The 133,767-nt window shown below is 44.8% G+C and overlaps 1 protein-coding gene and 1 long non-coding RNA gene across 2 annotated transcripts; both read right to left on the bottom strand.

The window, feature by feature from the left end:
* Positions 1-16,162: 16,162 nt before the first annotated feature.
* Positions 16,163-117,042, bottom strand: LDAH (lipid droplet associated hydrolase). The gene is made up of 7 exons (XM_053380874.1): positions 116,801-117,042; positions 111,084-111,233; positions 103,881-104,015; positions 85,250-85,419; positions 54,583-54,820; positions 28,748-28,830; positions 16,163-16,537 (listed from the first exon to the last, which is right to left on the bottom strand). Exons 2-7 carry the CDS (start codon positions 111,223-111,225, stop codon positions 16,346-16,348), a joined length of 960 nt encoding a protein of 319 aa, XP_053236849.1. The 5' UTR covers positions 111,226-111,233; positions 116,801-117,042; the 3' UTR covers positions 16,163-16,345.
* Positions 45,109-45,711, bottom strand: LOC128410116 (uncharacterized). The gene is made up of 2 exons (XR_008329387.1): positions 45,648-45,711; positions 45,109-45,597 (listed from the first exon to the last, which is right to left on the bottom strand). It is a non-coding gene; the product is annotated as an uncharacterized LOC128410116 (long non-coding RNA).
* Positions 117,043-133,767: the final 16,725 nt, after the last annotated feature.

Genomic DNA, 133,767 nt, shown 5'->3' with positions numbered 1-133,767 from the left:
GCATAATCACCAGGAAGTAAGTGATTCCCTCTGCGTTCAATGGAGTCTGCTCTCAGGTGAAATCTTGAACGCTTACATGGAGGCAAATCCCACTGAAATAAGAAGGTCTTACTTAAGTACCGTGGTACCTTGGTTGTTGAATGGCTTGGCTCCTGAACAAATTGGCTTCTGAATGCCTCAAACTTGGAAGTAAGTGTTCCGGTTTGCGAACGTTTTTTGGAAGTCGAACGTCCAATATGGCTTCCACAGCTTCTGCTTGAGTGCAGGAAGCTCCTGCAGCCAATTGGAAGTTGTGCCTTGGTTTTCAAACAGTTCCAGGAGTCGAATGGACTCCCAGACTGGATTAAATTCAAGAACCAAGGTACCACTGTACACACATTTCATATTGCAGTGTAAGGCTGATATTGTTGTGTGCGCATAATTGCCTGGGAGTAAGTGCCATTGAATTGCTTGGGATTTCTGAGTCAACATGCATAGGGATCATGTGTTGCTAATCAACAAATCCTTGGCCGCCCACCCCCCCGAACCCTGGTGGATTTTCATAGGACTTACAGTCATACCTTGGGTTACAGACGCTTCAGGTTGCGTTTTTTTTGGGTTACGGACCCGCCAAAACCTGGAAGTACCGGGACGGGTTACTTCCAGGTTTCGGTGGTTGCGCATGCGCAAAAGCACTAAATCGCTTTTTGTACATGCGCAGAAGTGCCGAATCTCAACCTGTGCATGTGCAGACATGCCGCTGCAGGTTGTGAACGCTGCGGGTTGCAAACATGCATCCCGCACGGATCATGTTCGCAACCCAAGCATCCACTGTATTTGGAGATGAAAATCCACTGGCCATGCTTGGTGGGTGGCCAATTTCTGAATTCTCAGGGCTTCTCTGATGGTTGTCCTAGCCTGGAAGTGTATTGTGAATACATCCCTTATTCCCTGTTAGATATAAAGCTGCTACATGTCAATGAGGGTTTGACAGTTAAAGGAGCGCATGTTCTCAGAATTTATCCGTGCCCGGAGAATGACTCACAAAATGCAAAGACAGCAAATGTGGAATCTTTTGTCTGCCCATCTCACTCTCTCAGCTTGGAAGACATTTTCCTGCTTTTTCACAAGTGATATAGGTTATCACGTCTTTGTACCAAGGCTCTCAGTCTAGGCAGGCAAGGCTTCCATGGGCAAGAGCAGGGGCTAGATTGTGTTCACAGGGTGCTAGCTGACCATTCCTGCTTTAAACTCCTCTTTACCCCTGTCAGATCACTGGCCTGCAGATGGGAGCAGGTTAAACAGCATTGGGGGCCGAGGACTCCAGATGTTGGCCTGGGCCCCTCCAGATGATATTGGACTCCCATCAGTCCCAGCCAGCATGGCGAAAGGCCAGGGGTGATGGAAAATGTTGTAGCAACATCTGACCAGCCACAAGTTCCCCATTCCTGCCATAAGAAATCCCTCTTTCCCTGATGTTGACAAAACCTAATTGTATAACTGGCCTCATCTTGGTTTTCTGTTTCTTGGTTACATTAGAGCAGCAGTCTTCAGTTCTTCAAAACACACAGAATCCGCCTTTAACTCAAACATGAATTTGAGACCTGTTCCATATAAAACCATATATAATTGTATGCTATGTTCGAAACTCAGACATTTAATCTAATAGCCAAATGGCACCTTAAACCAAGGTTGCAGTTGCCAAAATGGAATGCCGAGTTGCCGTTTTGGGAAAGACTTATTTTTCAAAGGATTGACTGGCTGTGATTTATCAGTTAAACATCTGGCTAGTTCAGATGACAACCTTGAGCCAGGTTAAGAGCTTTGACATCTTAAATAAGAAAAATCACTTGATCCAGGGACAGTCCACATACAATATATATTGGCCTATTCCGACCTCTTTTTCTCAATTGGTGACACAGACCATTCATAATGTAGGAATATTTTTCACAACGGTGAGCAAGGCAGTTGGTTGGGGTAAGTGACGACAAGCTACAACAATTCACTATAACACTGTTCACCGCTCCTACTCAGGCTGCACAGAAAAAGCATTTCGGTTCCTGAAATTCATTCCAGTTGTGCGGATAAAGTATAATGATAGAATTCTGAAAAATGTTGTATTAGTGGGTGAAAACAGTTCAGAACCAATGACCACCAGGCATGCACCTCCTGATGGTGGAGATGTCAGGCACCATCCTGACACCCAAGCATCTTCGATAGTCAGGTGCAAAAATACACCTGGAGCCTGGCTAATTTCGAACGCTGTTTGTATGCTGTTAGTGTTGGTGTTCTGACCCACCTTAGATGAGGCTGCAACTTGGTAGAGTAGCTGAGGAAACCCAGTCAGATGGGTGGGGTATAATTAATTATTGGTAAAGGTAAAGGGACCCTTGACCATTAGGTCAAGTCATGGCCGACTCTGGGGTTGCGGCGCTCATCTCGCTTTATTGGCTGAGGGAGCCGGCGTACAGCTTCCGGATCATGTGACCAGCATGACTAAGCCGCTTCTGGCGAACCAGAGCATGGAACCATGGAAACGCCTTTCACCTTCCTACCAGAGTGGGGATTCGAACCGCCGACCTTCTGATCGGCAAGTCCTAGGCTCTGTGGCACCCACAGTGCCACCCACGTCCCAATAACCTGCATTATTATTGGTAGTGGGTCCCAAAGCCAGCAGCTAAAGATCAATGTGCTAGAGTATAATGGCATGCTAGGAAACAACTTTTGTCTGTTGTCTATATCTGTTGATATAGATATAGTAGAAAGCTCACATTCATGGCTACGTTTATTGCCTTGCTGTTAAGAAGAATGCTTTAAGTAGCCCAAATAGCCTTTAAGCCTAGTGGCCAACTCTTGCTAAATTATATTAAATAAATAAAGGTGTTTAGGTAAGAGACCTGGAAGATTCCCCAAGTAAATGGCTTTGGCGCTGAGTCTTAGAGGGTCCATTGGTTATCATCTCCTGCTTATACATAAATGTCACCAGTGACCAAACATGCTCTCCCATCCAGAGCAAGTAATGCCTGGATGGTTATGTTGGTTTAATCATGAACATGTTTTAAATGAAAGACTCTGGTCTGATTTGATATACATTAGCTTCTTATTTTCCCATGTGTTATTTTCCGCTTGTGTTAATTGTGGTGGTAGAGAGATGCACTGTTTCATCACTGAGCAGTTAAAAAATCTTTTTAGTTTATCCAAAAGCTGGTACATGCTCACTTCATTGGGTGCCCTCTGCTTCTAGGTGAACGAGTAAGAATTTTTACTGTTTGCAGGAAATAAAAAATGGACTTTTTGGAGCAGAATGAGGAATGTGCTAGATAGAAAGATGGATCTATTGTCCTTCGTACTACATGTCTAGAACTTCTCCCTCTCTCTCCGTTGCCATTCACTTCAAAGGAGGGACAATTCTCAACATGCAGCCTGAGAAAAAGGCTAAAATTTCTCACCATCTCTGATAACTGGCCGTGCTGGCTGGGGGCTGATGGGAGACAAAGAGTTATCTCTGTCTTAACAGGCCTGGAGCTGACATCTCAGTGCAGAAGGGAAGCCTCATGCCTGTGTCTCTAAGGGCCATCTTAAGGTCTTGGTAATTCAAGGCTTGTAAGTAGCACTTTTCTAGCAAAATATGGTTTTTCTCCCCCTGCGAGGGGAAAGAAACTGTAGCAAGTGCTTCCGTGGGAGAATCAACAAACCTGTTTTGAGGCTTGCGCATAGAATCACAGAATTGTAGATTCTGTGTTATAGTTAAACTATTCTGAACCCAACAGGGTCAGTGGAGCGTATGGTGTCTTTATAATATATGGTTTATTTACACATATATACAACCTGAGCCTACGAGGGAGGAGCTCACAGCATTAACACCCGAGAAGGTCTTGCTTCTCCCAGAGTCACAGCCTTGGATTCAAGCAGAAATCAGGCATGGCTCTCTCTCTGGCTTCTGTCCGCTTCTAGCTTCTAGGTCAAGCACACCAACTCTGGCCTTTGTCTTTCTAACTAACAGATAGAGCCACTTCTTCTGTTATCTTAATGACCCATACGTGGCCCATTACCCAGAAACACCCCTGGCTATTCCAGCAATTGAATCCCTGTTGGATCCAGGAATTAGAAGGAACTCAGGAATGCAGTCTATTCCCCAAATCACAAGACCTGGTGTGTGTGTGTGTGTGTGTGTGTGTGTCATAGAATTGTAGAGTTGGAAAGGGCCACAATGGACATCTAGGGTTGTCATTTTGAAGAGCAAAAAAAGAGGACATGTCCTGGAAAAAGAGGACATATGGCAACCCTAATATCCCAACTTCCTGCGGTGTAGGAATCTTTTGCCCAATGTGGGGCTCAAACCCACGACCCTGAGTTTAAGAATCTCACGCTCTACTGCCTGAGCAGGGTCATTGCGATACCTGCTATTCAGGTTGCAACCTGGCGCCACGGCAAGTGCAACATGAACAGGCGAAGCTTATTCCATCACTGCATCTCCTTCCCAGGAAAAGCAGCAATTTTCACCAACCCAGATGCATTTTTCAGGAGCAGAAACATAACAATCACCTTCAGAATTTTATCTGGGCTGGCCCACTTCTAACTTTTCCTGACAGTAATCCGAAACTGGATTACAAAATCAAACCCACCTAAATTGATTAATGTAGAGAAGCAAGCCCTGACGTATGCTTATTTGCATGTGAGTCTCTTATTTGATGCACATTCACTCACCTGCCTCAGATCAACCACAACATAGTGCCTCCTTCCCACCAGGGAAGAAAAGGTGAGTGAAGACTTGCATCAGGAACAAGGAGGGAGTAATGGTCTACATCAGGATCCCTATAGGACCTGCTGCCCCCTGAAGCAGTCACCTCACCTTCCCTCATGGGTCGTTGTGTGGACGCTTTTCTTGCATGTTCTTCTTTTTGCTCTAGGCCTGCATGGAAGTTTTTTTGTTCTCGCCAAACCCTTGCGTAGCAAAGAATTCTGAATGGAAAATAAGGATGCTAACATGGCCGTTCATTACTTGCATCTCGGAAATTCGCCAGACACATTTTGCACCTGGCTATTAGCCACTTGTGACCGAGTGAAGATGCTTGGGTGTCAGGATGGTGCCTGGTATCTCCACCATCTGGAGATGCATGCTTGCGGATCCTTGGATCTTGACTGTTTTCACACACTAGCAACACATCCTGCAGAATTCTATCCGCTATATTTTATCTGCACAATCAGAACGAATTCCAGGAACCAAAACGTTGTACAGTAGTACCTCGGGTTACATACACTTCAGGTTACATACGCTTCAGGTTACAGACTCCACTAACCCAGAAATAGTGCTTCAGGTTAAGAACTTTGCTTCAGGATAAGAACAGAAATCGTGCTCTGGCGGTGCGGCGGCAGCAGGAGGCCCCATTAGCTAAAGTGGTGCTTCAGGTTAAGAACAGTTTCAGGTTAAGAATGGACCTCCGGAACGAATTAAGTACTTAACCCGAGGTACCACTGTATTGAAAAATGCAACTTTTAAGCCATCTGGCCCAGAAACAGCAACTAGGCTTTCCTTTTTGGTGACTGTAACCTTGGTTTAAGAGGCCATTCAGTGCCTAGATTATATGTCTGAGTTTCTAAACACTGTCATAGCTGTCAACTTTCAGATTTGAAAATAAAGGATCAGCAGCCTTGAAAATAAGGGATCAGCAGCCTCACCTGTCCCGGGGACAATCTATGGGATATCTAACAATCTGGGGTAGCAGCGGGAAATGGCACTGAATTAAGGGAATTTCCCGCCAAAAAGGGGAAGGTTGACAGCTATGAACACTGTAACTAATATATTGTTCTCCCTTTTGGAGGTAAGACACTTGGAGGTATACAATAAAACCTAAGGCCTAGTGCTACTCCCTCAAAGCGATATTTTGTCATCAAATTTCTGGTGTCCAGAAACTGTTAGTTTTTCAGATAGGAATTTTGTTCCACACTAGGGATGAGGGAGGAGGAAGCCAGAAAGCCTGTGCACACTTCAAATTCGGGGGAGAGGAGAAGATTTTAGTTATAGTTTGAAGCCAGCACTGGAATGGACATCTTGTCAACTTGTTTGATGTTGGTCAGTCGGTCCCAGGGAGTGATTATAGAAGATAGGGGATATCTTTTCCCAGTGAGCTTCCACAAGCAGAGTCATACAAACCTTTTACAAATAGATTCCCTGCTGTGAGTGCATTAGAACAACAGTTCATATTACTATATGGTTTTAGAAGTTTGTTATCAGCATTTTGAATGACACAGTGCTTCTTTGCAGGCATAAAACCAGTGTGTTCCGTGTCTAAGAAACTGACCCTAATTCAGCAAAGTTGAGGGTGGATCCGAGTGATCTGACTGTGAGAGGGAAAGTGCAGAAAGAGCTAGAACTTGGTGTCTTGTGTGTGCATAGTTTTAGAAAAGGGCACGACAGCCCAGGAGGAAATATTAAGAGAGCAGCATGCTGGTGAGGTGGCAATGGAAGAGAATGGGGCAAAACTTGACTAGAGGAAACATTAGGTAAAGGTAAAGGGACCCCTGACCATTAGGTCCCGTCGTGACCGACTCTGGGGTTGCGGCGCTCATCTCGCTTTATTGGCCAAGGGAGCTGGCGTACAGCTTCCGGGTCATGTGGCCAGCATGACTAAGCCGCTTCTGGCGAACCAGAGCAGCGCACGGAAACGCCGTTTACCTTCCCGCCAGAGCGGTACCTATTTATCTACTTGCACTTTGATGTGCTTTTGAATTACTAGGTTGGCAGGAGCAGGGACCAAGCAACGGGAGCTCACCCCGTCATGGGGATTCGAACCGCCGACCTTCTGATCAGCAACTCTTAGGCTCTGTGGTTTAACCCACGGCGCCACATTACTGGTAGGCTAAAACCTGTTATAAGGAAAGGGAGAATTGATGATGAGGATTAAACTTTTAAAATATGTTCCTAAGAGGAGAAAGAATTTTAGGATAATTAGAACAGCAATGGAACATGAGCAGCGTTTGGGACTGTTGTTGCCGTGCTCAACAGCTGGAGCACACCTTGTTGGAGGAGACTAGCTTAAAGTTTTTGCGGTTGAAAGCCAACTTCTGTCGTGCTCACAACCTGCAAAGCTCTGCTTTCACATCAGAGGCCTGGATAAAGTTTGGTATATATGTAAAGGCTGCTCCACACAATATGCATTTCCTGCACAACAGATGTTGTGTGTCACTATAGATTTACAGATTGTGATTTAGCCTCATCTACAATGAACAGGTTTTCACCAAAGTCCTCTGTCCTGTTGAAATCGGTGGAACTAAGCCATAGGTGCCAACTCGTAGGGGCCAAGGTCCCTTCGCCCCCCCCCCGAAAATATTTGAGGGGGTTGGGCCACCCCAAAGTTGGTGGGGATTGTCATTCATTTTGTGTGCCTGCACCATGTCATGTGATCAATTATGTCGGGTGGGGCTGACCTGCCCCCTCCAATATTTTATTCAAGTTGGCACCCCTGAACTCAGCTGTGCTGGACTTTTCTCTTTTGATTGCTCCCATTGAGATGAATGGGAATCACCTAATGGGAAGAAGGACTGTGGCTGCATTCTTGCAAAACCTGCAGCTAATGAGGCATGCATGCATGTAGTGGACATCTGGTTTTTAAAAAACAGTAACCCCTGGCTTGCCATTTAAAGTCTCACAGAGAGCCAGTGTGGTGCAGTGGTTAAGAGCGGTGGACTCGTAATCTGGTGGACTCGTAATCTGGTGAACTGGGTTCGCTTCCCCGCTCCTCCACATGCAGCTGCTGGGTGACCTTGAGCTAGTCACACTTTTCTGAAGTCTCTCAGCCTCACTCACCTCACAGAGTGTTTGTTGTGGGGGAGGAAGGGAAAGGAGGTTGTTAGCCGCTTTGAGACTCCTTAAAAAGGTAAAGGTACCCCTGCCCGTACGGGCCAGTCTTGCCAGACTCTAGGGTTGTGCGCCCATCTCACTCTATAGGCCGGGGGGCCAGCGCTGTCCGCAGACACTTCCGGGTCACGTGGCCAGCGTGACAAGCTGCATCTGGCGAGCCAGCGCAGCACACGGAACGCCGTTTACCTTCCCGCTAGTAAGCGGTCCCTATTTATCTACTTGCACCCGGGGGTGCTTTCGAACTGCTAGGTTGGCAGGCGCTGGGACCGAGCAACGGGAGCGCACCCCGCCGTGGGGATTCGAACCGCCGACCTTTCGATCGGCAAGTCCTAGGTGCTGAGGCTTTAACCCACAGCGCCACCTGCGTCCCTTAGGCTAGTGATAAAGTGGGATATCAAATCCAAACTCTTCTTCTTCACATGGCGTATGCTCCTTGGACCTACCTACAGAAGCCATTCTGAAGCTAAAGAAACAACAGAATAGTAGCCTAGGTGTTTTGCAAAGCCATCTGTGCTTTTGCAACAAGCGTTAGGCTGGATCTAGGCACTAAAAAAATATATCAGGAAAATTCATTGTAAACCTCAAAATGGGAAATCGCATTGCTGAAAGATGGGAACTCCATAGCGCCATCTGGTGTCACATTTAAGACACTTTCTTTTACTAATGCTGATGAGTCCCTAGACAACCGTTTCAAAGGTAAAAGAAGACAAAATCTGCTAAACAAGCTGAAGTCTAATAAAGTAGGTGCAAATGCAAGCAGACATATAGATACACATGATCCCCTCTGCTCCCCACCCCAGTGGTTGGAATCCAGCATAATTTCATTGACTTTGCTGGAGATACGGCTGATTTACTGTGAGATTGGAATCAGGTTCCATGAATGCAACTTATTTCAAAACATGACCAGAGGGGAAGAGGGTGAAAAATATCTAGAATTAAAAATAGTGTTGCACATCTTGACATTTTTCACATTGTTGGGTTCCAAATAGTTTTAACTATAACTGTGGTCAGACCTCAGGAATGCCTCCTCAGTGAAGGACTTCTGTTGCAGAGCTTTTTGGCAACCCTCCTGGCTTTTTAATCAGCATTTTCTCCAGTATCAATTTTATACGTTTGAGGGTTTCTTTCTGCAGTGAGTGCAGCTACTGTTCACCGGAATAACTGCGCAAAGGGCTAAGCATGTTTGGAAGTCAAAATATCGGCAAGGAGGCCCTAAAGCTCTCAGTATTAGGAACCAGGCCATTAGCATCCGGATCTGAAAACTGCAGCCAAGGTTGGGACTGTTGTTCCTTGTGTTTTTCTTTCCCCCTTATCAAGAAACTAGATTCCATTTTTGCAGGAAACAGGCTGCATTCTCGTTGCTCCATATTTTTAATGACCCCTAGAGAAACGTTGTCAGAACATATTTCTCCAACCGGCTAAGGCAAACGCTTTTACTGCCACCACACTCCGAAGTACAAAAACACTGCTTGCCATTTTACCAAGGGAAGAGAGCTCCACGCCCACCGCTCCACATTTTTAATTTATACATTTTCTTCTCTCATGCGTAGAAAACCCACAAAGATTTTTCTCTTTTTCCCTCTTTCCTATTTTTCATTCCGGTTGAAACTATCGTTTACTGTATTTCCATGTGTGTGTTTTCATTTTTTAAAAAGCCTATTTTTTTCTGGATAAAAAAAATTATTTGGGTCTGAATGTGTGAAATGTTCTATGGAAGAGAGAAGTTAAGTGATGGTGTAAATGCATTGTGTGTATGTATTCTAAAATTTAAATAGATTGTACATATTGGATTGTAAATGAACTGTAAACAAGCAATATATATTTTCTTGAACATATATAGTGGTATATATTTGTTAAATAAGCAAACTTGTATACTCTTAATTAACCTTTTAAATATTTTGTACAGATAAGTTTATTAAATATTTTATTGATATGTGCTTCATTTGCCTTTTTTGATTCCAACCCCATTACCTGAAGCAGCACAGCTGATTTTTCTTCCAACTACAAATGCAATTTGTTTTACTGATTGCTAAGTTTTCCCAATAGAATCCTCTTAATATTTATCCATGTTTACTGCACTTTTCATGTGCAAACTACTTTACATTCTTTTGTGTGAGTGTGGTGCTGGTTGGGCTTATCCTTCCAACAACTTTGTGGGACAGGACACTTTTTTTAAAAAAAATCATATTACACATAAAGGACCCCCAAAGTATCACTCAGTTTAGCTGTGAATTATTGGTACTTGTATCTGTCATGCTCAGGGCTTTTCCCCCCAGCCGGAATTTGCCAGAACTCAGTTCTGGCAACTCTCAGGTGAGAGCCATTGCCATTATAAGAGAACAAAGCACCTCTTTTTCTAGAAAAATAGCACTGGTCATGATGGAACATCCAGGAGTTTAGACATGAAACTAGAGCAGGTGTAAAGTCTGAAGATACTGTCTCCTAAATGTGCTTGGAGGGAAGGACGAAGAATAAGATCCATTCTAACAAGAGAGCTAATCTATGGAATGGATGGTATATTATATAGTCCTCCCTTCTGTGAAATAAGTGGTGGCACTTTATGTTTGCTCCACTTCTCCAGTACCTTCCAGGTATTGCTGGACTACCACTCCCATAATCCCAGTCCATTGGCCAGGTTGTCTGAGGCTGATGGGATTTGTAGTCCAAAAAAGCACCTGGAGGACCACAGCTTCCTCATCACTGACATACCAGAAGGAAATTGGATTGAGCAATGTTGTTTATAAAACCACTGAAGGTGCTTTGATTGATGGTCCAGGTGTATTCACAAACTACTTTTATCCCACTGTCTCTTGTGCTGAAACAAGTTTCTGAAGCAATATAAAAGCCCAGGAGACCATTTACCGGAAGAGGATAGAGAGGATATGGCATGAGCAGAGGGGACTTTTCAAATGAACTTCAGAAGATGCTAAATTAGCTCAGTTGGTTAGAGCATGGTGCTGATGATGCTATAAGGTTGCAGGTTCAATCCCTGTGTGGGGCAGATGATCCTCTTCCAACTCAACAATTCAATGATCCAGCAAACTATTTTTAGTTTCCTACCTAAGATTAAGATGTCTGATGGGGATTTCCTTCATCCCACCCAAGTCAGGCTTGGGCTGAGCCTGTTTATTTTTTGAGATTAGGCATGTTCAGGGTGTTATTACTCAGACTGTGACCATTTCAATTCTGAATAACTTTGCAGATGGCTTTTTTAGAATGCACCAGTCAGAATGAAAAAAACAAAAGCACAAAAAACCAGGAACCTCCGCCATTCTATAATTATGCAACATTTTTATTAGTTATTGATTTTAACTGTTAATATTTATTAAGTCTTCACAGTAGCAGGAAAGAGTATTTGCAAGCACTTTGGTACAAAATACAACATGGAGAAACCCATTCCTCGAATCATGAAACCAATAGACAAACTTAGATATTTCTCATGCCTTATTATAAGGCTACTACTGAACACCAACCATTATATTTTATTATTATTACTATTATATTATATTATATTATATTATATTATATTATATTATTATTTCCTTAAAGCAAATACAATGTTTATTCCACAGCATTCCACTTACACATGTGCTATTTGCTCCATATAGGTAAAGGTAACGGTTAAGGACCCCTGGACGTTTAAGTCCAGTCAAAGGTGACTGGGGTTGCGGCGCTCATCTCACTTTCAGGCCGAGGAAGCTGGCGTTTGTCCACAGACAGCTTTCTGGGTCATGTGGCCAGTATGACTAAACTGCTTCTGGCGCAACGGGACACCATGACGGAAGCCAGAGTGCACGGAAATGCAGTTTACCTTCCTGCCGCAGAAGTACCTATTTATTTACTTGCACTGGCATGCTTTTAATCTGCTAGGTTGGCAGGAGCTGGGATAGAGCAACAGGCGCTCACTCCATCATGGGGATTTGAATCGGCAAGCCCAGGAGGCTCAGTGGTTCAGACCACAGCGCCACCCACATCCCTTTACCTTTTGCTCCATATATTCTGCATTAGGGATGCAGGTGGAGCTGTGGTCTAAACCATGCTTGGGAAACTCCCTCTGGATGTAGAGATTTAGAAATTCCTCCATAAATTGGTCTGGTCCCTTTCCATACCAGCTTCCATCATCATATCACATGGCTTCTTGGTCACTTAGAGGAGATATCTCATCGGTTTCTCCGAAATCTCAGAATTTGCAGGGAAGTGAGTGGGCTAGGAGAATTAATGTCTGAAGCCCTCACCGGCCACTACGTGTTCTTTCAAAACCACTATTAAACCATTTCCATAATAACAAAAATTGCCTTCAAAATAAACTAATAAATAGGACCGGTGCTTATTTTTCTAAAAAAATGTTTGGGGTACTCTCATTTTGACTCAAGAAAATCACCATTTTATAGTTCAAATCAGGAAAAATAAAAACAGTAATTGGACAAAAGCACAAAGCTTCACAAAATGTTTAGGGCATGGGTAGGCAAACTAAGGCCTGGGGGCCGGATCCGGCCCAATCGCCTTCTCAATCCAGCCTGCGGACGGTCCGGGAATCAGCGTGTTTTTACATGAGTAGAATGTGCCCTTTTAAAAAAATTGCATCTCTGGGTTATTTGTGGGGCCTGCTTGGTGTTTTTACATGAGTAGAATGTGTGTTTTTATTTAAAATGCATCTCTCGGTTAATTGTGGGGCATAGGAATTTGTTCTTTCTTTCTTTCTTTTTTCAAAATATAGTCCAGACCCCCACAAGGTCTGAGGGACAGTGGACTGGCCCCCTGCTGAAAAAGTTTGCTGACCCCTGGTTTAGGAGTATGCGTCCCTCTGCATCCCCCCAGAAAAAACCCACTGAATAGGACACAGGGTGGACTGTTGATGAATGACAGTCCCAAGGGGTGAAAAATGCACCAAAGATTTAGCATTTCTTGCGTATAATTTGCAAAACAGGCTTAAATCTATGAACAATCCAATGCGTGTAACTTGAATCATCTCAATAAGCCTACCAGCAGTAAGCACGCCATTATACTGTGCTTCATGTCAAGAAAACAGAAGTACTCCTATGATTAAATTTGTTGGAAATCTAGATGTAGAGGCTTATAGCTAAAATCCTGCAATTATTCCAAGTTAAATTCACTGAGATGATGGGATTGTAGCAAAAATGCAGAACCACCACACACTTGAATAAGGCTTTCTTGGCCAATGTTGCAAAAGGACAAAAATTCCCTGCTTCAATATACCAGAATCATAATCTACGTAGGCAGGATGTTTTTAACTAATTGTTGAAACATTTTAAGGGCTGGATTTCCCTCTTCTGGTGCTGTAGGTAGGCAACTCTGTTACTATGAACACACAAATATTTCTCTGCCGACTACATCTGACACACAGAAATATTGTAGGAATGCACGCAGCTGTGTAAATGTCTATTCCTACACTGAAGAACAACACGCTTAAATTCCAAAAAACCCCTCCATCAAATTAAAACAAAATATTAGTAGGTTTTCATTTCGAGCAACAGATTTTGCTGAAACAGACCAGGGGTCAGCAATCTTTTTCGGTCGTGGGCCGGTCCACTGTCCCTCAGACATTGTGGGGGGCTGGACTATATTTTGGAGAAAAAAATGAATGGATTCCTATGCCCCATAAATAACCCAGAGATGCATTTTAAATAAAAGGACATATTCTACTCATGTAAAAACACGCTGATTCCCAGACCGTCCGCAGGCTGGATTGAGAAAGCGATTGGGCCGCATCCGGCCCCTGGGCCTTAGGTTGCCTATTCCTGAAATAGACCAACAGCCTTCTTATCTTCACAAGCAACAATATTTACAGAGATGAATCAGAACATTTAAGACAGCAAGCATATCACCTGGTCCAACATTATGTCCCCGTGAAGAACAGGTGCAAGTTATCATCATAAATATTCCAGCACTGCTACGAAGGGACAAGGAACCCCCTTAATCCTCTTTCTGATGCTTGCACATGAAGTCAGACCATTTAGCTCAATATTGTCGACACATGACTAGTGCCACACCACTGGGCCCTCTCACACTGTTGTGAAGTGGCACAACAATAGCTGGAAATGGGGCATGAGATGAATGGTCATGGGTCGAATCGCTATGTGTGCCTACAGAGATTTCTCCTTTCTTCCACACAGGATTTTGGGCTCATGATGTCACTGCCCGCCATTTTGAGTGCCGCTGCTGGCAACCATTTCAAAATATTCGGTCTTAAGCAACAATGATTTTTCTCAAAATTCCTATTTATGATGTCCAAAATTATTTCCATTCTCAGATTTTTAACAAGAGCATCTTGGCTATTGCAAATACTAATACAAGGTTTTAAGGTGTTTGGGGTGTGTGTGTGTATTGTTATATTGGGGTAACTACATTTTTAGGGTCTATTTTTAGAGTCACAATGAATTCCAGAGATAAACCAATGAGTATAGAGGCGGGCAACTAAGATGACCAAGGGTCCAGATGTCAAGCCTTATGAGGAATGGTTGAAGGAGCTGCGCATGTTTAGCTTGGAAAAGAGGAGACTGAGAGGAGATATAATAGCCGTCTTCAACTATCTCACGGGCTGTCACATGGAAGAGGGAACAAGCTTGTTTTCTCCTGCTCCAGAGGGGAGGACTCAAACCAATGGCTTTAAGATACAAAAAGTTGAGATTCCAACTAAACTTCAGAAAAAACTTTCTAACAGTAAGAGCTCTTTTGACAGTGGAATGGTCTCCCTCCGGAGGTGATGGACTCTCCTTCCTTGGAAGTTTTTAAGCAGAGGTTGGATGGTCATCTGTCATGGATGCTATAGCTGAGATTCCTGCATTGCAGCGGGTTGGACTAGATGACCCTTGGGCCCCTTCCAGCTCTACAAATCTATGATTCTATGCAGTGCTTTTTCTCTTTTAAAAAAAGTTTAGGGGTACTCTCATTTTGACTCAAGAAAATTGCCATTTTATAGTTCAAATTGGGAAAAATAAATACAGGAAATAGACAAAATGTTTAGGGATATGCGTACCCCTGCGTCCCTCCAGAAAAAAAGCACTGATTCTATTATTCTTCCCCAAATGAATGAGCAATGATATACAATGCCATGTGCCAAATGGTCAATGCCAGCTTTTTGAGAGTGGGAAGAAGTGATCTGGAAGGTATACAAAACCACAGTCTGGTTTCAGGAGAAAGCTACTCAGCATTCTTAATTTTTCAGCTTGCTTTCCCCAGACAAGTAAGAACCTGTTAAGGAAACTGACAGGAGACCTCCTTCATTTTTATTTATTTATATTATTATTATTATTATTATTATTATTATTATTATTATTATTATTATTACTACTACTACTACTACTACTACTACTACTTGTTAACAATTCCCCCCTGCATTTGGAAAACTAGCAGGTAAGGGGAGAAACAATAAACTAGGTTAAAAACCCCCTGATGGCTAGGTTTTTATTTGCAAGGCCACATTTTTGTATGGAGGAGCATTCAATCCATCATGTGAGTCTGCTACTGCAGTCCCAAGTATTATGGTCCAGAAACAGGTTTCTTTTCTCACATGCTGAAAGAAAAGAGGCCCTTAAGAATCAAGGGCAGTTTAGAAGGCTTATTCTCTCACCCAGTTAATTTTCTTTCTTGGGTCTCCTGAAAAGTGAATATTTTAAAAAGTGGAATTGATAGGAAAGAGTTTGGAATGGAATTAGCAGACTGAAAAAACAACAACAACCCAGTAATTTGTGGCTTATATGTACTCAGAACTGTTTCAGATATTCATGTATTAATTTTTTTTCTCCATACCTCTTTAAAAATTTTAAACAGAAAACGTTTCAATGAAGTATTTGCACAAAAAACAATCTCCCTGGCATTCTTTGAGAACAATTTTTTAAAACGTGAGATAAAAAGGAATTTAGAGCTTGGTGCTGTGACCAGCAAATGATTGGCTTTATCAGGATTTTGTTACACCATACTGAAGTATTTTAACATTCTGATCTTAGGGCAGATTCACACATGAAGCTACATTCATGGACATCTCACCCTCAGTAATTTGCCCCTGAACACATACATTCACAGTATTGCATTTGAGGGGATATGAAAGCTCTGTTTGTGATGCTTGACCTGCCTTGACTTTCTCACTCAAGTCTCTTGAGGTTGGGGGAAAAACAACAACACATAATTGCATATGCATGTCTGAAACTCAACCTCAACCACTCCTTTCACAGAGGGGATTGCTCCCAACTGGTAGCAGTGATTTATCTCATGCTAGTTTAGTGTTCAGAAGCCAAGGCCGGTAGCATACTCTTGTTTACGGTATTGTTTTGCATTTGACAAAATCCATTCGAGGCACCTTTGGGATTCAGAGGGTCAATGGGACTATCTTTCGGGCCACAAAGTTCCTTTGTGGCACATCCTTTAGAGGAAACCAGCTGCAACTGTAGAAACGTAATGAGGAGCAAACATTTTCAAGTATAATCACATACCCATAAAACACTTAAAATACTTCCTGTCCTGTTGCTACTTGCTTCACTCCCCTGTTTACAGCCTAGCCAGATCATCTCGCACCCAGTCTGCAACCATTTCAGCCATCTCCTCACTGGAACCAATGACGAAAGCATGTTTGAATCCTTTCTCGCACAATCGGATGTCTCCATCCGGGAAATCCCTCTTCATCTCTTCATAGTATTGCAGGGGACACCAGAGGTCTATAGTTCCATAGTAAAAAGTCAGCTGAAAAACAAAAGAGAGATAGGATAGGAGAAAAAAAGAAGCAAACCCCTCACACAAACCAAGTAAATATATCAGAAGAAAAGACAGAGATAAATCTAAGTGTCAGACGGGAAATGGAAATTTGGCATCCTGGGATGGCTCAGTTGGTAGAGCAAGAGATTCTCAATCTCAGGACTGTGGGTTCAAGCCCGATGTTGGGCAAAAGATGCCTGTACTGTGGTACATTGGTTCTCAGACAACTTGGAACCGGAACACTGCAAACCCGGAAGTAAGAGTTCCAGTTTGCGAACTTTTCTTGGAAGCCGAATATCCTCCTATTTGAGTGGCACACTTCCGTTTTGAGCACCACACTTGCATTGTACAGTGGTACCTCGGGTTACATACGCTTCAGGTTACAGACTCCGCTAACCCAAAAATAGGGTTAAGAACTTTGCTTCAGGATGAGAACAGAAATTGCACAGAAGCGGCGCGGCAGCAGAGGGAGGCCCCATTAGCTAAAGTGGTGCTTCAGGTTAAGAACAGTTCCAGGTTAAGAACAGTTCCAGGTTAAGAACAGACCTCCAGAACGAATTAAGTACGTAACCACTGTATTGCAATTGTAGAGGTCCTTGTGGACCTTCCAACTCTACAATTCTGTGATTCTATGACTCATTGAAGGACACGGGTGGCACTGTGGGTTAAACCACAGAGCCTAGGACTTGCCGATCAGAAGGTCGGCGGTTCGAATCCCCGCAACGGGGTGAGCTCCCATTGCTCGGTCCCTGCTCCTGCCAACTTAGCAGTTCGAAAGCATGTAAAAGTGCAAGTAGATAAATAGGTACCGCTCCGGCAGGAAGGTAAACGGCGTTTCTGTGCGCTGCTCTGGTTCGCCAGAAACAGCTTAGTCATGCTGGCCACATGACCCGGAAGCTGTACGCCAGCTCCCTCGGCCAATAAAGTGAGATGAGCGCCGCAACCCAGAGTCAGCCACGACTGGACCTAATGGTCAGGGGTCCCTTTACCTTTATGACTCATTGGACTGCCTTAGCCTCAGTTTCTGTTTAATGAACAAACACAACAGTGACCTATACAACAACTCTAGGGAAGATCAGAAAGCATCATGCATACTAGGAATTCTATAGCATCATAGGCCCCAACCAGGAGGCAAACACATGTTGCACCTTTTGGGGGACTTATCCAGTAGCATGAATGTCACCGGCTAAAGTTCTCCTGGCTGAGCCTCATCTTAGCTAGGATGTGGGAGTGTGGTCCTGACTTATTTTATTTTTATTTAATTCTTTATTAAGATTTATATACCACCCTTCATCATAAGATGCCAGGGCAGTTCACAGAATAAAGAACAGGATTAAAAACAAGGAAACAAGTAAAACTAAACTAAACTGACTGAGCCCTGGCTTACCTGGGACCAATTTAGATCTGCCTGTTCCAAATCCTGATGGATCTTGGGTTTAGATTGCTATGTAAATCTTGAAAGTATGTAAATAGCTCTACAAACCCAGCCATGTGGATACATAATTCACTATAAGAATAATAAGAATAACCAGACATATTTTCAGTCTGTACAGCAGTTCACGCCTCAGTGCCATCGATAAAGATTAACTAGCAGAAAATTGCTCTTAATTTAGACCTTGTTGTATTCCAGTTATTCCCATCTATCTTCTTTTTGCCAGAACGCAATTTCAATGCTCCCCCACTTTTTGACGTTGGGTCACGTTATGAAATGCAATGGCCATAAAATATGGCATGAGGATTCAGATATACACAATGATGGCAGATGCTGTGAAAACACCATAGGAATCAGAGATTGCTATCAACAGGATGTTTAGATTAAAGAGTTTCTAAGAAAATAATGAAGATTTCCTGCAGTTCATTCTGACTGGCACTACAGTTATGACAGCTTGAGAAAGTGCAAGTTACTGACAAAATAATTCTGTCTGCCACAGATCCAAGGTGGAAAAAGAAAGCAACCATTTAAACGTACGGCAAGAATAGTCCTAAGAATTAAGTGTCCTCGATTCAGACATGAAGCCTCATGGCAACTAGATTAGATGGCTCCTGTTACTGGGTGGTTTCCAACTCCTTGAAAGATTCCATCAACGGTGTCTCTGAAAATTTTTACACATCACCTGGGAAGTGAACTAATGCCAGTGTACTGGAAGAAGCAAAGATCACCAGTGTTGAATGGTTCTTCAACATCAACTTTGTTGGACTGGTCATGTTGTGCAGATGCCCGATTATCGTCTTCCAAAGCAACTACTCTACTCCTAACTTAAAAATGGAAAGCGTAATGCTGGTGGTCAACAAAAGAGGTTCAAAGACTCTCTCAAGGCAAATCTAAAAAAAGTAGTATAAACACCGACAACTGGGAAACACTGGCCTGCGAGTGCTCCAATTGGACAACAGCCTTTACCAAAGGTGTCATGGGTTTTGAAGATGCCTGAATTCAGGACCAAAGGCGCTAAGAAACGCGCTAAGAGGAAGGCACGCTTGGCAACTCCCACCCGGAAACCTAGGACCCCACTGTGGAAGGGCGTGTGGAACAAGAATTGGTCTTCACATTCACTTACACTTTTAAAACTGTGTTTATGGAAGACCATCTTACTCGGCTACGAGGGACTGCCAAAGAAGAAGAAGGAGGAGGAGGAGGAGGAGGAGGAGGAGGAGGAGGAGGAGGAGGAGGTTTTCAAAATATGACATGTAGCTGGGGAATTCAGATAGAAACTGTGGTATTTAAAGAAGGGGTTTTTTTTTTGGCTTTTTTGCATCCAACATTTCCAAGCTTGGGACATACAGTGCTTTCTGCTTGGAACCTCAGATTCTGTTGGAATCTGATTGGCCACTGCAAGAAGAGAGTGCAGGACTGAGAATAATTATTACTTTGCTTTATTACTTGCCCTTCAGCCTAAGGTCCCTAGGTGGTCGCACCCATTTAAACCACAACATTAAAAAAGAAATTATAAGAAACATAAAAACCAGAACTTTTTTTTTTGTGTAACTCAACAATAGCCACTTTCTTTCATTTCCCAAGAGCTCGATTTCTGCCTACCCTTGTGTTCCAATGCTGCTTTTCAAATCTTGTGTATGTCACAGAAGGACTAATTTGAGCATGTGGTACAGAAATTTTGGATACTGCCGCATGTGCCAGAGCACATGCTTAAATGCTATGCGCGACAAAACCCTCATGTGCAACCTTCCTAGCTTCCATTCTGAACTTCAGCAGAACGCAGTCCAAAAAGCATACGAGGGCTGCCAAAATAAAAGGTGTTCCTGGCTGCTGAGAGCATTTTAGGCCTATTCATGCGGCGTATTTGAAAGATTTTCCACAACTGGAGGCAAGTGATTTACTCTGGCTGTGGGCAGAGAGACCGCATCTGTGGTGTCTTCCGTACTGCTGCCTTCCAGATTGTGAACCTTTCAAGGGCAATAACTATTAAACTGCTATGGACAGCTTTGGACACTGGGTCAAGAAAACTGGGCAACACCAGGCCAGCTGTTTCAATAAAACCAGCTCAAGGTTGGTTTTGGCTGCTTTGGTTTGCAATTTTCTTCAAGCTGGTTTAAACAAAATGAGCCCGTGCTTTAAAAAAACTGAGTGACGTTAATTTGAAGGAAATGAGAGAGAGAGAGAGAGAGAGAGAGAGAGAGAGGGGCTTCTTCAAAGGCATTTTGGCTGAGATCCTTAAAGGGCGGTATATAAATTTAAGAAATACACAAATAAATAGCTAATAAGTTTTTGCATTGCAAAATGGATTTATGAAAGCCCTCGTGATTGAGAAGAACCCCTCAGTTGCTTAGAAAACTCAGGAAGCTGCCTTATCAGACCATTGCTCCATATAACTCAATATTTTCTATACTGTCCGGCAACAATTATCTTGGGTTTCACAGCCAGGCTGAACGTGAACGTAAAGGACTTCTACACATGCAACGAGGGTTTACCTTCTCACTTCCAACAGGGAATGTCAGAAGCTACCTTATCTTGACTCAAGACCATTGGCCTCGGCCCAGTATACCTGAAGGAACGTCTCCACCCCCATAGTCCAGCCCAGACGCTGAGGTCCAGCTCTGAGGGCCTTCTGGCAGTTCCCTCACTGCGAGAAGTGAGGCTACAGGGAACCAGGCAGAGGGCCTTCTCGGTAGTGGCGCCTGCCCTGTGGAACACCCTCCCATCAGATGTCAAGGAAATAAACAACTATCTGACTTTTAGAAGACATTTGAAGGCAACCCTGTTTAGGGAAGTTTGATGTTTTATTGTGTTTTTAATATTCTGTTGGGAGCCGCCCAGAGTAGCTGGGGAAATCCAGCCAGATGGGCGGGGTATAAATAATAAATTATTATTATTATTAAATTATTATTGGCCTTTTGATATCAGTATTGCCCATTTGGGCTGCCAATAGATCTCCAGAGTTCCAGACAGGGATCTTTTGCCGTCTATTACCTGAAGACAGCAGAGATCGAACCCGCAAGTGCCTGCATACTCAGCATGAGTTCTACTTTGGAGTTACATTGGAGACCATTGATTCAAATTCTGTGTGGTGAGGTGGTGATGGGGGAAGTTGCTTTCTTCCAAAAAGGAAGAAACCCGAAGCCTAAAGCTGTGTGCACGAAGCCAACTGAATTCCACTCTGAACTAGGAGAGGATGTTTACATTACACAACCATGATGCAATAATACTCAAAACACTGAATTTGCCCAAACCAGGTAAAAACTCATGCCTATAAACGCAGACATCTCTTGCAGACTAGTTAGGGTTCCTATGTGCACGGCTGGAGGGGCACCTAACACCGTGTACACACAATGATGTGTATTCATATACATTTCCCATCATCACGGACACATTTTTGTGTGTGAGAGAAATACAATTTTGTACAGTTGAAGCACAGCAAGCTGGCCCTCTTCACCCTGGCTTTGAGGAGGATATTTTTTAGGACCCAGCTTATTTTTGTGCTTTTATGTTGTGAACCACCCTAAGCGGTATACAAATTAAACAAACAAAGAAATAATAAAGTTGTTTTAAATACAGTGGTACCTCGGGTTAAGTACTTAATTCGTTCCGGAGGTCTGTTCTTAACCTGAAACTGTTCTTAACCTGAAGCACCACTTTAGCTAATGGGGCCTCCTGCTGCCGCCGCGCCGCCGGAGCACGATTTCTGTTCTTATCCTGAAGCAAAGTTCTTAACCTGAAGCACTATTTCTGGGTTAGCGGAGTCTGTAACCTGAAGCGTATGTAACCTGAAGCGTATGTAACCTGAGGTACCACTGTATAGTGTTTTAATGCTGTAACCTGGGACCTTAGAGTGAAGGGCAGGTAAATGATGATGATGATGATAATAATAATAATAATAATAATAATAATAATGCTCATTTGTCATGTTATTCTTTATGCCTTGTGGGATGTGCACTGCTGCCTATGGTGTGGACAGGACCCCCAGTTAATAAGGGCACGAAATGTTCTCAAGCATGTGAAACAGCCAACGCTGCCCCACATTATTTGTTTCGGGATCTCTGAGAGGCGGGATCAACACTTGGACTTTAAATGGTCTACTTTTGCACCAGAAACAGGGCAGCGACTCTTCCTTTTCGTTCAGCATTTGAAGCGGAGGGTTTAAAACCTAGTGACCCACTTCTGCTAAAATGCCTCCAGCCCCCTTACCTGTCCGCATTTGCTGCACCTGAGACGCCCAGCTCCGAAAAGGCCCATATTTTCTCTTACTCCCTCCTCGACTCCTACTAATTATGCTGTAAAACTGGGCTTGAAAAGGCAGGAATAATTTAGTGTCTCTTTTCTCTCACCTCCTTCAACACACAACATGCAAATGGGATCCAGAAATAACTTTTCTCTTCCCCAGCAGCTGGCACCGTCAGGTGTTAAGATTGGCTTTACACTTATGATCACACTGACTACTAAGCAGCATAAATTTCTCAAAGTGACAACTTGCCAACTCTATCGCAACTTGGGCTCCAGTTCCTGTTCTCTTCGGCTTCCAACCCTTTATTAGTCAAGCCCTACTTTTAATGTCAGTACACTTCAGGTTGAAGTCTGTGCCAGCTCACATTTCTCCCCTAATTTTCACATTCCCAGAAATTATTAGAAGGAAGAATTAGGGGGGAAAGCTGAGAGTGTGGGGTGGAGAGAAGAAAAAGAAGAAGAAGAAGAAGAAGAAGAAGAAGAAGAAGAAGAGGAGGAGGAGGAGGAGGAGGAGGAGGAGGAGGAGGAGGAGGAGGAGGAGGAGAAGGTATTTAACTCCACAATTGCTTCTACTCTGTCCTGGTCTTGCCAGCTTTCTATAACTTTGCCTCAATTTTAAAAAATAAAAATAAAATAAAAATTCCCTGGGTAGAGCACACCACTTTAAAAGTGCAATGACACAGAGGAACAAATAAAACACAGGTTTTCAAAGTAGGCCTCCAGGTGCATCATCATCATCATCATCATCATCATCATCATAATTTATTATTTGTACCCCGCCCATCTGGCTGGGTTTCCCCAGCCACTCTGGGCGGCTTCCAACAAAGATGAAAGATACACTAAAATGTCACATATTAAAAACTTCCCTGAACAGGGCTGCCTTCAGATGTCTTCTGAATGTCAGGTAGATGTTTATCGCTTTGACATCTGATGGGAGGGCGTTCCACAGGGCGGGCGCCACTACCGAGAAGGCCCTCTGCCTTGTTCCCTGTAACTTGGCCTCTCGCAGTGAGGGAACCGCCAGAAGGCCCTTGGAGCTGGACCTCAGTGTCCGGGCAGAACGATGGGGGAGGAGACGCTCCTTCAGATATACTGGACCGAGGCCGTTTAGGGCTTTAAAGGTCAGCACCAACACTTTGAATTGTGCTCGGAAACGTACTGGGAGCCAATGTAGGTCTTTCAAGACCGGTGTTATATGGTCTCGGCGGCCGCTCCCAGTCACCAGTCTAGCTGCCGCATTCTGGATTAGTTGTAGTTTCCGGGTCACCTTCAAATGTAGCCCCACGTAGAGCGCATTGCAGTAGTCCAAGCGGGAGATAACCAGAGCATGTACCACTCTGGCAAGACAGTCTGCAGGCAGATAGGGTCTCAGCCTACGTACCAGATGGAGCTGGTAAACAGCTGCCCTGGATACAGATTTGACCTGTGCCTCCATGGACAGCTGTGAGTCCAAAATGACTCCCAGGCTGCGCACCTGGTCCTTCAGGGGCACAGTTACCCCATTCAGGACCAGGAAATCCTCCACACCTGCCTACCTCCTGTCCCCCAAAAACAGTACTTCTGTCTTGTCAGGATTCAACCTCAATCTGTTAGCCGCCATCCATCCTCCAACCGCCTCCAGACACTCACACAGGACCTTCACCGCCTTCACTGGTTCTGATTTAAAAGAGAGGTAGAGCTGGGTATCATCCGCATACTGATGAACACCCAGCCCAAACCTCCTGATGATCTCTCCCAGTGGCTGCATGTAAATGTTGAAAAGCATGGGGGAGAGGACAGAACCCTGAGGCACCCCACAAGTGAGAGCCCAGGGGTCTGAACACTCATCCCCCACCACCACTTTCTGAACATGGCCCAGGAGGAAGGAGCGGAACCACTGTATGACAGTGCCCCCAGCTCCCAGCCCCTCAAGACGGTCCAGAAGGATGTTATGGTCGATGGTATCAAACGCCGCTGAGAGATCCAGCAGAACTAGGAAACAGCTCTCACCTTTGTCCCTAGCCCGCCGGAGATCATCAACCAGCGCGACCAAGGCAGTTTCAGTCCCATGATGAGGCCTGAATCCTGACTGGAAGGGATCCAAATGGTCCGCTTCTTCCAGGCGTGCCTGGAGTTGTTCAGCAACCACTCGCTCAATTACCTTGCCCAAGAATGGAAGATTTGAGACTGGGCGATAGTTGGCCATCGTGGCCGCATCTAAAGATGCTGAGCAAAAGCATTGCTCAGGTTGACGTAGTCAAGGAAAACAGATGGAAATAGACAGAAGCACCTGCGAGGCACTTGCTGCCTGCCATAGCTTTTAATTCAGAAAGGAAAGTAAGCATATTTTACAACTATAATGAGCAAAAGGTGAATCGCGCCAAGGTCAAACTGGCTCGCACATCTTGCATAGAGATATTCTGAGGTGAATGTATCATTGAGAAAGTAGACAGGGGCCAGCAAACTTTTTCAGCAGGGGGCCGGTCCACTGTCCCTCAGACCTTGTGGGGGGCCGGATTATATTTTGGAAAAAAAAAAAGAACGAATTCCTATGTCCCACAAATAACCCAGAGATGCATTTTAAATAAAAGGGCACATTCTACTCATGTAAAAACACGCTGATTCCCGGACCGTCCGCAGGCCGGATTGAGAAGGTGATTGGGCCGGATCCGGCCCCCGGGCCTTAGTTTGCCTACCCATGAAGCAGAACAATTGTTAACTGGCCTGTATCAGGCGAATGTCAGTGTATATGCATAGCATATCAGCCCCATGAAAAAGCAACATTCTGTTCTCTTGCAAATTCTGATCGGGGCTGCTGATCTCAACATAGCACCAAAGAAATGTGCTATTCAAATAATTCTAATTTGATCCCGGAATGTCCCGCTTTTCCTTAAGGTAAAGGTAAAGGGACCCCTGACCATTAGGTCAAGTTGTGACCGACCCTGGGATTGCGGCGCTCATCTCGCTTTATTGGCCGAGGGAGCCGGCGTACAGCTTCCGGGTCATGTGGCCAGCATGACTAAGCCACTTCTGGCGAACCAGAGCAGCGCACGGAAACGCCGTTTACCTTCCCACTGGAGTGGTACCTATTTATCTACTTGCACTTTGACATGCTTTTGAACTGCTAGGTTGGCAGGAGCAGGGACTGAGCAATGGGAGCTCACCCCGTCGCGGGGAATCGAACCACCAACCTTCTGATTGGCAAGCCCTAGGCTCTGTGGTTTAACCCACAGCGCCACCCGCGTCCCGCTTTTCCTTAGGACATCCCTATTTTCAATCTGAGAAATGTTGGGAGGGCATATAGAGTTATGCAACCCGAGCCCAGGAGATACAACCCTTAGAAGTCATTTGAAGCCAGCCATGCATAGGGACTTTTTAAATGTTTAATGTATGTTTTTATATATGTTGAAACCACCCAGAGTGGCTGGGGCAACCCAGTCAGATAGGCGGAGTATAAATAATGAAAATTAATATTGTTATTATTATGGAGTAGGATGGCCCCATTTTCATCAAAGAAATGCTGGAAGGTATAGAGAAGACCTTTAGAAAGTAGTATAAAGGGTTGCTGATTAGGCTGGCTCTCTTAAGATTTTTTTTTTAAAAATGGGTAGTATAGTGGCTGACTGTTTTAGTTAGTTCACCTATATATTTAGACATTTAGCTGAACTTTCTGGACTTTGTCAGATATTTCTGTTATTTTGTCGTTTTTATTTTGTGATATTTAAAAATATTTATTATAGGTGTCAGGGGCTCAGGAGCAGAAGCACAGGGGAGAGAGGAAATGGAGAGCGAAGGGGAAGAATCCAAGGGCAGCGTGGGGGAGTATGACAGTGACCCGAGAGATTCCATGAGCTTCTCCAGCGAATCAGAAGATTCCCAGAAGGGGGCGCCGATGGTCAGGGCAAGGGGGGTCCCAGGGGGGACGCACCAGAAACAGGGGGCCAGCGGGGACTCCCAAAGCAGCAGCGGGGGATCAGGACCAGCTTCCCCACCAGAGCGTAGTGGGGGGGAAGAGTCACATGTGTCAGGACCAGCGTCTCCTCCAGCAGGGAGAGAAGATGAGTCAGGGCTGACCACGCCTCCATCGGAGAGTGGGGGAATGGAGGGGAGGTCAGTTCCAGCTAGCCTCCCCGAAGGGGGAAGCAGTGCACTTAGCAGCAGAGTTGCAGGAGGTCCACGAGCAACTCCGAAGGCACTTGGAACTAGCGAAACACGCCTACAAAATGCAGGCAGACAGGCACAGGAGGGTCGGGGAAGACATCCAGGTGGGGGACTGGGTCTGGTTAGCAGCCCAGGCAGTGCCGGCCAGAACGTTAGCTAAGAAGAAGCTCAGACACAAGCAGCTGGGACCTTACCAGGTCGCGGCACAAATCAATCCAGTGGCCTTCCGGTTGACACTCCCGGAGGGCTCCAGAATGCACCCAGTCTTTCATAGGTCAGTGCTCACACCCTACAAGGCACCCCACAGGTTTCAGGCGCCAGGTAACGCGCCAGACCCACTTAGCAAATCGCCAACAGGGGAGGGGTCACAGAGGGCGACGCCACTCAACGAGGTCACGGAGATTTTGGACTCGAGGTGGGGGGAAGAGGGAGTGGAATATCTCCTCGCCAGGGAAGCTACCCCGGCCAGCGCCAACAGGTGGCTACCGTGCTATGCCGTGGAGGAGCACTACCTCAAAGACGAGTTCCATGCACTCTTCCCACACAGACCTATGCCGGCAGAGTATTTCGACGACTGGCTTTTCACACCCACACTTTCAGCCAGTACGTTCCAGGGTTTTTCATCAGCTGAGGAGACGACGCCAGAAACAAGCTCCCCGGAGGGGTCACTCTCGGGGTTTGTCACAGACCGCTCCTATTGGTGGGACAATCAACCGGAGGTGGGGTGGAGCAGGGAACTGCTGAGGGGGCCCTTACACGCAGCCTCACCCGAGGTACCAGGGGGAGGGAAGGACATGGACGTGTTGGGGGAGGATCCTGGATTCGAGCACAACAGCAGAGAGATGGAAGCAGAGGAAATCGACGTTGACGAGCCCATTGCGGGCTGGCCGGATCCCGCTGGCCGGCTGCACACCAGGGGGAAAGAACGGTATCCCGCACTCACACCCACAGCACTGTAGTACCCGGAACCCACACCCGAAGAGGGGGAGGGGGGAAGGGGGGGCTTTGAGGGGGGGATGGATGTCAGGGGCTCAGGAGCAGAAGCACAGGGGAGAGAGGAAATGGAGAGCGAAGGGGAAGAATCCGAGGGCAGCGTGGGGGAGTATGACAGTGACCCGAGAGATTCCATGAGCTTCTCCAGCGAATCAGAAGATTCCCAGAAGGGGGCGCTGATGGTCAGGGCAAGGGGGGTCCCAGGGGGGACGCACCAGAAACAGGGGGCCAGCGGGGACTCCCAAAGCAGCAGCGGGGGATCAGGACCAGCTTCCCCACCAGAGCGTAGTGGGGGGGAAGAGTCACATGTGTCAGGACCAGCGTCTCCTCCAGCGGGGAGAGAAGATGAGTCAGGGCTGACCACGCCTCCATTGGAGAGTGGGGGAACGGAGGGGAGGTCAGTTCCAGCTAGCCTCCCCGAAGGGGGAAGCAGTGACAGCAGCAGTGCAACGGTCAGGAGGAAGGTTGCCGGCTGGGTGCGCGCGCCAAGTTCAAATGTACAGGCGCGGGAGACAGCAGGAAACCCGGATTGGGAACCAGGTCCTAAAGCCCGCCGGAGGGAGGGGGAAGACTCAGGGGACTCAGCGTCAGAAGAGTCTAGGAAGGGCGAGACCCCGACAGACAGGCGGAACCAGAGGAGGAAAGAACAAAGGAAGAGGTGGAGCAAGGCTAGAGTCTTAAACTGGTGTCTGGGGGGAGGAGATTCAGACAGAGCTTCAGCGGTCTAGAGTTTGAGACGTAGAGCTGCACGCTGCGGCTGTGAAAGTGAAACTGAACTTCAATAAAGACTTTCGTACTTAACAACGAAGCGGCGTTGGTCCTTTGTGAGCTGGGACCTCGGGCAGCTCTGACAATAGGTTATGTGGAATAAGGCCAGAGACACAATTTCTTTCTAACCAATATAGAACTATAGGGACGCGGGTGGCGCTGTGGGTTAAAGCCTCAGCGCCTAGGACTTGCCGATCGAAAGGTCGGCGGTTCGAATCCCCGTGGCGGGGTGCGCTCCCGCTGCTCGGTCCTAGCGCCTGCCAACCTAGCAGTTCGAAAGCACCCCCAGGTGCAAGTAGATAAATAGGGACCGCTTACTAGCGGGAAGGTAAACGGCGTTCCGTGTGCTGCGCTGGCTCGCCAGATGCAGCTTGTCACGCTGGCCACGTGACCCGGAAGTGTCTGCGGACAGCGCTGGCCCTCCGGCCTATAGAGTGAGATGGGCGCACAACCCTAGAGTCTGGCAAGACTGGCCCGTACGGGCAGGGGTACCTTTACCTTTAATATAGAACTATACATAACTGGCCTGAGATCAGAACAGAATCATTTGGGTGTTGAAAAGTGAGACAGTGAAGTATCTGCAAATGGGTAACTCATTAGAACTGGGAAGAGTAAAGAATTACCTTCTTTAAATGCTTTCTGATGCCAGTGTTATCTCTCTCTACAACCTGCTTCATCTCTTGATTTGCCAGGTATACGGCGTTTACTGCAAAAATAAGAGACCCACATGCAATTATGGCAGTATAAAAACAGCTTGTGCAGAAAACAAAAGATGCTGGCTGGATTTTCCGTCCTCAAAGAAACTGTTCAAGACCTGAAGTCCCATAGCAGCTTGCCATATCGGCAATGCCACTGAATCTAGGGTTGCCATTTTTCAATAAGTAAAAAGTTGTTGAGCTTTTCTTGGGGGGGGGGGATTTTGCCTATTTTTTTTTTTAAAAAATCCCACGCAGATGGTAATTTTGCCCAGAAAAAACTGAGAAATTATATGATGCAGTAGAAAAAGATTTACAATTGAACCCATAGAGGGGTAGAGGGAAGTATAAGGCTTCAGGGAATCCTATATGTTTATGATTATGATTATTGTTTGAATTCAAATGTAAATGGTAAAACTGAATAAAATAATTATCTATCTATCTATCTATCTATCTATCTATCTATCTATCTATCTATCATCTATCTATCGAAAAACCGGACATATGGCAACCCTAGTGAATCCATCGTTATTAACAACAGCAGCTCAGTTCAAAGACAGTGAGTGGACCTTCTGTACTAATTGCAGGGAACTGTGAATGATGTCGACAGTGCGATGTGTGCCATGGCAATTTCACACAACCCTCCTTCTCCTTCGTGGACAGGGGTGTATGAAGATGGCACAAATCAATTGGTCATAAAAGAGGCATCCAACCAAACACCGCAGGAGTGGAAGCACCCATGCTTTCCCACCATGCTTGCCTTTGGACGCTTCTCGGTAACACGTGACGTGTGGCTTTCTCAATCCTCAACTGGCAAAGAATAAAGAACCTCGTGCACAGTCAGAGTTCAACCGTGTGCGATTGGCCTTGCAACGGACACCATGGTTATTGTTATTCATTTAATTATGTGAATAATTCATTTAATTATTGGTGCCAGTTTTGACCTATAGAACAGTTAACTGGTTCAACATGGCATAAGGCAGCTTTTTCAGAGGGGAGTTCCACATTGCATTGTTTCAAATTGATTTTAGCATCTTTTGTTTGTTTTAAAATAGTTGAATATGCTTTGTGAAGACTTGCTACCTACTCCAAGGCCCTACAGATGTATGAATAGAAAGCGAAATAAATCTGTGAAATAAATCTATGGGTTGTATCCAACACTGCAGCTCCATTCTTGGAGCGATTCCCTTTCTTGCCATCTCCAGCACATCCTTAAAATTGAAGGACCCTCTGGGATCTGGGGGGCAGAGGGTAGGGTATCTGCTGCATGGATGGAAATCACTTGTGAAGTGCAGCATATGTTTATATAGTTTATAGCCTAAATTGGTTATTTACTCAAATGAGAATGTTATCAGTTCTGCTTTCCGAAGGGAATTAATTGATCGGAATTAAAGGGTTTGATCATCCTTCGCAATCGCAAGGTAACTAGCTTCCCACAAGTCCTTCTGTGCTTGCTATGTAATGGGTAAGGCTGCCTTGAAACATTGGAAATTTAAACGGATTTCCCCACTGATTAGCAAAGGGGACTCACAGACCCTCCTAGTGTCCCTGTTTTCCAGGGACAGCCCCAGATTGTTACAGAAGCTGTCCCGGTTTCTGATTTGATCTTGGAATGTCCCACTTTTCCTTATGATGTCCCTATTTTTATTGGAGAAATATTGGAGGGTATAGAGCAGGCATTCCAAAGTCCGGCCCAGGGGCCTAATCCAGTCCATTGGCCGGTTTAATCTGGCCCCTATGGCCGTTTATTTCCTGGGTTAAAATTCTGAAAGAAGGTCAACAACTTCAATCCCCAAAAAAGATCAACAATTTTGGTCGGCCCTCGCGCATGTTCATTTCATCAAATCTGGCCCTCTTTGAAAAAAGTTTGGGCACCCCTGGTATAGAGTTATGCAACCTCCAAGCCCAGGAGATGTAATTATATTTCCTTTAGAAGATATCTGAAGGCAGCCCTGTACAGGGAAGCTTTTATTATGTTTTTATATATGTTGGAAGCCATCTAGAGTGGCTGGGGCAACTCAGTCAGATGGGTTGGGAATAATAACAATAACAACAACAACAACAACAACAACAACAACAATAATAATAATGGAATAGGACGTCCCTATTTTCATGAGAGAAATGTGGGAGGACATGAACTCTCACAGCATATGCCATATGCCTGGGAGTAGCAGCTGGCAGAGTTTCAAATCGTACGTCACTGGTATGGGCAAGAGCAACACACTGTCCCAACAGGCAGAGAAAAAGGAAACAGCAATCAGACAGATCCTTTTGACTGACCCCAAAACATTACATTGAGCAAATTCCTGAAGCACATTGAGGAAATGGAAGCAAATGACACTAAGGAGGGAGAGGTGAGAGCTCAAGAGGTCTCCATGCCAAAAGGGAAAGTTTTCTGTAGACAGACACAGTTGGAGAACCCAGATCAAAAGCTAAATGAACAAGGTGCTTGGAGCTAAGGAGGCATTAGAGAACTGAGTGACTTTGCATAATCGTAAGCAATGTATAAAACCCCGATCTGTTATCTGCTTTTTACCAGAAGAGTTGCTATTTTCTGTGACAGTTTCTTTCTTGGGTAGAATTTTTCCTTGGTTTCTTTGACACTGAGGAAGAACTTAGATATTCTCCTGGATGTTCCTTCCCCAAACTAGCAGGATTGTGACTGAGAAGGGGGTTCAGATTGCATTGTTTTGTATTTAACGTATTTCTATTAAAGATTTCTTAGTTTACAAAAGTATGTGCAACGTCTCTTTTTTCAAGTTACATTTTCTATAGATCAGTTTCATTTGTTGAGACATTAGTGTTACATTAGGACAGTGGTGTCCAAACTTTTTTCAAAGAGGGCCAGATGTGAAGTGAAGGGCCGTGGGGACCAACCAAAGTTGTTGACCTTTTTTTAGGGTTGGAGTTGTTGAGCTTGAGGGTTTTTTAGGATTTTACCCTGGGAAATGAACTGCCACAGGCTGGATTAAACCGACTGGCGGGCCAGATTAGGCCCCCAAAATGGACTTTGGACACGTCTGCATTAGGAAGAAAAGGGGGAAAGAGGTGGAGGGGGGGCAATGCTTCTATTCTACTTAGTGTATGTGTGGGGTTTTGTGTCAGCATTGCTTGTGTGGGTTCCCTTTACTATTCACTTGTATTCCTTTGGTGGTGAGAAAGGTTGATTTGTCCCTGTGTCAGTTTCAGTTTATTGGTTAGTTTTTCTAATAAGGCTGTTTCTAATAAGGCTATTTGATACCATTGGTCCATGCTTACTCCTGACAGGTCTCTCCAGTGTCTGGCTATGAAGCTTCTGGCTGGTAAGAGTAGGTGGCTTATGAGCTCTTTATGATGTGAGTGGGCACTATTATCTTGGAAGATGTTAATCTAATATTGACACCTACATGATGGGAGTTGGAGTCAATGGTACCTCTAGAGCCACAGGGCTCCCATTCTTGAATTAAACCAAAATTCCAGTGTGGCGATCAAACAGGGTCCCCGGACGTTTCACCGTCTATTGAGCCCTGTGCTACCACTTTATTTCTCGCTGCCACCACCCAGGCCCTACCTGGTACCATACTGAGTCCAGTCAGGGTTAAATTGGAACATTAACTTCTGTTTATTTATTGCAGTTTAACAAGCGTGTGGTTTCATAAATGGTATTGGTCAATTACAATCATGGGGTACCTATCCAGACCTATAACTTCCGCTACCTGCTCTCACTCACTAAACCACCTCTCAGATATTTACTTGTCTTCCTAGCCCCTAACTGTTCCTGACTCAGCTTATTTCGCTACACTAACTCAACCTACCTACAGACTCTATCCCAATTCACTCCCACTCCACCCAACCACCCAACTCCCAACAAACTCCTCCTTCACCCCTCCCAGAGCTGGTTTTATAGTCCCTCTAACTCCACCCCCCTGGGTTCTGATTGGGTAACTTGTTTAACTATTTCACCTCCAGCACTCTCATATGTTAACGTCACAGCCAGTAACAGGGAGTTGGCACCCAGGGACAGCCTCAGCTCCTCTCAAAAATATTCCAGAAAAGCCAGACTTTCATCTGGCACACAAAGTCATGCAATGTTAGTGCCAGGTCGGCCTTCCTGGGTTGACAGTATTTGTCTGCACCAAGCAATAGAAAAAAAGTTTAAAATTTGTTTTAAAAAACAAAAACAAAAAACCAGGGCCAGGACTGTGGGGTTTTTCTTTCACTTTGATTTTGGATTAGATTGCGATCCTCATATTTTTATCATACCCTCTGATACGGAAGGGGGGGCATGTCTTCTTCACCTTCTTCTTCGCTACAATATATCCATTTATTTCCGAGTCCAATTGTCAATGTCAAAAGGGACTAAAATCTATAAAATTCATAGAAAATCAACGTGCTAATTTGCTCAATTTCTCTAGGACTCCATGACACCTCCCCTGTCCTCCATAATCCCTCAAGCAAGGTGTCAAGACCCTAATCCTGTCAAATCACTCTGCCAAGCCTTTCCTCCGGGCAATGCCAGGTGGCAGACCATGCATACATGGACCATTGTCTTCTCATCACCGGTACTCAGGATGTGCTTATCTGCGCATATCTCCAGCTCTGCATATTCCCCCTCCCTCCTCCATATGTTAATCCTGGGTAACCCAACCTCTTCTTAATGTGTTCATGATGTAATCTGTGTAACCCAACCTCTTCTTAATGTATTCATGATGTAACTGGGATGTATTTTGCACTGTATTCTGGGACATGGAGGGAAGTTTCAAAAGTTCATGTCACCCCTTTCTTGCTGTTCAATCTCGCCTTGAACCTGTTGCGCAATAAACTTGGATCTTCTGCAGCTTGCTCCTGTCTCCGGCTGAGCTCATTTTCCTCCGCAGGGACCCGCGGACTTAGTCCGACGAGCTGGGTGGCAGAGCAGCCTCGCACCCAGATTTTACCGTAACACCTCCATTATTTCTCCAATGAAAACAAGGAATGTCCTAAGGGAAAGTGGAACATTCCAGGATAAAATCAGAAACCGGGATGGCTTCTGTAAATCTGGGAATGTCCCTGGAAAATGGGAACACTTGGAGGGTCTGGTCCCACAGAAGTGTTGAGAAAAATCAGGATTATAATATAACAATTAATCAGTCTGTGGGTATCAATTAATCAGTCTGTGGCTTGGGCAATCCAACAGCTTGACAAAGCTATCTTGAACTGATAAGACTTGGGAAGATCATATATTTCTAGTCATTTATACGTGTCATATGGGAGGAGGCAATGAAAGACTAGGAGCTTGAAGGTTTTCATTTGCTCCTAGGTCAGGTCTAGTGTGCTTAGCTATAGGGGGGAAAAACACCACACTATGATCCTGCTGGTGACCTCTCTTCTGACCTGGAAGATGAGATTGCTGGCTTTCACCCTCCTTTTCTCCCCAACACCCCGACAAACGGAGGTGATTAAGCATTAGTGTCAGTTTAGTCACATGCCTTTGCTAAACAGAGATGGCTAACTGTGCCAAAAGGCACTTGATTTATTCCTGATGCCGCAACGTTGATGGGACTCAAAATCAAGGACCAAGAGAAGAAAAGAGAGCTTTATATCACCAGTAGCTATTTAACCCAAAGTGTCACGGCCAAAGCTTAATATCCACATCAGCTAAATTAATAGTTCTTCCCCCACCCCACCCAAACAAAGCATAATGACTGAAATCAATCAAACCCCCCAGCCTTAGTCTTTAGGGCTATTTGACACCAATTCAATTAACCACCAATTGTCTGACAAACAAAGTTGCAAGTACAGCACTGAAGTTCAAAACTATTCATACACTTAGACTACACAACAAGGCAAGGAAACACGACATTTTCAAACCATATTGGATAATTTCAAAAATTAATTTAACAATGAATGAAGAATGACTTCTGCTTTGAGGCAGCAACTGTCTAGTAAATAAAGATTTAGCGGTCAAATTTTCAGTTAGAATAGCCTTTATGTATATATGGAGAGTCATTGATGGACTGCCTTTTAAAAAAATAAAAATCATGTTCTTGGTCACAGACCAAACAAGAAATCTATTACCTTCCCTCTAGGGCTGCATTCCCATCCTTCCAAACTTTAAAGTTCGCCAATGGATAGTTTTCAATTTGCATAGATTACAGTGACTTGCACAAAGGAGCAATCACCATTTCTCTTCCTCTGGGAGAAGTGGTAACTTTCATTCCATCGACAGAGGGATTCATCTAGCGATTTAATCTACAATCTGAACCCGCTTCCATGGTCCATAGTTATATCAGCCACAGTACACATGTTTGTTCTCTGGAAGCCCTCAGGTTTCTGCTTGATTAGAGCAACTTCCCAATGCCACCTGGTCGCTGGTCTGCAGCAGAGAAAATTGTTAGCCGAGAAGTTAACTGAAAACTCTCATTGGAAGTTGAACAGTCGTAATGTGTTGCTTGCGGCTATGTGCACTGTTAAGTTAGAAATTTGTCAGTTAAGGGGGGGGGGGCGGGGATTCCAAACAAATGTGGTCTACACATGTCAAACCAATTTAGGAATACAGGAGGGTTCGGCATGACAGACTTAAATTTAGAAGTGGATGTGAGCCCTGCGCCAGGCAAAAAATGTATGATACCGCAACCGTTAGCTCTTGGTCCCCACAGCACAGCGGAGCAAGAGACAACGAAGAAACAAACAAACAAACAAAATCATATCTGATTCCTAAGCCAAGCATCTGCATTCCTCTGTGACATAAAACATGGATACGAAGTGATGTCACACTAATGGAACAATACAGAAGTTCCAAGTAAGATTGTTTTCCACTTGGTTAGCCAAAGCATCTGAGGGGCAGAGGGGAAACGACGAAGAAAGAAAAACACAAAGAAATTTCCAACAAAGATGCTCACAGCGATAGCTCCAGCCTGCCACCTTTTATAAAGTCGTTCTTGCAGATACAGACAACGTAGAAAGTTTGCGCTATAGACTACAGGCATGTGGAGAACCAAAGAGCTACTCAAAACCAGCAGCCTATCAAATTCCCTTTGTGCAAATTTGGTGTTTCGGAGACTGTTCTCTCTAGGCAATCTGTCTAGGAGATTGTTTCTTTAGTGTTGTTTTTTTGGAATCAGTTGTGTACTAAGGATTTCCTTACCTTTATTGCTGGGTTGACTAAAGGTAAAGGTAAAGGGAGCCCTGACCTTTAGGTCCAGTCGCGGACGACTCTGGGGTTGTGGCGCTCATCTTGCTTTACTGGTCGAGGGAGCCAGTGTACAGCTTCCGGGTCATGTGGCCAGCATGACTAAGCCGCTTCTGGCAAAGCAGAGCAGTGCACGAAACGCCATTTACCTTCCCGCTGGAGTAGTACCTATTTATCTACTTGCACTTTGACGTGCTTTCAAACTGCTAGGTTGGCAGGAGCTGGGACCAAGCAACGGGAGCTCACCCCGTCGCGGGGATTCGAACCGCCGACCTTCTGATTGGCAAGCCCTAGGCTCTGTGGTTTAACCCACAGTGCCACCCACATCCCTGCTGGGTTGACTAGCACAGTCAAATGATGGTTAAAACATTACACTAAAAGTTGTTGCATGCAGACAGGTAGCTGCTGGGTGGTTGGCTCAATGAGCCCATGCTTTGCATGCAGAATGTCCTAAGCTCCAGCATTTCAAGATAACAAGGATCTCAGGTTGATCAGCTCAGAAAGGTTTCTCACAAGGGAGCCCTTTCCCTATATTTCCCCATCATCAATGGCACAGGATACAGCATGAGGGTGCTCCTCTTCTGTGCTGCCTTTGACTTTGTTCAGTCTTAGCCGTCTATCTGGCACATATCTGCTGGCAGAATGGCTCAAGTGGAAGTGCATTTTGCCCACATATCTGCAACGATGCCCGTGTTTCTTGCATTCTACCAGTGCAGTAGGACACCCACAGCCTCACTGTTGATGCAACATTGGTATAAGATTGCACCCTTAGACTTTCAGAAATTTGTTAGGGGGAACGTACCACCATCTGCTAACATTTTAGCCTGGTAAGCTGCCCATCTTATTGTAAAATTCTTTCAGAGGAGCGTAACACTAGTTTTCTTTCCAGATTATTATTTGCTTCCAGGAAGGCATGCTTTGCCATTCCTCATACACCCCCCCCCCCCGGTAAGCAGAAAACTAGCAAGTCAGGAAGGGTATAATTCTATATGCTAGCTTTCTACAGGGTTTTGATGTGAGAAGGCATATAAGCATATGATTCCCCCCCCCCCGCCACCGCCATTTATGTTCAGAAGTCACACAGTCCCGGGAGGAGCGTTTTATGAACGCCACAATTCAACTGTTGAACAGCAATGGAAAAACTGAAGCATTCCCTTGATTCATCCTGGGCCTGTTTGAATTTTTTATTCTTTGCTAACATGAGATTTGTACTTGACAACTTTCCGCCTAAGGACTGATTCCCATTCCTATTTTCACACGGTCAAAGTCGGAACAAATTGGCATTTCTGACAAATGGTGCTGAATCTGAACCAGAGTTGTAAACAACCCCGCTTTCGAGACCACAGTTGAGTACAGTCAATCCTCAGTTCTTGAACGGCTCCGTTTTCGAACATTTTGGCCGTCGAACGCCGAAAACCCAGAAGTAACTGCTCTAGTTTTCAAACGCTAAACGTGCTATGTGGTTTCTGTTTTGAGTTTCCCCACTGTATTGAGGCTTCTGTTTTCAGTTTTTGGTTGTTGAATGTTTTGGAAGTCGAACGGTGTTCCGGAATGGATTACGTTTGACAACTGAGGTTTGACTGTACACCCAGGTTCAGCAGTGGCTGGTTGTGGTGAGGGAGAGCCATGGAGCCTCTTTCCTGGCACTGGGCTAATAACTGCAGCTTACCTGGACCAGGCTGGGCAAGGGAGCTGAGTAGCAGTGAGGTCAAGGCTGTGGCAATCTTGCAGGTGTATCCATGCAGCCCCAAACCCAACACCACCACAGCCCCACCTCAGACCAAACCCACCCAGGTAAGCTGTGGTGATGCTGGTGTTGAGGGAGATGCCCCACAGCTCTGCCTTACCACAACTGTCAGGGGCTGGACTGAGGAGCAATGGTGGGGGCCATCCCCCCTTCCCGAGAACAGGAGGACAGTATAGATTTAGAACAGTGGTTTGCAAAAGGGCATAGTTCGGAGGGCAGAAGGTGGGAAATATTGGAAGACGAACAGCAAGAAGAAGCACCAAAGGAGAGACAGCTGACAGTCTCAGTGTCCTTGGAAAGCATTCCTGACCCTCCCTCAGGACCAGATGGGCATTGCGGGTAGTAGAACAGAGAGCTCAGAGGCAGAAAGCTCAGATTAGCTGATGTAGGAGTGACATAGAACAGGAGAGACATAGGGGAGTGGAACATTACTTGGAGCAACACCATATTTAGGGAAAGCTGCATTCCTTAGTCGCTCTCTGTGAATTATCGAATAAATTGCTTGGTTATAACTTTTATGGTTTCTCTGATTCTTGGCTGTCACCGCGGGAGGGATCTGATTCCCCAAAGCCTGACAACACCAGTGGTTACTGCCCTGATTCAACAGGGATACTAATACATTTCCCCCCAGAACCCAGCAAGTGATGACACAGACAAATATTCATATAATTGGATCAACATTTGGTGGTAGAAGGACACTGTATAAAGACGCTGCTATAACTGTGTTTGGATCAGCCTTCTATTATTCATTTAGCTCCGCAGTTCAGAGTAATAATCCATGTCATCCCTATCTCTCTAAAGATTCCCTGGAATTCTTGAATTTACCCATGGACTTGTCCTTTAGTAGTTACAAGTCTGGCTGTGATAAAGGCATTTTACCCCCCAAAGCACGCTCAGGTGTGATAACTTGGAGTAAGGTAAAGGTAAAGGGACCCCTGACCATTAGGTCCAGTCGTGACCGACTCTGGGGTTGCAGTTCTCATCTTGCTTTATAGGCCGAGGGAGCTGGCGTTTGTCCGCAGACAGCTTCCGGGTCATGTGGCCAGCATGACTAAGCCATTTCTGGCGAACCAGAGCAGCGCACGGAAACGCCGTTTACCTTCCCGCCGGAGCGGTACCTATTTATCTACTTGCACTATGACGTGCTTTTGAACTGCTAGGTTGGAATGAGCAGGGACCGAACAACGGGAGCTCACCCCATCATGGGGATTCGAACCGCCGACCTTCTGATCGGCAAGTCCTAGGCTCTGTGGTTTAACCCACAGCGCCACCCGCGTCCCATAACTTGGAGCGGTTGTGGTTAAATAGCATGTTTGATATAGGCTTTGGATGAGGTAGTATGGCCAATGTTTGCCTCCTGCCTCCTTTTTCTGTGCCCTGTTTCCTTGTGCTTTACTCGAGTCTTCACAAACCCATTCAAGCCATATGGCCCTACTGGCGTTTTTTGTTGTTACCAGAGGGAACTCTGGAGGTTCCTCACTGTGAGAAGTGAGGTTACAGGGAACCAGGTAGAGGGCCTTCTTGGTGGTGGCGCCCTCCCTGTGGAACACCCTCCCATCAGATGTCAAGGAAATAAACCACAACCTGACTTTTAGAAAACATCTGAAGGCAGCTCTGCATAAGGACATTTTTCATGTCTGATGTCTTACTGTGTTTTAATTTGTTGGAAGCGGCCAAACTGGCTGGGGCAAGCCGGTCAGATGCGTGGCAAATAAATAATAAATTGTTATTGTTGTTTGGCCGAACAATGAAGCCCATATCTGACTTGGGCTGGTAGGAAGAGGAAGGGCTAAGTCACCACTGCCCAGAGGAGGCGAGACTGAGAAGCCCTTCCATCTTGACCTCACTTCTCTCTTGACATGAAATTTATGATATCTGGAGGGGAAGGGATAGGGCAAATCCCAAGGTAGAAAGGGTCACTCTTCAGACGAACTCCTCCTCCACAACAGGAAATTTTAGATGCTGGAAATGAGGCCTTATCTGAATCAGTTACATCAAATGGCATCAGCAGTGGTGAATGGGACCTTGCTATAGCACTTCTCCCTTGTGCCTGAGGCACTGAGGACTGCTGATTCCCATGCTTTGACACCTGGCACTAGGGGCCGGCCCTTATATTTAACTCATTGTACACAATGTTTCAATTGTCATTTACAAAATTCGTTATTTATTTTATTTGGAAAGATTTATAACTTTTAATAGATGGGTGGAGTATAAATAAAACATTATTGTTATCATCATTAATCACTAAGTAGTTTACTATAGAACAGTATAGTCATCAACTATATATTTTGGAAAGCTTTTTTTTTTTGCTCTTTCTGCAGTCTATGCATTTGGACACCTCTTAAGATAACAACAACAACAACAACAACAACAACAACAACAACTTTATTTGTATCTCGCCCTCTCCGACCAAAACCAGGTTCAGGGTGGCTAACAACAAATATATAACATTGGTATAAAATCAAACAATAATTAAATTACCTCCTAAAAACAAGTCAGGATCAAAGATATTATACTCTGTGGTGGTCCTAAGATGAAGGAGCAAGTTTATGTCAATGTCTTGACACAATTTGATTCTGTTTTGAATCAGGATGGCAGACTAGACCTTTCAAAACTGCACTGGTTTTTTTTTTAGAATTCTTAGAATTCCCGAACACCAGGCACTTTCTGCTCGTTAATTTTTTAAAATAAAAAAAATGAGTAGCCATATGAAAATTATCAAATCTGTAAATAAAATTAATCAATGTTGTAAGCAGCCTGTGGCGCTACAAAACTCAGAAATGTTAAATTAGCACATGCTTCTTTAAGGATCTGCAAGTCATTCTATTATCTCTTAACGTTAATGCCAAGAAATTTGGGAGTAAAAAAATTGAAAACTGAAGCCTATGCATTAAAGTGAAGCCTTATTTACCTAGGGATCCATCAGCCACGCCATCCCCGGACCTTGGAGGGAACAAAAGTACCAGGAAAGCAAAATCTTCTTTGGAGAAAAAGAGTTTATTGAAATCTGTGTACAAAGACATTTTGTACACAGAGACAACCAGTTGGATAGCTCCTGAAAATACACTGGCTGTAAATACATGGCATTTGGCAGGCATTCTTATACTGTAGGTACACATTTCTCCACCAATCAGCAATTGCCAACCTATAGGTACACCTTCCTTCCACCAATCACCAATTGCCAACCTATAGGTACACCTTCCTTCCACCAATCACCAATTGCCAACCTATAGGCACACCTTAGGAGGATAATCACGTTAAGCACGTTCCTTACCCATTTCCCTGTCTTTTGAGCCTACGTGGCTCCTCTTATTCTTTACTTGACCAGTGTCACAAGCCAAACCTGCTTAAGCAATCTTTATTGGAATCTAAAGCCAAAGCTTGCTCAGGCAATCTATATTGCAAACTTGACCAGTGTCACAAGCCAAACCTGCTTAAGCAATCTTTATTGGAATCTATATTGTGACAGAGCTAAACCGTCCCTTCCTTCATTCCCTCCTCTTCTTTTGGACAGCCTTCTGGCTCGTCCAAGGCAATAGGCTGGTATTCACGCATCAAAGCTATCACTCGGGGACCCATCATGCGCGACATTGTTTTGTGCACCATATTTTGCAAGCATTGCACCAAGCAGGGAATACAGAAGCAAAGAAGCAATAAAAATAAAATTGGTCCTAAGAGCATAAAAAAACATTCCTCTGAGCCACCCATTTGGCAAAAACTTATCTAGCCAAGACATATTCCATCCTTCCCACATTTGTACAGGGACGTGTGCCACCTTCTCAATACTTGCGGCTAGATTACGGATGGCTTCACCATGATCTGAAATATTGAAGCAGCATGCTCCCCCAGTCAGGTTGAGGGCAGCACAAAATCCTCCTTGTTTGGCCAGAATAAAGTCCATTCCCAAACGCAGCTGGAGGACAGCAGTGCGGGTCTCATCCAGCTGGGTAGCAACAAGGCGAAGGGCGGTGGCCGTTGCATTGGCCACAATCTCTACTACTGCCTGGAGTCGGATTATGCGATTTAGATTGTACATGGGCTCTCTGGCACCTGCTACTAACTCATCAGGGTTCCAGGAGGCCGGATCATAGTGGGCAATTATTCGCTCAGGTGGCCATTCATCCTTTCCCCACGTCTGCTTGCTCCCTGAGGCTATATTCATGATATCAACAGATCTGTGATTGCGATGGGGAAATAAGGTGGTAGGGAGCAGCCACATGGGGGGTAAAAGGAAGGCTGGATAACAATTGCCCCACCAACCGTTGGGGAGGTGGTGGAAAGCCTTTGTCCCACAAATCCAATATACAGGATCCTTGTTCTGGGTGGCCATATGGTCACCCATAGAACTAAAAGCTAAAAGATTTAAATTGGTGCAGGCTCCGCCACACTCAGTGGTATCAGTGGGGTTACACGTACACTTGCATGAGGAGCGCCCAGTAAAAGTTATATTGTGTCCAAGGGTGGCATTTTTGGTCTGGTTGACACAGAACCATCCGGGAATCCGATAAACACGGAGGGGATAGGGATGATTCCAGTATGGGCCCCACTGGAATTTACTTCCAGTATACTGGATTCGGGTCCGATTAAGAGGCAACGGAAGCAGGGGCATGCCCCCAGCCGCATCCAGAGGTCCCAAGGCACAAACAAGGCAACGGGTCCTATTCTCCTCCTTAGCTACCATTTCTGCCGTTTGCAGCCAGCGGTTGTAAGGGTTGTGGATGCCCCGCGTGACCATGATACGGGTAATGTTTACCTGGGAGATCCAGGACCCTACTTCCCCCTGGGCCAGAGCGCAGGCGGGTTCCCCAACTAGGAAGAGAAGGAGAACTGTCAGTGGGATGGAGGAGGGACGCTTCTTCCTGCAAATTCTATGGCGCTCGTGCCAGCAAAAAAAGAGACACATCCACGTGACAAGGGCAGTTGAGATAACTCCCACCCACTAACGCCAAGAATGCCAGGGCTCTTCCCACCACAGATCAGTCATGGTATGGGTCTGGAAGGGGGGTTGGGGTTACCCGGACGCTCGAGTTGGTTAGGGAAACAAGGTCGGGGATACCTCCAAGTGTCAAACCCTATGGTGTGGAGATAAAACCCCTCAATCCCCGGGGGATGATGGTACCCCTGATGGGTGGAGGATAACCTTGCCCCCCAAGGAGAGGGTACCCACGGTGGATGGGCCACTACACACCCACACGAATAGGTAGCCGCCTGTAAACTGCAAATGCTTGGTGTCAAAATCCCCACTGCTTCCTCCTCACACCATATAATGCATACTAAAGTTCGTTCAGGGTTCTGGACGTTATCAGGGGACAAAGGCTGCAAGGCTGGAACGTTGGAGGTGCTCCCGGCGGGCGCCCCTCCCATCCAATTATTCAGCTGTGCGTAGAGATATCAGCTTCCGGTGTGATATCAGCAGAGCGGTCGTCTGCCAGGCGTCTGGCGATAGTCAGCCGGAGGGAGTTCTCTGGATCTGGTGTAACTGTCCAGTCTGAAATAGCTTTCTTCACTCGAGTATGGTGGACCCACGGGGTGATGCCAGCAACCTTCACAGCAGTAGGTGTAGAAAGTAGCACAGTGTATGGTCCCTTCCAGCAAGGCTGTAGGGGGGGCTCGCTGCCAGTCTTTCACCCACACTTCATCACCTGGCTCGAACTGATGGAACCGTTCAGTTAACACACATGAGGTGCGAGCCTGGGTCCACCTGTTGAAACAGGAGAGAACTTGGGAGAGTGACTGTACATAGTTATTCAATTGCATATCTTGGTTAGCATATGGAGTTAACATTCCAGTCTTGTGGCCATAGCAATGGATAACTGCCACTGCCTCGGGCTCCCATACAGCATCCAGAAGGTTCAATAGAGCTTGTGGGTGGGCCACCTGGTTTCCTCTGGAGGTAAGCAAACCTCTTTCTTTCCATAAGGCTCCATGGGCATGTAAAGTCAGGAATGCATACTTAGAATCTGTATAAATGTTTATCTTCTGTCCCTTTGCCAGGCTCAGGGCTCTGGTAAGCGCAGTTAGCTCTGCCAGCTGGGCCGATGTTCCAGGCGGGGAGTGACTTTGCTTCGATCACCTGGTCTTCCAGGGCTACCACTGCATAGCCTGCTTTCCGCTGTCCAGTCTCAACAAAGCTGCTTGACTAATCTTTCTACAAACTCTTCATCCTCATCATCCTCTTCTCCTTCTGACTCATCAGTCTTGGGTTTGGGCTGGGGACCAGCTCCTCCCAGTGCCTGGGGACCTGGGCCTGGTGGAATTGCCTGAGGGGCAGTTGGTGGAGCATAGGGTGGAGGTGGTTTAATAATTCCTCCCTCCTCATCTTCTGGGTCTAGTATCACTGGGGGCCTTTCTGACTTCCCTGCCGGTCGAACTGCACAAACTGTACTTTGTGGGGCGTCGCCTCGGCAGGCTTTCAACCATGATGGGTTCTTTTCTACATTGGTTTTCCAAGTAGAAATGTAGGGGATCTGGTCTGGGTGGACGTTCAAGATATTTTGATACAGTGGGTTGATTAGTTGCAAATTAAGACTGCCCTCCGATGGCCAATTAGTTTGTTGGGGCCAATCAACTTCACACAATGTCCTCATCCTCTGTCTTCTCAATTTCCCCAATCATCATGCTTTGTGGCTGCTTTCCAGTTGTTTAAAAAACATTCCAGAGGACTACATTGGCTTGCCCCAGACCCCATTTTTTTTTTTTTTTCCAGATACTCTGCTCCTAACAGGTTGTAAATTCTTTCACACTCCACACACTACAGCCCTACAATCGCTCGGCCAAGGGGGACACTAAGCCCTGGCCCACACTTGACAATTCAGTCACTAGAGTATCTGACTTGCAACATACAACATACAAAGCACATCAATATAGTTTCAACATGTAACACACTAAACACACCAAAATAATTTCAGCATGCAATACACAAAACACACCAAAGTAATTTTCCCTCCTTCTTCTGTTCCAAATTTTTGCTGGTGGCACTCTCCTGCACAACCAGTCCCCCCCCTTTTTTTTTTTTTCCTGGTGGCTGGCACTCTACTGCGCAACCAATCCCCTTTATTCCTGGTGGCCCACCTGCCACGCCCTTTTTTCCCTTCCTGGCTGCACTCTACTGCATAACCAGGTGAGGCTGATCAGGCCTCGCCCTTTCCGTCGGGCTGCCCTTTCCGTCGGGCTTACCTTTTCCGCTGCGGATTCCCTTCCCCTCGGCGCCGTCCTCTTTGTTTTTCTCCCTCAACAAGATGTCTCCACTGCAGGACAGTGTGGCTGGCTCCCCCCACGAAACAGGCGGGGTGCGCACGGGAGCCTGCAAACGCTGCTGAGCTGTTCACCTTGGTTGAGCCTGGCCCTCCGGTCCATATTTGGGGAGGGGGCTTATCCCGGACCAGCCCCCAAAGAAATGAAGCCTTATTTACCTAGGGATCCATCAGCCACGCCATCCCCGGACCTTGGAGGGAACAAAAGTACCAGGAAAGCAAAATCTTCTTTGGAGAAAAAGAGTTTATTGAAATCTGTGTACAAAGACATTTTGTACACAGAGACAACCAGTTGGATAGCTCCTGAAAATACACTGGCTGTAAATACATGGCATTTGGCAGGCATTCTTATACTGTAGGTACACATTTCTCCACCAATCAGCAATTGCCAACCTATAGGTACACCTTCCTTCCACCAATCACCAATTGCCAACCTATAGGTACACCTTCCTTCCACCAATCACCAATTGCCAACCTATAGGCACACCTTAGGAGGATAATCACGTTAAGCACGTTCCTTACCCATTTCCCTGTCTTTTGAGCCTACGTGGCTCCTCTTATTCTTTACTTGACCAGTGTCACAAGCCAAACCTGCTTAAGCAATCTTTATTGGAATCTAAAGCCAAAGCTTGCTCAGGCAATCTATATTGCAAACTTGACCAGTGTCACAAGCCAAACCTGCTTAAGCAATCTTTATTGGAATCTATATTGTGACAGAGCTAAACCGTCCCTTCCTTCAAAAGGTCAGACAAATTTTGCTGCTCTGTAGATGTGCTGCCTTGGGATGTCTTACAGTTTTGCAGATATGCCAGCACACAAAACTCTTAGACGACATGCTACTTCACTATTTCCCCTAAATACTACTGCCCCTAGAGACTGTGTGGGGTGCTTGGGTGCAGTTAGGCTGGTCCTGCCTAATGACCCATATCTGACAGAAGTATTTCTGCATATGGGTCTTTTTCAATATCTTCTCAATCTCACCTCTCTCTCTTTCCTTCCTTTCAGCACGTTGCATGACTCACTGCAACTGAGTTCTCCTTCAAACGGGAACCTCAGGAAGGATGTCAGAAACCCCCAAACTGTGCTTAATATTTCTTGGAAGTCATGAACCATTTTCATTATCAAAGCATTCAAGCTTCATGAGCAATATTTATGATGGAAATAAAACTGACAGCTTTTAATATTTTTTTATTTGAATAAAAAAAAAACCCAAAACCCCATAATTATGGAAACCAAACCAAAACGAGTTTTTGTTTTGTTTTTTCGACACAGGGCATCTGTAGGGAAATCAAAGCTCTTACCAGCAATAAAGTGACCTTGTTAAACTTTCCCCTCTTTCTCTATTTCGGAAACAGGGCAAATTATAAAGCAGAGTCACTTTGACAAATGAATAGGTACGTAAACATAATAAATCCTTTAAAAGCCATTCACTTCTCTTCACTAAGTTAATATGAGCATCACACTCTTAAATAGGGAAAACCTTAGTTCACTTGCAAAAAAAAAAAAAGAGAAAAAAAAGAGGGAGTGAGTGAGTGAGGGGGGGACAAAGCAGACATGGAGTTTCTTTCAAGCCACACTTAAGTGCCGTCTTGGGAAGGTGAGTTGTCCGACAACATTAAGCAAACATTTTAGTCAGGCATCACACAGGAAAATAAACAGTAGCAGAGGAAATGTGAAAATAGTAGAGGCTGCTATTCCTTGGCCTCCTTTCCTGGAAGGCAGGTGGTAAAATATAATGTGTTTCCACAGGTAAGGGAAACACTCTCCTGAAACTATATATTATGGAATATCATTCCTAACGTCAAATAGCATAGCTAACAGCAACTGTGCAAGCGCAGGAACATTCGAGCTATGCTGTCATTGGGTTTTAGAGCTAGTTAGGTATAAGACGGGAGCTGCAAAGGCGCTTTAATGAAGAAGGCACTTCAATTTGCAGAAGACTGTGGGCATATCCGCTTGTTCTGGGGTGGCGCTGTGGGGAAAAGCCTCAGCGCCTAGGGCTTGCCGATCGAAAGGTCGGCGGTTCGAATCCCCGCGGCGGGGTTGCTCCCGTTGCTCGGTCCCAGCGCCTGCCAACCTAGCAGTTCGAAAGCACCCCCGGGTGCAAGTAGATAAATAGGGACCGCTTACTGGCGGGAAGGTAAACGGCGTTTCCGTGTGCTGCGCTGGCTCGCCAGATGCAGCTTTGTCACGCTGGCCACGTGACCCGGAAGTGTCTCCGGACAGCGCTGGCCCCCGGCCTCTTGAGTGAGATGGGCGCACAACCCTAGAGTCTGTCAAGACTGGCCCGTACGGGCAGGGGTACCTTTACCTTTACCTTATGTCCAAGTGAATTTTCTGAGGATCAGAGCATCACTCTCATACTGCGGTGTTCTCAATGAATACCCACTCTTTTCACAATTCCTATTTGTTAGCTCTTAGTGTTAACCAAACAACGGCTGTGCATTACTGATTCATGCATGAATCACTGTGATGCACAGTACTGTATAATGAATCATGCTTAACACACACAACAAGATACACTCCTGGGTTTCCGCTTTTCTTTTTGTTGAGGTTCAGCTGAAATAAACAAGAGGTCTGTGTTGAAAAGACATCATATGTGTCCAGGGGGAATTTCAAAAAATCGGCACAACTTTTTGACAACCCCCCCCCCGAAAAGCTCAACAACTTCTTTTGTGTCCAGATTTTTACTTATTCAAATACGGCAACCCTAATTTAATGCTTAAGAATAAAAATTTAAAATATCTACTACCATAATTACTTCGACCATTTCCTAATGGTGGCAGCAGCAGTGCCATGGAAGGATTTTTATTATTTTTAACCAGCTCCTGAAGCTTAAAATCTTATCTGAGCACCGGCGGTGTTTAAAAAGCTCCGAACTAGAAAGGATAACATCCTACCCACCATTGTTTCATTCTGGCCAGAATTATCTGTATCTGAAGGACTTGAACGATGAAAAGTACCAGCTCATATTACAAAACTGGCCCATTCAACGTGGGCTGAATGGATCCCCTCAGAACTAGATGAAGCAGTCATCTAATGGTCTTGTCACATCGGCAATATGTAAGTTAACCCACATCTATTATCAAAATGCCGCGTAATGTATATAAAGTAGGGACATTTTAGGAATGTAGGAAGATGCCTTAAATTGAACTAGACCAGGGGTCAGCAAACTTAAATATATAAAAAACAGAGTGCCACACATGACCAGCAGTCGAAAAACTTAACTGTCCCAATTGGACATTTATGGTACCTCAGACACATATTTCAATATTAAAAATAAATCAGACCTTAGACTGTGTTAACAGAAAGTTCCATTCCTGATTCAACATTCATTGCTTACTATCAGTAATAGGCAACCGGTGGCCTGTATGCAAAAACCACCTGCGCCACCACTAACTCACATCTTGTAACAAATCAAAAGGGACCTTTTAGCTTCTGCTAATCTCTTAACTACAGGCTTCAGAGAGCCAGGACTTTCTTTCTGAAGAATCTGTCTTCAACCCTGGAAAAGTGTTGCGCTGGCTTTTAACCTCTCCCCAAGGCCAAAAGGGAAAGGAGGAGAAAAGGAAATGAGAAAGAGCTTTGCTGCTCTGCCCAAAACTGGCCCTCTAATTGCCAACTATTAGGCTTTTATACCCATCAATATGATTTTCTTAATATAAAGCAGGAAGAAGAAAACAGAGCAAAGAAACCATTTCAAATGCTGTTTCCCAAGATAAGATACCTCCCCGCTCCCTGGTCTCTTCCACCATTTCCAAGTATCATAAAATAAACCGTCTCCATTACTCCCCTGGTCAATAAACAGGTTAAACAAACAAGGAAATTCCTCAAGAGAAGCCACAGATTCAAGATTGCAAAGACTGGCCACGTATAGGCTATTCAGAGGCAAGGGTTGTTTTTTTCATTTTTGCTTACTGTGCTTATCTGTATCTTCATTGACATCCAGAAGTTAACCTCTGACCTACAAGCCTGCCTCTCAAAAAAAGAGAAAGACTCGCAATGTTTATCCATTATGTAATGTCTGTGCTTTTGTGGAAATTTTACCGAAACAAATGGAGGAAGTTTGCCCGTCAAGCTAGTGGACAATAAATCCTGTGCTGTTTAGACACAGGCCTGTCTGCCTCACCTTAAAAACCAATACATACACGTTTGCCGGAAAATATTTTTTTCAGGTGGTACATTAATAAAATTGATAGAAATATGTACTGCTCTTCTAAAGCATGCTACAAATTAACAATGGATTGCATTCAACCAAGCTGTCAAACCTGATTCATTGCAATCGATGGACATGATCAAATAAGGTCCATGGATCACAGCAGGTCTACTGTGAGTAGGATGACTTGGTTGAATAAAATCCAAACTACATTGCAAACGGTTTTCTTTTTGTAGAAGCCCACTTTCTAGAAGAGCTTGCATCTAGCAGCTTATACTGTTTCTACAACTGGAGAAAAATCTGAAGACTTCTGAATAGACCAAGTTGGGAAGTTCCATTATTTTCCAAGGGGAAAATGCTTGGGGATTTCATCTGTTTTGCAATCTGTGTAAAAGTGTAAGGCTGGAGATATCTACTGAAGAAGCTACTTTAAAGAGTCATGGCTTCACCCCAGAGAGTTCAGGGAGATGCAGTTTGTTAAGGATGCTCAGAGTTCATCCAAAATGCAGCAGTCTGATTGGTCCTAGAGCAATAGGATTCAGAATGCAGCAGTCTGATTGGTCCTCCAGGTGGAAGTGAATCCACAACCTGATTGGCCTACAGGAGAATCTCGGAATTAGCCAATCACGTGGGGCCCATTGTGTAAATAATGTATATAAAGCAGACATTCTGGGGGAACTTCCATTCCTCCTCACCACTATGAGCTGAATAAAGAGTATGAAATCCACTCTCGACTCTGAGTATATTTCATTAGGAGACACCTATTTCCCTCACAAAACTACAATTCTCAGAGAGGTATAAGAATCAATCCCTCTTCAAAGGCAAAGAATCTTGTTAATGTGAGCATTATCTGGATCAGCACCAGGACTGTGTAGAAAGGAGCACAGGCTAATGCAATTTCAGTTGTTGAGTCTTCCTATGTACCTGGGAGCAAAATCTTGATTTTAGCAAAAGTCTCCCATTAACCAACAACACAACCAGAATCATGCCCCGGGTCCTGCTTTTTCTTAATGGTGCTTTGCTTTTTGGCCTGGGTGGAAATAGGGCTGGGTGCTTAGGTCTTGCTATAATTAAGTTTTCTAAATCTCATTTCCTTTTCAGAGGAGAGAAAACATATTGTTGTGAGTAAGCTCCGGACGTGGTAACGAGTCCCTGGCAGGTTAGTTTGTTCTGACAGATGCATAACTTTTAAGGAAATTTTTTACCATCTTTTCTGCCCTTCATCGTGGTTTTTATTGCAATTACAGCAATGAGGCAGATGTCCGTGCCAAAGGTAACACACATACATTTTTTAATGAGTTGACACAAACTTCCTGGAGAGGAGGAATAAATTCATTTGCTGAATACTTCTGAGCCATACCTAACAGGTTATTAAAGGGCAAGAGGATATGGCCCTAACAAAGTTTGTTCCCATTTTCTTTCCCCATACAAATTCACAGAGGTAAAGTGGAGTTAGAATAGGCAAGATTGCCGACCAAGATACTGTCAGTTATTGCTAATCTGAAGCATATGCTACGGGCCACGCCACTTCCTAGATTACTTACCTATACAGGAAGGTCTAAGAGCTTGTTGCTATATAAAACTTTTTCCCTCTCAAAGTCTTAATGTTTGTGGGCATTTCCTTTGAACTCAGTCAACCACAATGATTCATTTCCAGCGAAGGCCACTCATTGAAATCAATGAGTACTTAATTTTATTTAAAGGCAGCTAGCAAAGTACAGCCAAATAAAACTAGTCACTCTCAATACTGGCTAATTACGTAAAGAGATTTCGAAAGCTGTCAAGAGAGGGGACCAAATCCCAAAATGGTGTAACGCAATTGGAGCCAAAGGAGCTCTTTTGCTGCATTGCAACAGCGAAGTTTCCAGTGCTTCGCCCAAATACCACAGCGTTCTCTCTCCTTGTGCCTGAAATCATTCCCTTAGCCAGAACAAAGCAATTTCTGAGTCCCAGGTTGCTTAAAATAAGGTCTGTCTCTGGCCTGTGAGTCCCACCTCAGGTATGGATGGAGAACTGTTGGCCCAAAATTGTCACCGAAGAACGTTCACCTGGCCATATAGGCTTTACCTTGTCCTTCCTACAAAATTAATCATTAACCTCTCATAGAATTTTTGCATGAAATACACACACACAAACACACACACACACACGGTTTTGCTGGGTGTTATACTGGATTGGACGAAGTGAATATTGTTTTTATATAGCGGACAGATGAAGAACTGGGAGTTATTTTCTGAATCTTATTTTGCTATCTTTCTCTTTTAACCTCTTTTTGACTCTTTTAAAAAAGTTCTTTCTCTCCCCCCCCCATTTCTTTCACCCTTCCCCCCTTTTTGTATTTTTACAGTGGTACCTTGGTTCTCAAACTTAATCCATTCCGGAAGTCCGTTTCAAAACCAAAGCATTCCAAAACCAAAGTATGCTTTCCCATAGAAAATAATGCAAAATGGATTAATCCATTCCAGACTTTAAAAAACAACCCCTAAAACAGCAATTGAACATGAATTTTACTATCTAACAAGACCACTGATCCATAAAATGAAAGCAGTAAACAATGTACTGCAGTCGCAGAATCAATCAGTCAGTAGCTGAACTGGGTTCCACAGTCACAAAAACAAAACAAAAAAGCCGCAAAAACAAAAATGCAAAATAAATAGCAAAAACAGAGAGACCTCAGCGTAACACTCAAAACGGAAGTGTGGCACTCAAACTGTCAGCATAACACTCAAGACAGAAGTGTGGCACTCAAGAAGGAAGCACAACACTCAAAACGGAGCATGTTTGGCTTCCGAAAAAAGTTTGCAAACCGGAACACTTACTTCCAGGTTTGCAGTGTTTGGGTTCCAAGTTGTTTGAGTACCAAGGCATTTGAGAACCATGGTACCACTGTATTGTATTTAGATAAAAGTCTTGGTTTGGTTAAAATAAAGGAAAATATATTAAGTTTCGTATTTTTCTCTATAAACCTTAATAAAATTTATTTTAAAAATAAATTAAACAAGGGGCGCTGAAAAAGACAATTCTGCTCCACATGTCTCAATTTCACTTGAGCAGTAAGTCTGCATGCATTCTGCTCTGCCAATCTAAATGGGGTCTTTCTGAATGCATGTTTTTTCCTCTGCCATCCCAATTGATGATGTAACACTATCTGATGATGTTTGAGACACAACTGCCATATCTTTATTATAAAGCCAAGTTGGGTGTGCCTTTTCTGGTTTCTCTATTATTGACTGTTATGAAGTTTTCAAGTATGAAAACTGCTCAAATGTATTTTCCAAATAACAACAACAATTGATTGGCTTTTGCGAACAACATGTTTGCATACACTCTGTGATACAAGAAGAGGTGTGTCCATATAGGTGACATATAGGTATTTCATATAGGTGACAAAGAACACTAGATAATTATCCTAAGTGGCCTAAGCTATAGCTTTCAACAGATTTAACTGCGACAAAATAATCAGTAAGGGTTAGAGGAAAAATATGAATGAGGAAGGAAAAAGGTGTGTGAAGTTCTTTGGAACAGACATAGTAAATGTATGAAAAATAAAATAAAAAGGAATCTTCTAGCTTAGTATTTGAAAAATAAGCAAACCAATCTTCACACACACACGGATTCCATCTAAGTTTCTATTTCTGCGCTTCCCCTAAAAATCACATCTTTGTTTATGTCTAAATTCTCTAGCGGCCAGTCATAAATCTTCAAAGTAGTGGTAATGGAGATTTCTAATAACATATTATCAATCTATTCAATAGAAAACCAAAGACTCTGGAAAGCCCAGTATGTAGTCGAAATAACTTCTAGGGTCTGTGTTTTATCCTCTGAATTAACTGATTTTAACAAATAGATGGCTTGTTCTACAACTGTCCATAGTATTGGTAAGGTGATTAGTGCAGGTGGAAGACACCAGCCTAGTTTGCAGGTAAAGGTAAAGGACCCTGGGTGGTTAAGTCCAGTCAAAGGCAACTATGGGGTTGTGGCGCTCATCTTGCTTTCAGGCTGAGGGAGCAGGCGTTTGTCCACAGACAACTTTCCGGGTCATATGGCCAGCAAAACTAAACCACTTCTGGCACAACGAGACACTGCGACAAGCATCAGAGTGCACGGAAACGCTGTTTACCTTCCTGCCGCAGTGGTACCTACCGTATTTTTTGCTCTATAAGACTCACTTTTTCCCTCCTAAAAAGTAAGGGGAAATGTGTGCGCGTCTTATGGAGCAAATGCAGGCTGTGCAGCTATCCCAGAAGCCAGAACAGCAAGAGGGATCGCTGCTTTCGCTGCTGTTCTGGCTTCTGGGATTCAGAATATTTTTTTTCTTGTTTTCCTCCTCCAAAAACTAGGTGCGTCTTATGGTCTGGTGCCTCTTATAGAGCGAAAAATACGGTATTTAGCTACTTGCATAAGCGTGCTTTTGAACTGCTAGGTTGGCAGGAGCTGGGACAGAGCAATGGGAGCTCACCCCATCGCGGGGATTCGAACTGCCGACCTTCTGATCAGCAAGCCCAAGAGGCCCAGTGGTTTAGACCACAACGCCACCCGCTAAGCCAAACCATGGCCAAGTGGGGAGGCAGCAGGAGGCAGGCCCTGGGGAGGTGAGGTGGGCTCCCCGGAGGCAGCAGCAAGGGTGCGGCGTGCTGCAGCGCCAGCAAGTCCCTCGTGCCGGGCCCGTCCTCGCCCGCGGCTGCAGCCATTTCCCCAGTGCAGTGGGCAGCGGCAGTGGCCAAGGCAGGCAGGCAGGGCCGCTGACTACGCACTGCTAGCCTCTGGGGCGGGGAGGTGGACGGGCAGGCGGGGAGAGGTCTCAGCGGGTGGGCAGGAAGAGGCCCGGGCTGCCCAGGTGGTGCGCTTGCAGTTGGGCGAGGAGGCTGCAAGCAGGAGACGGAGCACACGAGGTCCAGAGCACATGGGTCATCTCTCTCCTCTGCAATCCCCTCCCGGCCCCAGGTAGGCCGGATCCAGCCCGCGAACCATAGTTTGAGGACCCCTGATCTAGTCCAACCCCCTGCAATGCAGGAATATGCAACTGTCTCATACGGGGATCGAACCTGCAACCTTAGCTTTATCAGCACCATGCTCTACCCTATGGAGCTATCCAGGCAGATCTTGGCTGTGAAAGCAGAAAGCAGGACTACATGAGGTTTTGCCTAATCCAACAAGGCTCTTCTTAGGTAAACTCTGCAGATCATGGAAAGAACAGCACTCAGAAGGCTATTCTGAAAATCCACGAGTTTTCCTTAAAACAGCAATTTATTCCTTTTTTTTTGGAGACAAGGCATTTTCGTTTTTCTTCAATTCTGTACTGAGGAAAACAACCAGAACCACCGCTATACGCTCAAATCCTTAAAAACTTCTTATCACTAGGTTATTGTCCCCTTAACATCCATATCCTTCAAAACAGCATGCTAGACAGGAATATTTAGGGGAAAAGAGGAAGTATTACTCGCTGTTTCTACTTACCAACAGAATCGAAATTGAGAAAATCTATAGTAGTCGCTAGTGTAGCGTCATCTAGGTGCAGTATGACAGATGCCAAACGTAACATGAAGTGTTTTATTCTGTCTGGCAGAAACGATGTGAAGTAGGAAAACATGTACAAGGGATAACGAAACCAGGTGACCAGCGGTGTCATGATCTTGCCTTGTGGGGACGCAGCCATACGTTCCACTGTTGGAAAGAGCAGCAGACTGCGGAGAATCTGGAAAGACATGAAAGGGAAAATGGTCAAACAACGTGTGACTCAGAGAAAAGGCAGAATTTGACTAGTTTACACTCCCACTGCCCCAGCTGAATATATTCCTGAATGGAAGCTTATTCTGCAATCCTATATACTCTTACCTGGGAGTAAGTACTATTGAGCTCAATGGGACTTACTTCTGAGTAGACATGCATGTCACTGCGCTTTAAAATAGCAAAAATCTCAAACTTACTCCCAAGAGTCACTAAGGTTTCTTCCAGTCTTGAGATAACAATGGGTCACAGTGCCTCTTTGAGTTCTTAGAAACAAACCCTTCCCAAACTCGATTCACTTTCCCCTGGGAAAATATGTACCCTCTGCAACCAGAAGTCAAGGTAAAGGTAAAGGGACCGCTGACCGTTAGGTCCGGTTGTGAACGACTCTGGGGTTGCGGCGCTCATCTCGCTTTACTGGCCGAGGGAGCCGTTTGTCCTCAGACAGTTTTTCCGGGTCATGTGACCAGCATGACTAAGCTGCTTCTGGCAAACCAGAGCAGCGCACGGAAACGCTGTTTATCTTCCTGCCAGAGCAGTACCTATTTATCAACTTGCACTTTGATGTGCTTTCGAACTACTAGGTTGGCAGGAGCTGGGAACAAACAACGGGAGCTCACCCCATCGTGGGGATTCGAACTGCCGACCTTCTGATCAGCAAGCCCTAGGCTCTGTGGTTTAGATCACAGCGCCACCTGCTTCCCAGAAGTCAAGGTACAAACATGAAAACATCTTTCTTGTTCATGGGGCCACGAGTGCAGATCACCCCTTCGAGGGTTTGAAAAAGGGCTTCCTCCACTATTTTACTGAATTCTCTTTCCTTGATCTAAGCAAAATCCCCTTCTTCAACATAGTAACTCAAAATTCTGAAATACAGTCAGAAAAAATAATCATCATAATGTATTTTTCATTTATTGTTACCAATTTTTTCAATTTGTTCCACAGACTCTTGCCAAATAAGAGCTTCAGAATGCCTAGCTGGTGACAGTCAAAGCTTTGCCCCTGGTAAATCCAGCCAATAGTAGCCTTCCTTACACCTAAGTAAGCACGGCATGCAAATATCGGAGCGAGGGATCACTTGACCATGTCCATCGGAATGACTTGGGAAAACTGGCAGGCAGGGAAAGGCAATCCATGTTATCAGGGGTTGATGGCACCAAGGACAGATTGCTCATCAAAGCTTCGGCAGCCACAATCATGCATGTGCACATGGTGTGTTTATGCGTGTCTATTCTATAAGAGCAAACTGTTTTGAATATGAAATAGAAAACATATGTGGGTGTGCAGATCATTTCCCTCTCATCGAAGGGAATGCAAAGCCCTGCTTTTGTTACGAGCTGACTGGCAGGTGGTTGAAAACGCTTGGAGACTGATATGAAATTCTTAACGTTTGCAGATTTCAGAATCTGCACGAATGTTTTGTTTTAGAGTGCCTGGGACCACCCAGCCAGATGGGTGGGGGTATAAATAATAACATTATTCTTATTCTTATTGTTATCTTGGACTCTTCGCTTGAGACCACCACCTTGGAGAAATGAACATATTCATTGAAAATGTAGTTATAAATAATAATGTCAATTACAGTGGTACCTTGGGTTACATACGCTTCAGGTTACATACACTTCAGGTTACAGACTCCGCTAATCCAGAAATATTACCTCGGGTTAAGAACTTTGCTTCAGGATGAGAACAGAAATCGTGCTCCAGCGGCACAGCAGCAGCAGGAGGCCCCATTAGCTAAAGTGGTGCTTCAGGTTAAGAACAGTTTCAGGTTAAGAACGGACCTCCGGAACGAATTAAGTACTTAACCCGAGGTACCACTGTATACTAAATTTTAAGGCTGCATAAACTACTATTTTTTTGGGAGGAGAGCTTGGAGAGAGCAGGGTGGGGCTCCAGGATAACAGAAATTCAGTAGGTATTCTGCTTTGTGGTTCAGCTTTCAAGCATATGGTCTTATAATTAGACAAAATGGAAAACAAAATGGGAAATGTGTGTGCCATATCACGCTTTAGGAGAGAAATATTTTTGAAAGGCTTTCTTCTGTCAGCACAAAGAAGGAGGTCAATTACATCTGAAGAACTCTGTACAACATCCAACACAACACACTGCGTTGATTCTGGATGAAGAAAAATGCATTCTGGAAAGAAAGAAAGAAAGAAAGAAAGAAAGACATTGAGCTCTCCCTTCTCCCCCCTTTAAGACATCCAACAACTGAAGCAGAAGAATACAGTGCTGTACTGGTATTAGATTACATTGTAAGGTAAAGGTAAAGGTACCCCTGCCCGTACGGGCCAGTCTTGCCAGACTCTAGGGTTGTGCGCTCATCTCACTCTAGAGGCCGGGGGCCAGCGCTGTCCGCAGACACTTCCGGGTCACGTGGCCAGCGTGACGAAGCTGCTCCGGCGAACCGGCACCAGAGCAGCACACGGAAACGCCATTTACCTTCCCGTTATAAAGCGGTCCCTATTTATCTACTTGCACTTAAGGGTGCTTTCGAACTGCTAGGTGGGCAGGAGCTGGGACCGAAGGACGGGAGCTCACCCCGCCGCGGGGATTCGAACCGCCGACCATGCGATCGGCAAGTCCTAGGCACTGAGGTTTTACCCACAGCGCCACCAGCGTCCCCAAAGATTACATTGTGGTTTTATGCAATTAACGTTAGAAGCAGCTCTGCTTCCGAGGCAGATTTTGTCCTCTTCTTGGGCACATCATGGTCTACAGATGGGGGAGTGGCATGCTACACTTACAACTGGAGGAAAACCCAACAGACCTAATCAAAGAAACGAGGACCATCAAACACTGTAAGCAGCTTCAAGAGCCATATTTTCCACGTACAGTGGTACCTCGGGTTACATACGCTTCAGGTTACAGACTCTGCTAACCCAGAAGTAGTACCTTGGGTACTATTGCTTCAGGATGAGAACAGAAATCGTGTTCCAGCGGTGCAGTGGCAGCGGGAGGCCCCATTAGCTAAAGTGGTGCTTCAGGTTAAGAACAGTTTCAGGTTAAGAACGGACCTCTGGAACGAATTAAGTTCTTAACCCGATCTTTAGCCGACTCCTTCCAATCACAGAAACTTAAATAGAAAACTTATTCTTAATTAATAGCTCACAATGCATCTTGAATGACTGAAGTTAAGAGACTCACGGGCATCCTTTTAATCATGCTCACTGAGAGCCAGTTTGCAGATGATGGAGCTTTTGCACGTCTTCGTCGGGAGAGATTCCATATAAACGGAAGTGGCAAAGTGAGAATTGCCTCTTTATGTGACCTCATAGAAGAGGGCAATGAGGAGGAAAGGCTGACGGGCCTCTTAGGTGTGGGCAGAAAGCTAAGTGATTTAAAATAGATAGGCAAGGAAATGTGTAACCTCTTTTGCTCTTTAACGGTATATGATATATCGGTAAAACAACAGCTGATGGGAAACGGGAATTGAACATAAGGAATGGATTGTGAATTACAGATGCCATTATAGATGCCATGGGAATTATAGATGCCATATCAAGTAGCAAAGGGGGGGGGGACCTGAGATATATCTAGGACAGGGGTCTGCAACCTTTAAGACAAAAAGAGCCACTTGGACCCGTTTCCGAAGGGAAAAAAACTGGGAGCAGCAAAACTCGTCATTATAAAAATAACTTTTTTGTCACTTTTTAAAATTATTTCTTTGTTTGACCCCTCAGAATTACTCCTCCTCATAGAAATAAACGTTAAATTAACAAGTTACCTTTTTTGGTGTGTGTGTTCTTCACTCCCCTTCAAAACAGTGACCAGCGTACATGCCCCCTTTCAATGTAGTGGGCGGGTGGGAAGGTGACGTCGGGACGGTGCGTGACTAACGTACGCACCACCCCCATGCGACGTCACAGCCAGTACAGCGCCCGCCACAGTGGGGAGTGTCGGGGCGCACAATGCGCCTCGTCCCCTCGCTAGTATCCGCCCCGGAGCCGCGGCAAAGGTGTAAAAGAGCCACATGCGGCTCTGGAGCCGCGGGTTGCAGACCCCTGATCTAGGATGAAGAGCGAAAAGTCAACTTTTTTTTTTTTTTAAAGCTGCACACGCAAGATGATAAGAAGATAGGAAAGGGAAATTAACATAGAAATAATAAGCAATGATTTAGAACAGATAGGCAAGGGGTTGTATAAGGGTATACAATATTGTTTGGTAAATATACAAGTAAAGGTAAAGGGACCCCTGACCATTAGGTTCAGTCATGGCTGACTCTGGGGTTATGGCGCTCATCTCGCTTTATTGGCCAAGGGAGCTGCCGTATGGTTTCCGGGTCATGTGGCCAGCATGACTAAGCCGCTTCTGGCAAACCAGAGCAGCGCACGGAAACATCGTTTACCTTCCCGCCGGAGCGGTACCTGTTTATCTACTTGCACTTTGATGTGCTTTCGAACTGCTAGGTTGGCAGGAGCTGGGACCGAGCAACAGGAGCTCACCCCGTCACTGGGATTCAAACCGCCAACCTTCTGATCGGCAAGTCCTAGGCTCTGTGGTTTAACCCATAGCGCCACCCGTGTCCCAAAATATACAAGTAGGAATGGATAAATCAACAGTTGATGGATAATGGGAGTTGCACATAAGGAAGGATCGTGAATCAGGGATAAATGTGCAATACTAAGCTGTAATGGGGGAAAACCAGGAATGCGTCTAGGACGAAGAGAGAAAAGTCAACTTCTTGTATTAAATTTGATGTAATATGATGTAGCTTGGCATTGATTCATTAAAAAAACTGGAAAAACCAATAAACATCAATAGGCAAAAGAGGTGCAGGCAGAAAGCAAGGGGATGGAAATGCTCAGCGGGGGAGTGAAAAATGTCACTATTTTCATCTGAGTAATGTTGGAGGGTATGAAAGTATAATCCTGAATTGGCAAGGATATATACACATGGCTGGGGTACAGGGTCCGTGGGGAGGAATGTAGGTGAGTGAGGTCAGGTGGAAATGAAATGCAAAAAGAAAACTGCCAGGAAAGCGCTTTTGGATCACATTTAACTTTAAATAGGAATGATAAAATTTCTATGAAAATATTAATATTTAATGCGTTCCATTTAATTATGAATGCAGCCGGCAATCTACCAGCATACATAAATTCTTGAATACGACATAGCTCTTTCTTCCCCTCTTCCAAGGATGTTTCAAAGATGTGAAGAGGCAAGTAACACACCATTGCGTGTTGTCTCATGTGTGGGTTTGACGCTAGGCTTTGCTATGTGTGTTTTGACTATTCAGTGTACAAATGTTTCACTTAGTACAGTGGTACCTCGGGTTACATGCGCTTCAGGTTACAGACTCCGCTAACCCAGAAATAGTACCTCGGGTTAAGAACTTTGCTTCAGGATGAAAACAGAAATGGTCTCCGGCAGCGCGGCAGCAGCAAGAGGCCCCATTAGCTAAAGTGGTGCTTCAGCTTAAGAACAGTTTCAGGTTAAGAACGGACCTCCGGAACGAATTAAGTACTTAACCTGAGGTACCACTGTACAAACGTTTCACTTAGTAATCAATATGTTTTGGACCAAATTTTACACCAATTTACACAAATTACACCAAATTTTAGCTTTCTGACTTTAACAAATGCAGCATAACTATTCTGACCTACAGTGATGCCCAAGTGTCTTTGAAGACATTTCTGTTAATCATAGACGTTATATTTCCATCTTGTTGCAGATGAAGTCAGAAGACCACAAGTCTATAAAATATCCTAAGCAGATATTTCAAAATATAGTATTTATTTAATCATGTTCAGAACCCCTTTAATATTTGCATATTTAGGTCAGCCAGTTAACTGCCACTTCTAAACCCCCCAAAGTTTTAAGAAGATTATAGATTACTATTTCAATCCATTGGCATACAGTATTTTGGGGTGGATCTCAGTTCTAGCTCTTCATTTTAACATAAGGAATGTATAGCACCACCTATAGCACCACCTACGTTCTTATGAACCAGTGCAGGATCCCTCACGAGATTCTGAGCCCCCCAGAACTTTAAAAGTCACAGTCTAGGCTTTCTCCTGTTGCCCACACTCATTATTAACATATTTCCACTGACTGAGAGGCTTCCTAGATGCTTCTGCCTTGAACTGGAAGCATGGGAAGTCCCAAGAATTTTTTTTATAATTTAGGCAGAATATTTGGACTATTTGATATGTATTTGTATAATGTGGAACATTAAATGTGATTTGATTGGATTGTTAAAATGGGAAACTTAATAAAAATGATTAAAAATAATAATGCTTCTGCCTATCCCCTCTGTTTACCATTCAAAATGATCATTACCAGCAGGTGTCACCCGTGTCCAGCATCTCTCTTCCATAGAAATGGCTTGGGCAGGGCAATAGATTCTACTGACATTTGCCCTTTTTAATCTGTTAGAAGCCATGGAAGAGAAATAAAGCTAGAAGATTATAACTGAGGCGGGGTGGTAGATGAGAAAACTCAACCCACCCTAAGCCCAACAGAACTATGTGTTCTTCCTGCGGGTGTTCATCTTTTGGAGTCTGCAGGGAGAGATTTCCCTCACGGAACACGTTGTAGAAGAAGCAATCTAGCTAGCCTCGTTTCTGGAGGAACCTTTTAAACTTAAGGTAAGGTAAAGGTAAAGGAGACTCTTGAGAGTCCCATGGACTGCAAGAAGATCAAACGTATCCATTCTTATGGAAATCAGTCCTGAGTGCTCATCGGAAGGACAGATCGTGAAGCTGAGGCTCCAATACTTTGGCCACCTCATGAGAAGACTCCCTGGAAAAGACCCTGATTTTGGGAAAGATGGAGGGCACAAGGAGAAGGGGATGACAGAGGACGGGATGGTTGGACAGTGTTGTTGAAGTTACCAGCATGAGTTTGACGAAGCTGCGGGAGGCAGTGGAAGACAGGAGTGCCTGGCGTGCTCTGGTCCATGGGGTCACGTAGAGTCGGACACGACTAAACAACAACAACAAAGGTAAAGGACTCCTGGACAGTTAAGTCCAGCCAAAGGTGCTCATCTCGCTTTCAGGCCGAAGGAGCTGGCATTTGTCCACAGACAGCTTTCCAGGTCATGTGGCCAGCATAACTACCGTATTTTTCGTCCTATAGGGCGCACCTCGGTTTTTTTTGGGGGGGGGAAATGAATAAAAAAAATTTATTCCCCCCCAGCCGCGGCTGCCACCCCAAGCCTTGCGCACACCTGCCCGAAGCACGGGGCACCCTCCAGAGGGCTCCGTATGCTTCGGGCTGCAGGCTGCCACCCCAAGTCTTGCGCGCCCGGCGGGACCTCCCGCCGGGCGCGCAAGGCTTGCGAACACTCGCCCGAAGCACGGGGAGCCCTCAGGAGGGCTCCCTGTGCTCCGGAGGGCTCCCCGTGCTTTGGGCGACAGGCTGCCGCCCCAAGCCTCACGCGCCCGTCGGGACCTCCAGCCGGGCGCGCAAGGCTTGCAGACACTCGCCCGAAGCACGGGGAGCCCACCGGAGGGCTCCGCGTGCTTCGGGCGACAAGCTGCCGCCCCAAGCCTCACGCGCTCGGCAGGACCTCCCGCCGGGAGCGCAAGGCTTGCGGACACTCGCCCAAAGCACGGGGAGCCCTCCGGAGGGCTCCGCGTGCTTCGGGCGGCAGGCTACCGCCCCAAGCCTCACGCGCCCGTCGGGACCTCCCGCCGGGCACGCAAGGCTTGCGGACACTCGCTTGAAGCACGGGGAGCCCTCTGGAGGGCTCCGTGTGCTTCGGGTGGCAGGCTGCCACCCCAAGCCTCGCGCGCCCGTCGGGACCTCCCGCTGGGCGCGCAAGGCTTGCGGATAGCTTCCTGAAGCCTGGAGAGAGAGAGGGGTCGGTGCGCACCGATGCCTTTCGCTCTCCAGGCTTCAGCCAAAGCCTGCATTCGCCCCATAGGACGCACACACATTTCCCCTTCATTTTTGGAGGGGAAAAAGTGCGTCCTATGGGGCGAAAAATACAGTAAACTGCTTATGGCACAACAGGACACCGTGACGGAAGCCAGAGCGCACGGAAACGCTGTTTACCTTCCCACCACAGCGGTGCCTATTTATCTACTTGCACTGATGTACTTTCGAACTGCTAAGTTGGCAGGAGCTGGGACAGAGCAACGGGAACTCACTCCGTTGAGGGGATTCGAACCACCGACCTTCTGATCGGCAAGCGCAAGAGGAAGTGAGGAGAAAGAGTGTGCATGTTTTTTCTCTCTTCATACTGTGCTTTCTCACTTCTCAGAAAAACGGAACAAACAAGGGAGGCATTCGTGGTGAGTTCCGGCAGCCCTTTTTCTAGAAAAATAGCACTGGTGCAGGGGCAGATTTTCTGTCCACTAACCGTATCTCACCGATGCCAATCTAGAGGCATCGGGACTGAATTTTAGACCTGCCAGATTACCGAGTTCACTGATGAAACTGAAATGCTCCGTGAGACACTAGAGCCAAATAGCTTGTTGGCTCACGCAACGTCAGCAACAGATTCAACGGTGGTTGAGGTTCACTTCCACTCCTGAGGAGGAAATAACTTTGGAGCTTGCTCGCTTGCTTTTGCCGAATAACCTGCTTTGAATTATTGGGGCGGGTGTGCGCGCACAAACAGTTAATGTAATCAACATCAACCAACAAGAATGTATGACTTGGCTTCCATGCTATGCATGTAACTTGCAGTTCCCAATGAACTTCAGACTTTGATCAAATCAGCTGGCAGGAACAGGAAGCAATCCATTATTTTTATAACTGATGACCCCAGAAAGAAAAGCTTTATCCAAATGCAGCGCTTGTAGCTGCAGAGCACCGATCCATATAAAAGAAAAAGCCTCTGCATGTAAAACAAAAAGCATAATTTAAAACAGTGTCTCCCAGACTTGGGTCTCTAGCTGTTTTTGGACTAAAGTTCCTATCACTCCTGACCACTGGGTCCTGCTAGCTACGGATGATGGGGGTTGTAGTCCAAAAACAGTTGGAGATCCAAGTTTGGGAAACAGATTTAATATAAGACAGCTTGCATGGGGGTGGAGATAACAGTGTGAAAATTTCACAAGCGCTCATAATAGATCACTAGCGATTGCCAACTCTTTGAAGAAACCCATGGAAACCAAAAAAGTTGTGTCTGTCAGATAGAACACTTAATTTTGATCTATTTCCATTCACTTCCATGTTCACCAGCTGCGCTTGCAGCAGGAAAGTCCTTATCTGTCAGGTAAAACCTGATGCAGTTTTAAAAGGTAATGTAATGATGTATTTAGTGCTAGTTTATGGGCCACTTTTGACTTAACGTATCACACAAATCACCTTTTTGTTTAAGGCACATAGAAACCAGTAGGCAACATCACTAGGATCAAGAGAAAACATTTTGTTATGAGAGATGTAACATGAAGGTTTCTATATCATAAAAGAACTCCCACACTGATCCTTTATCAGGTCAAGATTACTGTACATCAAAAGCAAGCTTAAAACCTGACCTTGCCATTTATATAAGCTTGTAATTATATTGATTGGAATACCATAAACCAATCACACCAGTTAGGGAACAAACAAATGACTTCACAATGAATCCAGTCAGTCCCACAAATGCACTGCACATTACTACTACTACTATTACTATTAAAATTTGCATAGCTCCCTATACTCTTAAGTCTCAGGGCAGTTCACAACATAAAATCACAATATAAAACACAAAGTACATAATAAAAACAAGAAGAACTCAATAATCCCCCTTCCACAACCTATTTTGAAAGGGCATTGGATGTCCATCAGCCCAAAGCCTGGTTAAAGAGGAACGTTTTTGCCTGGCACCTAAACGTGTATAATGAAGGCACTAGGCGAATCTCCCTGGGGAGAGCATTCCACAGATGAGGAGCCACTGCAGAAAAGGCCCATTCTTATGTTACGACCCTCTGGACCTCTCATGGGAGAGGCACATGAAGAAGGGCCTCAGAAGATGATCTCATGGTCCAGGTAGGTTCATATGGAGAGAGGCAGTCATTGAGTTGTTGTGGTCCTTCTGTTCCACAGCCTAACCCTTCCTTCCCATGGTCACAGCTACACCAACTATTCCTCACTAACAGACGTTCAAGAGCAGGCTTGAGTAAGGGAAGTAACCTGAAGTTTCATCTCACCCCTTACTAACCCCGTCGTTCAGGTCAACAGGCCTATGGGCCTGTGACCACATCTGCCACCCAGAGTACAGAATGGAGAAGCAAGCCATATACTTACCCTTCCTGAGCAAGGAGTTATCTAATGGGCACTAAAGGGCATGCAGCATCTTACATATTAAAGGAACTAGGCACCATGCCATTATTTATTTAGTCTATTCTATTGGGGTCTGGGTGCTTAACTTTCTGTGTGCATTTTTAGTGATAATTTTATTTTTTTATTTGGGTTTCCCCTACCACCAAGCAGTATCTAAATTTTATGAAATAAATAAACATGCCGTTATTTCACTGCGTATGGAAGACGCATGCCAGGGCCATGTGTTGCCAGGCACATAGTACACAGCAGATTTTACAAAGCTCACAGCAAACCGTTTGAATAACTTTTCTTGTTCTTTACGAGTACTCCTTTAATATCAAATTAAACTACTGGCATATCTCAGTGCTTGCTCTCTCTCCTGTGGGCCTTTGAGGCTATAAATTCCTTGTACTCGCTTGTCTTCACTTTTACATGCGATACGAGAAACAAGCTGAATGGTGTCTCTGTGTAAATAAATAAATCAATACCACCCCATAAGCATAAATTGAAAAATTGCATTTGCATCTGGGTCCGTACGCTAGGCTATCAAGACATGTTTATAAACAATAAGTCAGCCCAACTTTGCTCTGCCAATGAGTGAGGCAAATGTTAATGTGCTCAGAACATGTTCATCCAACTAAAGAAACCTTGTTTGTTTTTCGAAAGCAATCAGCGAAGATTTCCATGCAAAGAGAAACATTTACTACTGTTAAGGCAGGCCAAACCAGTTAACAGACTTAGTCATTCTCAATTATTCACCCCGTCGTTCCCCTTGTTTCTAGAAGGTGCAGCTATCTGATTTTCTTTCAGCCCATCTTTGTACAATATGTAAAACTTAGATTAGATCTCTTGGGATCCCCTTAAGACATACACACCTGTGTTTCAGCAGACCTCTGACAATACATTTGCTACCCTGCGCTAGCATCACTTGAAAGAAAGAAAAAAACATTTGGCACAAAATCAGCTCTCTTGGAATCTGGCAAAAAGCCTGAAAGGTTTCCATTCTTATTTCAGTATTAAGTTAAAACGACTATGATTTATTTCACAGAAGAAACAAATCTTCTGTTGGAAAGGCTTCCTTGCAAACCACAAATGTGTTTTGCAACTAAACCGAAGGAGATATGCTGCGATTTGGCATTACAACCTAGCTTTACTTCGTGATACCGCAGAAATTCGAAATCAGGCAGTTCGTAAGTCGAACTTTGCAGGCTCACAATTCCTAAATGTATGTTGAACCCTGGCTTTATTCTCAGAAACTTTATATATATATTTGTTTTTCAAACCAATATGGGTTTTGAGCTAATGTATATTTTATCTGCCTGTGTGGCACACAAACTCACCATTTTTGGGCATGTTCATATGTTAACTGCTGTAACCTTTTACTTTATGAAGGAAATGGAAAAAGTCGTTTGCACTTGTTCTGTCTCTGTAACCTAAAACACTCCCCTTAAAATCCTATTTCACTGGATGCTGGAAGTAGACACCCTCCCATTCACTCCAAACAGAGGAAAGATGCAAAAAGCTGCTCTCTAGGGTAGCTGAGTCGGTAGAGCACGAGTTTCTCAAACTTGGGTTTCCGGCTGTTGTTGGACTACGATGCCCATCATCCCTGGGCACTGCTCCTGCTAGCTAGGGATGATGGGCGTTGTAGTCCAACCACAGCTGGAAACCCAAGCGTCAGAGCCACTGGACTGGGGTGTGGCAGGAGGTTCATCTTGCCTACTGGCGACCTATACAGCAAAGATTCCCTCTGATCCCTTGTGGGTTGTCAGCAGTCATCGAACCTTGGTGATGCAGCACAAGGCATAGGCACAGTGCAGAATAAGCCTGCCATTAAAAATAGGATTAGAAGTCATGCTTTTAATGGCCCGTGTGGAAAAAGAACTGTGTTTTCCTAAAATCTCACAGTAAAGCAAAGTTTGCTTTCCCATCCCAGAGGGCCATGTCACTGCTCTGATTAACAGTCAGAAACAACATTTTGCATTTGGTCAATGTTTGTGGACACGGTCCACGAGCTACAGATAGGCACCCCTCAGAAGAATTTCCTAATTGCAGCCACTAAATTCCTTTTATTCCCCCTGCAGTGAAATTTCACCTTTCCATGAATGCAGTGCTTCAGCAAATGCCAAAGCAACTTTTCAAGGTTCCAACTCGAGCACCTGTAGCAAGATGCTTAATACTCCCCTTGCCTTACGCAAAAGGGAAAACCAAACATGTTCTCTTCACAATGCAATCAAGTGCGATGGTGTATGTGCTTCTGCACGTAAGCGAGAGAAATGGAGTAAGAGGTACTATTATCCACCGGCACCAATAGCAGAACTCGGTACCTAAGTTTAAGTTTGTGTCAACATCTGAAATACGCACACGAAAAATTCCATTACAATAAATCTAAGTTTAGAATTAAATATTCAGCTTTATAGCATAGATCCTATTTTTGGGGTTCCCATAGGCATCTGGTCTGGCCGATGAGAAAACAGGATGCACAAAGGAAACAAATCTAACCAGGGCAGAGAGGGTGAAATGGCTGCTGGGTGATACTGATGACCCTGTGACTTATAAGGTGGCTCTCTGTGCCTTGGCAGCTAGGAAGATTAGAAAGAAAGAAGTGGATGGGATGGCGGTCAGTTGCAAAGGGGACTCAGAGATGTAATTTGCACATTTGAGAATTACTTTTTATTCTGTGTAATAAGAAAATTTGGTGGATTTGACCATGGTTTTATTGCATATGTCGTGATTGCTGTTTTGTTTTTTCTTCTTTGGATGATGCCATGGTCTTTGGCAAGAGCAATAAAATTTTATCTCATGGGAACAGGAGGCTGGACTAGATGAATCTCTAGTGAAACTCTAAAATTGTACTGCGTCCATGAGCCGTGGGCCTGATCCAGCACGTTCCATTCTTATGTTCTGGATAATGGCTGATGGATATGATAAAAGCCAAATCAAACCAGAAGGCCTTGCACTTCTTCTAATAACCTTTCAAATGAGAAAGTAGGCGTTTTATGGCAATCAATCCATCAAAACCATTCAAAACATGTTGAGACACTATATTGAGATGCTAGAGAATGCCCTGGGTTGAAATGATAAATGAGAAAGAAAAATGAAATCTTTGTGAGTGTAAGGAAATATTTTAAAATATCTTTCATGATCTCTCTGCAGCAAGGGGAAAACAAGCTTAAATAGGTCTGCACAAATGTCCCCCTTCCCTATCAAGCCCAATTTCCTTCCAGTGTTTCTAACCTACATGCATATAAAGGCCTCAGGTAAAGAGTACATGCATCTTTCATCTGAGGACAACTATACTGAGGACAACATCACCATGAGGAATATGTAAAGTAAATTGGAATCATTTGTTTTGCTTTGATTGCATTTTCTCATTTGCCTGAGTTGGCCCGTTGCCTCCTGCACTTGCAAAAACTGCTCTCCAACACCTTGCAAAACTTCTTGAGCAAGGCACAGGCAAGCAAAAAAATTGTGTGGGATTTCTACACCCACCTATAAACTAAGCAGATAGGACTGCGATGAGCAGGGAGAAGATATATGCATTAATAAGCTGTCATATTTCCTTCACCCTCCTCTCTGCAGTCAGCCTTTAGTGTCTTTCAATAAGCAAACAATAGACCAGTATGCATCTTACAAGTGCAAAGCTGAAATGATGACTGTCTTCACAAACTTCCCATTGTTCTTCTTTGGCAAGTCTGTCACTTAAGGGTCAAACAAGAGCAAACTCAACTACAGCTCAGGGAAAGGGGAGGTGGTAGCCAAACTCAGGTCAACTGCTCCTCTTGGGAAAACCAGAGTGCAACACACAGCATGCTGTCAACGAAAGAAGAAAACACATTCCTCTGCTATATTGCACAGCACACACAATCAAAGCTTCCAACTGGCCACTTCTGGGCTATCTATTCTTTGTCTGGGGTCAGAGGTAGGAAAACAGAAAGCCATCTTCTACCGTTGGTCTATCTAGCTCAAGATGGTCAACAAATAAGTTGCCCTTAAGATGTTTCTTGACCCCAGCTCCCATCACCCAGACCATTGGTCATGGCAACTGGGATTGATGGCACTTGGTGTTCAACAACATTCAAGCCAAGTTTGCAGGTTCAATGCCTGTATGAGAGTTGCATATTTCTGCATTGCAGTGGCTTGGACTAGATAATCCTTAGATTGCCTTCGAACTCTAAAGTTCTATAATTCTATGATTTGGAGGGTCAAAGGCTCCCTGTTCCTGGTTTAAAGGGGGTAGCTCTCCAGCATTTTGTATAGGACTCTTTCACTGTCCTGCTCAGAGATTGCCAGGGGTTGAATCTATGATCTTTTGCTTGCAAATGGTGCATCCTATAATTAAGCCACCCCTCTTCCCATAAACCAAAACAATGGCATTTTACTATGAGTTGAATAATGGGGGCAAGGTCTGTTGTTTTCAAAATGTGTTCCTGGGAAAACCTTGGGAATCCTGGAAGACTTATCAGACGTTTGGAGCAGCGATACTAGTCCATAGCTGCACAGGTTTTTCAGAGTATGCAAGGTTTTGACCACAGGGTGAGGAGGTAACAGGAAGGTTATGCTTCTGGGAGATCAGTAGTAATAGCATGGGGAGATAGTGGTAACCTCTGCCTGCTCCCAAGAGCAAAGCGAGGCCTGCAGTGTATATAAAAGAAGACAGGAAAGAATTGCCAATGGGGTTTTGGCCAGAAGGAGGCGGAGAAATCGGGTCCTCCCTTAAAGAGGGCATGTGTTGCGGTGGGACCTGGCAACCTAACCCTGTGTTGTGGGTGGGTACGTTTGAATAGCCACAACACCCCTTGGTAGGTCCCTTGATGCAGGGTTTAATCAGGCCAATGGAATGCAGGCTAAATGGATCAAGGGACCCATATAAACCCATGCACGTGACCCAGAGCTTTAGGTGCGTGCATCGGAACACCCGCCCACCTCTCCCTATTCTTGTGCGCTTGACCTTGCTATGCCGTCGTGTGTCGTCTGTCATTGGGACAGGGGCACGGCAGGAATTTTCCCCACTTGGCTGATTGGCTGTTGCCATTTTGGCTTCGCCTGCCACGTAGCAAATCGTCACAACTTGTAAGGTTGCGGATAGACTCTGGTTCAGGTGATAGGGATGGGAGAACACTCTTGCCATCCCTATGTGAAGGGTATTCCGTTAAAGGAATCCAGGGACTCGATGGTTTGGTCAAGAGGGGGTTGTGGCCGAGCCTGAGTCCAGGGGGGCATTTGGGTGGCGGAGATAGCCTGTTCCTGGCTTTCCGCTTATCCAGGTGTTCACCCTTGGCTGACCTATGCTGGTGCCCTGGGTCAGCGCTACCTGCAACAGTGCAGGGAGCTAGTCGAACCAGAGCCTATGCAACCATTCACTTGCTGTAATCAATAAAGTTGCGACCTAAATTCTGCCAAAAACCAAACCAAAATTTGAGTCATGTCTGAATTTATTTAAGGGGAGGTTTAAAGGTCTCAACACGAAAGGAGCAAAAAAGTGAAAAAGGAACCTATAGAGATTTTTTTAAAAGCAAACAAAACAAAACCACGTACAGTGGTACCTCAAGTTACAAACGCCTCAGGTTCTAAACACTTCAGGTTACAAACGCCGCTAACCTGGCAGAGTTACCTCGAGTTGAGAACTTTGCCCCATGATGAGAACGGAAATCGTGTGCTGGTGGTGCAGCAGCAGCAAAAGGCCCCATTAGCGAAAGCAACGCTTCTAGTTAAAAACAGTTTCAGGTTAAGAACGGACCTCCAGAACGAATTAAGTTCGTAACTAGAGGTACCACTGTAATTGAAAGTACCCGGGGCATGGTCAGTTTAATTTTAGTATCTCTTACATATTAAGCCAAGTTATTTTGCAATTCCGTATGCCAGAGGTTTTCAACTTTTTTGAGTTTACGGCGCCCTTGACCAACTACATCCTTTCTGTGTCACTCCTGTGGGGCTCAGGAGCCCAGTTAGGTCACCCCTTGCCTGCAGAGCTGCCAGCCTCTCACCCTTTTTCGAACACCCTCCCTTGTGGAGTGTTCCCTCAGCCTCCTCTCCCCTCTCCTTGGGAGTCCTCTGGGCAGCCAATGCTGCCGCCCCCACTCTCTGAGCTGCCCCCCTGTCCCAAAGGGAGGTGCCTCCTCCCACTGCCCCACAGGGGCCTGGGAAGCACCCCCGTGGTGAGCCCCAAAGGCACCATTCACCTAGGGAGCTTGTAGTCAGCTGCACAAGCCTTTGGGAGGCAGAGAAACAAGAGGGCATGAGAGGAGGGAGGGAAGGAAAGAGGGACAGAGGCCAGTGCTGCCTGCAGCACCCCTGACCATCATTCAAGGCACCCCAGGGTGCCACAACACACTGGTTGAAAACCACTTCCTTATGCTATGGGCAGACTGATCTGATGACCCTGCTCAGTGCTATTTTTCTAAAAAAACAGAGAGCCAGAACTCACAATGAATGTCTCTCTTGTTCGCCCAACTGAGAGGTGCCGGGTTCTGGTGAGTTCCGGGTAGGGGGGGAAAAGGCCCTGACACTGCTTTCATACCAAAGTTGCCCACTTTTTGAAGGGATTTTACATTCAGAGCTAAGTCCCCCCCCCCAAAAAAAAGCAGACAACACCATTCTGTGGAGAAAAGGGCCGGTATTCACACGGTATGATAATATCAACTGTGAAGGGGTTTATATGTCTTAATCAAAAGCAGCAAAAGATTGGAAGAAGACAGAGTGGCAGGGAAAGGGAGGGATGGTAGTTTATGGGCTAGAAGATGGGCACATAGAAGCTTGTGGTATCACAGTTGCACACCTTAAAAATTTCAGTCGCTCTCATTATGGAAGAAAGAAAACCAACCGTCACTTTCCTGTTGGACCTTGAGCCTCTCCACCGCACCCAATGGAAAAGTTTCACAATACACTTCTGTAAGGGGAACCAATTCAAGGCAAGTTCTCTCTCACACACACGCATGCACTCAGCCCATACACCACTGCGTTCAGTATACGTGGTGCTGAGCATTAATAATGCCACACAACTTCCTGTAGATGGGAGTATTGGCCACCGATTAAGCCCTCAAATCAGTGCCATGTTAAATGGCAAGGAGAGAATGCCTTTGTGCATACAAAGAGTGCCTTCCCCACAAAATGAGCACCCTGTGCAGCCTTTTCCCATTCGCAATTAGAACCAAATTATTCATTTAATACACAGAGAAGCGGGAAGAGAACCATTTTACAACACTAGGAAGTGACACAGTGAAAGACTAAAAAGGATGGGTTTGTTTAGCCTGGGAAAGAGAAAACTGATGCATATATCCAAAAAGCTGCTTTCTGGGTGCTCTCTTGCTGACCTCAGAGCCGTACCTAGGTGATCTTGTGCCCCTGGCAGAACCGCCAGATTGCATCCCCTAGCCATGGACAAATTAGCTCTTCTTTCCACCTCTCCTCCAACCCCGCCCCCATTCAATTCACCCTCTATTTAAAACCATTTCTTATGAGGCAATAATAAATATTTATGGACATATTTTAAAGCCGATTTTTGCGCCCCGCCCAATTGCCTGTGCCCCTGGGGGGGGGCCCACCTCACTACCCCCTAGCTATGCCCCTGGCTGACCTACATAGAAAAACTAAAAACTGATTATTTCAAATAGCAATTTTGATGGGACACACTTTTGGAGTTGGCTAGTGAGGCAAAGATGCTTGTGAATAAAGCCTCTTTCATTATGTTTAAGAGGAGTATGCAATTGTGCCAAAGAGGAACAGAAGCGTGGGCTCTCAAAAGGAAGATTCAGGGAAGGAGTTTCCTCCACTGTGCCACATTATTGTCGCACCTTTCCTTTCCCTCCAAAGACTTCCATGAAATTCAGCAATGTGAGTTATCAGCGGTCACTTTGAAACACCCTCACATGGTCCAAAGGGTGTGGGGTGTGTGTGTAAGAAAAAGTGGTGAGAAACACACCACTGTTACCCAGAAGAAGCAGCAATGGTCAGCCTGCTGCCCAGCTGATAGCAAGAAGCTGAGGAACTGAGCATGGATAGCTGAGAGCTTGGTGCGGATAACTCCAAGGTTGCAGATTCAATCCCCATAAGGGACATCTGCATATTCCTGCATTGCAGGGGGTTGGACTAGATGATCCTCAGGGGCCTCTCCAACTCTCTGATTCTATGATTTGCAACTAAGGCTCTCAATCACAATCTTTTGGTTTGCCCACCAATTTCTAGCAAGTGTAGGTAAAAGGTAAAAGAGCTCCTGGACAGGGGCAATGGGACACCATGATGGAAGCCAGAGCACATGGAAATGCCATTTAACATCCTGCCACAGTGGTACCTATTTATCTACTTGTACTGGTGTGCTTTTGAAGTGCTAGCTTGGCAGGAGCTGGGACAGAGCAACAGAAGCTCACCCCGTCGCAGGGATTCAAACCACCGACCTTCTGATTGGCAAGCCCAAGAGGCTCAGTGGTTTAGACCACAGCGTCACCCACGTCCCAGCAAGTGCAAGGCTTTGTGATGGATAAGAGTGGGCAACAGGGCTTTCAAAGCCCCCTCTGTTCCGGGGTCATTTCCCTAGCTTCAAGCACACTTTCCACAGCGTTATGCTTGGAGTCTTTTCCTGCATCTAGAAGACCTTTTTGCTCCTTAACGCCGCTTGTTCAACGAGGCTGCCATTCAAAGGTTCCTCTGGAGAAATCAGTGGACCCTTGTCCTTCCAGGACTTTGCTTCTCTGAGGTTTTGCTGAGCTGAGCAGTTGCAGTTTTTCCTTCAGCTTTAGCTGGCAAGGATCTTGTATTAATCACACTTACTCAACCGATTTGGACAGTTCCTTATTATCTGGCACGGAGTGATCCTCACATCTGCATCCTGATTAATAATGCAAGATCTGAATTGCTGACATGCTGATCTCAGCTGCTGTCAGATGCATGTGCTCTGGGGTTCATTTCAGGAGACCTACAAGTCAGCAATGTGAATGTTTCCCCCCGTAATTTCTCAGGTGTTTGCAAAGCACACGAAAATGCAATGAATGTGTAAGTGTGCCTTAAACAGACTGATGACCTAGAAAAGGCGCAATTATATATCCTTCCTCATTGAAACCCGAGCCTTATATTTAACATACCCTTATGTTAAGCCTGTACTAACATGAAGAAAACAGCAGAAAGCCACAAAAGCAAATAAATTAATGCATATAGAATTATAGACGGTTGCTAGATTATTGATTATTGGGATGTGGAGACAGAAAACAGGAGAGGGAGCCTAACAACAGCCGCTCAGAGTGGCTGGGAAAACCCAGCCAGATGGGCGGGGTATAAATAATAAAATCATCATCAGCAATCCCAGACTACATAGTCAAACGTCAAGTATAATGAGAGTTGCATGGGATCTCTGGGATGTTAAGGGAGGGGTAGTACCTCTGATCATGCTCCTTTTGGAGTAGTATGTCCTCCTTTGGTCCCCACTGCACCACACTGAGCTCTCACCTGCGGCTCCTAAAAGTTGTAAGCATGTGGCAGCGGCCACACCCTGGGGACAGCTTTGACTGGCTGGCTAAAACAGGTGATGGTAGCCGATGGGTCTCAAACCCTCAGTGAGTTAGGGACCTCCCCTGCATGCAAAGACAGGCTTGGGTGGATTGTGAGGATGAGACCAATGGTGGGTCCAACAGCCAAGAAGGCGGTTTCTGCATGTGCTATAGGGAGAAGTAAGGGCCAGATGGGGCTCATCAACCTGGGAAGGTAGCCCATCTAGGAGAAGGAAAACTGTGATCCTAAACCTTCCCTGCCTTGCAGGATATCTTTGGGAGAAGAAAAGGCCAAGGAGTGAACCCTGAACAAATCTGAAGTGGAGTCCCTAAGGCGGTCGGATGGTGTCTTGTTTGCCTCCTTACGGCAATTCCTGCAGCCAAGCTGGTGTCAAACACATTGCTCTGCTTTCCTTTGGACCACATCAGCAAGGCTGAGAGGGAGGTCCTGTCATCTGGACAGCCCAGGACCTCCATACACACTGCCCAGGCTTGCACCCCTGGAAGTGCAGTCCATTGTCTCTCGAGACAGATGGCTGCCTAAAATGCGGAGGCAGAAAACAATATAAGCCAGGAGTGGGAGCCCAACAATATCCAGAAGGTCCACAAGTCCCATCAAGCATAGACACTCATCAGAGATAAGGGGAGTCGAAACCCAATATGCTTAGTGTCAGACTAGGAGCTGGGAGGGTTGATATCCCCACTAAGCCCACTTGGCCATGAAACTACTGGGTGACCTTGGGCTAGTCAGTACCTCTCAGCTTAACTGACCGCACATGGAAGGGGAGAACCATGTCCCCTTGAGCTCCTTGGAGAAAAAGGTGGGATATATATGCAATAAACGAACAAATAAGCAATTGGAGGATAACCCCATCGACTATTCTGATATAAATCGAATATCCAGATAAATGAATTCCCTCTTGCCTAAGTAATATTATAACCAATGTTGTAATAATCTCATCCATGTCACTAAAACACAACACAAAGTGGTTGTTAAACAGATTGCTTAATGAATTCTGCTTACTACTATTTATTTTACCAGTCATTTGGATTCTAATTCTTCATTTCCCCTTCAGTGTAATGTTGCACTTGGACTACTGCAGCGGAATAACAGACTTTTACTTTTATGTTCTATTTTGGTATGTTTTGCTATTTTAATGTCATGTAACTTCCTAGAAGTGTTTTAAGTGGGTTTTTAAAAAAATCTCACTCTGTAGATTATTTTTTTTAAAAAAAAGCACCCAGATGAATCACGAGTAATATTTTATTGAAAAAAACTTGAGAGGGCCAATCCCCTTCACTGAGGTGCTTTAGCTATTTCTAAAGTGTTTGCCCTTTTTATTAGGCTTTACAATTACTGCAAATTTTAAAATGCAGATATTTCCAAAAGCTGTAGTGATATTCTTTCTACCATGAATTTTTTTTTTTGCCTGACTGAGTTGAAATACAAAGAAGTGATAAAGGGTATTTGCTAGATTCCAGTGACATCAATGAGACAGAGGCTCGCTCCCAACTCATTTGGTGAACCACAATCTAATTGTTTTTGATTTACAGGATGTAAAATAAGTAAAGCCTCTGATAAAATTCCTGTTTTAAGAGTTCTGCTTTAATTGGACCCTGTAGAATATCAAGACCAAACTTGATAGCCTTTAAAGATATGAGAACAGAATAAATATATTCTGTGAGAGTAGCTTGGAGAAGAATAAAGTAATAAACCCAGTCAATAACATCTGTCTCACAATGCTAAAAGTCATCTTCAGTTATCTATAAATAAATGCTAGCTCACAGGTGGTCAATCTGCTCCAACATCTGTGACTCTTCTGGTTGAATGAACTCCACTGCCCTGGGCTGTAAAGTTAAAAAGAACCTCAAAAGCTAGAAAATGTTTTCTATCAGTTTCAAGTGGGATTTAGCCACTTCAAACCTTCTTTCAGCATTCCTTTGTGTCTCAAGAACTAGCATATGTCCAAACCAAGAGTTGAATTTGTTATTGCAAATGGTGATAAAAACCTCACATAATCTTCTGCTTATTTGTCTATGGGTCAGGTCCACCCATTCAGCCCGTCAACTTCCACTTGTGCAACCGGATTCCCCCCTCCCTCTCTCCCTGCACCCCCAATTTGGCTGGGAGCATCCAGGAAAAACCCCAGAACAGCACATCCGTGTGGGGTGGAATCATTTCATCTGGCAAGCTGAAATGCTTCAGCTGATGGAAAATATAGAAAAACACAAGGTGCAGTTCCATCCAGTGACATAGCATGGGCTGCCAGCAGTCGGGGCAAGGCAAATATCCTCAGCACCACCCGCTGATAGGCTGGAACGAAGGGGCAATAGCTTGGCGGCCTACCTGAGTGGCAGCCATGGCATCCCATAAGTGTAGAGTACAGTGGAGAGCGGGATGGCGGATTGGCCGGGGGTGGGTAGCTTTCTAAAGCCCATGCAGAGGGCACCCTAGCAACCGGTCGCCACCAAAATCTGCTCCTCAATTCGCTCACACAAACACTGGGAGATTTTCTGTGTGAGAGGGAAGGTGTACTACTTTTTATTGAATTATCACTACCTTTTCTTTTCCCTTTTGAAATTTTGAGCCAAATTTTAAAAAGTACATTGCTGATGCTAGATAGCTTTCTTGGGAAAGTTTCTAAATACAGTGGTACCTCGGGTTACATACGCTTCAGGTTACATATGCTTCAGGTTACAGACTCCGCTAACCCAGAAATAGTGCTTCAGGTTAAGAACTTTGCTTCAGGATGAGAACAGAATTCATGCTCCGGCGGCGGGGTGGCAGCAGGAGGCCCCATTAGCTAAAGTGGTGCTTCAGGTTAAGAACAGTTTCAGGTTAAGAACAGACCTCCAGAACGAATTAAGTACGTAACCAGAGGTACTACTGTATCCTCATTCAAAGCCAAGTCCTAGTGTAGCCGTAGATGAACCAAACCTGGATTAGACACACCAGCTTTAACACTGTGATTCGTGGGCAAATATTAGACAGGGGAATCTCAAGATGGATTTTCCCTCAATCTCCTAAGTGAACTATAGAGTCGAAGCAAAAACGACAACCTGCTTCAGTGAATTGGCGCCACTCGGGAACTGCCAGTGTATTTCTCAATAGATCTTCAAGCAGGCTTGAAGCCCAACAAGCTGACAAGAAGCCCTAGTCCATGTTCCACAACAATTGCATAGGAACCATGGTTAAACTTGCTTTCTACATAAAGAAGACAACAGTGGAGAGGAATAAGGCACACATAAAAGCAAACTTCGGCCTGTTGGAATCGGCATGAGCTTTTATTATTCTTAGAGACTTTTAAGATTTTGAGAATGTATGAAATATATGCTGTGGCAAATAAACTATTTTTAAATGGAAAAAACCCCCCCACACAGCTGAAACAGAGCCATGAAATATTAACAGCAGCATATGCATCCATCCATTTTTGCTACAAATGGCACAATCTGGGGAACTCTAAAAGAGAGAAATTGTTTGAGGCAAATGCTTGAACTACACTGTGGTTTCGGAATTTTATTATGTTTTTATCACAGATGTTCTTTCTGTAATGTGTTTTTAATGTTGTATACCACCTTGGGAATCTTTTGATAAAGGGTGGTTGATTATTATTATTATTATTATTATTATTATTATTATTATTATTACTGTGCCTCATTTATATTTACCTTAAGCTCTCATCATTTTTTTTTTTTAAATTGGCAAGTGGAAGAGATAAAAAGGTACTCAAATGCCTTGGCTCCCAAACACCGAAAACCTGGAAGCAAGTGTTCCGGTTTTCGAACGTTTTTTGGAAGTCGAACGTTTGTGACTATTGTTTCTGGGGTGCCTGTACCAATCAGAAGTTGGCTTTTCCAGGAGGTTTGGGAAGGGACAGAGGGCAGCCCGTCAGTCCCTTCCCCCACCTCCCGGAAAAGCCCCCAAGAGACGAGCTCCCTTTAAAGAGCTGCGTCTAGCATGTGTGCGGCTCTTGGGGGCTTTTCCCCGAGGAGGGAGAAGGGACTGACGGGCTGCCCTCTGTCCCTCCTCGGAGAAAAGCCCCCAAGAGCCGCACACACGCTCCACGTGGCTTTTTAAATGAAGCGCTGAGCAGAGCCTCCCTCCTGCATTCGCTCCAGAAGAAGAGGAGGAGGAGTTTGGATTTGATATCCCGCTTTATCACTACCTGAAGGAGTCTCAAAGCGGCTAACATTCTCCTTTCCCTTCCTCCCCCACAACAAACACTCTGTGAGGTGAGTGGGGCTGAGAGACTTCAGAGAAGTGTGACTGGCCCAAGGTCACCCAGCAGCTGCATGTGGAGGAGCGGAGACGCGAACCCGGTTCCCCAGATTATGAGTCTATCGCTCTTAACCACTACACCACACTGGTAACGCATACACATTTCCCCTTACTTTTAGGAGCGAAAAATACGGTAACTTCCTACTGGATAGGCGTGCCAACTCCCAGGACCCCCGCTCAATATCTGCTGGCAGGGGGCCGGGGCCCCTCAATGTCGAGGAGGCTGAGCATGGTGCAGTTCAGCGGCTGGCTTCTCCTGAGTGCAAGAGAAGAAGCCACACCACTCTGCACTCTGGGCTTGGCCTCCTCCCAACGATGTAAGATCACGCATCACGTGCATGATGTCACATGTGCACAATGTACCCCCGGCACCCACAATCTTGGACGCAAGACGGTGCCTCTGTTACGGGAATGCTTCCAAGTAATGTGTGGAAGCATGCTGAAGACATACTTCAATCCTTGGCTCCAGGCAACCAGTAATTTATGTGATGAAATCACACCCATCCTTCCTTATCTGCATTAAAGTACCGCAAAGAGAAGCCGGGATTATCCTAACAGCAGCAGCAAGAGCTTTGATGTCATGATCCGCCCACATGACCATACCCACTTGTTGGATGTCCTATTTTCACGAGGCCTTAGAGGTGTAAACCGCCTCTTCCCATATGAACCTACCCGGTCCCTGAGATCATCTTTTTTCCGAGATCATCTTCTGAGGCCCTCCTTCGTGTGCCTCCTCCTCAAGAGGAACCGGAGGGTAGCAACACAAGAAGGGGCCTTCTCTGCAGTGGCTCCCCATCTGTGGAATTCTCTCCCCAGGGAAGTTCGCCTAGTGCCTTCATTACACACCTTTAGATGCCAGGCAAAAACATTCCTTTTTAACCAGGCCTCTGGTTGACCTGATCAACATCCTATACCCTTTTAAAATGTGGCTCTTTGCAATATTTTGTTTATATTTTGTAATAATTATGTTAAATAAAATTATTAAAACAAAATAAAATGTGGCTCTTTTTTGGGGGGGTATTATTGGGTTACTGCTTTTGGTGTGATTTATATGTTGTGGTCTTGTTGTGAACCGCCCAGAGACCTCCGGGTATAGGGCGATGTACAAGTTGAATAAATAATAATAATGATGGTGATGATGACGATGATGATGATAAACCTACATCATCTGCCATACATCTGGATTTTCCCAGATACGTCCTCTTTTTCATGGTTAAAAGTTCTGTCTGGGCGGATTTTTAAGATACAGTAAAATATCAGTTTTTTTGGTTTTGTTTTGTTGACTGGCCTGGTGGCGGCGGCAAGGGAACGCAGGCAGGCAAGCAACGGTGGTGGCAGGGGCTGGATATAACAACAGCAGCAGCGGTGGCAGGATAAAGAGGATGGAGGCCTGAGAGAGGGAGCAGAACTGAAAATAGGTTGGCAGGAGGAAGGGGCAGGGACAGCGGGCGGGGGTAGCTGCTTGGATCCCGGTCACGAGGAGGAGACTGTGGTGCGTGGAGGAATATCAGTGACTGATTGAGGGGACAGCAGGTGGGCGGGAGTGTGAATGGGTCCTTGCGTAGTGGGGGGGGGGAGATGCACGAGGGTTGGTCATGGATGCTTGGAACAATTGGCGCTGCAAGGGGCGTATGCAAGGGGCAGTTGGGATACTGCCAGGGAGACAGAGTCCATCTGAGCCCCCAAGCTCCTGCCGGACGATCCATCGATCTCCCGTAGACACGCAGTATCAGCAATTAGCGACACGAAGCCTCAGAAATAGATTGCCACATTCTTAGGCTGGTGCACACTCTATCAGCAGAATTCACACAGCGAAAGATGCACAGCGGGAGAGCATATTTACAGTTTATTCAGCGTTGGTCAGAACAAAGAAAAACATGACCGCCTGCATCGGTATGCTCAGACAAGAAGGAGGAAACGAAAGCAACTGAAAACATAAACATCCTGTGAACAGGAAATACGCAGACTCTGTGACTCACAAAGCCTGCTCCCTTTTAAGGTGGAACGGAAATATCCTAACAGGAAGGATGTGCAGTATGCTGGGTGCTAAAAGCTAGGGTTTGTGCGGAAAGAGGGTCCCTGGGTTTGTCTAGGAGCGTGCTGGAGAGGGTAGGCCAGAGGCCCTGGAAAGCGGAGAGGGAGGAGGAAGCGGGGCTGTGGGGCCTTTGTGTGGGGCAAGGACGATGCACAAGGAGTCGCCAGCAGCTGGGGGAAACGACTCCTACTAAGGGATAGGAAAGCTTCGGTACCAACAAAAGAAGAGTGGCAGTTGAAAATAATGGACTTTGCACAACTGGCAAAGCTGACAGGGAAAATCTGAAACCAGCACGATCAAGTATTCCAAAAAGATGAGTAAATTTATACAATATTTGAAAGATCAGTTGTAAGCAATTAACACTAGTAGGGTTATCTGAAGATTTGTAATGAGATTTTTTTTTACCTTTCTAAATTTATTTAAATTTTGAGGTATTTTGTGATATTAGAATTGGAAAATATAGAAAATCCTGTGATATAAAGGTTAATTTTGAAAGCCAAGAGGTGGGAAGGAAGGAAGTCGATAGGCTCTAAAGAGGTTAAAGTGGATAATAATGATGTGATTATATATGTTTAAACGGAAAATTAATAAAAAATATTTTTTTTAAAAGGGCTAGGAAGGCTTTGATTTTAGGGAATGAGAGAGGACCGGGGGAATCTGGAGTCGCATCGCCAGGTGAGAAGGCAGAGCTTCTGCACCTTTAGCAGAAGGTGCATTTGTGGCAAGGGGAATTTCAGCTGGTATGGTTGGAGTCTGCAAGTTTGTCCTCTTTTTTGCTCTTCAAATTATGGCAACCCTGTGTAAACCTCGTTGCATGGAAGCTTCATTTGCGCATCCCCATTCCGAAGTGTATAAACTGTGCAACTCTAGTGTACAAATGCCCTCCATGTAGATATGGTAAGAAAGATGGGCAGATGTCAGGGGCGTTGAAAGGGGGCAGGGACAGCTGGCGTTATCACAGTGCCCAAATAATTCAGATAGAACACTTGCATGTCACTCAGAATAAAGACAGGATTCGTCTCTGTTACCCTAATGTCAGGGAACTGCCATCGGAAAAACAGGAGGTGAAAGGGCTCACAGAGGCTGAGAGAGACTTATCAGCTGAGGAGGGAACCAGCAGGGGGAGAGGAGGAGCTCCAAGGGAAAGTGAGTCGGAGGGATGGCTCAGAGACACTTCCAGCGAAAACAGTGGGGAGGTTTCAGGACCTCCTATAGGGACACCCACTCCTCGCCGGAAACTGTCGCGCCGAGAGTCCAGAAGACGCGTTTCCGTTAAGGAACTTTTATGCTGGAAGAAGTTCCGTAAACGCCCACTGTCGGATTCTACAAGCGACTGACGGAGCCATGCTTAAGGAGCTCCGTTACAGACAGAGGTTTGTGGACTTAGCCAAACTCTGAGGGACTAGGAATTTCACGCACAAGCAGCTCATCATCCCATCACACCTAACTATGCAAAGGATTGTTTTCTTCCATATCACCCACCAAAAGGCAGTTTCGGCTTTCAGCAATGTTCTATAATTCCCCCAAATCATGCTTTTTCATAGCGCATTACTTCTGGGTTTCGCCGCTTGTGCATGCGCAGACGCTCAAAACGACACCAAGCGCATGCGCAGAAGCGCCGAACATGACCCGGGCACGCACATACGCACGGACACAGGTTACGTTTGCTTCTAGATGCGAATGGGGCTCCGAAACGGATCCCATTCGCATCTAGAGGTACCACTGTACTGCAATGATTAGAGAAACCTAGAGAGTGACTAAAATAATGTTACATTCTAGTTCAGAAAATTAAAATGCAGCAGCTTAAAAAAAACAAAACAAAAACAAACAAACCCACAGTGCATTTAAGACTAAACCAAAACTGGAATACTATAATAAAGGAATATAGTGAAAGCACTCACAAGCACACAAACAAATGATCCAGCTACTAAACTACACATATGAGCTTGAGCTCTACTGGGAATAAAATATTCCAGTAACAATAAGAAAAGAGACAGAAACACAAGTTTCTTATTATCACACTTCATATGTCATAAAACATAACAGCTAACTTATTTCTGGCAAGGGGACAGGACTTGCGTAACAATTTGGCTTACACAAATATTTTCTATTGTTGAGCACATCTTAAATGCGGCGTGTCGTAAGTTAACTTCAAGCAAACTGGGCTCTCTCAAAGTGTCCTAAACATACCTTATAGTTTCAACACACTAGCAAATCATTACTCTGCCAGCAGCATCCATGGAGCCAGGTAAAAGAGAGAGAAAAGACAACTCAACCATTCAAATATAATTGAAACCAGGTAGTACTATGTGAGCAAAATATCCTGGCCAAAGAAGCATTCTTATTTTCTAGTTTACTCCACTGCTTAATATTGAATGTAATTATTAACTTCCCCACCCCCTGAGGGTTACAAAAACAACTCTTTTGTGGAAATCTAAGCTTTCTAGTTGGACTGACCATCATGTATTATGTATAAAATATATGATATGGTCATGATACACTGTTTTGTAGATCTGGTCAGAGCTTGGATGGGTAAGCACTGGTAATGACATGTTCACTGCCCAGGGTTCCATGTAAGCTGCTTTGAGGGTTGCCTGTTTGTCTGTTTTACATTCAAATGGTGTTTACAGGTTATACTACTACTAATTATTATTTGTACCCTGCCCATAGGACTGGGTTGCACCAGCCACGCTGGGCGGCTCCCAAAGGAATATTAAAAACACGACAAAACATCAAACATTAAAAACTTCCCTAAACAGGGCTGCCTTCAAATGTTTTCTAAAAGTCAGATAGTTGTTTATTTCCTTGACATCTGACATCCACAGGGCGGGCGCCACTACCGAGAAGGCCCTCTGCCTGGTTCCTTGTAACCTCACTTCTCACAGTGAGGAAACCGCCAGAAGGCCGTCGGAGCTGGAATTCAGTGTCTGGGATGAAGGATGGGGGTGGAGACGCTCCTTCCAGTATACTGGGCTGAGGCCATTTAGGGCTTTAAAGGTCAGCACCTACACTGTGAATTGTGCTTGGAAACATACCGGGAGCCAATGAAGATACTTCAGGACTGATGTTATATGGTCCCAGCGGCCGCTCGCAGTCACCAGTCTAGATGCTGCATTCTTGATTAGTTGTAGTTTCCGGGTTACCTTAAAATGTAGTCCCACGAAGAGTGCATTGCAGTAGTTCAAGTGGGAGATAACTAGGGCATGTACCATTCTGGTGAGACATTGCTCAGGCAGCTAGAGTCTCAGCTGGCATACCAAATGGAGCTGGTAGACAGCTGCCCTGGACCCAGAATTAACCTGCACTTTCATGGGCAGTTGTGTGTCCAAAATAACCCCGAGGTGTCACCTCATTCAGGGCCAGGGAACCCCCCACCCCCCCGCCCACACCTGTCCCCAAGAAACAGCACTTTCATCTTGTTGGGATTCAACCTCAATCCGTTATGAAATAAGGAAAATAAGTTCTGAAATAAGTAAAATAAATAAATAATAAGGGTTTTTTTTAAAAAATGCAAGACAAATAAATAAAAAATAGGTCGGTCCTGTTTGCAAGCTCAGTTACCACAAAAGGGTTAATCCTAACCTTTGAGTGCAACCAGAAACTGTTCTTAACCTGAGGTACCACTTTAGCTAATGGGCCTTCTGGTGCTGCCGCGCCACCGCCGCGTGATTTCTGTTCTCATCCTGAGGTAAAGTTCTTAACCTGAGATAATACTTCCGGGTTAGCAGAGTCTGTAACCCAAAGTGTTTGTAACCCGAGGTGTTTGTAACCCAAGGTACCACTGTATTTAAATGGAATAAATAACAATAGTAATAATAATCATTTACAGATTGTGATGTCAACTTTTTCGCATTTATACCCTACGTAATCATTAGATCGGGATGTGGGTGGCTCTGTGGGTTAAACCACAGAGCCTAGGACTTGCCAATCAGAAGGTCGGCGGTTCTAATCCCCCTGATGGGGTGAGCTCCCATTGCTCAGTCCCTGCTCCTGCCAACCTAGAAGTTTGAAAGCACGTCAAAGTGCAAGTAGATAAATAGGTACCACTCTGGCGGGAAGGTAAACGGCGTTTCTGTGCGCTGCTCTGGTTCGCCAGAAGCGGCTTAGTCATGCTGGCCACATGACCTGGAAGCTGTACGCCGGTTCCCTCGGCCAATAAAGCGAGATGAGCGCCGCAACCCCAGGGGTCCCTTTACCTTTACCTTTAATCATTAGATCATCAGGCTTCTGCACTAAATATCAGCAAAAGCATTACCAAACCATCAAATAAACCAACAGGTTTCTCAGCCCATCTTGAGCAAACGAAAACAGTTGCTAGAAAATTACACAGTGTGTGGAGAAGGGTCAAGGGGAGGGGAGGGGATGGCAAGAGGTCAACATGTTCAGGCATCTCTGACATACCTCCACATCCTGTGCGCGCTTCATCATTTCAATGATCATGTGGGCACCGATGGAATGGCCAATGAGCACAAGCTTCACATCTTTTGGTACATTCTTTCGAATAAAGCTCAACTTGTGTTCTATTTGTCCACGAAGTCCAAAGCCATCATCTAGTTTATTAACATCCATCTCTGCAAAGAACCCCAAAACATATTTCATTTCCTTTGCTTTGAAGAGGTTTAATCTCATTCATTCTAGCTTCTTACAACCATTCTTTGAAAAGACCGCCAAAACATTTCGCAACTTATTTTAAGATGACATTAGCGGTGATGAGTGATCGATTAAGGAATGCAAGGACCAAGTTCTCTTGAGAAAGGCCAACTTTATGCCATGGGATTCCATGTACAACAAGGGTGCCCTCCATCAAGAGCGGACTACAACTGCCATCAGCGTCAGCTAGTGCGGTCAATGGTCAGGGATAAGGGTCGCCATAGTCCAAAACTTGTGGAAGGCACCATGTTGGCTACCTCTGACATACAACATTACCTAAACCGTATTTTTTGCTCTATAACACTCACTTTTTCCCTCCTAAAAAGTAAGGGGAAATGTTCGTGCGTCTTATGGAGTGAATGCAGGCTGCGCAGCTATCCCAGAAGCCAGAACAGCAAGAGGGATTGCTGCTTTCACTGCGCAGTGATCCCTCTTGCTGTTCTGGCTTCTGAGATTCAGAATTTTGTTTTCTTGTTTTCCTCCTCCAAAAACTAGGTGCGTCTGGTGGTCTGGTGCGTCTTATAGAGCGAAAAATATGGTACCTAAAATTATGGCAGCTCCATGCTGTGACTTCTCCCGTACATGGATTTACATTCCATGGAAGGGCATATATAGGGCTTTAAAAGCTGACTCACGAACTCTCTCCTTGTTCCCGAGGAAAACTCTCACCCCACTTTAGCAATGTTCACAAAGGAAATACCCAGTGTGTCATAATGGATGGAATTCCAGACTAATACACATCCTATACACATTTACCTGGAAGCAAACCCCCTTGAATTCCAATGGACTTACTTCTGAGCAAGAGTGGCCGGGGAAACCCAGCCAGATGGGTGGGGTAGAAATAAATTATTTACTATTATTATTATTATTATTATTATTATTATTATTATTATTATTCTACTATTAAGACCCAGGTTCAGATCTCCACTATGCTGTAAACCTCACAGAGTGTAATAAGGGCTAGCCACCAATTCTTATGGGGGGATTTGTGGTTGTGGGGTGGGGTGGGGGGCATGGAGGAAACTGTTGAATGGTCTCTTTAAATTTGAAGGTTCATCATTGTTCCACAAGATGTGAATTTCTTTAAAGGCCAGTGCAAATAACGTGACCTAGTTTTACAGCTGTGAAGCAGAATAGCAGGTGCTGTTAAATTGTGGCAATTAGGCTGTTGGGTATGTTATATAAAAGGGTGGCACTGTGGATTAAACCACAGAGCCTAGGACTTGCCAATCAGAAGGTTGGCGGTTCGAATCCCCATGACGGGGTGAGCTCCCGTTGCTTGGTCCCTGCTCCTGCCAACCTAGCAGTTCGAAAGCACATCAAAGTGCAAGTAGATAAATAGGTACCGCTCTGGCGGGAAGGTAAACGGCATTTCCATGAGCTGCTCTGGTTCGCCAGAAGTGGCTTAGTCATGCTGGCCACATGACCCGGAAGCTGTGCGCCGGCTCCCATGACCAATAAAGCGAGATGAGCGCCGCAACCCCAGAGTCGGTCACAACTGGACCTAATGGTCAGGCGTCCCTTTACCTTTACAGTATATAAAGAGCAGCATGTAGCTCTCTCAGTACCCTGGGGAATGGGTCATGCTGATTGATATATTGTAATTTAGTGTAAAAGGAGTTTTTGTTTTTGTTATTAAAACCTAGCAAAAGTTATTTTGTGTTTCTTGAATGTGTGGTCTCCCCAGCATGCTTTCTGCAGCGCAACAAATCTGCAAAATAGCCAACAGAAACTACATAACCTGCCCTGAGATGACTTGCTGCAACCAGCTGTACAGGTCTGCCTGTGATAAAATGTTTGGAACTTTAATACCATATTCAGCACATGAAGAAATATAATGGCAATGAGAGGAAGTCAATGATCATTATGATCATCCATCAGCACAAGCATTTCTGTTTGGCCCATGGAATGATCTCCCTTCTCTTTCCCCCCATTGGCTGTTCAGGGGATTCTCCTGGTCATCCATAGTTGATGGGGGGGGCACAAGAGGAGAAGGGAGAAGCCCTGTTGTGCTAGCACAACTATCTAACAGAATCGGGGCCCATGTTTGCTGTCATGAAGTCCCATCTCCTGCATCAAAGAAGCCACCCTCAACTATACCTCTGGATTTTTTAAAACAACAACAACAGTGGTATACAAAATATAACTGTTGGGTATAAAATATGTGCTTCAATGTTGTCTTCTAATGACTGATTTTCAGCTTCTTGTTTAAACCTTCAGCAAAGGAAGTGAGGTTCCTACAGAAAGAGCCTCTGAGCAGGCCAATTAACGCAGTTATTAAAGCTGTTCATTGTCACACTGCGGCTGTATTTATGTCTTGTTAAAGGAATACTGGCAAAGTGGATAAGGGCATGGAGAAAAAGAAGTATAAGAATGCACACACCCGCCGCAAAATGAGAAGCAACATTTTCATCTACAAGGCTTTAAACAGGTAATGGAAAATGATAAGGTTAGTTCTGGGCCTAAGGCTGAAACATTGTTTTCAAACTAATGTCTATTTTTTAGTCCAAGTTGCTTCATTTTTTAAAAAATGTATTCCATATCCTTGTCATGCACACGAATTCGCTGACCACCTAATTCCCAAACTTGGCCTTCCAGCTGTTTTTGGACTACGACTCCCATCATCCCTAGCTAGTAGGATCAGTGGTCAGGGGTGATGGGAACTGTAGTCCCAAAACAGCTGGAGACCCAAGTTTGGGAATCCCTGATCATTTATCCCATTCAAAGTATACGTGCAGTATGGAACATGATACATAAGATCCATTGAGTCACGGAAGATAACATGGCAAGTCTCATCCATCCTCTTTTGCTTGATCAACCCAGCAATATCATTTAGCTGAATGATACATGGTTCAGTCATACAATCAGATATTTAGGTAAAAAAGGAGTTTTAAGCTGCAGCCCTGTGCAATAATTTTTGCTAGCTATTTCCCCCAAATTGCAGTTGTGTATACTGCTTTTATGGAGATTCGCCTTTTACACATTCTGCATCACAGAATTCGGAGAAGCGTGAAATTCAAAGGAGAGCTGTCTTTTGGATTGTGTCTTGGTTCAGGAACTGCACCTTTGATGAGTTCATATTTAGATGCAAACTGTCCCTAGTCGGGAGGCAAGCAGATTCTGGACTTGGCATTCCGTCTGTTTTGGAATGGGCAGCACTCCCCTTGAAGAATCAGGCTGTATTTAACTAACCATTGTTTCAATTATTGAATGTTGATTAATGTCTATCTATCATCATGGGGCAGTTGGTTGAGGACGAGGGCAGAATTTTCAATCAACTTTTAAAAATCCCTACAGATATCTGCGGGCAAGGTATGAAAGCACTGTGTTTTAGATTAACCCTGAGACCTTATAAAAGCCTCCCCACCCTTGGGAAATGTTCCTGTGACTTCCAATATAAACACCCACTTCATTAGTGTTTATTGGGGTAATTACTTTTGGTAAAAGTATCCTCTACAAATAAACGAACATGTGCTCAGGATTCTCAAACAGGGTGCTAAGAGAATTGTTTACTGCTGAAGGCAGACCTTAAGTTTACCAACCTCTGTTATCGACAATAAACTTCAGTTTGCGATATTGGTGACAACTGTTCAGCACCAATAGCTAACTTATACAGGGAGATTCGAAATTGATAGTACTCCTTTGGATTTATATAGACAGCTTTCTTTGTGTGCTCAAAGGACTTGGATTAACTCAGCATTCCATACAATGATAGATAGTAGCTCATATTATTATATATTATCACTGTATTATAATTATTCGCCGAAGAATTGATGCTTTTGAATTATGGTGCTGGAGGAGACTCTTGAGAGTCCCATGGACTGCAAGAAGATCAAACCTATCCATTCTTAAGGAAATCAGCCCTGAGTGCTCACTGGAAGGACAGATCCTGAAGCTGAGGCTCCAATACTTTGGCCACCTCATGAGAAGAGAAGACTCCCTGGAAAAGACCCTGATGCTGGGAAAGATTGAGGGCACAAGGAGAAGGGGACGACAGAGGATGAGATGGTTGGATAGTGTTCTCGAAGCTACCAGCATGAGTTTGACCAAACTGCGGGAAGCAGTGGAAGACAGGAGTGCCTGGCGTGCTCTGGTCCATGGCGTCACGAAGAGTCAGACACGACTAAACAACAACCTTATAATTATTTCATTTATAGCTCTGCATGAGGCATGCAGAAACAAATTACATTGTGACTATCTAGGTTACCCAATTAGCTCATGGCTGAAATTTGAATAGAGGAGGTCTGGATCTCAGTGCATGCGCTACATACCAGCTCTGACAAATCAAATTATAAGGCTTGTGCAAGTACATAGGCAAACAAACCAAGAGCTAAGGCAACATTACAATGTGGCTGTTTACAATGGTTCCCTTGCGAAAGCAGCCTCAGGATGAGATGACCAGCACAGAATGAGCAGGAGAGGAACCTGTGATTTAACCCTGTTACCAGCATTCATCTCAAGTTTTCTCCATCAAATGCTCCATCTCACCCTTGGCATGCAACTGTGGGCAGGGGAGAAAGTGTTTCAAAGGAAAATGGGACTGCGAGGGAAAGTGTCAAGCACCCTCCCCCCTCCCTTTCAACTGCAAATCGCTGCTCCTCATAAAGTGCTCTGTGAAGGTGAAACAGCCATGAGCTCCAGCTACACAGCCATATTCTCACACTGGCTGAAACTCAAAGGCTCCTCGTCGGGCAAGTCAGCTCATTCCTATTTTTATTATGATTACAAGCAAGATGGTGGGGGTAGAAAGAGAAACAATTTTAAAATTGAGCTAATCATAAAGGTAAAGGGACCCCTGACCTTTAGGTCCAGTCGCGGACGACTCTGGGGTTGCGGCGCTCATCTCGCTTTACTGGCCGAGGGAGCCGGCGTACAGCTTCCGGGTCATGTGGCCAGCATGACTAAGCCGCTTCTGGCGAACCAGAGCAGTGCACGGAAATGGTGTTTACCTTCCCGCTGGAGCGGTACCTATTTATCTACTTGCACTTTGACGTGCTTTCGAACTGCTAGGTTGGCAGGAGCAGGGACCGAGCAACAGAAGTTCACCCAGTCGCGGGGATTCGAACCGCCGAACGTCTGATCGGGAAGCCCTAGGCTCTGTGGTTTAGACCACAGACTACATAAGCAGGAACAAATGCTGTGAGGTTAAATAGAAACAGCTCAGCTCAAGTGAGTGCAGGTTCCACCACAAACGGCTTCCAAAGAAGATTAGACACCTCTCTTGTAATGTTGACCAAACTATTCTTACTTATGTCCTTTCTGCCGGCCTTCTGCCATCAAAAATCTCATACATCTTTTTCAAAAGGCTCCAAGCCAATAATATAACAATAATATATTGTCCAGACAGGGCTTTTTTTTTCCAGCCAGAACTCAACTCACCAGAACCAGGAGTGCCACCTTGGTCCTGAAACCATGAGAGCCCAGGGTTGTGGGTGCCATGCGGTGTGCGTAGCCCTGGCGCCAAAGTTTGTGGGTGCCTGGCCCCTTCATAGGGAATTTTGTGGGTGCCTGGGCACCCAGGGCCCCAGGGATCCGGTACCTATGACCAGAACTCAGTTCTGGCAGCTCTCAGGTGGGCACTATTGCCATTATAAGGGAACCTCTTTTTCTATAAAAACAGCACTGTGTCCAGATCAGATTAACTCTTACTAGTTTAGCGATGTTACTCCCATAGAGGGTGTTTTCACCATTACAGCATGGGAAGACAAACAATATGCTAAGGAAAAGCCTTCCTGAGTAACCACATCAAGGCAATAAATCTGTTGCCCCAGATTTTTTATTTTTTAAAATATGTTAATCGTGCTTCCTTTATATCATTTATCTGCCCAGAAAGCAGATAAGCACAGGAATTCCTTACTAAGGACCTGGTCTAGCAATTTGGGAGCAGCCACCAGAGAATGAAATTAACAATAATTAAAAAACAAACCACACAGCTAAGATGCAATTATATGTCATTTCTCAATCTTAGTACCTCCACGTGAAAAGAATAATTCTCATTTGGTATCTCATTACATAGGTACCTTGCCAGAGGAGTTATTTAAACCAGCTGGATGAGAGAGAAAAAAGAAAATAAATTATCTCCTAGCTTCAGCTCCTGAATCTGACTTTGGTATTCAAGGTTCAGTAGGAATTCAGTTTATTTATTATCCTATGTAATTCCTTTAGGAACCATCCAGTGTTCTTGTTCTTTCTCTCTCTCCCTGCTCCCCCTCACACCCTGGCTAGACTAACATAAGCATGCCCCTGTTTTAGCAAAGAATTTGTATCTTGGGTATCCAACGATATTGTTTATTATTCAGATGTGTAATATATTTTTTCATGAGCAATTATCTCCAACATATATACCTATCTACACCCACACCCACAGTGTGTGTGTGTGGTCATTCTCACCCTGTCCCTAAGAAATCTTCTTGTTAGAATAGAGGAAATGCAATATGAAACAAGGCATAAAGTTGTATTCCAAGGTAACAGATAAATGCATAAATGTGAGGATGGAGTTTTACCAACTATTTCAACTCCACAACACCAGCTGAAATGGTCACAAATATCATGATACCCACAAATTACTTTAAGGGGGAACTTAAAGACTATTATTATTATTATTATTATTATTATTATTATTACTACTACTACTACTACTACTACTACTACTACTACTCCAGCTTTTCCCCTGACAGGGACTCAAGGTGGCTTATGGATAAAAACAGAAACAGCTGAAAACCTAGAAGAAAACAATAATTTAAAAACAATAAAGCACTGATACAATTAAAACTATACAGAGAAAGACTTTTAAAAACACACACATAATTACAATAAAAACAGCACGGCACTAGTCTTTTCATTAAAAGTTGCCCATTCCCACAAGTCTGTTGGAAAAACAAGGTCTTCACCTGACGGAAGAGGGACAACAAGGAGGGAGCCAGTCTAGTTTCTCTGCGGAGAGAATTCCATTATCTGAGAACAGCCACTGAGGAGACCTTGCAGCACCTCCTGCCATTGTCTGAAGCAAACGTGATCAACTTTGTGCTGCCATCTTGCTTTCTGATTCTTGCTTTTTACTACAAAAGCAAATGGATAGCACAAACAGGTAACCAGATTACGGCACTTAATTTTGAGAACCAAAGTTTATTAACTCAGGAATTAGCAAATTATATAGTCCAGGCTTGTCCAACTTCCAAGAGACCATGATCTACTCCCACTATAACAAAACTGGTGGTGATCTACCCACTGGGTTGACCAAAGTTGTTGTTTTTGGGGAGGGGTGGGAGGGGTCCTGCGATCTCCCGCAATCTGTCACAGGCACCCCACAATCTACCAGTAGATCGCAATCTACCTGCTGGCCGTCCGTGATATAGTCCATCTGAGTTGCTTTTTTAAAAAAGTGTCTGGGAAAATAACTGGTGTGTCCCCCTTACCCCAAATACTAGTGTTTTATTTTGTGGTTGTCCATTTTGCTCAAGTTCAAACTCAGAATCTGGGGACTATCCTGCAGTGTGGTGAACCAGTGTGGTGTAGTGGTTAAGAGCGGTGGAATCGTAACCTGGTGAACCGGGTTCGTGTCCCCGCTCCTCCACATGCAGCTGCTGGGTGACCTTGGGCTAGTCACACTTCTCTGAAGTCTCTCAGCCCCACTCACCTCACAGAGTGTTTGTTGTGGGGGAGGAAGGGAAAGGAGATTGTTAGCCGCTTTGAGACTCCTTAGGGTAGTGATAAAGCGGGATATCAAATCCAAACTCTTCTTCTAGTGATAGATAAAGAGACACAAGTGTGGATGTGATGGTGGAGGGAACACCAGGAGAATTGCTTTTGGGGGAGAGACAAGATGGCCTGTGTGTATGAAATGAAATATGACAAGAGATATGACAAGAGTAAACTGTTTAAAAAGACTAATCGCCATAAGAATCTGCAATGAAGACAATCAAGCAGATCTGTCTTTGGATTTATGCATGGATGGATTTGCAAGTAGGGCACCTTAGTCAAGAAAAAAAAATGCAATTCTGAATTAGGCATATTTCTAGAAACTGTAAGAATATCACTTCACATTCCTTAAGACGCAATGCACGTCTCCGAGATGTGAAAAGAAACACATTATAGATTTGCAGTAGTGGCTGATCTTTAAAAGGCTCCTTTAATATGCATAACTGCATGCTATGCATAATCCTTTTAAAATGTCTAAATGTGTAACAGCTTTGGAGAAGGTGCAAGCAAGACAAAGCTGAGAAAAGAAAATGGTTTGGAGAAGTGGTGGATCTCTTTGTCTGGGTAGCCCACAACATGCAAGTAAGTTAGCCACACATTTTCTGGAACAGAAGAATACTGGCGTGGTTGATCTTCCAAAAATGGTTCTCACAGTTACGCTCAGATATACTAATGCAGAAGCATATCATAGTACCAGTGCTGCTTCTTACAATCAACATCCTGAGAGCATATTCTGATTAAGGGATGCCTCTGAGTCTGCCATTTAGCACTTCTGATGGAAATACATTTAATCTGGCTTTGGTAAAAAGACGCCGATAAGTTGGTACAGGCAGGTCCATTATAATTTAGCTGCACAATCAGAACGAATTTCAGGAACCAAAAAAGCCGTCTTGAAAAATACGACTTTTGAGACATCAAAAATGGCAACCCGGCATTCCACTTTGGTGACTGTAACCCTGGTTTAAGGAGCCATTTGGTGCTCCTTAAATTATATATCTGAGTTTCTTACACTGCCTTAAGGGTTTGTTGTCCTAATGTGAACACACATATGTTACTTTAAAGTAGGAGTGCTGGGGGTGTTTAAAAAGGGGGGGCAATTTCTTTCCTATGGCTGCATCCTGTCCACAGCAAGTTTCCTTAAGCCCCATGGACTTCAGTGGGATTAAAGCAGTTTAACCATATTAAAACTGGAGCCTGTGCAAAGTCCTCAACCTATTTCCCCTCTTGGTGGCAAGCCTATGGTAAACACAATGCTAATGTATACATGCGATTTACAGACCTCAATGGCAGTTCTGCATGCCTGACACTGAAATAATTTTACCACGTCGATTACAATAAATAAATCTTAAACAGATGGACACGCAAACAAAAGCAGAAAAATATATGAAAAAATGCACAAATGAAGGCCTGTAGCATTTTGCAGGCTGTTTGCTTCCACACATTCTACTTGGGACAAAAATGTTTGCCCACTTCCTTAAAAATAGACATCTGGACATGAAGTCCAACAAGAAAGTGAAATAATGATGCGTTATGAGTATTTGCACTTTGAAGTGTCCCTTTAACCTTCCGAAGGGAGGGGCAAACTGCCCAGCAAACGCTGAAGCATCAAGATGGACAAAAACGACCGTGAGATAGTTCCTGAGACACACAAGGGAAAACAACCAGTTCCTCTACACACACATTGATGTGGGATACCTCAATGTTGATGAATATCTTACAAAATGCTCAAAGTGAATCATTGCTTCTTGCAGACGGTTCTATAAACAGGAAGCTCACCCTATGAACTGAAATAGCAGAAGTATTTTGCAGGGAAAATCTGGCCCCCCCCATATATTTGTGGCACACAGTATGTAAAAAAAAAGGTAGACCTTTTTTAAAAAAAAAAAGATACACTAATTGCTAAAGTATCAAGAATAGCACCGTCAGAATCTGAAAAAGAAACCTGACGAATGAGTGTGCTGCGGGTAAGGTTCAGCAGTTTATTTTAAGCTGCATGGGCAGAGATTGCCATATTGTGCTTATAATATAATAATATTATATTAATTTTGCCTGCCTTTAGTTTCGCCCAATTCTCCAATCTCTTAAGGTCATCCTGAATCTGATTTTATCTACTGAAGTATTAGCTACCCCTCCGAGTTTGGTGTCTTCTGCAAATTTAAGAAGCATCTTCTCAACCCCTTCATCCAAGTCATTTATACAGATGTTCAAGAACACCAGCCCCAGGACAGAACCCTGCAACACCCCACTTGCCACTTTTTTCCAGCATGCTGACAAACCACTCTTCAAGCTCAGTCAGTCAACCAGCTACAAATCCACCTAACAATAACATCATCCAGCCCACACTTTACCAGCTTCTCCTTAAGTATTATCATGGGGGACTTTGTTCAAAGCCTTACTGAAATCAAGATATGTTATATACACAGCATTCCCCTGATCTACCAAGTTCATATCAAAAAAAGAAAATGAGATAGGTCTGGAAAGACTTGTTTTTAAGAAACCCATGCTAGCTCTTCATAATCACAGCACCCTTTTCTAATTGTTCACAGACCAACTGTTAAATCATCTATCCTAGGGCCAGGGCTTTTTTTCAGCTGCAACTCATCGGAACAGAGTTCTGGCACCTCTCAGGTGGGCACCATTGCCATTATAAGAGAACAAGAGAGGTATTCATGGTGAGTTCTGGCACCTCATTTTCTAGAAAAATAGCACTGCCTAGGACCTTTATTAGTATTGAAGTCAAGCTGAAACAGTCGGTAGTTGCCTGGGTCCTTCCCCACCCCATAGCTGTCAACTGTCCCTTATTTGACAGGAAAGTCCCTTATCCTAGCGCCGTTTCGTGCTGCTGTCCCTTATTGATGATGTCCCTTAAATTTCCCGGGTTTCAAAGGAAGCAGCTCCTCTCCCTCCCTCCCTGCCGGCCAGGGAGGAGGGAGGCTCCAACTGTGTTGCTTGGCTGCGTTGCTCACCCAATAAGGAGTCTAAGAATGACTGGGGGGTGGAGCTTGCATGCCTTGTGCCGATCAAATCGGCCGCATTGCCTGGGGACTCGCCTTTGCTCAGCACTTCCCAGCGGAGAGGTCACGGTGGTTTTCCTTGCTGCATCCCCTTTGCCGGATTGCTGCGCTGTGGGAACCAGAGCTTGAGGCTTCGTTTGGCTGCTGGCTGGGCTTTCTGCCTTTGGCTTGGAGGGGCTCAGAAGTTGAACATACCTGTGCTTGGAAAATCCCTTATTTTGGCTGATGATCCCTTATTTTTGAGGCTGCTGGTCCCTTATTTTCAAATCTGTAAGTTGACAGCTATGCCCCACCCATCCAATTTCTGAAGATCAGACAACATTTGCCCACCTCTAGTCTGCAGGGACTTCACTTGTTCTCCAGGAATTCTCAAACACAGAGGCTCTGAGATGACGCCTGCAAGTTCCTTTAGCACCCTTGCTAAAGGAACCAGGAGACCTGACCAGGAGGACCAGGAGACCTGAATTCATTCAAAGTAGCTAGGTGTTCCCTCACCGCTTCTTCTCCGATCCTGGGCTATAACACTCTCTCTCTCTCTCTCTCTCTCTCTCTCTCTGCATCATTTATTCTATTATGACTAGGTTGTGCACTGCTTTCCTTTTGGGTGAAGACAGAGGCAATTCCGTCTTCTCTCTGTCACCCAAAAACATTTCTTTATCTTCTCCACAGAAGACCTACTTCTTCCTTCTTCCTCCTGTTTCGAACATAGCCAGCCCCTTTTTATTAACATTTTAAACTTTTCATTTGAACTTTAGCCTGTCTGACCTTCTCCCCGAAAGTGTTGATTACTTGTTTATAGTCTTCATTTATGATTTTCTCCTTCCATTTCCTCTGCATGCCCCTTTTAAATCCCAGCTCATTTGAAAGCTCCTTATACAGCCACACGGGTTTATTTAGATGCCTCCCACTTTTCTTCCTTAGTGGAATTGTTTGTGACTGTGCCTTCAATATTTCACCTTTAGGAAACTTCCGTTCATGATGACCTCCCTTCTTTTTAAGTATTTTTAATCAGTAGTTCCTTAAGCTTTTTGAAATCCGTTTTCTCTAAATTCACCTGACTACACTCAGCTTTCCCTTTCCTCTGTGACACTTTAACAAAAAACACCCCATAATACACTGGTTGTAATGGACAAAACTACAGGCTATAAAAAAGAACTTGGTGTTTATAAGATTATAAAAAAGAAGCTGTTCAGAGGTAGTATCTGCACATTGAGTCAAGCAAACTAAACCTTAGGAAAACTTATGAGTCAAAGTGTCAATATTGGGCACCGAAAAGGAAAAAACAACATTTAAAGATTTTGCTAATGTTTACTCAGCATGTATGGATTGTTTGTTTTTAAGCAGGATAACAGAATGTTGGCAAGTTCCTTTCTCCCCTGCCATCCTAAATAATGTAATACAAGCACACGTGTACACACACAGAACTTTAGTGATGTGTATAAAAATACAACTAATATATCCTGTAGCTCCATAACTAGCATTCTATGCGCAATAACACATGTTGCCGGTGAAGCTTGAAGATGCATTTGGGACAGAAACTGGTAACTGGCTGGAACGTGTTAGTGGCAAAAAATTATTATTATTTAATCAATCAATCAATCAACTTCAGAGTTTGAGGCTAAGTAAATACACACGCACTGCTTAAATTATTCCAAAGGGAATAATTAAAGAACTGGTTAAGGAAAGGGTGCCGAGAAGCTTTAAACCAACAGCCACTTAAAAAAATCACATTCTGCCGCTGAATTTCCAGCAAATTACTATCCTAATTATTTGAAAAAAATGTTGAACAAAGAGGTTCCATTGCATCTTTAGATACATTTGAACACACCTTCGTTAGCTACAGCAGCGAAATTACACTTTGTAGGTTGGTTGTTCTCAATACAACAGGATACAATTATTCCTAAATTTCTTTTGTCCCCCTTCCCCAAAGCCCTTTACTGGTGGTCAAGTTCTGTGGTGTGCTGTGAACTGGAAGATTGTTCAGTTACACATGAGATCTCTTCTAACAGTCAGGCCACCAGCCACGGAGGCTGCTTATCAGTTTTCCTCAGCCCTTTTATGCGCTCAGTAGATGTTATAATCAAGTTTCTAGAGCCCAATAATGGAAAGCATTAGGAGGAATTGGAACATTTAGCAATACATGCAGTCTGTGTGATGCAAATAATCTCCCATGAGTTACTAAAATATTGTATGCAAGAAAGCCACCATTAAAAACTGATCTCCGGCAGATTGTTCTTCTTTGGCAATCACTTGTAGCCGAGTAAGATTGTCTTCCATGAACATGGTCTTAACAGTGTGTCCATAGCTGACTGTGGAGGCCAATTCTGGATCCACACGTCCTTCCACAGTGGGAACATAGGTTTCCGGGCGGGAGATGATCAACTTGAGGGTTTGCCAAGCGTGCCTTCCTCTTAGCACATTTCTCCCTTTCGTCCTGAGTTCGAGCGTCTTCAGAGCCCATGACACTTTCTCTAATTGGAGCGCTTGCAGGCCAGAGTTTCCCAGTTGTTGGTGTTTATACTACATAACCTATGGTACGCAACCAACAAGAAAACTGAAAAACTACAACACAACCTAGAAACTAGTTCTAATAGTTATTTTTCCCTTCTGCTGCTGCAACATAACAACAACAGCATTAATATTATCCTGCCCATTTGGTTGGGTTGCCCCAGCCATGGCTCTCCAGGTTGCCAAATGCCTTGCTCCAAGGAAAAGGACCCCAGAAGACATGTGGTCATTCTGGAATTGGCAATGGGTGAGGTTGACTCCCATGACTGCCTGCTCTGCTGCCACTTTGCCAAAGTTGATGAACTACTCAGGCAGCATGGAGGACAGCCCTTCAGTCAACCACTGCCTATTTTGCCAGAGTGTTATTGACTGCCATTTCCCCCTTTGCAGGTATTATGTGGGTGGGCAGAGGAAGGAAGCTTATAGAAAATGCTTGTGCGCACCCATTCTTGTGCTTTTAAAGTCACAAGTCGAGCAAAGAGTGGAAATATATAAGGCTACACTCAAGTTCTCCTTCTCTGAGAGCACCTCAAAGCTTTTGTCCCTGAACAATCCACCAGTTCTACCACCAAAAAAGGAAAGGTCATTTTAAGGCAATTATTTCCACACTGAGGTATTTTTCGAGGACTGACACAACTGATAAACACACACAAACCCACCTAAAAGTGAAAGTCACATGAAAATTTTGCTTGAGGTCAATGTATCATGCTTTTCTACACTGTGTGGGGTCATGGGCTTACCGGCAAACATTAATTCTCAAGATCTGCTAATAGTTTGAAGCCTAGGGGGTGTCTCTGCCCCCCACCGCCTCCCAGTGCCAAAGTGCTAATGTTTGCCTTAGAGCCTGACATTTGACCACAATGATTAGCAGCAATTTGACTAAAATATCATGAGGTATTGGGTTTCACTTGTCAGCTTTGAAGCCACAGGAGGAAGAGTTCAGGTGCAAAAAGCCAAGCGGTAAAGAAAAAAAAGCTAATGTCAAATATTAGCGCTTCACTTCAGAAACTGGATCTCATAAGTGGTTTGAACAAGACACTAGTTCTGAGAGTTTCACAGATTCTAGCAACAACAGTAAGTTAATACCTGTATTAGGACCAACTGTCTAAGTAGTGAGCAAATTCAGTCAGTCTCATGTTTAGATATTATTCTGAACATCTGAAGTCAGCTCTGCATGGGGAAGTTTTTAATGTTTGATGTCTTATTGTGTTTAAATTTGTTGGAAGCCACCCTTAGTGGCTGGGGTAACCAAGTCAGACAGGTGGCATATAAATAAATTACTACTACTACTACTACTACTACAGTACATTTGAGGGTTTTTTCTAATGTTTTCCCCACCACTGCAGCTTTGCACTACCTTTGACAGAAAACTGTCTAGGAAACAGCAAGGATATATTCAAATATATTGTTTAAAAGCAATTTGATCAATATAGTGGTACCTCGGGTGAAGAACTTAATTCGTTCCAGAGGTCCGTTCTTAACCTGAAACTGTTCTTAACTTGAAGCACCACTTTAGCTAATGGGGCCTCCCGCTGCTGCCGCCGTTGCACAATTTCTGTTCTCATCCTGAAGCAAAGTTCTTAACCCAAGGTACTATTTCTGGGTTAGCAGAGTCTGTAACCTGAAGTGTATGTAACCTGAAGCGTATGTAAGCCGAGGTACCACTGTACTTCACTTTCTCGTAGAAGGTATCTACCAATTCAAACATTCAAGTTATACAGTGTAGGCATTCATGTATGCTTTCAGACTGTAAGCTAGACTTCAGCAGGCAAGGACATTTCCAACCCAGAGTCGGAAATGTTGAAACTTTAGTAACTCGACAATATTGTTCTTTGAATGTTCTGTCTTCTCTGAATGTGCCGTGTATAAGACACCCCCATGTATAAGACGACCCCTATTCTTCCGAACCCAAAATTAAGAAATCGGGCTAGAACCCGAACCCATGCCAAAGCCCGAACCTGAACCCAGGGCCACCCACGCCAGAGCCCAAACCCAAGCCCAGACCGCCCGAACCTGAACCCCTGTGCATTCACTAACTGTGTACAGTGGTACCTATGGTTAAGTACTTAATTCATTCCGGAGGTCCGTTCCTAACCTGAAACTGTTCTTAACCTGAAGCGCCACTTTAGCTAATGGGGCCTGCTGCTGCTGCCGTGCCTCCGCCGCACGATTTCTGTTCTCATCCTGAAGCAAAGTTCTTAACCCGAGGTACTATTTCTGGGTTAGTGGAGTCTGTAACCTGAAGCATATGTAACCTGACGTGTCTGTAACCTGAGGTACCACTGTATAAGACAACCCCCCATTTTAAACTATTTTTTTTTAGCAAAAAAATCTGTCTTACACACAGAAAAATACTATATACTGGCTGTAGATGATCATTGCATGTGTGTATCAATCGTAGCTGATCACTGTATTTATAAAAATCCCTCTCACGTTAAAAAAAAACCCCACCTCCTTTCATATTTTATGTTTTGCCTTCTACTGCCAAATGTCTGGCTTGGCTGACCTGTGCCAGTAATTTGAGTTTATCTGTGCTGTATGAAGTTTGACATGATGCTTTACTTTGCTGCTGCTCTTTTAGTTGTGGCATGCAGCCGCTTGGATTACACAAGCTGACATGCATTGATTATACATGTCTAACATGCAAGCCTTGGGGCTTGAATTAGACTTTCAAGTTCACTGCAGCCAAGAGCCTACTACTTTCTCATGGGTCAGCGGCAAACACAAGCTGATTGAGCCCACAGCTAGGAAACTCTGTAGATAGCCATGCGAAAATGGATTTGCATGGTTATACCCATTTTGAAAATCTACAGAACACACACAGATCTAGGAAGGAAAGAGAATTCTCCTACAAGCTGGCGCAGTTACTGTTTGTGGGTTCTCATAATCTTGTTGCTATTTACATTTCTGTCATTCCTTCAAGACGCAAAAAGGTATCTGCACTTCCAAATAAGTATTCCCCCCGCCCCAAGATGGTATACAGTGGTACCTCGGGTTAAGTACTTAATTCGTTCTGGAGGTCCATTCTTAACCTGAAACTGTTCTTAACCTGAAGCACCACTTTAGCCAATAGGGCCTCCCGCTGCCACCGCACCGCCAGAGCACGATTTCTGTTCTCATCCTGAAGCAAAGTTCTTAACCCGAGGTACTATTTCTGGGTTAGCGGAGTCTGTAACCTGAAGCGTATGTAACCTGAAGCGTATGTACCACTGTACCTCCTTTCCCTAGTTATTTCATGCACAACTGTGCATCTCCTTTTACATGAATCATTGGCAGCCGTCTGTCTCGAGAGACAATGGAGTGTTCCCTTGGAGGGTGAAGCCTCTTGCCTTTCCTGATGTGGTCCAAAGGAAAGCAGAGCAATATGCTTGGCTGCAGAAGTTGCCAGAAGGATGTACAAGGCACTATCCAACTGTCTTAGGGGCTCCACTCTGGATTTGTGAAGGATTTATTTTCTTCTCCCAAAGATATCCCGAGAGGCAGTGGAGGTTTAGTATCAGTTTCCCTTCTCCTGGATGGGCTACTTTTCCAGGTTAGCGAGCCCCACCTGCTCCTCGCCTTCATCTATCTACAGATTGCACAGAAACCGCCTTCTTGACTATTGGTCTATTCTGCTCAATCCACCAGAGCCTGTCTTCTCATGCAGGGGAAGTCCCAAACTCACTGAGGTTTGAGACCCATCAGCTCGCCTGGTTTAGCCAGCCAGTCAAAGCTGTTTCCCGGGGTGTGTCTGCTGTCACATACTAGGTAAAGGTAAAGGGACCCCTGACCATTAAGTCCAGTCGCAGATGACTCTGGGGTTGCAGCGCTCATCTCGCTTTATTGGCTGAGGTAGCTGGCGTACAGCTTCCGGGTCATGTGGCCAGCATGACTAAGCCACTTCTGGTAAACCAGAGCAGCGCACAGAAACGCCGTTTACCTTCCTGCCAGAGCGGTACCTATTTATCTACTTGCACTTTAACGTGCTTTCGAACTGCTAGGAGCAGGAACCGAGCAACGGGAGCTCACCCCGTCAAGGGGATTCGAACCGCCGACCTTCTGATCAGCAAGTCCTAGGCTCTGTGGTTTAACCCACAGTGCCACCTGCGTCCCTTTCGTCACATACTACCAGCTTCTAGAAGCCACAAGTGAGAGCTGAGTGCAGGGTGGGGACCAAAGCTGGAGAAACTACTCCAGAAGGAACATAACCAGAGATACTCCTCCTCCCGTAACACCTCATAGACCCTTTCAATATGAATAATGTCATCTTTACACCAGAAGGACATGGAAAAAAGGGGAACAATGCAGTCATCAACAACCTACTAAATATATAATAAAAACCTGCTACAGTCAAACCTCGGTTCTCAAACCTAATCCGTTCCGGAAGCCCGTTCGGCTTCCGAGATGTTCGACAACTGACGCATGGCTTCCGATTGGTTGCAAGAGCCTCCTGCACTCAAGGGGAAGCCGTGTTGGATGTTCGGCTTCCGAAAATAGTTTGAAAACTGGAACATTTACTCCCGGGTTTTCAGCATTCGGGAACCGAAACGTTCCAAAGCAGAGGCGTTCGAGAGCCAAGGTTTGACTATGGACAACTCAACACTTCCCCCCCAACACTGATTTTCTATTTTTTAAAAAATCACATCCCAGAGTTCTCCAAGGGGAGCCAACTGCATAGTATTTTAATGTTGCTTATAAGATATTTATTCTCATTTCAATACCTTCTTACCTTGGAATATATTGTCTACGTTCTTATAGTCTCTAAGGAGGATAGTCTTGGGCGTATAAATAGGAACTGTGATAAGATTTACAGCACAGTGGTACCTCGAGTTAAGTACTTAATTTGTTCCAGAGGTCCATTCTTAACCTGAAACTGTTCTTAACCTGAAGCACCACTTTAGCTAATGGGGCCTCCTGCTGCCGCCGCGCCGCCGGAGCACAATTTCTGTTCTCATCCTGAAGCAAAGTTCTTAACCCGAGGTACTATTTCTGGGTTAGCGGAGTCTGTAACCTGAAGTGTATGTAACCCGAGGTACCACTGTATGCTTCAACTCTCACAGAGCACAGTAAAAAAAAATAAAAGATAGCTATCGTTTTGCACACACAAAGCGGTCATGGATGTCAATGGAGCAAGTACTAGCATTGCAAGAAGGCAGCATGTTAGCAAGTCAATTCCACAGTACCTTCTATCATTTTCATGCCTTTGGGGAGTTTGCAGTGTCCAGCTTGCCCTACGACCCAGACCGGATACTGTTGATTCAGGCAAGAGTACAATTTTTTCAAGAATGCCCGGTAGTAGCCTGGTAAACCTGGATTACCTGGAGGAAAAGCAGAGAGGAAGGTCTATTAAAACTAAAGGTCATAAACTGAAACGCAGTGACCGAAAGACTGCAAAAGCCACATCATTGCTAATGAACCATTTGGACTTGAAGCGAACTCATGCATCGTCACCACATGCTGACCCCTTTGTACTTAATACAGTGATACCTCGGTTTAAGAACATTCCGGTTTAAGAACGATTTGGATTACAAACTCCGCAAAACCAGAAATAGTGTCCCGGTTTGAGAAATTTACCTCAGTCTAAGAACGGAATCTGAATGGTGGAAAGGCACGGGCGGCGGGAGGCCTCATTAGGGAAAGCGCACCTCAGTTTAAGAACGGATTTGGTTTAAGAACGGACTTCCGGAACGGATTAAGTTCGTAAACCGAGGTACCACTGTACAGTGGTACCTCGGGTTAAGAACTTAATTCGTTCCGGAGGTCTGTTCTTAACCTGAAGCACCACTTTAGCCTCTCGCTGCCGCTGCGCTGCCACTGCACAATTTCTGTTCTTATCCTGAAGCAAAGTTCTTAACCCGAGGTACTATTTCTGGGTTAGCGGAGTCTGTGACCTGAAGCGTATGTAACCTGAAGCGTATGTAACCCGAGGTACCACTGTACTTGAATTCAACTATTGAAGCAAGAAACACCTCAATTGTATGCTACCATTCACAGAGGGTAAGATTTTTCACTTTAAAGTTAAGTGACCCAATATAGATCATAGAGATTGTGATGTTACATCATCAGTCAGATTTAGATAATAGAATTGTGGAGCTGGAAGGAACCCTGAGGACCATCTAATCCAACCCCCTGCAAAGCAGGAATGTACAGCTGTCCCATATAGCAGGCACGTCCAACTTCCAAGAGACTGCGATCTACTCCCACTAAAAATAAACCAGCAGTGATCTACCCATTGGATCGGCCAGAGCTTTTTGTGGGGAGGATGAGTCAAAGTTGTTGGGCATCCCTGGCATACAATCCTGCAATCTTGGTATCATCAGCACTGTGCTCTAACCAACTGAGCCTGTTTTTAACCATTTGTCTACGTGATGAGTCTACTAAAAGCATTTATGCTGAAGAATATGCCTCCTAGATGAGAAAAAAATGAAGTAATTACTCAAAAACAATATATCCAACTAATAAAATTATGAGCTTAACTACAGGGACATGTAACACTAAAATCTCCCTCCCCCTTTTTAAAAAAAGAATGGCTTCCATTCATTTTTTCTGGTATAGAAGCATGTGATATTTTGGTTCATTTAGACAAGTTCAACTAGCTTTAATTAGCCTTTTCTTTAAACACAAACACACACACACACACACACGTGTTTCCAAAGACCTCTATTTAGCCAAACATACTTGGATTGACTAAAGATCTTGCAAGTTGTTCTACCGATATGCAACAAAACCTGTGGATTCATGTAATATTGAGGCAATTTCTCTTCCAGTGACAGGGAAAATCAAAGTGTCCAAGAGTGAAACACACTTTTTAAAAAATGTATCAAAAGTGCATCATTGCTGCCCCTGCAAACTGGTGTGTTCTCCTAAAAAAATAATAATTCATGCATCTTCTGAAGATTATTATTATTTCAATCATATTTCTAGCACCAGAGAAAATATAAAGGTTTACATTGCCAAAGCTTTCCACATCATTTCACTCTTTACCATTAATTCTATAGGGCAGTATATTGAATATTCTCTCAGTTCCACCATCAGTTAAACAGTGAAAGGAAGAAGTGTTTGCATAATCCTTGTTAAGTAGTGTTTAGATAATCCTGCTAAGCTTTGTGTTCAATTATGCATGCAATTTATGGCACCTGAGAGGTTTTTTTTTAAGGGTGTGTGTGGGTGAAATTCTGTTGTCCTGGGGTAAATAGTTTACTTCTTGCTTCGGAAAACGTGTTTCTAGTGTGACTAATTCTGTATAAACATCACTTTGATATTGGGTTGGGGGTGGAATAGTCAACTGGTGGCAATATCGGCTTTTTCAACTTGAATAAATCTTCATAAAGTTGTTGAAATTCAAATGAAATTTCTTGTCCAGTTCTGCTCAAATTTTCTTTTAGAAAGGAAAACAGCTAAGACCATATAAAAACAGGCACAATTGGACAGCAACTGCTTAGTCAAATATATGTATTTTTGTGTGTGTTTGTGTACACACACACACACACACACACACACACAGTGTTCCCATCTGTAGTGCCACTGTTTAGCCATCCCTGCTGTGGAATCATAAATTGGTAAAGTTGGAAGGGACCATGAAGGTCATCAAGTCCAACCCTGGGCAATGCAGGAATCTTTTGCCCAAGTTGGGACTCAAACTCACAACCCTGATGTTAGAGGTATCGGTTGGTTGCTCGAGAACAATCAGGCAATATGATAAAAACCTTTAGAATGCAGAGCGCCTCTGTTCCATGTCTTGCTCATTCACTGGCAGAATCCGTGAGTGGGCGGTCCTTAAACCTTCCCCAGCAGAGTAGTTTCTTGACGCCCAGTCTGCGCCTCCCCTCTCTGCGCGGAAGCCCACTGCGCAAGGCAGGCTTGGGTAACGGGGGACCTCCCTCCTCCCCGCTTTGCTCAGGCAAGGTGTCCTGGCACCGCCTTGCCTCCTCCAACCCCTGCATCTCCTCTCCACTAGAGGCGTGGCTTCCTTCCTCCGCTGAGGAAGTGCTGCTTCCCAAGATCTTTGGGGGCTCTCTGTAATCCATCCGGCTTTTCTCCTTTCGCCCCTGAGCCGATGGCAGTTCCCTGACACCCGAGATTAAGGGTCTCAGGCTCTACTGACTGAGCTATTCCTTAGAATTGCTACTGACCCTGAAAACCACTCCAAACAGACAATGCCAGCCGAGACCAAAAATAATGCTGTCAGAAAACTGAACGAGCCCATAATATATTGCTTATTGAATTACCAGACTGTTTATTGAGGTTGGACCAACGTTTTCCAGCGTTTCTGCCATGTATCTACAGCCAATATGTGAGCAAACCATCTTCAGAATTTGGCAGTGTGATACGCAAGCTAATCCCAAGCAAAGAAACTTCATTCTACAGTAGTTTGATCATCTGCGTAGGGATTTTTTTTGGAAAGGGATCAAAGTAATGCAATCTTATTTGTCCTGTTCTGCAGGACTAAAATCTAAGTCCGCAGTTAAGAGCGCTGTGTGCAGAAGAAACTCTCAAATGTTTTGTTTCCTGTTAATATCCAACAAAAGAGTTTTCTTGCAATGGGCTAATTGCATCATCTCTCATTTAAGAAAAGACTTTTCGTCACTAACAAATTATGCCATTCACAGAGTCGTACAGTGTTCAAAGGGGATGAAATACTGTACACCACAAACAATCACAGCCCTCCTGATACTAGAATAGCACCAACATTATACCTATATTTCAGATACAGGATGAGAGAACAGTGAGTTGTCCTAAGACAGCAGAGGCAAGGTTCAGTTCTGGCAGCTCCTTGTTCAATTTCTTCACCACCATTCCACCTCGGAGAAGTTTTTAGTTCAATGGAAGGATATGCTCATTATGCCAGTTTTGAGAACATGGTTCTTCACAAGGTTAAATCAAGCCAGAACAGAAGCAGATCCCTTGACAGGCAGCCGTGATTTGCAGTGATCAGTAGTGATTTGCCACTTGGTGCCATAGGACAAGCTTCTTCCCTACTGCAAAGGGCAAAATGATATACCTAGTGATGACTTAACTGGAAGAGGGAATGTGGAAGAGGGACCCAAAACAACATTTTTGTAAAATGAATCTAAAGCAAGAATGAACACTTCTTGGAATGCCAGTCTCCTATGGGTTTAACGTGAAACAGACTAGATTTCCCAGGGTTCTGGCACAAGAGGCATTGTCATCTAAACCACTGAGCCTCTTGGTCTTGCTGATTGAAAGGTCAGCAGTTTGAATCCCCGCAACGGGGTGAGCTCCCGTTGCTCTGTCCCCAGCTCCTGCCAACCTAGCAGTTCGAAAGCACACCAGTGCAAATAGATAAATAGGCACTGCGGAAGTGGGAGGGTAAACAGCGTTTCCGTGCGCTCTGGTTTCCATCATGGTGTTCCGTTGCACCAGAAGCGGTTTAGTCAAGCTGGCCAAATGACCTGGAAAGCTGTCTGTGGACAAGTGCTGGCCCCCTTGGCACCTTTGACTGGACTTAACCGTCCAGGGATCCTTTACCTTTACCTTTTCTTTTACTGAAAATTCAAATAATGGTTGTCAGGAGCTATTGTGCTAAAACCAGCAAGGCAAAGTCCTGCTTTTTAAAAGTGTTACCTATTTGACCCCAAAACACACATACAAAACTTTTGAGAGCAGAGCACTAGATTTTGAAAGCAGAAAGCTTTGTTTCATGTCCATGCAGAAATGCTACCCACTAGCTCAAAGGACCACTGCCTTAGCCTAAATTCCTCCCTTCCTGTGTGCCAATCGAATGTGGAAGAACACTGAAATGGACAACACTTCCAATTTGGGTACATAGAGATTTCTGGAAGAGAGCGGCAAGGTTCAAAGAACTGCTCTTAAGTATAATCAGTAATAAACTACAACAAAAATCACAGTTTGTTCAAGAACATATGATGCAATTTACTATATCTCAAAATTAACCATAGATATATATTTTTTTTAATTCCGAGAACAGGCTCATCAAAACAATATAGAAAACACATCCATGCTTATCTTTAAAACAGCACCATCTTCTGGTACTTCTGTTTCCGTGCTACAGTCAGAAAGTACAATTGTTTTGTTTTCATAATTACGTTGTTTTTGGTTGGTAATAAATGCTGCTCACAAAGCCTGACTAGCAAGACTTGTGAAAAGTAAACACACCAAATTCTAGCGTTAAGAAAGCTTCTGCCGCAATTTTTTTAAAAACAAAAGAAAACAGCAGCTGTTGGACTTTTTCCTCCCTACTGAAACTCCAGGGCCTTCTCACTGAAACAGTAACAACAACAACAACAACAACAAACAACAAACAACAACAACAACAACACAGTCGTACCTTGGAAGTCAAATGGAATCTGTTCCGGAAGTCCGTTCGACTGCCAAAACCAAAGCGCGGCTTCTGATTGGCTGCAGGAAGCTCCTGCAGCCAATTGGAAGCCCCGTCGGACGTTCAGCTTCCCAAAATAGTTCACAAACCGGAAGAGTCACTTCTGGGTTTGCGGCGTTCGGGAGCCAAAACTTTCGGGAACTAAGCTGTTGGACTTTCAAGGTACAACTGTATCTGAATAGAAAGAGAACAGATCTTTGCTGGCTCTCAAGAGCAGGTCTAGATTTTGGGTAGCCATTTGGGTGCCTTCCAGATGTTGCTAGACAAAGGCACTGTGGCTGGCTTTGTCTGAATCCGACTGCACTTTTCCTGAAGGAATAATAGAATTGTAGAGTTGGAAGGTACCCTGCGGGTTATCTAGTTCAACCTACTGCAATGCAGGAATATGCAGCTGTCCCATATGGGAATCGAACCTGCAACCCTGAGGAGCAGGTTTGCAGTTTGGAGGTTCTTTTGGGTCCAGCTCTGCCCCTGGAAGCAGGTGACAGGTTTGACTGCTATAGGCAAGGAAAGCCTTGCCACGGTAGCTCACGTGTTGGTTATTTCAGGACTGGACGACTGCAATGCACTCTGTGTGGGGCTCCCCTCACGCTCGATCTGGAAGCAGCCGTTAGTGCAGAATGCTGCAGCACAATTGCTGACAAGAGTGAGGTCTTTGCCACATATAACAGGTGCGCTCAGAGATCTGCATTAGCTGCCAATTTACTACGGTGTTACTATTAGTATATAAGGTCCTTAAAAAAGCCGTTTACTACAAGTTCGCCTTACTCCACATGTTTTTCGATTGGCGGAACTGGCACGGCTACAGGTGCCAGATAATACCTGCTCCACATTTGAGAGACCTTGACTGTTTAGTGTGGCAGCACATTGAACTTTGAAACTCCCTGCCTATTGAGATCAAGCAGGCGTCTCGATCGTACGCTTTTGGGCGCCTGCCAAAAACCTTATTTCGGCAAGCCTACTCAGATGCTTAGGAAGCTGAGGTAATTTTAATCTGTTTTCGCATTTTAACCTTTGTATGTTTTGAAGTACCGTTGTCAATTTGTCTTGATTTAAAAAATACTACTTCTTTTGTGCTAAACCACTTTGAGGTTTCTTTCATAGAATCACAGAATTGTAGATTTGGAAGGGACCCCGAGGGTCATGCAGTCTAAACTCTTGTGGCGCAGGAATCAAGCGGTGTTTATCAGTGTTGTGAAATAAATCAATTGGGTTAAGAAGTAGAGTTTACCAGCAAAGCCTTATGTAACCTGCAACTGTCATTTAAAGACACAAGACCTTATTACAGGAAAGAAACAGAAACAAATTGAAGCATAGTGTTTATGATATCGTTTATAATACAACAAATGAATAAGATCTTGTTACTTTTATTTAAATATAAAAGTATCTCTGACTGTATCAGTATCAAACGTTATTTCAGTCGCAGACCAGCATAAGATAAAACATACGGATAAACTGAACACATGAGACTTAAAACAGGTAAGGGATAAAAACGACTAATTAAAAGCTGATTATACTATACATAACTTAAAAAGATAAAAACACGGACAAATGGTTAAAAGTGGCTATAAGGGAGCCCTGTTTAGGGAAGCTTTTAATTTTTGATGTTTTATCGTGTTTTTAATATTCTGTTGGGAGCTGCCCAGAGTGTCTGAGGAAACCCAGCCAGATGGGCGGGGTACAAATAATAAATTATTATTATTATTATTATTAGGAACGTAAAGGAGCACAGGTCTTGCATTTTGGGCCTTCAGTTTAGGCCTAGTTTGTGGTGCAAGTCATCCTTCGACAAACAGATCTCTGACTGGTTTTGTGCCACATCTACAATACCACAAGCTTATCCATTAAGCTTTCTATTAAGGTTTTTCAGTTAAGCTATCAATGAAAGTCATTCCTTCCTCCCTTTTTAACTTGTTCAACACAACTGTACCCAAGTCTTCCTCCATCCAAGTCATAGCTTGGTTTAGTTCTCGGAATCCAGGAAACGCGCACAAAAAACAACAACCTCAAGTGTCAGAAAACTTACCTGGAATAACTAGAAGCAAGGCTTTGGGAGCACTTTTACGTTTCCAGAGATCTTTCCAAGGCCCACACTTAATGACTTGTGTAGCCATTCCATAAACGTAGGTGAACTCTTCGTGCAGCGGAACTTCAGGTTCTGATTTCATGCTTGCGCCTGAAAACAATAAGAAAAAGCCTTGAAATGTATCTAGCTAGACATAAAATGCCCTACAACATGGGCTTTCTTGTAAGCAAAGGAAGAAGCGACTTGTAGCTCCTGTGTGGCCAGGCAACAACCACGGCAAGAGTTTCAACAAACATTCATATATTTGAGAAGTTCAGAGCAGCTGCCAGATGTTCCCTCCCATGCAATTGCTGCAATTAGTGCAGAATGCTGCAGCACAGTTGCTAACAGGAGTGAGGCAATTGCTATACACATAGGTGAGGCGTTCTCAAAGTAAAGGAAGATTTGAACTCTGATTAATAAGAATACACACAGAGGCTTGAACCATCAAGACTCTGGGAAGGGTGCGTATAATAATCTCCCTCCCTCTACCCCTCGGCCCAGGTCGTTTTATTCACAAAAGAACTTTTTACAGGGTGTTCATAAGAACCAATAAGATTTCTTGTGAGCATTTCAACAAACCCCACTGGGGAAAAGTTAAACTACCAAAACCAATTAAGCACGCCTATTTCTGGGGTAAACAAAACAGTTCGAAAGAACAAAAGTGCAAGTAGATAAATAGGTACCGCTCCGGCGGGCAGGTAAATGGCGTTTCTGCGACTGGACCTAACGGTCAGGGGTCCCTTTACCTTTACTAAACAAAACAGAACTACAAAAGGAGTGCCGTCTGGCAACCCCGGAGGTGCTAAACAAGCAATATACATAATAAGAATGATGGCCAGGAGGACAGCGATCATTATCAGCTTCAGGTGAGATCTGTTTCTTTCTTTTTTTTACAAAGATATTTATTAAAATTTTCCATTGTAATACATTAAAAAATCAAAAAACAAAAAACAAAACAGTTTAAAAACACATAGAATTCACAATCCCTATTTTCAATAACATATTTCCCTGACTTCCCCACACCTCCCCCTCTTGTATTCCAATTCAAATTGTTGGTTCAACAAGTTCTTGTGCCTATTTTTAACCTTTTTATATTTTATATTTTATATTTAGTTCATTTTGAAAAACCAATTTTGCCTTGTAAACATCAATGGTTATACATCAGTGCTTATTCTTAAAACCTTTTTCTAAAGTCGGCCTAAATTCCCTTCCACGATTTCCTCAATTCTCATACAAATAACAAAACAAAGTAAAAGCAAAACAGATTATAATTATACACCCTTTGGATTCCCAAACTCCACCCCCCCCTTTCCCGGTTTCAACCCCCAACAAACGTCCATCAGTCAATCAACTATCAGCCTGGAGACCTCACGTCCGAGGCTCATAATTCTCTCTCCATTCCTTTCTGCCGGTTTTTTTGATAGTCCTTGGTATTAAGCACCAAATCTCGAAGAAACTCTAGTCCAATAGGGTCCATGTTTCTTCCAGCCAGACCTCCATACTTAAAAGTGGAGCCTGAATCTTGTTTCTTACTCCTTTCAAATCCAAATGTCTCCAAAGCTCCAACTTCCACCTTAATCAAGTTTGTAATCCTTAGGTCTTCAGATCTCCACATAAGGAGATCTCTCCATTCTTCAGTCTCCAATTCAGACCAAATTTTCACCATCAAGTTCTTATTTTCCTTTGTAACCATCACGTCAGGCCTCTGGCTCTCCTTTGTCATCTGCAGCATTACAGCTCCTCCTTCATTTTCCTCAGGAACAACATATATCTCTTTCTTCACACTCTCAAAGCTCTCAAGTTTCTCTTCTTGTCCAGCTGCATTGACTTCATGAGTCAATTCCTTATCAGATTCAATGAGTTTGTTTACTGTTAAGTCCAGAGTTGCAACATTTGTAGCCAAAACATCAATTTGGCCTTGTAACTTTCCCAAGAGAACAAAGACTCTGTCCAATTTAGCTTGAATTTTCCCTCCTTCAGCCATTCTTGTAATGTCCCAAAACACCCTCTAGAGGGATTTTGGTTACTTAGTATTCTTTCCAGCTCAAATCCAAAAATCAAATTAGTTTGTATCAGTTCTTCCTTGTTTTCAACAAAGTATAGTCAAATTGTAACAAATATAACCAGCAGAAGCAGCAGAAACAAAGTTCTCTATTCCGTCTTGACAGCTAATTTGACAGCTGTCAAACTCTTCAATACCTTCAACAGGCTCTCTCGCGGATCACTCCCGGGTCCGGGGTGGGGTGGGGTGGCACTTCAGCTCCCAAAATTAGCTCTTATCCTCCAATAAAATTCCTTCTAGTGCCAAATCGTGAAATTAATGTCTTTTGCCCAACAATAAAAGAAAAAAATATCTCAACCTTAGTTAGCAGGTCCTTGCTTTAGGTTGTTTACAGGACGGGGAAGCGGACTTCCTGTTTGGGCCTTCCCCGATCGTACCTAATTCACAAAAAAAATTTTCTTTAAAAATCCAATTTCCGTACTACTCATGGGTTGTTATTTTGAAGTCCAAATCACAAGAAGAAGTCAGCGCTCTCCGGCCATGGCAGCGCGGCTTCACTCCACAGGAGAAGCAGTCGACTCTCAGCACCGTGCCGCTCACCCCGTCCCCCATTCCGAAGCCTTTAAAAAGGCTCCTTCGCAGGTCGGGGGGGCGCAAATGGTGCCCGCCGAGTCACCAGGTTCACAGGCTTCACCGCCTGTGATTTTTAGGGGTCCCCGCGTCGCCGCAGCGGTAAGACCCTAATCCTGTGGAGCCGATTCCCTCCGGAGCTCGGAGGGAATCCGCCATTAGCCGATGGCGCTAACCCGGAAGTCCCCCAGGTGAGATCTGTTTCGTGGCCCTAAGATTAACATCCTAAGATTAACATACCAGAAAAGCTACATCAAAAGAAGCTGCCCACTATCTTCAATGACCCAGGATGCCTGCCTGCAGTATGTGACTTGTCAAGACAGAGAAATGGAACAGGGATGGAGAGGTGTGGATTTATCAAGAATCATATCAAAATAGTTTAAACCCAGCCAACGCAATGCTTTCAATGCTGACACAGATGGCTTACTGTATATTTTGTTATAATTGCTCATAGCAATCCTACCTGATCACTACACATAGGTTTTTTTGCTTCAACAGTATTGCAACAGAACATGGCCGCAGATCATTAAATGACCCAGTTCATGAGCTATAAAATGATGAAACACTCAGGTTGTGTTTTCTGTGAACCACCCTGAGACCTATCTGCCCGATCTTTCAGAGGAGTGGGCAACACAAAGTGTTACGTTGCAAAAGCTCTCTCCCGTTTCCGCAGTCACTGATCAGGCCAATCCATCATGCAAGGGAAATTACAGGGTGTCCAGATGCAACAGTGGACAAAGCAACAAATCTTGGCAAGACAAAAGGCAGTGTGGGTGAGAAGCTCCCTTGTCTGAGAAATGGGTTAGTTGTCTGTCCTGGATGGGACTGAATTCTCCCTGAAAGAGCAGGTTCGAAGGGCTATTGAAGTCCGTGGCCTAGGAACAGGGGAACATGGGCTGTCTAGAGTCCAAAGGATCAGGTGGAAAGGGTTTGAGGGCTACTTTTGGTGCCTGGGATTCCTCGTTCCTGTTTTAAAGGAATAGATTTTCCTTGCGAAGTACTAACGATGTTAATACCTCAGTGCACCAAGCCAGATTCTGAAAGCCAGAAGTCCCCAACAGCCCCTAGCCTTGAGGTCCCCCACCCCTGGGCTTTCCTTTTTCTTTTTTACAATTTATTTATTTATTTATACTTTTCCAATTTCTACATTTCACTAATTTTATACATTTCACTAATTTTACACTCATTTTGACATTTCAAAAAACTTGACTTCCATCCCCCTTCTTTCTGCGGTTCCTTAAATTTGTTTTTAATATCTTCTGGCATATCCAAATTAACCCAATTTGCTCATTTATTCGTCTTTTTAAATATATATATATATATATATATATATATATATATATATATACATACCCTTATAAAACTGCAGGTTGTTAAAAACATTGGCAGGATTATTGTACCTGTTTATAATTTATCTATAAGTATTCAATAAATTTCCACTCATTCACACACACATATATATATATATATATATAGATACATATATATATATACATACATATATACATATATATATATATATATATATATATATATATATATATATATATATCGTTATCTTGGTTTCTTATTCTTCCGGTAGGTTTTGCCATTTCTGCATTTTCCATAAGTTTTTCTATGCATTCTTCCCTTTTACTGGGACTTCTGCTTCTTTCCATTTGGGGGCAAGTAACATTCTTGCCAGGGACGCGGGTGGCGCTGTGGGTTAAAGCCTCAGCGCCGCTGTGGGTTAAAGCCTCAGCGCCTAGGACTTGCCGATCGAAAGGTCGGCGGTTCGAATCCCCCTGTCGCTCGGTCCCAGCGCCTGCCAACCTAGCAGTTCGAAAGCACCCCCGGGTGCAAGTAGATAAATAGGGACCGCATACTAGCGGGAAGGTAAACGGCGTTCCGTGTGCTGCGCTGGCTCGCCAGATGCAGCTTGTCACGCTGGCCACGTGACCCGGAAGTGTCTGCGGACAGCGCTGGCCCCCAGCCTCTTGAGTGAGATGGGCACACAACCCTAGAGTCTGGCAAGACTGGCCTGTATGGGCAGGGGTACCTCTTTACCTTTTACCTTTAACATTCTTGCCGCTGTAGTAGCAACTTCTGGCTTAATCCCCTGAGGTTCCTAAAACTGTGTGAAAACTATGCTAATAAACAACAAGAAGCAGCAGCAGCAAAGCCCATAACGAAAAGGCAAAGAAGAACCTGTGCTGCTGAAGGAGAGTCCAAGGAAGGACTCTCCTTTCTTGGGGGTTTTTAAGCAGAGATTGGGCGGCCACCTGTCATGGATGCTTTAGCTGAGATTTCTGCATTGCAGGGGGTTGGACTAGATGACCCACAGGGTCCCTTCCAACTCTACCATTCTATGAATTGGGGGATGGGCGAGGGCTTGCTCCCCACCCCAGAGAGGCTATTTCTGGTCTGGCCCTTCACAACATTTGATGGATTACAGTGGTACCCCAGGTTACAGATGCTTCAGGTTACAGACTCCGCTAACCCAGAAATAGTACCTTGGGTTAAGAACTTTGCTTCAAGATGAGAACAGAAATTGTGCTCCGGTGGCGCAGCGGCAGCAGGAGACCCCATTAGAGAAAGTGGTACGTCAGGTTAAGAACAGTTTCAGGTTAAGAACGGACCGCCAGTACGAATTAAGTTCTTAACCAGAGGTACCACTGTATTGTATTTTAATATTTTGCTGGGAGCTGCCCAGAGTGGCTGGGGAAACCCAGCCAGATGGATGGGGTATAAATAATAATAATAACAACAATATATTATATTCATCATCATCATCATCATCATCATCATCATTATTTATTATTATTCTCAAAACTACCAGCATGAGTCTGACCAAACTGTGGGAGGCAGTGGAAGACAGGAGTGCCTGGCGTGCTCTGGTCCATGGGGTCACGAAGAGTCGGACACGACTAAACAACATTATTATTATTATTGCTTTCCCCCACTGTGCAACAGAGAGAGAGAGAGAAAGCAAAGCGGCCAAGGGTCGGGGAGGAAACCTTCAGCAGCCGAAGCGAGCTCAGCGGTCAGGAAACCAAACACGTACCTTGCCCGGATCAGTCCCTCCGGGCGCTTTCCGTGGCTGACAGAACCAGACAGGGCAGCTGCTGAGCAGGCCGGGCGGAAGCAGCGAAGCGGCCGGCCCAACTCCCCTACAGCGGTCGGAAGGAAGCTGCTCGTCGGCTCTTCCGCCAGGCTCGGAGAAAAGTGATAGGCGCGCTGTGGAGCCAATGCCGAGCCCACACGTTACAGACATCCCGCCCCCGCCGTGGTAAGCGGAACGCCCCGAGCTGGCTGCGCGCCGCTGGCGCTTTTTGGAGCCTTTGGCCAGCGGTGAGTTTTAGCTCCCCTATGTTAGCGAGATCTGGGTTAGCTGGGCAGTTTCGCCATTCGCTTAAGCCCCTGTTTCCCGCCCTTGGGTCTCCAGCGGCCGTTGGACTACAACTCCCATCATCCCTAGCTAGCGGGACCAGCGGTCAGGGATGATGGGAGTTGTAGTCCGACGGCCGCTAGAGACCCAAGCCTGGGAAACACTGGCTTAAAACTGCTTAGAGGCGGAGGGTGGGAGGGAATCCCATTGAGAGGTTATTAATTAAGATGGCAAAGGTGTAGAATGGGGTTCCCCGCCCCCCAGGCCCTGCTGTGTTGAGGGCTATCAGGATTTTGCTATTTATTTTAACACCGCGTTGAAATAAATTCCAATTAGGTCAATTTAGCTAAACCCCTGTTATAGGGAAAAAAAGGGGGGGGGTTAACATTTACAGCCCAACTCTCCATTAAGGGATGCAGTGTCCCCTAAGTCCGTTATTGGTCAGAGAAAAAGAAGCCTTTTTTAAAATTACGTTTCCAAAATTTTTTCCACATGCCTTTCAATACACAATAGCCTCCCTTTTTACATCCCACTCCCTTTTCCATGGTGTTTGTGTTTCTCTCCCTTTGCTGCAGTCTATCTTCTAACTCTTAAACCTTAACAAAACCACTGTAACCTTTAATCTCTTTAATGCTCATAGTTCCAATCCTGCTCAAGTGTTCATCATTTAATATTTCTGTAAATATTCCGAAAAGGGTTTCCGTTCTTCCACGAAACCTTCAGCATTAGGTTTTCTTATTTTAGCTGTTAACTTTGCCAATTCTGCATAGTCCATCACCTTACCTATCCATTCTAGCAAGGAATATATTTTGTTTTCTTCTGTTGCTACAGAGTTCCCCTGTGGCCACTTGCAAGAAGGTGAGGACCAGAACAAAGTGTGCAAGAACCTTTAAAGACTTTAGACGTCGTCCAACTCCTTAACCAAAGACCACCCAAAAACATCATACATGTGTCACAGAAAGAGGCGCTCTACAACAGAAATTTGAGTGTGGCTTCTCTCCTGTCTGTCAAGATACCTGATCATGTTTTACTGATTGCATTACCTGGGCAGTCTGGCCATTCTTTTGAGATTGTATATACTGTACCTTAGGGACGCGGGTGGCGCTGTGGGTAAAACCTCAGCGCCTAGGACTTGCCGATTGCATGGTCGGCGGTTCGAATCCCCGCGGCGGGGTGCGCTCCCGTTGCTCGGTCCCAGCGCATGCCAACCTAGCAGTTCGAAAGCACCCCCGGGTGCAAGAAGATAAATAGGGACCGCTTTATAGCGGGAAGGTAAACGGCATTCCGTGTGCTGCTCTGGTGCCAGTTCACCAGATGCAGCTTGTCACGCTGGCCACGTGACCCGGAAGTGTCTGCGGACAGCGCTGGCTCCCGGCCTATAGAGTGAGATGAGCGCACAACCCTAGAGTCTGTCAAGACTGGCCCGTACGGGCAGGGGTACCTTTACCTTTATACTGTACCTTAGTTCTTGAATCCAGGTTACTGGAGCCTACTCCACAAAATATGCTCTTAAAACAGGATTTGAAGGATTTGGAAGTGAAATAACAATTGGGAAGACAGCCCTGTTTAGGGAAGTTTTTAATGTTTGATGTTTTATCGTGTTTTTAATATTCTGTTGGGAGCTGCCCAGAGTGGCTCGCAAAACCCAGCCAGGTGGGCGGGGTATAAATAATAATATCTCCTCCTCCAAGGTATTTCCTTTTGCAGAGGAAGTAGGAGAGCCAAGACGATGTTTGGGGATTGTGTCTGTGTGTGAAGTGTGTGTCTGCTATGTGTGCACCCTAAATTTTTTACAGCACCTCCAATTTAGGTGAAATTAACTCATGTGTGTCTTTCTGTGTGTGCAACCTACCTGCTCCTAAAGTAGGATAATGTTGCACATCTGATGACATGGCCTCTCAATTAAAGTCAAGAGTCAACCTGTGAGCTCAACTGAATTGCCTGTAGCAGGGCATGAAAAACAATAGCTGTTATAAACGTTATTAAAATCCAATGTTAATTTGAAATCAAATTGCCAACCTGCTCATGTTACAGTATTACAAGGGTGTCAAATGCAATAATAAAATCCTGCTAAAGCCCAACCAATTTTCAAATTTAAACTTAAAATATATAACCCACGGCCCGTTCAGTCGTTCCACTCACAATAGCTCAAGGGCCTTCCGAGACATCATTTCTCTAACCGCCTCTAGCTTCTACACTGTACTTGTCAGCAGAACTGTCCATAATCTGTAAATTGCTATGTAAATAACATTTTGGTCTCTATGAAGTTATATTGTTTTCAAATGCAGCAGTTCAAATTTTCATTTCCCATACCGTGAATGTGTCCCGTGTCATGCAAACACCCAGCAGGCAAATCTAGCAACAGTGGAAACAACTGCAAACTTGTAACCCCAGATATTATAGCGTCTTGGGTTTATTTTGTATAGCCAAAGAACCCACTTTTAAGTGTGTTCATTCAGCCCCACTGAATTCCTTCCTGAAACAGTTATGTAATGCTGCCAACACTCTCTATTCCTTCAAACCTCCACTCAAAACTCACCTTTCCAAGAAACCTTTGACTCAACTGCCTTAGGCCGAACTGTAGGCTATATTAAATGTGTGATTGCATTTAATATGTCTGTTTTGGTGCCGTTAAACAGCAGCCACGGGGAAGTCAATGTCGGGACCACAATGCAACGTAATTACCATTAGCACATCCGCTCTCTGTGGCAGCTTTGCAATAAGACAAAAAGTGCCATGTTAAATATGATCACACATGCATTATTTTGTCCTTCATTCCTTATCCCCAAGGGACCCGGGTGGCGGCGTGCTCTAAACCACTGAGCCTCTTGGGCTTGCCGATCAGAAGGTTGGTGGTTTGATTTCAAGTGAGCTCCCTATACTTGGTCCCAGTTCTTGCCCACCTAGCAGAAAGCACGTCGGTGGAAGTAGAGAAATAGCTACTGCTGTGGAGGGAAGGTAAATGGCATTTCTCTGTGCTCTGACTTCTGTCACACTGTCCCGTTGCACCAGAAGTGGTTTAGTCATGCTGGCCACATGACGCGGAAAGCAGTCTGTGGACAAACGATGGCTCCCTCAGCCTGAAAGCAAGATGAGCGCAGCACCCCGTGGTCACCTCTGACTGAACTTAACCGTCCATGGGTCCTTAACATTTTTACTTTTACCTTATCCCCACCTGAGAGCCAAACGTCTCCCTGGTAGCCACCCAAAGCCACCCAAGGAAGACAGCTGAAAACAAGCAAGGTCAGGGCAGGCAGGGTTTAACTTTTTACTCCTTCAGATTCCCCTGAAAGCTGCTGTTTGCATGGGGAGCAGGGGTGCCAACTTGAATAAAATATTAGGAGGACCCAGATAAACCCTGCCCCGCATAATCGATCACAAGACGCGGCACGTGCACACCATTTGAATGAAAATGCCTATCATTTTGGGGGGGAGGGCGCACCCCCTCAAACATTTAATTGGTGGGGGAGCAGAGGTATGTTTATGTAACAACCCCCCGCCATACTAACCTTCCAGGCCCAAACGTCACCATAATAAGTAACTGACTTTTGCCACAGTTGGAACGCAACTGGACTGAAGTAAGAAAACTAACTTCTTCCTTTAGGAATAAATGATGCCCCCCCGCAACTCATAACAGAGGATTCTAACTGGGGATATGCCGTGCTGGTGTTGTGGAGCTAAACTTCATCTTGTGCTTTTCAACTGCTGACAGGTTTGCCATTGTAGTTGTTTATAAGAGTTTTATCGCCTGCCTTTTCTTCCAGACACATTCAAGTCCCCAAACTGTCTTCCCGGTATTGTTCTCTAGCGTAGGCAGGGCTGTGGAGTTCTTTGTTCCCAAGCTTTAATGCAACATCTGTCAAACGCAGAGCGGCAACAGGAATTTTCACATGAGACTAAAAGCATCTCTTAGGCTCACTTCTGCTACTTGTGTGCATATGTGAACGCTGTTGATGTAGGACAGAAAGCAGAAGAGAGATATTTTAAAACTGCGTATGCATTCTGGCCAGGACACGTTTTATGTTGGCATTGCACATATGGGAAACTGGAAAGGAAAAGGCCATTTCTGTACCGCGAGGAGGAGCAATGTGCTCCCAGGACCTCACCCCAATTAATCATGTACTTACCCCTGAGTAGCTGGGAATAACATTCCAGCCTTAGCTGTAATTCAAAGCGTGCTTCCTTGAAGTTGGCATCTGTCTGTCTTGAGAAACAATGGTGTTCACCTTGGGGTGTGGAGTCAAAATGCTGGAGAATCACAGTGCCTGCTGTGGCTGCAGAAACCATTAACTTGTAACTACTGCCTCCTGCATTGTTTTTGCTGCATTAGCAACACCAAGGTTCTCAGGAAAGCAGTAAGTTTGGGACCAGCTTGGCTGTAAGGCTGGTGTGCAAGATGCCATCCAACTGCCTTAGGGACTTCATTTGGGATTTGTGTAGGCTTTCCTCCTTAGCCTTTTCTTCTCCCAAAGATGTCCTGCAAGGCAGGAAGAAGAAGAAGAGTTTGGATTTGATATCCCGCTTTATCACTACCCGAAGGAGTCTCAAAGCGGCTAACAATCTCTTTTCTCTTCCTCCCCCACAACAAACACTCTGTGAGGTGAGTGGGGCTAAGAGACTTCAGAGAAGCCCAAGGTCACCCAGCAGCTGCATGTGGAGGAGCGTGGAAGCAAACCTAGTTCACCAGATTACGAGTCCACCACTCTTAACCACTACACCACACTGGATTCCCCCCCAGGATTCACTCCCGACGTCTTTCTCACAAATGAGTATGGCCACAAGGCAGCGGAGGTTTAGGATCAGAGTTTTGCTTCTCCTTCCTAGGTTGACGAGCCCCACCTGCCCTTCACTTCCATCCGCATCATCTGCGGAAACCGATTTCTTGACCATTGGATCCACTATTGGTCTTATCTGCTGAGTCCACCCGAGCCTGTCTTTGAACGCAAGGGAAGTCCCTAACTCACTGAGGATTTGAGACCCATAGGCTGCCCTCACCTGGTTTAGCTGGCCATTTCCCAGGGTGCGGCCATTGTCACATGTTGATAGCTTCTAAGAGCCACAGGTGACAGCTGAGTGCAGGGTGCATAGGGATGTTAGGGGAGGGGTACTACCTCTGGTGGGGGACACGTCCTGCTCCTTCCTTGAAGTAAATCATATTGAAAGCAAAGCCACTTCCGCCCTGCAGAGGAGGTGGGATTACGGGCGTCATGGCCCCACCACATGTGCAGAGGCTGGAGCCCAGCCCCCGAGCGATCAGGGGAATCCCCGGTCGTGTCACCCCCTGGCCAGCCAATTGGCTGGCTCTGGGGGCATGGCCTGCCCTATTTAATGCAGGTGCGACCGGTGATCTCCCTCTTTTTCCGCCTATCAGCTATTCCTTTTTCCCACCCTCCCGCCCTTTAAGGTTTTCGTTCTTCGACCTTGCTATGGACCGTGGTTGGTCGCCGTTCAGGGGCCTGGTAGGAATTCTTCCACTTGGCAAATTGGCACCAGATACTTGGTTTTTGCCTACCTCGTAGCAAATCATCACAACTTTCTGGGCGTTGGCGGTTAGGCATTGGTATTGTTTTGTAGATGGAAGAGGAGAGGAAGCGCCATCACCTGCCCCACATATTGAAGGGTAGTCTGATAAAGGATTCCGGGGGGCGTGGCCCTGTCCGAAGCCTAAGGAGGTGAGGGCCTAAGGTGCGCCCCCTATCGGTGACCCTGGGGGAGTTCCTAGTTGATGTGCATCAGCAGGACTCCCCCTTCTGGTGATTCACCCTTCCCGGACTTCAAGTGGAGGGGCTGAAGCCAGATATAGTCGGTTAGGACCAATGCCTAAGCCAATACCGCTCATCACCTGTAACCAATAAAGTTGTGGCCTTATTTAGCCCATTAACCTTAATAATTGTGTCATGTGTCTTTATTTCCATGGGGGGGGGGACGGGAACTCGCCACGCAATGGGTTTGCTTTTAATTAGATAGCTCACTTGGTTAGAGCATGGTGTTGATCGCATGACCAAGATTCCAGGTTTGATCCCCATATGGAACAGCTGCATATTCCTGCATTGCAGCAAGTTGGATTCGATGATCCTCCAGCTCTGTGACTCTAAAATTTTTATATTGCTTTGCCCAAATTGGATCTCTTCAGGTCTGAAGAACAACAGGGCTTTTATCAGAAGACAGGAGATCAACAGGGTTCACTTTTCTATGGCTGCAGCACTCTTGCATAGCTTGTTTTGCAGCTATCTATCCTCTCGTTCTGCCATTGAGCGCCACATCGCTTCTCAAGGTACAGTGACCATGTGGAACACAGCATTACACAAGAAATGAAACGAGACCAGCCTAATCTCCTTGATCAGCAACTCCTGCTGCATCAGCCCACTGGGATTTCTGCATGACTTCAGTGTCAGCAGAGCTCGATGTGAACATTTTCAATGCTCCGCTACCAATGAAGGCATGAGAAACATCAGTGTCCTAACAACCTGGCTTTGGGGTATTTTTTCTGGCAGCAAACCATCGGCACAGTGGCATACAGAACAGTTTCAGAAGTTTGCTGGTAGTATCTCAAAGCATCAAATCGACAGGAGATAGGTTATTCTGGCCAAAGATCTGGGGGCCAATAGGCTCTATGTGTTTGTAGTTTAGTAATGTAAATAATGCATTAATTGCTACAGCCTATACATTTAAGTCTATTTTTATAGTCCAGCTCAAAATACCGAATCCAAAAAAAGCAGAAGTGGCGTCCAAGCAAAATATAAAATTCCCTTTACATGTCAACAGTTGTGACAGAAAACTCCATCTGGGCACAGATGGCAGTCTCTTTGTTAATCTTGCCCCATGGATGTGTGGAAAATAAATTTAAAAGCAACTTGGGCAGGGGGAGAATCGAACATATGCAGTAAGAAACATGCAGAATGAGCTCGAACTGAGTAAATACATAATAAAATAGCAGCAGAGAGAAGCATTTGGTGCTTCAAAGCATCCAGGGGCATAAAAAGTTATGTGGAGATTGCTGTTTAATTAACGCAGCTGCATGTGCTGGAACAACTCGTATATTAACTTTTCTGAATTTATACCAAAGAACTGCTGAATGAAACGAGACACTGCATGCTTTAGAAACAACACCATGCTTCCAGCAGATTTGGGCTTCGGCCCTTCCTTTGGGGCAAGGCTGATCTGTGTGAGCTGAGCTTGCTTTGCTTGATTTGAGGTGCACTTGGGAAAAAGGTTGGGTATTTTTGTCTTCTCGGTTTAGGGCAGGGGTTGGCAAGGTTTACGTCGCCTGGGCCGGTTCACTCCAGCAGAGATCCCTCTGTGGGCTGGATTGCGAGCGCGCGCAAGTGTGCGCAACTGCAATTTCCAGCATATGCGTCTGTGCAGACACAATTTCCGGCATCTGTATCTGCGCAGACGTGATTTCCGGCACCGCAAAAGCAAGTCCCTGTACCACACTGTGCTGGTTTAGCACAGCATGCAGGGGAGGCTCATGGGCTGGTTAAACGACCCCCATGGGCCGCTTGTGGCCCATAGGCCTTAGGTTGCCTACCCCTGGTTTAGGGTGACTCGAGTCAGCTCTGCACATTGTGAATGGCTGCTCACCCTTCTCAGGTGGGCGGCAGTTGCTTCACACCATTCACTGTCCCCAGCAGCGGAAGCCCACGGATTGGCTGGCTGGTAAGGGAATTCCCCGGCTGGCAGAAGTACCAAGAGGGATTCCCTGCCAGAAAGTCAAGATAAAATGGGCCACTCGGAGGACTCACTGGAGAGGCTGGGCACTGGCTGCAGTCTTGATGGAATCTCTTCCTAGAAGCCAAGCTTGGGGCAGATGGGCCATAGAGCTTCTAGCGGCAGCCTTAGGATGGCCACCTCAGTAGATCAGCATTTTTGGGGAGGCCCACATTCCTTGGCATGGCCCTGATGCAGTTTCACTCCTCCGGCAGATTAGGAAAAGTGCCAGAGATATATTATTAGTACCTTGGTTCCCAAATGGCTTGGCTCCCAAGCAAATCAGCTCACCAACGCCACAAACCCGGAAGTAAGTGTTCCGGTTTGTGAACGTTTTTTGGAAGCTGAACATCCGACGTGGCTTCCACAGCTTCCGCTTGAGTGCAAGAAGCTCCTGTAGCCAATCAGAAGCTGCACCTTGGTTTTTGAACAGTTTTGGGAGTCGAACAGACTCCTGGAACGGATTAAGTTTGAGAACCAAGGTTCCACTGTACTAGACAATTGTTAGCTATTCAAGCCTGAATGGCCTTGAATAATATATTTGGAAACAAACAAAATGGAAAGTTTATTTGATGGAAGGATACTGTCACTGTGTTGCATATTCTTATATGAAGAGTTCTGCAGGATTATTCCAAAGGCTTCCTAGTTCAGCATAATGTTCTCTCACTGGCTAACCAGAAGCCTGTGGGAAGCCCATAAGCAGCAAGTGAGCATAGAAACCAGGCATTTGGTAGTTGCAATGGACTTCATTCATGCAGACATTTGAAAGTTATCTTGTAGGATTGAGGAAGACAAACATGCCAGCAATTATTACTAGTTTAGAATAGGGAGATGAGTGGGTTCGAGTCAACTTGCTTGCCTGGAGTGAACACAGAATATTATTAATTTCTCTGACTTTCCAGGAGAGGCTCATGGGAAGAAATTTGGCAGGTCATTGGGTTGCTGACAGCTGTACTGAAAAGAATTTCCTGCTTTAGATTTGGGAGATCTCCTGGAACTGCTTCCTTCAGTGAGCGGGCGCATTGTTCAGGAGATGTGAAAGCAATGCAAAGGATAGCTGTGTTTATAACTCTGTATAGCTGGTTGATGGTTTCAAGAGAAGGGAGTGGGGGAATTGCGGCATAAGAGACTTTTTAAAATTCAGGTTTGGGAATTAAGACACGTGGTATGCCCTATTTATTATACATTTTACTTTAAAAAATCAGATGTTTATAGACTTATAAATATAGCATCTATCATACTTATATCTGAACAGCATTAGACGAATTGGTTATTATGTGCCAGATTACTCAGTGCTTGCTGCTATTATGTTAACGCCATTTTGCATCTTCCCAGATGACACAGGTAGAGATCTGCTTTGGTCTGCTTTGCTGTATGTTCTCTCTTCTATGAGGAAGTTAGAAGTTTGTGATTGCATAGAGGAATTCTTAGTGTAAGCCAACCATAACCATCTAGGATTTCCTGGCATCTAGCTAGAGAGAGAGAGAGAGAGAGAGAGAGAGAGAGAGAGAGAGAGAAACACTATGTTGGGGAAGAATACATCATTAAATATAATGGCTATAACAATAATATTCGGGGGAAAGTTTTGAGTACAGTGGTACCTCAGGTTACATACGCTTCAGGTTACATGCGCTTCAGGTTAAAGACTCCGCTAACCCAGAAATAGTGCTTCAGGTTAAGAACTTTGCTTCAGGATGAGAACAGAAATCAGGCTCTGGCGGCGCAGCGGCAGCAGGAGGGCCCATTAGCTAAAGTGGTGCTTCAGGTTAAGAACAGTTTCAGGTTAAGTACAGATCTCCGGAATGAATTAAGTACTTAACCTGAGGTACCACTGTATGTCTTAAACATAAGGTAGAAACAAACTTAAAACAGCATGTTCTGGTATGAAAGATGTTCAGTGAGTTCTCATGAACGTTTGTGATTATAAATGTATTTCATTAAGAGATCATTAGGACATTAAAAGCAATCCTTCCTAATCTATGCATGATCTAAATCTGGCAAGCAATGCAACCCAGACTTACTGCATAAATAAGGTAGCTTCCCTAGCCAAAAATGTGCTCAGATTTCACATGGTAGCATTTCAATTTTCAGCAATATCACAGATGAAATACAAACTTTGATTTTTAGAAAATATCCCTTTCTAGTCCCATTACATCTCCCAGAGTTTGATCTAGTGCAGTTGTTGTTTCTGGCTTTTATGCCTTTGAGATCAACTGCATGCATGTTACTTTGAGTTTGAGGAGGTCTTTATGCATAAAGTGCAAAAGATTTTTAGCAGGCTCTCCAGAAGAGAAGTTAGGATGTGCGTTGGTTGATTTGCAACTGGGCAGGGGGGAAGAAATCCTCTTGGTAAAGCGCTCTTTTCTTAACAGTGTGTGGGCATGTTTAAGAGCAGTTCTAAAGCCAAGATATGTAAGGTATGTAAAAAGATTAAGGTGGTATCTGATTGGATCATGAAGCTATTGGGAAAGATATCTGATGTGAAAGATATTTGGGTTGCAATAATTGAAAGAAAAATATCTGAAAGATATTTGGGTTGCAATAATTATGAAACCCAGCTTTGCCTTTCCACACCATCTGAAACGGGTGTGGTTGTTCAAGCAGTACTGGACCATTGTTTGGACGCAGTGATGAGGTAGATGGATGGGGGCCAACAAAGTGAAGGTGCATCCTGCTAAGGCCTGGGAGTTGAGGAGACAACCTGGGAGTTCTTCTTAATCAAACATTGCCATCTGAGGCCATTATTTCAGCCTCGGCTGGTTCACTAGCTGTGCCCCTTCCTAGACTGGGATAGCATGACTGTGTTGATTATGTTCCAGTGAGCCCAAGACCTTTATGTGGGACGGCTCTTGAAGATGGTACAGAGGCTGTAGCTACTGCAGCTTCTGAACCAGACCACCAAATAGAATGGCAATGTGGGAATACCTAACACCTAACTTTTATAAGTTCCAGTGTCAACCTAAAGGTAAAGGTAAAGGACCCCTGGACGGTTAAGTCCAGTCAAAGGTGACTATGGGGTTGTGGTGCTCATCTCACTTGCAGGCTGAGGGAGCTGGCGTTTGTCCACAGACAGCTTTCCAGGTCATGTGGCCAGCAGGACTAAACCGCTTCTAGCGCAACGGGACACAGTGGCAGAAGTCAGAGCACACGGAAACGCCGTTTACCTTCCCACTGCAGCGGTACCTATTTATCTACTTGCACTGCTTTTGAACTGATAGGTTGGCAGGAGCTGGGACAGAGCAACGGGAGCTCATGCTGTCGCACGGATTTGAATCTCTGACCTTCTGATCTGAAAGCCCAAGAGGCTCAGTGGTTTAGACCACAGCACCACTCGCTTCCCTATCAGTGTCAGCCTATTTGGCTCAGTTCAAAGATTTGACAACAGCAAGGAAAGTCCTAAAATGAGTTAATGCCCAAATATTTTAAGGACTGTCTCTTACCTTATCTACCTAATTTTCCATGAGGGACGCCAATTTGCAGTGCCGTCAATAAGTTCACCTTAATGTGTGGTGTTGTGGGATGGGGTCTTCCCCATGGCAGTGGAGCACCGTTCCTCTGGATCTATGATTGCTAATGCCCCAGACCCCCCCTCACCACTGATGACCTTTGGAATTAAAGAGGCATCTGTTCATGCAGGCAATAAAGGCAGTTCAGGATGCTGTATTTTCTTCCATCTAATTGGTGCTGAATTGTTCCATAGGTGGAACTTTGCCATCAATGTTTGGTTTTATGTCCTGTTTTATGTGTTGTTGTTTTTTGCACCTCTCTGAGATTCTTCTGCATGAAGTGTAGTATAGGGGGGGAAATGACTTCATTAATAAATTAATTTAAAGAGTCTTAGTCAATTGCAACTCTGAGTATGACTTGTTTCTCAATAAATGTGGAATAGAAAATTCTCGGTTTGAAATATTTTTGAAAAAAATAAATAAACAAGCACTCACATATCACCTATTTTGTCCAGAGAAAATACAGTGGTACCTCGGGTTACAAACACTTCAGGTTACAGACGCTTCAGGTTACAGACTCCGCTAACCCAGAAATAGTACCTCTGGTTAAGAACCTTGCTTCAGGATGAGAACAGAAATCGTGTGGTGGTGGTGTGGTGGCAGCAGGAGGCCCCATTAGCTAAAGTGGTACCTCAGGTTAAGAACAGTTTCAGGTTAAGAATGGACTTCCAGAACAAATTAAGTTCTTAACCCGAGGTACCACTATACAATAAACATGGACATTATATCAGGGCAAGCCTTAATTCAGCACAAGAGCACATCTTTTGTATGTGGAATGAAGGTCCAGCCATTAATCTCTGGGAATTGGGGAAGGGTTATACTTGGGTGGCAGAGCACTGAGAGCAGATGATCCCAGTTTCATTCCCTGGCCATTGCTGATCAGTGTGTAGACAATAAATACTAAGTTAAATGGACCAACAGCACAAGGAAGCTTCCTATATTCCATAGGTGGGTAAAAGCAATCCTAGTTCAGCTGCATGAGGAGTTGTCATTTCAATGGAACAAAATCTTAGCATTCTGGAAATGGGTGCTGGTGGGATGCCAGGAATGAGCAGTGTACCCAAGCTGCAGTGACTGCTATATAAAATAGCATTTGAGATTCAAGCGAGAAGGAGATTAGCTTTGTTTCCCAGGAAGTGGAAGGAGGTCATGCAGCTAGAAGGTAAATTTAGAGAGCTGTGGAGTAGGCAGAGGATGTGTGTATATGTGTGAGTGAGCACTTATTTATGTGAAGTACTGACCTTCGTTTTGCTTCCCATGGCAGCCATTTTGTGCTGGTACCCACTGTACCATAGAACTAACTCCAGGGGGTTGTGGGTGCTTGGGCAATTATCAATATATCAAAAACCTCATTTTTTTATGCCCTGCCCCCAAAAGCACTGGAAGTGGGCAGAATGAAATCTTTGACCTCAGTGTTTAGAATCTGCTCTTCTTAAGTCATGGTTGAGGCTGGAAAAAATTTCGTTCTCTCAGAGATTGCAGAGAAACTACCGTATTTTTCGCTCTATAAGATGCACCAGACCACAAGACGCACCTAGTTTTTGGAGGAGGAAAACAAGAAAAAAAATATTCTGAATCTCAGAAGCCAGAACAGCAAGAGGGATCGCTGCACAGTGAAAGCAGCAATCCCTCTTGCTGTTCTGGCTTCTGGGATAGCTGCGCAGCCTGCATTCGCTCCATAAGACGCACACACAGTTCCCCTTACTTTTTAGGAGGGAAAAAGTGAGTCTTATAGAGCAGAAAATACGGTAAATAGGCTCTGAGGAGTCCAGTCAGAAAGGGAGCTTTTAGTACTGCTTACATCATGGAAGTATACTAAGGGAATACTGTATAGAATTTGTTAACTTGTATGAAAATCAATAAGAAATTGTAAAAGAAAGAAAAAAAGAAAAGGAGCTTTTCAAAGGGTGGGGGGATTTTTGACAATACTGTAGCTAAGGAGCGGCGACTAAAACCTTCCCTCCCCATGCACTGTGAAGCTGATGAAAATCGCACAACCCACCTGGGCAGTATAATTTTAAAACCACAAGTGTGGTTAGCAATCGCTCTATTAAAGTGATGTCTGGTTTTTCCCTGGGCATAGGGAAATTAAATTTCCAGCCGGTTTCTTAGCACATTATTGTTCCCTTTCATCATCATAGTCATCGTTGTTATTTATAACCTGCCCTTCAATTTGAAGGTTCCCAGGGAAGGATATAAATGAGTGAATGAAATGCGCAGAATAATGTCATAGGCGGCCATAAAAACTAAAACAACAACAACAGAAAACCTCTTAAAATGACAGATTTACAAAGGAAAAAAGATGATTTTAAAATCTGCCATGTCCATGCGTACACAACTGCTTCTATCTAGTGCAGCTCAGGAAAGATACTAACTTCTATAGTCCAACAAAACCTGACTCTTTGCGGTGATCATTGGGTGGTGTTTGTGTGGTTAGTTTCTGATGGAACTGATACACACTATGCAGGTGCAGAAATGAGGATAATAGTTAAAGAAGCCACAGATCCTTCCAACTCAGTCCAAGGGCATCTTGACCGTCTATGTGTCTGGAACATCGCAAAGTAAGTCATAAACCTATTCGCCTTGAAATTATGACTTCTGGCACCATCTGCTCAGCTACAGTAGATACTTAAGAAGCCTTCCCCATCTCTGCCACAGAACCGTCAGCACCAAGTCCAAACACTTCAGGAGTGGAGACAAATGGCCACTGTAAATCTGTGACAGGTAAGTGTGAAGGGCAACAGAAAGGCAGGTTGTTATTTTGTAACAGGTGAATTGTGCAATTTGTGCCTTAGATACAGCATTCACTTATGTAGTCACCTGCAATATTGAGATAAAACTGTTGTAAGATTAGTGAGAAAAGCAATGACAAACCTAGACAGCAACTTAAAAAGTAGAGACATCACCTTGCCAACAAAGGTCCGTATAGTAAAAGCTATGGTTTTCCCAGTAGTGATGTATGGAAGTGAGAGCTGGACCATAAAGAAGGCTGATTGCCGAAGAATTGATGCTTTTGAATTATCGTGCTGGAGGAGACTCTTGAGAGTCCCATGGACTGCAAGAAGATCAAACCTATCCATTCTGAAGGAAATCAGCCCTGAGTGCTCACTGGAAGGACAGATCCTGAAGCTGAGGCTCCAATACTTTGGCCACCTCATGAGAAGAGAAGACTCCCTGGAAAAGACCCTGATGTTGGGAAAGATGGAGGGCACAAGGAGAAGGGAACGACAGAGGACGAGATGGTTGGATAGTGTTCTCAAAGCTACCAGCATGAGTTTGACCAAACTGCGGGAGGCAGTGGAAGACAGGAGTGCCTGGCGTGCTCTTGTCCATGGGGTCACGAAGAGTCGGACACGACTAAATGACTAAACAACAACAAGATTAGTGAGATAACACGTGAGTGTTAGTGAGCTAATAGAGGTGCACGAGGTGAGGTGAAGTCAGATGCCTCAGGAAGCAGATCTGCCCCTGCCCCTACCATTGCGCCACTGACAACCTGCCGAGGCTTCCCAGGTCATTCATGCCACTGTATTGTGGCAGTGGCGTAGATGCAGCTGCAGAAGAGGGTACAGTTGTGGTGATGGAGCTGGCGGCAGTGCAAGTGTGGGGGCAGGGAGAGGAAGGGAGAGGAGGGCATCGGGGCTGGCTGCGGGGCAGTTTGCCTACAGTGCCAAAATGTCTCAGGCCGGTCCTGGCCAAGCCTGTTGAATGTGCTGGAAGGAATGCTTGCTTGCATAAGCCTGTGAATTGAGTTGACCTCCTTTGGCTGCCTTTTGGGTGCCAGGCCACCTGAGATAAGGCAGGTGGCATCTCAAGAAAGGGGGAGCACCATGTTCCACCAGGAGCACCATGTTTACTAGACTAAGGTTACCAGATTTTTTCCAATGAATCCGGGGACACTTTAAATAAAGAAAGAAATATGACACGTTCGGGACGTTGATGCTGCAGCGATGGCGGTGGCAGAGGGGTGGCCGCCACCTTGACCTCATCCGCCATGTTTCCCCTTCCTCCAAGGCTTCTACAGTGGTACCTCGGGTTACATACGCTTCAGGTTACATACGCTTCAGGTTACAGACTCCGCTAACCCAGAAATAGTACCTCGGGTAAAGAACTTTGCCTCAGGATGAGAACAGAAATTGTGCGACGGCAGCAGCGGGGCGGCAGCGGCGAGAGGCCCCATTAGCTAAAGTGGTGCTTCAGGTTAAGAACAGTTTCAGGTTAAGAATGGACCTCCGGAATGAATTAAGTACGTAACCGGGGTACCACTGTATCTCCTTTCTCCATGAGCCTGGGCAGCCCCTGAGTTGTTGATTCTTCGGTGGTGGTGGGGAAGCGGTGTGTGGTGGGTCAGGCATGGAAGGGTGAGGAGGGGGGCCAAGAGTGGTGGCGGTGGTGAGGCTTGGGCAGCGCCATGCCTCCCTTCCCATCGGAGCAGCCCCAATCCCATTCCTACTTGCGTGCAAGCAGGATGGGGCAAGGATCTCTCAGGCAACACAATGCCTCCCTTCCCATAGGAGCAGCCCCCTGCCCCTTCCTGCTTGCACGCAAGCTCCAATAGGCAGTGTGAAGCCTCCCTTCACAGCTGAGCGATCCCCTGCCCGCTCCTGCTTGCACACAAGTAGGAGTTGGGAGGCTGCTCTGATAGGCAGCATGAAGCCTCCCTTCACAGCTTAGTTGCTGGGTCAGGGAAGGTGGAGGCAGCCCGGAAGGTGCACCACAATCATATGGGGACTTCCGAGCAGCTCCTGAAGCCAGCCAGAGCCAACTGCTCTGGGCTGCTGAGACTGCCGCTGCTGCTGCGTTTCCCGGGGACATTAGATGAAATCCGGGGACATTCCGAGGATGGAATTTGTCCGGAGACTTATTCGCAAATCCAGGGACTGTCCCTGGGAAATGGGGACATCTGGTAACCCTATACTAGACATTATCAGTCAAATATATCCCCTCCACAGAACCTAGTAAACCGGATTGGTAGTTGTGTTCCTATTAAGAGTATTTGGCAAGACAACATGACAGTGATGAGGGACTGAGGATTGAAGTGATTGTTCAGTGGTATTATTGCAGTGGGCGAAGCTGTAAAAATGTGACTTTTGAGTAAATGTTCTTATACAGTGATACCTTGGGTTACAGATGCTTCAGGTTACAGACTCCACTAACCCAGAAATAGTACCCCGGGTTAAGAACTTTGCTTCAGGTTGAGAACAGGAATCACACAGTGGCCGCGCAGTGGCAGCAGGAGGCCCCATTAGCTAAAGCGGTACCTCAGGTTAAGAACAGTTTCAGGTTACGAATGGACCTCCAGAACGAATTAAGTTCTTAACCCGAGGTACCACTGTAATATTTATTATACAAGTTGGGTTAAGAAGCAAGGAGGATGAAGTGCAAAAACTACAGACATTTTTAGTTGAAGCTTAAAAGTATGTAAAA

The sequence above is a fragment of the Podarcis raffonei genome, chromosome 3 (genome assembly GCF_027172205.1).
Source record: "Podarcis raffonei isolate rPodRaf1 chromosome 3, rPodRaf1.pri, whole genome shotgun sequence".
NCBI classification, from domain to species: Eukaryota; Metazoa; Chordata; class Lepidosauria; order Squamata; family Lacertidae; genus Podarcis; species Podarcis raffonei.
The sequence above is the reverse complement of the archived record's forward strand: the minus strand, read 5'-3'. Positions and strand labels throughout refer to the sequence as shown.

What these genes read in the sequence shown, in the direction of transcription:
- LDAH (XM_053380874.1), bottom strand. Translation starts at nt 111,225, where the DNA reads ATGAAATCAGAACCTGAAGTTCCGCTGCACGAAGAGTTCACCTACGTT. An exon ending in AGGCATGAAAATGATAGAAG is followed by an intron (nt 85,420 to 103,880) that starts GTACTGTGGAAT and finishes GGTTCTTTGCAG; the next exon opens with AGATGGATGTTAATAAACTA. An exon ending in TCAGAAAGCATTTAAAGAAG is followed by an intron (nt 16,538 to 28,747) that starts GTAATTCTTTAC and finishes TTTGTTTTTCAG; the next exon opens with CTGACTTTTTACTATGGAAC.